This window comes from Mytilus californianus, unplaced genomic scaffold (assembly GCF_021869535.1).
Source record: "Mytilus californianus isolate M0D057914Y unplaced genomic scaffold, xbMytCali1.0.p SCAF_6, whole genome shotgun sequence".
Lineage (NCBI taxonomy): Eukaryota > Metazoa > Mollusca > Bivalvia > Mytilida > Mytilidae > Mytilus > Mytilus californianus.
In genome coordinates, this window is record NW_026262712.1 from 31,041,578 (window position 1) to 31,185,756 (window position 144,179).

At 32.2% G+C, this 144,179-nt stretch overlaps 3 protein-coding genes and 2 long non-coding RNA genes across 5 annotated transcripts in view; 3 read left to right on the forward strand and 2 right to left on the reverse strand.

Annotated features, from left to right (window-relative positions):
* Positions 1-3,641, reverse strand: part of LOC127704804 (uncharacterized) — a 13,164-nt gene extending 9,523 nt beyond the window's left edge. Inside the window, exon 1 of the long non-coding RNA XR_007983526.1 lies at positions 3,317-3,641. This is a non-coding gene — a long non-coding RNA (uncharacterized LOC127704804). The remainder of the gene's footprint in view (positions 1-3,316) is intronic.
* Positions 3,642-29,692: 26,051 nt separating this feature from the next.
* On the forward strand, positions 29,693-38,695 carry LOC127704805 (uncharacterized). The gene is made up of 3 exons (XR_007983528.1): positions 29,693-29,820; positions 30,420-30,664; positions 38,108-38,695. It is a non-coding gene; the product is annotated as an uncharacterized LOC127704805 (long non-coding RNA).
* Positions 38,696-43,631: 4,936 nt separating this feature from the next.
* On the reverse strand, positions 43,632-50,988 carry LOC127704801 (short-chain collagen C4-like). Its single transcript, XM_052209020.1, has 5 exons — positions 50,949-50,988; positions 48,596-48,775; positions 47,170-47,232; positions 45,357-45,593; positions 43,632-43,904 (listed from the first exon to the last, which is right to left on the reverse strand). The coding sequence occupies exons 2-5, from the start codon at positions 48,765-48,767 to the stop codon at positions 43,666-43,668; spliced, it is 711 nt and encodes a 236-aa protein (XP_052064980.1). The 5' UTR covers positions 48,768-48,775; positions 50,949-50,988; the 3' UTR covers positions 43,632-43,665.
* Positions 50,989-54,034: 3,046 nt separating this feature from the next.
* LOC127704799 (scavenger receptor cysteine-rich type 1 protein M130-like) lies at positions 54,035-80,034 on the forward strand. The gene is made up of 15 exons (XM_052209015.1): positions 54,035-54,082; positions 55,456-55,577; positions 57,603-57,819; positions 61,174-61,324; positions 63,746-63,957; positions 64,783-64,936; positions 65,591-65,805; positions 66,822-66,972; positions 68,756-68,943; positions 70,744-70,885; positions 72,433-72,656; positions 75,657-75,798; positions 76,578-76,768; positions 77,785-77,944; positions 79,582-80,034. The coding sequence occupies exons 2-15, from the start codon at positions 55,497-55,499 to the stop codon at positions 79,802-79,804; spliced, it is 2,451 nt and encodes an 816-aa protein (XP_052064975.1). The 5' UTR covers positions 54,035-54,082; positions 55,456-55,496; the 3' UTR covers positions 79,805-80,034.
* A 3,930-nt stretch (positions 80,035-83,964) lies between these two features.
* LOC127704793 (egg peptide speract receptor-like) lies at positions 83,965-112,452 on the forward strand. The gene is made up of 15 exons (XM_052209003.1): positions 83,965-84,137; positions 85,722-85,843; positions 88,244-88,469; positions 90,576-90,726; positions 91,744-91,961; positions 92,689-92,848; positions 93,627-93,829; positions 94,094-94,244; positions 95,573-95,763; positions 102,155-102,305; positions 103,363-103,592; positions 105,022-105,163; positions 108,639-108,826; positions 110,120-110,276; positions 112,039-112,452. The coding sequence occupies exons 1-15, from the start codon at positions 84,041-84,043 to the stop codon at positions 112,277-112,279; spliced, it is 2,628 nt and encodes an 875-aa protein (XP_052064963.1). The 5' UTR covers positions 83,965-84,040; the 3' UTR covers positions 112,280-112,452.
* Positions 112,453-144,179: the final 31,727 nt, after the last annotated feature.

The window sequence follows — 144,179 nt, forward strand, 5'->3', positions numbered from 1 at the left end:
TGTCTCAAATATAACTAAGATTAAACCATCTGAAACTGATCAAACACGTGGCAACAATGGAAGAAATGTAAGAGGGTGATGATTGGGGTTTACAGAATAGAGAATAATGGGCAACAAATATAAAGAATAGATAAAAATTAAACAAACAAATAAAGAATAGAGAATAATGAAGTGCTAAAATATAAAAAAAAAAAAAAAGAATACAGAAATGGAGGACCCCCATCCAGACCTTCATGTAAATGGTGTGACACAATATAAGACAGGACATGGCTATGTGACAAGGACGAAGATTGGAGAAAAGAAAGGACATAGCTATACAGATTTGTTTTTTCTCTTTGTTGAAGGCTGTACGGTTGCCTATTATTGCTTACACCCACTTCATTTGAACTTGGGTGGATAGCTGTCTCGTTAGCAATCGTACCACATGTCCTTATTTTTATATGGTGACGTCTATAACGCAATATATAATAGAAGAATTTTAAAAACGGACACAGATTTGAGGCTAGACATAGATTAGACTATTACATATAAATATAAGGAGATGTTATTAAACTGGCCACTCGCTGATTGACACACCACCACAACAGCGGAACAACAGCAGGGGTCCAGTTTAGACATCTGGTATGATTACAAATGAGACAACTATCAATGCATCAGAGACCAATTAAGGACAAGGATGAAAAAAACGGCTTTCAACGATAGGCAAAAACTATACTGTATAGTAAATATAAAAAAGAAGATGTGGTATGATTGCCAATGAGACAACTCTCCACAAGAGACCAAATGACACAGAAATTAACAACTATAGGTCACCGTACGGCCTTCAACAATGAGCAAAGCCCATACCGCACAGTCAGCTATAAAAGGCCCCGAAATGACAATGTAAAATAATTCAAACGAGAAAACTAACGACCTAATTTATGTACAAAAAATGAACGAAAAACAAATATGTAACACATAAACAAACGACAACCACTGAATTACAGGCTCCTGACTTGGGACAGGCACATACATACAGAATGTAGCATGGTTAGCCATTTAAGAACCCGGCATAAAAAAAAATAATGTGAAAAAACGAACGGCCCGATTCATGTTCACATACAAGACGAAATGTACATAGAATGTACATATAGCATGTTTGTTCAAATTGAAAGTGTAACGGGATTTTAAAATTGTTTATACATTTTTCAAAAGAAATACCACTTAAAAAGTGAAATCTCTATGTTAGTATAGTAGAAAGTAAATTTACTCTCACGGGGGATATTTGCAATAAAAGAAATAACAAAATTGAATTACAATTTGAAATTTACATATGATTAAAGTAATTTAAAAGATATGTATGAATTTTCAATTTTAGGGAAATTCTACACTTCGTTTAAGATACCATTTAAAATTCACCATTTGATTATTATTACAATATATAGACGTTTCATAAGATTCGTCATTTTGATTTGGCCGAGGCATTCCAAAAGTTATGTTTAATTCCCAATAAAGTGCAACATCTATTCCGTGACAATGTTAATATAATGCAAAGAAAACATACGAAAGACTTATATTTTTACTCTTAATTTCTATAGCATAAACATTGAAGTTAAAAGAATTGAATGCTTCTTTTTGTAATTTTTATTGGGAAGCAAAAGCATGTTCGTTAAAGTTCACACATTTTTAGTATGAAGTGATTCCGTGCTTCATACAAAAGAAATTCGGTCAATGATTTTACACCGCTATAAGTTTACAAAAACCCATAAAATACATATGTTAATCTGCACTTTTTTTTTTGTAACATTTTGCTATTTTTCCAAAATTGGGATCGTACGTGTTTCCCTTATTCGTAAATCTCTTTTGAGCCAGATTTCACATCAAATATTTGTTTCGTTTTTTTTCTATACCGAACAAAGGACACCGCTTTTAACTTGAAAACAGCAGTTTATTTAAATTTGTTGTTTTGATATTTAATTAGATAAATAATTAGCAAGGGTAGGAGTTACATTGATACGAACGCAAAAACTTCTGAAAGAGAAAACAGATTTCTTAAAAGTTTGTATCATGGGACAACGCATCTGCTAAAGTTTGTTTGAAGTCTTTTTTCCTTTTTTTTTTAAATCAAAACTCCGTTGTACATTATGTCGGTACATGTTCTACCCTTATATAACAATGTATGAAATAATTTTACTTAGGATATTAACGATCAATGAATGACGATTCCGATGATGACGATTACAATTCAGATGATGACGACTCCGATGCCGATGATGGCGATTACAATTCAGATGATGACGACTCCGATGCCGATGATGGCGATTACAATTCAGATGATGACGACTCCGATGCCGATGATGATGACTATGATGGTGATGATGAAAGACAAGTCGACAAATTTTTAGTTACTAAACTCTTTGTTTCAAATTTTCGACAATCTAGGGTCCCACTTCTGAACATTAATACAGCCCCCTCCCCCGGTGCATAGGCGATAATAGTTAGGAGGATTTCTCGGCTATTCTTGACTGAGTGACTTTTGTAAACAAATAGGACGATTTTTTATAATATATATTTATAGCCTTAGGCTAGTCAGATACATATTTAATCCCTCATAATTAAATGTATATACAGTTTTGATGATCAAAGTAATCTAAAATCTTTACAGATTAAAGTAATAAGTCGATTAGATATTATAACAATTTATGTTAAACTTAACCTTTGTATACATGCGTTTGAAGAAGGCATTAGTGTACGCGAACTTAACTTTACCAGTCTGATATATCAGTTTATATCGGTCAAAAATTTGGGAGAGGTTGGTAAATGGGATGGATTTTCTACATTCAAAGCAAAATATATCATGTTGTATTTTCCATAATAGCAATTAAGTTTATTATAAATGGTATTACTAAGATTTAAAAAAAAGCAGAAATTCTTCAATATTTAGGATTCCGAACTCCAGCCTAAAGCTTTCGGTTGGGCGTTTAAAATTTAGTACCTGGTTATAAAACTGAAATAGTGTGCACAATGTTATGGTTATTTCGGCCCCATATGAGTACTCAGAAACAAGTTTGGAAATGTAATAAGATGTTCCTTTAGGCCGAGAGAGAGAGAGAGAGACCGAGAGACAGAGAGAGAGAACGTAATGCAGTAGATTGACATCGACCAAAAAAGGGGTCCAGCTTCTCATCATAATATAACCAAATTCTTTACTAACCCAGGAACCATAATATGTAACCAAAGCCATGGAATTAGGACTTCATGTACACAACTAGTATTTAAAATCAAAAGTACATATTAAAAAAATGGCACTAAATCAGGAGTTAAAACATTACTTTACCTGACATTGTCGGCTACCAGTTTGTGTGTCTGTTTCAACATCGTCCATGTAAGCTGTCCCCTAGGTTTGGAATACTTTTAAATCCACAAAATGAATGCAGCATCATAAACACAACATGATCACGTGTTAAGTTAGCAATGTATGTGCAAAATCGTTTCTTTTCCTTGCGTAATATCCTAACTGTCATAAGCGATTGAAATGTATCAGAAAATAAGATCGTTATCCGAACACCTGTTGCCAACTTCTTCCTCTTTCTCATTGATTGAGAATTATCCTTCGGTATTGAGTTCGGTTGCCAAATTATTCATGTTGTATAGTGTCAAATTTCAATAGAGTATATGTACCTACAGGTATATCGAGTATTTAAATGCATGCCATTATGATTTTTAATACAAAAGGGTGGATAAAGATCAGATAAAAACAAGTTCTTTTGACATGACCAAAAGTTATTTCTTTCTTTAATGTTTTCTTCTTTTCATCTTCGTTCAGCTTCGCATCTTCTTTTTAATTATTTGTAAACACCCAATTACCTTCACCTTAATTATATATCATAATTCAGGTAATATTTAATGCAATAAATTTCAAACGAGGTTGTGTATTGCATTTAAATACTTTAATGCAAAACATATGATTATTTATCAGTTCGTGTTATGTAACTCAAGGCTGCGTAACGAACATACCTTTACCACTTATTATCAAAGCCAAAAAATTAACGCGAATAATATGCACATGCATTCAGTCAAAACAGGCGGAAACTAATCAATTCATGTCGTGGCAGATCTCATAAACAATAATCGATTTTCTGTATAATATTATTTCTTTAATATTATAATGCATTGTAATATATATTCTACATTAACATGACGCGCGCATAGTTGATATGACGGCGGAGTCTCATCCTACTTTTAAAAGTAAAATGTATAACAATGTACTATACCGTTTCTTCGCATAACTAAAGCAACGTTTAAAATAATTTTGTGTGTGTGTGTGTTTGTGTGTTTTTATATATTTGTTTTTGTTGTTGTTTATATATATATATATATTTTGTTTTGTAAATTCAGGAAAAGGAAGAATTTTTTTCGATTCATTTAAAAAAATGAAGGTCTGATTTTCCTGTCGAACTTTATTTTAGAGTTGTACATTTCCCATATTTGGAAAATAACACAAGCTCTGTGATCCATCATCATTGCGGGGCTTTATGTTCTTTTGAGCTCCTTTTGGTTCCGGGCTCTTCTGATAGGACTACGGGTTCCAATGACAGGGAGAGGCCCCGGTGGCCGATTGATCTTAGTAGTCCAACTACTGTATCCCTATATATGCTATCAACACTGACGTTGTGAGTTCGAATCCCGCAGATGGCAGGTGCGTTCGACTCAAATCTTAATTGACTAGGATTGTCAGTTTTCGGTGGTTTTCTCCGGCTCCCCCAACCAATAAAAACTGACCGACACAAAATAGCAAATAGTACTGAAAGTGGCGTTAAAAGTAACCAATCAATCAATCAGTCCAATGACAGGGCTCCAGACTCCAATGCCGGGCTCTGACAAAACTGTTGTGCAGTGTTATAAAGCCCTACATATTGAAGCTATCTGTCTTAATTGTGTGTGTTTTCACATGTTGATCAAATATTTGGTATTCTCAAGTGTAAATTTAGATATTTTGGGTCATTTTGTTATCCAACATTCTCGGTTCTTCTTTGAGGTGCCAGCAGGGGCGGACCCAGCCATTTTTAAAAGGGGGGTTTCAACCCAGGATAAAGAAGGGGGTTCCAACCATATGTCCCCATTCAAAAGTATTGATCGTAAAAAAAAGGGGGGTTCTAACCCCCGGACACCCCCCCTTTCACCCCCCCCCCCCCCTTTTTGGATCCGCCATTGTTTATTCATTGTTAGAGAATCTTCTGCGACAAGCTTATGAAGAGAAATTTTGGTAAGATCCCTAATCCAAAATATATGCGATTGTTTTTAAGTAAAATTTTGTGGAATTCTAATCCTTGTCTATCTCTTTTTTCCTTTTATTTGACACTCAGGAGGAATGTAAAACAAAACATTTACAGTAGTTGAGCCGGAACTTCTGACCTTTCCTAAGCATCCGAATAAACTGTCAATTTCTAGCGGTCGGCCGGGGATACTTGTTGTTCAATCTGCATGGTCAGTGTTTTGTTGAATGCTGATTGATCTTGATTGTCTATTCTTACTTTTTCTTTTCGTTGTCTTATCTTTCTTTGACTCGTGATTTAATGATTTATATCACATGGATTGGCACTAGTAGCAAGATTTAAGTCTGAAACGGTCATTTTGGTCTGATCAAGTCTTAATCGCCTTGATTTACTGCTAGGGAAAAACGTTAAGACCTATTTAGACTTTCAGACTCTGTTCCGATATATCGTGTTCAGTCAGATCAGTCGGGTCAAGATAAACAAGACAGATTCTTCTAGCGTTCAAATAAGACTTGATTAGATCACGTTCAGATAAAATAAGACCAAAGGTAAAAAATCTGTTTAGTTGCTGTAAGATCGTGTTCAGTCGTGTTAAGATTTTAAATATTTTAAATAAAACGAGCGACACTTTATCTGTGTTTATCAGGGGTTACTCCCCTTTATGAAGAAAATCGGCATAGCTTGGAGGATATTCTTTTGTGGTCTTTTAATGTAATACTGTATATCTATTTCATTAAATAACGTATGCAAACGTACAATTCATTTTTCGCGATAGAACTTTTAACATTTAATTGGTTATATAAGAAAAGATTAATTGTTGTAACCGGGAAATGTGTTAGTCATTAAAACTTTGCAGTCGTGCTTTCTGACATAAAGTAGTCCTGTATTTATTCATTCCGCCCGTAAAGATATAATGACAAGTAATATATTCCAAAGATGTTCTGAAATTTTCTTAAACATTTTTTTGTTTCTAATGTATAACTATATTTCTGATCCATATAGAATTTGTCAAAAAAAATATATTCTAAGTATCTAATTTACTTTATATTTTTAAATATTATACAGATGACATTTGCTTGGTGAAAGTTATTTACATTTTATTTAACGGATTATCTAAGCAGTCAACCGAAACGGGTTGTCATAAACTATCTAAATAATTACCCGTGCAACGCTTATGATGTTTTATCCATGACCGTAAAATGAATAAAGTTCCATGTTTTATCTTATATAAGGATTTACCGGGTAAAATTATTACACTGACAAATAAAACATTATTTTTTTCAAAAAAAATGCAACATGAATAAAGAATATTTTAAGAATTTAATTGACAGTTTATATTTACCATTAGGTGCCTATAAAGACCGATGTCGATACCTCTCTTGATTTTTTTTTTTATCATCAAGTTTTTTTTTAGGAGAATTAATACAAGAATAAATCATATAATAGAAAATATCAAACAACATAAAAGTTAAGAAATGATTGATAAAATCTTGTGTACGTTTTATATTTCTGTTTCGTATCAGATTTTTTTTTTATAACACCAGCGTTACTTCTCATTTAAAAAAACAGTGAGATGTTTACTTGCTTTTTCAGAATTGACCAAAAAGCTATAAAATAACGTAGCGAATTGACCGTAATTATAGATTAGAACTTTGTTTTTCCATTTTGAATTGTTTTACACTAGTTATTTTGGGGACCTTTAAAGCTTGCTGTTCGGTGTGAGCCAAAGCTCCGTGTTGAGGCCGTACTTTTAATCTATAATTGTTTTATACTTTGTGACTTGGATGGAGATGATTATTTGGCACACATACCACATCTTTTTATTTAAAGTAACCGGGAGCAGTTTATTATATTTTCATTTCGATAAAAAAGAAATATGCAATTCAGTAAATCAAATCGATTTGTACCATATTGTTACATTCAAAAGTCTTTAACTGAAGTAAATGATGGATAGAAATACATTATTTGTATTGCATCGCTCCTAAAATAATGTCCAGTGTCAAATATTACACATCGATGATCACTTAGATGTTCAACTGATTCAACAGAAAATTAAACTTAGGACTAGGATCAAATGCAATTCATTACGTTACAATTGTATCCAATATTAATATTGCTAATAACATTCAGTCGAGGAAAAGACACATGTGACATTGATATGCATTGGTTTGTTCTAGCCTGATACGGCGAGCGCGTGTCGACAAAAAAAAGGTCATGTTAACAAGAGAACAATTGTTGTGAATCAGAGCCAAATTGACCTTTGTTCCAACTTTACTCATAAATAATGCGTGCTTGTGGACAAAGGTCACAGACGAAAGGTCACAATTCAGTTTCTGAGACTATTATCTTTGAAAAAGAAAATACTTATTTTTAAAAAAATATTTTGTATGTATCTTGAACTATTGTATATATAAACCAACTCTGTAAACAAATGTATTAAATGAACAAATAATTGTTTAGTAAACAAACTATCAAAGTGGCTTGGTACCTAAACAGCTTTATGGTGCTAAGAAATATTATATCATTTGCATGGTTAAAATTTAATAAATCTTCATTTACCAAGGCTAATAAACAATTTCATAAACTTTAAAAAGAATATATGTAATAAAAATTAATTTTTCAAGATATTTCTCTTAATACGTAAACAATTGTCACTTCCTGTCCTGCGACTTTTTGTCCTGTGACTTTTCAGTGTCCGCTTACTGTTAAGAATAGGACCTCCCTTACCCAGGAACTCCCTTACTAATGGAGAGAAAGCTGTCGGGACTACCAATCCTAAGTGTTAGAGAGAATAAAAAGTACACCAGTCATTCTCAATTTTATATGTTTTGCGTAAAACAAAACGGTTTTAAATGTTGAATTTAAGGATTGCTCGGATTTAAAAAATTAAATCTTTTTCGTTTGCTTTTCGTTAAAATCATCCTGAATATTATGTAATATTGTACGCTGAACATTCAACGATCATGGCCAAGCATGTGTTCTTCAAAATGCAATCTGTAGAAGAAAAAACACGGTTTTAAATCATGAACATTGGAAATCAAGAATCGTGTGTCGTGTTCGACCTATAATCCTTTATTAAATAGTCGAAATTGACTATTAATATATAGTTTTTTTTTGCAACTACGTAACTCTATATATGCGTGCTTTTGCCACTTTGCTTAGAAAAAATATCACATATCTTAATTCTCTTTCAATAACATTTGCTTATTCAATTTGCTACTCGTCTACCAAAAAAAATAGATATTGTTTCATTTTTGTCATTTTGGTTAAGTTCTTGGAAGATCTCTCAGGTAAATATCAAAAATGAGTCCAGAGTTTTGACGGTTGTGAATTAAGGATTAGTTACTTTATGGAACACTTATTTCCTTGGATGGTAGTACAAACTTGTATTTTATCCGTTAAAGTTAGTCTGCCTGTTTAATAATTTGCAGTTTAAAGGAGAATTCTTCGTCTTTTGCAAATAGTTTAAGAATAAAATGAAAATTTGCTTTCGATTGCATTCAGGCAGAGAGAAATATGTTTTGTTATATTTCAGACGATTTTAGTACGGATATTAAACTATAATGCTTAATCTCTTCCAATGTACAAATATAATTTGGAATTGTTTTTTTTGCAAATGGTAGATGAAACTTGTATGTTCTAACTTTTTCAGAGGTCTTTGAAATCTTGAAAATATGACGTTCCCGGAAATCACAAGTCGCTATATAGAATGCTTGTAAAATTCAGAAACTTGCAGTACGCTCATATTTAATACTTTTCTGTTCAAAAAGAAAGTGTAAAATAAGAAGGCGAAAACGGGAAAAAGGAAGGGTTGTTACACGAACACGTTCTTCGCAATTTAATTCTAAACGAATAGTGATTATCTAACTTTTTGTTCAAATATAGAATATACACAATCAAATCTCTAACTTATCCACGCTTGCAACTACCTTTTTATTGACAGGTTTCTGCTGGCATTTGATTGGACAGCAGTTTAATGTAGGCGTGACAATCAATCACATTTATCCAATCAGCTGTCAATTTAGTTGGGTTTTTTTTTTTTTTATATATATAGTGAATTGATCATCAAAAGGACGTTGTTGCTATTGTTGGCCAGGGAATTTCTATACTAATGAAAAAGTCTATGTGTGTGCTTGTCAGATAGAAATAGACAACGCTTATATTTAAGAATTAAAAAGTGATGAAAAAGAAATATTACTATGCTTTATATTTAGACTAATTCACTTAAACTGTGTTATACAGACGAAGAAATAACGCCACGTGTAGCCAGGATAAAAAAAAATGATGATTTTAATTATGCTAAAAATGATATATTATCCAATCAAAGGGAAGCGTACGATATGTCGGCCCCTGAATCCGCCACTGACCAAGCAAATTACGACATAATCAAACAATTAACAACTTTGTAAAAAAAATTATAGAAAGGCGTCTTTTTATTCCATATAATTTATGATATTTTGTGGACAATATAAATCTTAAATCAGTGTTTCAGAGTCATATCAGATAAAAAAAATAATTGTAATTTCTGCCACAAAAAAAAATCGTATTTTAGAATCACGAAATAATTGAAATCGAATTTGGATTAGTTTTGTGCTCAATGGAATTTATTAAGACTTTAAAATATCTATTCCTTTATAGTCACTATTTTGAGATCGAATTTAATGAGGTTCATATATAAGTATGTGCCAAAACAGAAAATATACAGTTGCAAATCAACGGGTACACTGTACGTCTTAACACTGGCCAGGACCTCCTGAGTGCACTCAGGACATACAAAGTGCACCCAGGACTCTTTTAAAGTCATCGTATATGCACACAGGAAAAATGTTTATATTCTTTTCACGTTGTTTATTTTAGTGGAAACTATTGGAAGATTTTGAAAACGAACTTAAATAGATATTCAATATTTTTATAAAATAATGAGGGCACGTGTCACGGATTTCACAACTACCCAGCCGTGAATAATCCAATCAAATAAATTGATTGGATTATCCTTATTGCTTATGAATATTCAGATTCAATATTTAATTAATCTATCTTATGTATATCATGTTATAAAACAGTGTTTTTATAAAATTTAATAATGCGAAATTTTAAAGTTTTTTTTTCGGAATTGATTTATGTAATTAAATACTTTGTGTATTGACTTTAACGATAATGGAGAAGAAAAAACTCAAAAGTCCCATTTAATGTATTTTTATACAGTTTATGTGTAATGAGCCAGGTAAATTAATTTTGTTATACGTTCTGCAGTTCTAAAGTAAAAGAAATAATAATTGGTTTGTCTATTATCAGTTCGTTTGTGTTTTTTTTCTTCTTGAATTTTTTCTCCTTTCCAACATCAATGAAATAAACGAATATTTTATTTAATATAAACATACAAAGTGTTCTTTGTTTTGTTTTGCTAAGTCATATATCTTGGTAGAGTACGTGCTTTCATTGGTTTCTTTCTTTGGTTTGGCTAATGGGCAAGTTTTTGTTTTATTTTTATTTAACATCAGTGCATAAGGACTAAGTCGTTGTAAGCACGGACTGAGTATCTTTCAACAGTCTGCGAAATAGTCTTTCTCGCTGTTCTTAATTATGAGTCTTGCAAAAACAACATTAAATTGATATGAAATAACATGTTTTCTGTAAAACCAAAAGGTTCATAATTTCTCATGAGCTCGATTTAAAACCAAATCTTACTACCTGAAATTGTTAAGAAAAAAAAACCAAATATGATAAACGACGGGAGTTCAATGTACGCATTATTTTAGCCCGTTTGTGAAAGGGGGTCGGTCTTGATCGGGACAGAAAATTGACAGAAAAATGGAGTCAAATTCATTATACAGAATTTATTTTCTCATTTAAACTCGTTCAGGCTTGTAATCATGGTAATACTGGAGAAGAACGATATTAAGGAGAAACAACACTTTACTGTTTGAGTTTGATTATTTGAAAATCGTATTTTTGTAAGTATGGCAACAAATACAGATAAGAACGGGCTTCATACAAAACTAAATATTGCCTTATTAAAATGTTGATGACAAATTCCTTCTTCATATTTTATTTCCCTATTCAAACTCGTTTGAGGAATTTATTACTCACTGTGTATCATCGGTACAGCGGATATAGCTTAATAGGTACTTCGAAGGGTGAAAAGCTATATACCGTACATTCATTTAACTATGCACCGTACAGAAGGATTTATGTGGTCAGCTATACACTGTACACAACGCTTCTTTTCGGAATAAAATATCGAAAAATAACATATGTATGAAAGATTTCAATGCCAATTATTGAAACAGCTATACTTATTACGCACACACAGTCTGATGAATATAGAATCATATCGGATGAGACGAGCGCCAATATCTTTGACAAGTATTTGCACATGTTTTAGTAAGCGTTCTTGTTTTGGAAAAATAATGAGACTTCTCTAATCATCAACCTACCACCAAATCAATCATTTCTTAAAACAACAATTACGTTTAGATTGAGGTACACATTGATATTATGTAAACAAAACAAAGACTTTCTTACCGTGTCAGAAGAAAGATCACATCCGCTTGGTTAGTACCTATATCCGCTGTAACGATGATACACGGTGTTACTGGACAAGAACGAGTAAAAAAAGTGACAGTGTCTTGTAAATATGTGGATGCACTTTCAATAGTCACACACATATTTTATATACATTTATTTCGGGAATTATTTTTTAATTTATCATGCGCTCTATTGATGCCAGATTTTCCTTTTTTTTACTATCAATGTTCAACCACACCTATGCATTCTTATATCATAGGACTTTCTTCGTAGATGAAACAGGGGTTTTATCCAAAAAGGACGCCACGTTTTGCAATGAATAAGTTCGATATTATTTTTAACGTTTTCAAATGAAATAAATTGAATGGAAAATTTCCAGACTATAGACAAGACAAGACACATGTACATATACGTAGACTTCGTTTGGATGTGACATGTCTTTAAAATTAATTAATACAGTTGAAATAAGACTGAGAATGAAACTTTTTTCTGTTAACTATGTACCATAAATTTAGGTACATCTCTCTACGATTAATCTTCCTCTGAGTATATGCATGGCTTGGGCGAAAGAAAAGCAATTGATCTATACTCATGCAAATAACCCTTTCATTTATGAATTCTTATAAACTGAATTAAAAGTAATCAAACGGAACTCAAACTATAGGAGATGTGGGATAAACTTCAATTTGACAGCAACCAAACGACAAAAACGCCATAGGTAAATCAGATATGTCTTTGAGTAAAAGCCAATTTCTATTTTTTCACTGTTTTTATTTCAAATAGCGCAAACAAACACTTTTTCCAAATATATTTTTTCTAACAAAGCATAAAAGAAAAGATCAACAGCCCTTTTATCATTACTACTTAGCAACAAGGAAGCATAATTTACCAGTTAAAGATTGGTTGGATCAATTTACAAGGTGATCAGACATTACACAAGAAGAGCGCGTGTCCCGTAAAAATGTTAACTTGTATTTGTAGTATTTGTATTTTTATCCATCTGATGATTTAAGCCTCTTTCAACTGATTTTTTATAGTTCGTTCTTATGTTGTACTGTTGCACCACTGTCCCAGGTTAGGGGAGGATTGGGGTCCCGCTAACATGTTTAACCCCGCCACATTCTGTATGTATGTGTCTGTCCCAAGTCAGGAGCCTGTACTTCAGTGGTTGTCGTTTGTTTATGTGTTACATATTTGTTTTTTTTTTGTTCATTTTTTGTACATAAATTAGGCCGTTAGTTTTCTCGTTTAAATTGTTTTAAATTGTCATTTCGGGGACTTTTATAGCTGACTGTGCGGTATGGACTTTGTTCATTGTTGAAGGCCGTACGGTGACCTATAGTTGTTAATTTCTGTGTCACTTGGTCTCTTGTGGAGAGTTGTCTCATTGGCAATCATACCACATCTTCTTTTTTATAATAACTTTTAAATCTCTTAATATTTTCGAATCAACTTTGAACATATTTTTTTACCTTATAATAATCAATCTTAATTTATGATCTTGATGCATATTTAACCTTTCCATTCATATCCTTAGTTCATACGACACAGTACTATTGGCAGAAAGTGCTGATGATTAACAGAAACAGCTGGATTCTTTCAGTGAATACTGTAATATTGTGAAGCTTAAAGTTAACTAAAGTGATGATTTTTTTCTATAAGCAGAATGCCGTCAAATTTACATTTTTTTATAGCTATAGACGGCACTGATATTGAAAATATTAAAAGAATTTAACTATTTTGGCATATTATTATCTAGAACTGGTAATACTAAAATAGCATAGAAACACTTAGCAGAAAAAGCCACAAAAGCTATGTTTAATGTGTTGAAATCAGGCCGCATACATAATCTTTCCATTCAGTGTCACTAAGATCTTTTCTATAAAGTTGTGAAACCCATACTTTTGTATGAATGTGAAATTTGGGGGCATGGTAATGTTGAAGTTATAGAAAGAATCCATCAGAAATTCTGTAAACTTCTTTTGAAACTGAAAAATTCCACACCTAGCTATATGGTATACGGAGAACTTGGTAGATATCCTTTAAATTAACAATAGTATCTTATTGGTGTAAATTAGTATCTGCTAAGGAGACTATGTTATCTTCTATCGCATATACACTATTAAAAACACTATTTACTGTTAATAATGTATGTACATTTTTTGTGAGTAAAGTTAAAAATATATTGGATGAATGTGGTTTTTCAAATACTTGGATTTCTCTATGTTTTGGTAATGATATATGGTTAAAAGATGCACTAAAGTTGCGATTACAAGACCAATACAAACAGTTGCGGAATACACAATTTCAATAGTCTACAAAATCAGTAAATTATAGAATTTTTAAGTTAGAATTAAAATTTGAAAAAAAAATATTTCGATATCTTGGATTATGCACGAAAGTATTATTTTATGTAGATATAGAACCACAAACTACAGACTCTCAAGAGAGACAGGGAGGTGGAATAATGTTAATAGAAATGATAGAAAATGTCATCTTTGTAATATTGGTAGCATTGGAGACGAATTTCATTATCTGCTAGAATGTCCATTTTTTAACGACAGTAGAAAATTATACCTTGATAAGTACTATTTGGCTCGTGTTAATACACTAAAGTTTAGAAAATTGATGAGCAAATTAAACAAAACAGTCAGAGCTAAAAAGATTATGTAAGTTTATAAAGTGTATAAATAAACATATGGGTCCTCCTAGCTAAAATGTATATTATTTGGAAACCACTGTATTGTATATATATTTTGTAAATAGATGCATATTCATGTTCCTATTTTGCACTCTCTCTGTACCTAAGATGTATCTGCAATGGTTATGGGAATAAAGATATTGGTATTGGTTTATATGAATTCGTCAAGCTTCGGTGGATTCAATCAACACTATGATAACTGGACACATTACACAAAAGTCGGCACGTGCCATGTAAAATGTTAATAACTCTTTCATTTCTAAATACATTTACACCAAAATTTAAATATATGCACTTTATTTACAACGTTATCATACTGAATGACCTTGGTACTTATATGACTGTTCCATCATGGGCAGTTTCCAGAGCTTATTGCACCAATGCGGCCTAGGTGGTGTTTAGACGTACCGGGTAAATCAGTCTTCAACAAGAAACAGAGGCTTTTTTTTTGTTCTTCGGTAGTGAGCCAGAAGAGGTCCATTACTGGTTTTTTGCATAGGGAAGATCTTCCACCTCTTCTTTTTTGATAGGTAGTTAAGACAGCAGAGGCACATAAGAAACATGGCGTCGTTTAGTCTGGAATGTGAGCTGTGTTATAAACGTTTTTATGGTATGACAGTCTTAATAGGACATGGATCCGTGTAGGACGATAAGCTGGATAAATATAAGAACTACACGGACAATAACAGTTAAGGGACGACTATTTGATATTCTACTAGGGAAGGGATTTTGATTGATTGGTGTTTAACGCTACTTTCAACACTTGGGCTATTCCGTGGTGGTCAGTTTAAATTTATAGAGGGCATTATTAACATTTTTAATCTGTCGCTTATTATGCATATTTTTCAGCTCTTACCAGCCCACCCCACTAAATGAATGGATATCAAATGGTTTTTCTTCTTATTTAACACAAGTTTAAATTGATTGATTGTTTGTTGCTAATTATTAACGCCCAGTGACAAATATGTCATGCATGTTCAGGACTCGGTTCAAAACACGAGTTTAAAAGTCAGGTAAATAAATAAAAACAAAGAAGTGTATGATTGTTAATGAGGCAACTATCCACCGGAGTTCAAATATGAAGTGAATGTAAGCAATTATAGACAACCGTAATTAAGGCCTTCAACAATGACAAAACCCGATACTGTCAAAAGGCCCGACGTGAAAAGTGTGAGAAACAATTCAAACGAAAAAACGTACGGCCTAATTATACATAACAAAATAATTTACAAAATATCAAATATGAGTTGAGACATGAACCAACGACAACAACTAAACTACAGGCTCCTGACTTGTAACAGGCACACAAAGAATATGGCAGGGTTGATATAAAAACGAAGATTGCCAATGAAACAACCCTCCACAAAAGACTAAATGACACAGCAATTAACAGCTATATGTTCCTGTACGGACTTCAACAATAAGCAAAGCCCATACCACATAGTTAGCTATAAAAGGCCCCGAAATCACAAATGTAAAACAATTCAAACGAGGAAAACTAACGGTCTAATTAATGTACAAAAAGAAAATGAACGAAAAACAAATATGTAACACAGCAAAAAACGACAACCACTGAATTACAGGCTCTTGACTTGGGACAGGCACATACATACAGAATGTGGAGGGGTTAAACATGTTAGCATGATCCGGCACAACCAGCCCCCTAACCTGGGACAGTGGTGTAACAGTACAATAACATGTTTGTGAGAGCTTGACCCTCCCCGAAGCTGGGACAGTGGTGTAACAGTACAATATAAGAACAACCTGCAAAAATCAATTGCAATTAGATTAACTCAAAAGATCGGTACGAGACACACACAAAAAACTTACATTAAGACAATAGACACAAAGCACCGAAATAAGAGTATTTACAATTACTGGAAGTTTGTTCAAAGCTAAATACAACTATAGTACTGAAATAAATTTTGTTCTCCAAGACTGAAGTATCGATCAGTACACAAACAACGGATTTATGAGAAAAAAAAGAAGAAAAAACAGTCTGAGAAATGTCTGGTATACATTGTATACTTGCATAAAAGTCCATATACAATGAAATTTTTCCGAAGGTTTTGACCATCGAAATTATGCAATAGAAATAATAGTTAGGACCAGAAGAGTTTCTTAAAGGACCACCAGAGAAAAATGATTTTGAGAACTTTCCGATATCTTTGCTTTATACAAAAATAATCCAGTTTGGTTACTTTAAAAAAAATTGGGTAGACAAGATGTCCTTTTTGATCATATTCGAGACAAACATTGACGATTTTTTGTGCAGTTTAAGATTATTCTTAAAAATCAAATAGTGGGGGTTTACGCCTGATTTGTCTAGCAAAATTGAGTTAGAGGAAAGAACAAAGAAAAATGTCACGAACCGAGCACACTTTTACAGTCATGTCTACCAGACGTATCTTAATTTTCTATAAAATCATCGTAAACTTCATTTAATATGACATCCAACATAACAAAAATCTGCTATATTCGACGGCAAATTGATTTTTTGTTTTATTGATCTTCCGTAGAATATCTCCAGAAGAGGTCCAGATTCCTTTTTTTTTTGGACTCTTCACCAGAAGACATTCTGGAGATGTGCAGAAGAGACAAATAAAACACGCCCCAGGTGTCTACACGAAATGTCAAGGTCTAAACGTCATGAGTTTAATATTTAAAATTCGAGAATACAATAAACAAAAACAATTATATGAAAGAATCTAAATAATATAAATACTCATTATTTTACACGTATTCGAGGGATAAAAATAATCAGTTCTACAAATTGCTGTTAAATGAAATATTTAAGCCAATTTTACAAATATTTATACCTGCCTCTGTAAAATGTCACATTGAAGGACCACATTATTTTTATTATCGTTAGACATGTTAGAGACACTGTTGCAAAGCTCATTTTCCGTTCACTTTAAAAACCTACAAAAATTGCCTAAACTTTTTATCTCAGACTAGACAACGTGAAAGATCAATGACACTTTGGTAAGTGTACAAACGGCGTTTTGACAAACCGGTAAATAATAATGTTTTCGCCCGGGGATATGAATTTGACATTAAACGTCCTTCAGTAACTTTACAATACCCAGCCGTGTCATTTCCGTATATTGTAGATGGAACGTGTGACATATATACACCAGCAATACCAATACAGGTGAATTTTACCTTTTTGAATGACTCCAAAGAGGGGGTGCATTGCATTTGCGCCAATTTTGAAAAAATCAATCTTTCACCACTGCGACAAAAAAATAAAAACTACATTGGCGCCATTTCGGAAAAGTTTTAAATATCCATTGTTACATCGTGAGTTTTTTAAGTATTCCCCATGGATAACTTATTTTAAAAAGTTCAAACTTATTGTTTAATAAAATTCGTAAGGGTTCCGCGGAACCCAGTGTCTCGTCTACTTTTGCTGTTATTCGCAGGCTCAACAAAAATGAGGAAAAAAATTAATAAAAATATTCCTCTCTATACTATCTTTTGATTGTAAGTAGCTTCTGTCCAAGTTTGGGAAAAATCTAGGATAATTTGCGAATCTAATAAATGTTTTAAAACTTAAACTGCAGAATGTATGTAATGTTGACTGAAAGAAAAACTAAGTCCATTTATAAGTAAAATACGGAAAAAATGGAACAAAATTTAATCAAAATTTCCTTCTAGATACTAGCTTTTGATCATAAACAAGCTTCTGTCCAAGTGTGGTACAAATTCAGGATAGTTTAAGAAAGTTGTTAAAATTTTAAAAACTTTAACCACAGAGTGAATGTAATGTTAACTGGCAGAAAAACTAAGTCCATTTATTAGTAAAATACGGAAAAAATGGATTTTTTTTAAAAATCTACTTCTGGATACTATCTTATGATCATAAACAAGCTTCTTTCCAAGTTTGGTAGAAATCCAGGAAAGTTATTAAAATTTCAAAAACTTTAACAACAGAGTGAATATTTGTGGACGCCGCCGCCGACGACGACGACGGAATGTAGGATCGCTATGTCCCGCTTTTTCGACAAAAGTCGAAGGCTCGACAATAAAACTACTAGTCAGTTAGGTTTAAAATTATATAGTGTTCGCATGTTTGAGGTGTCAAGATAGATGGATCTGAGTAAAATCCGTTAGTTTTCTCAGAGTTTGATTATTTCATATTTTTCATGTTTGGACCGTTTTTAGCCAACTTAACGGAATGGTTTTTAGAAGGCCGTGCGGTTGCCTCTGGTGGCTTTCGTCCACCTCATTTGAACTTTACGGATAGTTGTTTCATAAGCAATTCTTAATATACTGTACCACATCTCCTGTGTTTACATAGAGGAAATTAGTCTGTAATTTTTATGACCACACATATAGGTTATCAAGTATAAATAAGTACATCCGAGCCGTTGCCTACAAGTCTAGTGTCGGAACAAACTTTTGGTTTTACTCCAGTATATAGTCCTTTATTTTTAATTTTTATGAACTCGTTAAATTATAACACAACTGTGTTCTAAAGTTATTATTCAAAGTCTCTTTTAAATAAAACAATTTTTAATACTATTCAAAATTGAGAATGAAATGGGGAATGTGTCAAAGTGACATCAACCCGACCACAGAGCAGAAAACAGCCGAAGGCCACCAATGGGTCTTCAACACAGCGAGAAAATCCCGCACCCGGAGGAGTGCTTCAGCTGGCCCCTAAACAGACACCAAGTGATGGATACAATTGTGGCTTATACTGTTTAATTATTTTTTTTGGTTGCTTAAACGTCCAGTGGCAAACATTTCATGCATATTCAGGACGAGAACACTTTTCAAAAAAAAATTATGTAGTACTAGGTATTACAAACGTTAAAATTTTCTTATCATTGACCTTTCAATACAATTTTGTTTATGATATGATCTTTCGTTGTCTTTCTATGGTTATGAAGCCATGAAGTGTGTTCTATATATTATAAGTTAGCATATATGTACAGTTTGTCATTTTGACTTTTTTTTTATTCTGCCATGGCGTTGTCAGTTTGTCTTTGAATAATAAGTTTGAATATCACTTTGGAAATTTAATTCCGCAATTTTACAAAAATCATGAGATTCAAATTTGATAAGATGAAAGATTATATTTTAGACTAATACGTATGCACATCCGTACAATTTAATGAGATTCTTGATCGGGGGTAGAGAATTCCTCTATCTATTGAAAACTTTCCTAACAGAACAAGTATCGATTTGCATATTTGTAAAATTTAATGTCAGAGGTACACACAGTGGCGGATTTGGGGGGGGGGGGGAGGATTTTGGACTCCTTTTTGTTAATAAGGACATACGTTTGGATCCCCTCCCTATATCCTTGGTTGGGAACCCCCATTTAAAATGACTGGATCAGCCACGTGCACTGTACACAGATTTAGTCCGCATTGTTTTCCAGGCAGAATAGACCACCACTGTTACTCATTTTTATAGTCGTAAATATTTACGCTAAATTTTGTTAATAAAGAAAGGAACAGTTACAATTGCGTGGTCATAAATTTCGTAAATTTGTTTTCTGAATCCATACAACAAGTGGCATGACATTTTAATGGTGAATCGGGGAAATTACAGTAAGCTTATGGAAATGTTAGATTTTTTTTGAATTTTCGATATATGACAATAGCGCAAAAAATATCAAATATGTTTTAATAGAGAAAAAAAAAATGACTGTAGCTGTAATAACTATATGTTTATTTGTTTTTAATTGTGTCGCTCTTTGATGACCATTTATGAAACCTGCATTTTCGTCTTTCATTCTTACGTACGTCTAGCAATTTACAGAACTCAAATTATATATATGAATAAAAGGAGTTGTCGGTTTTATTTACGTCAATAATACAGCAAACAAACCACAAAAAAAAACAAAAAACAAACAAAAAGACATCTAGAGGGCAAAGTGAAATTTTCGGCTTGCAGTACAAACTATAAGTATAAGTATAAAGAACAGTTATATTATAACTATACTACGTCAAAAGTTCTCTCGTTTATTTCATTCCATAGTAGAGTGAAATGACTTACTTTCATTTGACCTTTAAAGAGGCAGAATTAGTTGACACAAATTTTGAAACTTATGATAAACAAGAAATCACAGCTTATTAGTGTTAGTGTACCGGAAACGAAGGTAACAACCTATATGGTAAGTTATACCATCCAAGGATGTATATTATAGTTATACGAAATACAATATTTACATTTCTTTACGGTCCTATGTTTTATATATAACGGTCTTTCTATATTTAAATGAGATAGGGTAATACCCATTGAATTCCTTTCTGCACGGGCGATTTCGGCAGTCAGTATATAAGGAAAATTTAAGGTGTGTTAGACAATGCGACGTTCGTTACAAGATAGTAAAGACTAGGTTAGTTTGATATACTATTCCCCTCCAACCCCATTTACCCATCTTATGTATGTAACATTATCGTTTCTTTTCGACTTGTGTATGGTAAAAAAATATGCCTTTTTGTATGGCTGATTGTATATATTTATGTTGAACATGTTAAATTCGGTAAACGGACAGAAAGTCACAGGACAAAAAGTCACAGGACATAAAGTCACAAATTTGATAGGACAAAAAGTCACAAATAATTTGTTGACAATTGTTTGAATATATAAGAGAAAGATCTTGAAATATTTTCTTTTTATTACATATATTCGTTTTTAAGTTTAGGAAATTGTTCATAAGCCTTGATAAATGAATTTTTTTTTAAATTTTAATCATGCAAAGGATATATTTCTTGGCACAATGAAACCATTTAAGTACCAAGCCACGTTGACATTTTGTTTTCATAACAATTATTTGATCATTATTGATATTTATTGAATAAATTTTAATTACAAAGTTACTTCACATATAATAGTTCAAGAAAAAATAAAAATTTTATTTTCTAAATTAGTGTTTTCTTGTTTAAAGAAAAATAATCTCAAAACTGAATTGTGACTTTTTGTCCTGTGACTTTTTGTCCGTGACTTTTTGTCTGTGGCTTTTTGTCCTGTGACTTTCTGTCCTACATTTCTAAATTCAAGGCGATCTTGTAGCGAACGCACAACACTATACTGTGTTTGGTTTTTTCTACGATATCTAGTTAAGAAAAAACTTTATTATCGGAGGGGTGAAACGAGGGAGAAAATAATATGTATTGACCTATAATGGTTTACTCTTATAAATTGTAACTTGGATGGAGAGTTGTCTCATTGGCACTCATACCACATCTTCCTATATCTATTAGATACACATTAAGGGCGTTAGCCCGAATGAGTGCGTATCACTTACACCAATTGAATATTGTCAATGCAGAATGACAAATTCAATAATTTAGGACAGGGACTTTCAATACTAACTGATTCCCTGTTAAGGAGGAGATCTTTTAACAATTTGACAATATGCTATTGAAATGCATGTAAATGCAGGGTATCCAATTTATTTATCGACATCTTTGTGTAAAAAAAGATACAATATTGCTAGATAAATAGGAAACAAAAACACATTTCCTTGCATAATCTTATCTAAAATTGTTGAAAATTATCATAATTTGTGGGTATTTTTTTAACATGATACACCAAAGCCGAATTTTGTATGTTTGCATTACACCCTTGCACTGTTTGGATTAACGTATAAATTAGAAGGTAGGTTAGAAAGTCACAAAAAAAGAATTAAAGAACAAAACGCCATTATATAGTTTTCCGGATAATGTTTTTTTGGCAAATAATACCGTGATAACATTTTAGGTAAACACATAGAGTTACAAATATACCAGCATACATTTTTGATAGAAAAAAAAACATGCTATCAAAGATACGTCAGAAATGCCTTGATCCATGCCTAAGAAATATACATCTTTTTATTGTTCACATTTATTTAACCTCCATCCAACAATGGGAAGGAACATTTGCCATAGCTGTGAAATGAATTGATTTAAAACGACTTTAAACATATTTATTTCTGTCTTGTCAATATCTTAGCATAGAATATAATCAGAATATCATGGTCTGTGTATAAAACAAGTATACCGCTGTAATAAAATCACTAGACAATTTATAGATGTAAATATATGCTACTTCCTACAGAATTTTGTTTTGTTTTTAGTTTTTAATTATTTTTTTGTCATTATCGTATATCTTTTTTAACCACTAAATTTGCGGTTTTGTGATATGTTCGTGTAGTTTTAACAATGTCGCCAATAGTGTTTAGAAAAAAGCTATTATAAAATGTGTCAGAACCTTAAATTACACATACATGAACGGAGCTATGATACCATGACAGGTGTACATATGATGTAATTGTGAAATAGCCATTGTAATTGCCAAGTTTTTAATAGTTTAAGGATCATTGATTGTGTTACCTTTTGATTATTGGCACGTGCCATCGCACTCAATCTTTATTGACAGAAAATATTAAATAACGAATACATTTATTACTATTAGAGGAAGAAGAAGAATTATTTGCTATAGTGCAACTTGAATAAACAAATAAATACATAATTATTTTATATTAAATACAATTGTTATTAAAATGAAAGAAAGGATTAACGCATTTACAAGCCTTAGGATATATACTCGATGCTGAACTTAAATTAGGTTGTATTGTTTTAACGGAAAGTTCTATGAGGATCTGGAGGGGGTCCTTTATTTCAGTTTCTTTAAATTTTTTTGCCGATTTTCTCTATTCTTTAAACTTTTTGTCTATTATTATCAATACTTTATATTCAAGCACCTTATTATTCTCTATTCTTTATTTTTTATCCACTTTCTCTATTCTTTATATTTATTGCCAATCATTCTCCATTCTGTAATCCCACCATCAACATCTTCTTCTTTCCGATGGTATGTTATTTATAGTTTTATTGTCTCGTCACGGTCTTAGTGCAGTTTTCAGAATATTAACTGCACTCGGAGACATGATTCCCTGATGCGGCCTTAGTGACTACGCATCACTACGAAATAAAAGCAAAAAAAAAAAAGACGGTTGTCCAAATATAAAAAGAATAACACGCACGGGGAATGATTACTAAATGCCACGAAGTAATTATTAAGTTTTAGAGGAAAGTATCGAAAGATAACGAAATTAACGATATAAATTATCTGACATAAAACATATTTGTATTTACGCTGATCGTTCCCGATGAAGTTAAATCCAGAACCGTGCTGCAGACGCAAGAAATTTATAAGGTGTTTTCACTCTTTTGTTAATGTTATGTTTAAAAGTTGCAATTACTTCTTTTCAAAGAATAAGTAAATAAATACATAAATTAACATCAGAAAATAAAAAATAAAATAAAATCATAAACAGTTATATGCGAATAATTATTTCCTTAACAAAACAAAATCACTAATCTCTTAAAAAAAGACCAACAGAAATAAAAAGTCAACCAATGATTTTATGTTAAATTATTAAAAATATACGTTTTTCATTCTAGCATTTATATTGTAAATTTTTTGTAATTAAAATGTATCATCCACATGAAGGGGCGTAACTCCTAATATCATTCTGACAAACTAAACGGATCTTAACCCGATCTGAAAATTTTGAACATTACTTTTTATGTTTGGTCTGAATTCGTCTAAAACCGTCTTAACATATCTTGTTTAACAGCTAGAGCCTTCTGTCTTGTTTATCTTGACATGAATGAACGGACTGAACATGACATATCTGAACAGCGTCTGAAAGTCTTAAAAAGTCTTAACGTTTTTCCCTAGCGGTAAATTCAGTCGATTAAGACTTGATCAGACCAAAATGACCGTTTCAGACTGAAATCTTGCTACTAGTGTGGGGTCTGGATAGGGTTCACGGAATAGGAAATAATAGAAATAAAAATAAATACGAAATACGAAATATTTTATTAAAGAAAGCTCAATTATGAACAAAATCATTAATAGCATAGATACAACAAAGAATAACATTTAAACAATCTAACTAAAATTAATACTACACAAGTATCAAAATATTATGTGTTCCAAGGGGAGTAACTCTAGTATAAAATAAGATAAGTACGTTAAAAATTGCAAACACAAAATTTCACACTTTTATTCTAAGTAAAAAACAAAGAGAATAATGGTATGCTAGGAAAATAATGAGATGCTTCGTACTTGTCGTAGTATTTAGTTAAATCAATTTGATTAATGTTAAGGAATAGACAAAAAATTAAAAGATATAAGAATTAAGTAGACCCCCATTCAGACCCTCCCAAATATTTTGACCACACTAGTATGTAAGATTTGTATGTTGTATTTGCGTTTGAAGATTTTACAATGCATGTTGTTTTTGTTTCAAGTTTAAACATCAAATAATTTTACATCTTTAACTTAAGTTAATAAATGATCAAAGTCAAATTAAAATTACAATTTCCGCTATAAAACAATCATTTGGACTGATGTAGGGAGAATAACATTTATCATATTAATTTTCTTTCAATTTATATTTATATTCTACGCTAGTCGTATTTGATACAATAGTGTCATAACTTTTTTTTAATACTTTTTAGTATCCATATAGATTCTAATTTAATGTTACAAACCTTTATCGAATATTTAAGGACAATACAAATATGTAGAATGATATAGGTCTCAGACAATTCAAAATCCCTATCTATTCAATCAAATTTTGCAATATTTCACAGCTTTCTAAATATTTTACATGAAGTTCAACTTCGTAGAAACCAGGTATATCCTTAATTGTACATGTATCATCTTTCTACATACCAATTTTCTATCCTATGTTTAAAGTCTTGTAAGGATATAATAAAGTTCGGAAGACAAGTACTGCTAAAATAACCCCTGGTTTTCTAAAAAACTTAAATAAGTATACTATGGAGCGCATTTATCCTAAATTTTTAATGCAAACTCATAAACAAGTAAATTTTGGCTCAAAATGGTCTACATAATATTTCTCTTTCAACAACAGCTTCATTTTTGCAAATTTATTGGTTAGTTTATAGGTAAACAATGACACCAAAAGCACTATTTTTTGTCAGAGAAGGGCTACTACTAAATTGGAGTGGGTGAATTGGTGGTTTGACACCTAAAGTTAACGTAAATCGCCCGTTAGAAACTAGAGTTCCAAACAAGATAAGTAATTATTAAATAATAACTGGAAGTGGTCGAAGGGACATAGTTTAAGATGGGTTATCTCCCTTTTAACAGTGAACAATATTGATGAATTACAAAATGTATGTTGGCGGACATTAAAACGCAACAGTAGATTATTCTTTTTGAATTTATAATTTTCAAATATGCAATGCTTGTAAAATGAATATATAACATAAATTGCATTCATTACTCCATTGTCTAAATAAATTTTGCAGTTCAAAAGTTGAATTCATTACGTCTATTTTAATCATAGCATGTGGTATGTACGTGCACTTTGGTTTTCTCCTTTTCAATGGTTGTGTGACAATCGAAGACAATACTGCTTGTAACCGATGCCTAAATGATTGACAGAAACGTCAACCAGTTCTTTTTGGCATGCTCTGAGCTATGTTTTTTCCTTCTGATCTAGCCTCCATATTGTCGTGAAATGCAACATTTATTTTACTGATGTAAGTGTAGGTATAGATTCAAAGAAATGTTTCGAGAAAAAAATAAACCTTTAAAAAATCAGGCATATGGGTTTCAAAAATACGGTATGCTAGATTACCTCAGATAACATCAGGTATTGGTTTTGTTTAAACAGAAAGAAGTACGGTAAACATGAAAAACAATTATATGAAGATTCGTCATGAATTAGTAAACAAAATCACCAAAGTGTGTGTTGCATTTCTAAAGTTCGTCACTGGTATCTGTGATTGTTATGTGGTTGTGTCGCTTTTCCGGATGCCTCTTTTATGTGAAAGGCTATATACTGTAAAAATCCTTGGTGGCTATTTTTACTATTATTGAAATTTAAACAGTCATTTCAATTCCTACCCTTGAAAAAATAAATTATTCTTTTATTGTATTAAGTTTAGTATTTTAAAAGTATAGATAATATCTTTTATAAGACCGAATTACGTGTGTGTTATTGTTGAAGGTAGATATGTAAGATAAATACGTGTATTAACGGTCAATGATCTTTTGTCAAAAAATGATGTCAAAATTTAAATCAACCTGTTGAAGTCTTGAAAAGGGTATGTAGGGCCAATTTCTCCTGAACTTATTTCAAACCAGGGCCATTCTAATAAAAATTATCGCAATCCTTTTTTTAAATTTACAGTATATCAACTCCATGACTTTATGTTACTTTAAGGTTCTAACAATATGACGGCATATTTCTAAATTATCTTGAACGACTGATCGAAGGCAACAACAAAAACGCTTTTAGCAACTAGTATATTGTAATTCGGCTGAACGAGATAAAAAAGAAGGGAGGGTTGAGATCTTATAACAATCTTTGTTGAATTTATTCGCAGCCTTTCTACAGATTTCATAGGGAATCAAGAATAGCTTCCCCTCCGGAGAACCTGAATTCATCCTCGGTTTTTGGTTGGGTTCGTGTTGATTATCCAATATCTTTCTGTGCAATGTTTTGTACTTGTTGTTTGTTTTTTCGTTGCTTTTCTTTTTGACATTGTTGTCATCTGTTTTTATTAAACCTTTGATTTTTTTTGTTGCCCCCTCCCCCCCTTAGTGTTTTCCCTTTCCTTTTCTAGACCCGGAGCGATTTAGAGATACAATTATTGTACAGACACTTGTCTATGGATTAAGATTGAAAGTATTATGCTATTTCGTGTCGTTTGATTGCTTCCAATTTTAACTAGAAGTATTCTTCACATCTTATTATTGAAGTGGATATCAATAAATGAAAAAGATAAAAATACTATTCAAACCATACCACTATATACCCTCCTCAGTTAATAATTATTCGTAACAATTTGAAAATTGTCCTGTACAGAAGAAGGAAAAAAATCGCTTGTGGAATGACTCGGGGTTTTGTTTTGTAGAATAACATATTCACAACCCTGCTTAGACAAGAGCGGATATTCCTAAATCTACCTTAAAGAATGTGTTAATGTTGTACGTTTTAACTGTGATATTTGCATAAATATGTATTTCGAGTTTCTGTTTTGTACCTTGTCGTTCTGCTCGTCCATCCGTTCGTCAGTCCGCGCAACAAATATTCTCGTTACTCTTATTGCACGTAAAATATACTTCTAAACAGAATGAATCGGTATTTGATTTTAAATAGCCTGATAATCATGAGTTTTCACTTGAGTTTCATCTTCGCCAATACTTTGAATTTTCCTTGATGTTGAATGAACGTCATAATGAATTTCATATTTTCGTCACATATATATCTCTAGTACAACAAACGTATTGGCTTCATATCTAAACTACAGCTTAACAGAAATGACTTTTGATAGTGATGACTTGTAACGTGTAAGAGCTTTGGGAGCTGCCAGACACCTCTCCCTGTTTTCCGTTGCATTGAACTAAGAGTTGGGAGAGGGGTGTGTACCTATGTCATAAGGCGTATCACCATGCAGAACTTGAAAAGAACTCGACAATGAAAACCATATGCAGGTCGGATTATTTATTTTATAAATTATAGATATAGAAATAAGTAGGTGTAGTATGATAGCCAATGAGACCAAATGATGTAGAACTTAACAACTTTAGGTCACCTTTAGGCCTTCAACAATGAGCAAAACCCATAACGTAGAGCGAGCTATAACAGGCCCCGTAAAGACAAATGTAAAAAATTCAAACTCTTGTCTTGTAACAGTCAGTTGAAAAGAGATTAACTCATCAGATAGAAGCAAAGCACCAAAAAATCTTAACAAAAGCACAAAAGACACAAAGTATAGATCTGAATGTACTCGAACTTACTGAAAGTCAATTCAAAGCCATTTTTTTAACAACTAAAAAAAATCATTTATCTAAGACTACCTTGCTTTGATTTCACTTACGTCATTTAGTATTTTGAGACAAATGATCGTGAACAATAAAGTAACGGCGGTCAAGCATTGCGAGATGATCGTATAAGATTTTGTATTGGATCGTGAAGGAATTAAAATTGAGAATACAGATGCAAGATAAGTAATCAACCTAATTCATTGAATTATAAGACTGTGACAAATATTGGAAAAATAAAGATGTCTGTATAAGTGGTTCAACATGTAAATATGCATGATAACTTGACTGTGGTTTTCTACAGCAGTTGGTTAAAACTTTTGACCAGTTGAACAGTTTGGTTAGATAAAACAAATTGCAGTTGGGTCAGAATTATTAATGACCTGCAATAGGTGGTGAGCAACACCTACAGTCAAGTTACAGTAAGTTTTCACCATTTTTATTAGCAAAACTACAGCGGCATTCCAAAGTTTCAGACCTTCATCGCAGTCGACCAAATTTGAAGAATCTAGTACACAGTAGATGTAAATAGATTGCTAAAATTGAAAAAGGAAATGGGGAATATGTCAAAGAGACAACAACCCGACCAAAGAGCAGACAACAGCCGAAGGCCACCAATGGGTCTTCAATGCAGCGAGAAAATCCCACACCCGGAGGTGGTCCTCAGTTGGCCCCTAAATAAAATTGTGTGCTAGTTCAGTGAAAATGGACGTCACACTAAACTCCAAAACATATAAATGAACTAAAATTAAAAATCATACAAACGGTGACCTATAGTTGTTAATTTCTGTGTCATTTGGTCTCTTATGGAGAGTTGTCTCATTGGCAATCATACCACCCACATCTTCTTTTTATATAGACTAACAAAGGCCAATTAAGCTTGTTCTTGTCCTCAATATGCACGATATTTTGTCAGTGGACGAAAAGCAAACAGAAGTCAATCAAGCTTTAAATCTTTAATATAAAAGAAACTAGCAATAAACATTGCTATATGATAATGCACAGAATCGACATTCATGAGGGTCTGGATGGGGTTTACAGAATAGAAAATAATGAATACAGAACTGAAGGACCCCCATCCAGACCCTCGTACATGTATTGTGGACTGCAGTACCAGTAATACATCCATACATACAATAGAGGCCATCATTTTACTGCTCCAAGATTTTATCAGAATTCAATACATTTGATGTAACGTAGTATATTGTTTTTAATTCAGACATGTAAAAGACGCAATGCACTTTGATGGAGGTGTTTTATGTGTCATATTGTTTAAATATTGTAACAATAATTAAAGATTGTATCACATCGTCGTGCTAATTATCCATTTAAATTTGTAACTGTTTTTCAATCCTTAATGAATAATAACTCATTGTTTTAAGCAACTGAACTGACACCTAATTTATTTGTATGTTTAAATTGGGTACTTTTTGGACCTTTGTACATGTATGAGCACATGGTCGAAAATTGATACGGAGATTATTGATATCTAGATGGCTAACAGAGGACCAACAGATGGTAAAGTTAATGCTTTTGTTTAATTTCAAGGATACATTTGGTTTCAATTATATTCTATGTTGTCATTTCATTAACACTTGTACCGTTCTTATACAATTACACATTATCTTATGATTTAGGATATTTGTACATTTGAATTTACGAACATAACAGCTGAAATTATCATAGAAATTCTACTTTTTTGTCCAAAATAGAAAATGAAATAAATTATGCTTATGCTCGAAACAATATGTTAGATTATAAAAAGAACTCAAAAAGAGGCAGCAACCAACCAATGACAAATAAGTTGTGGGACAACCTGGAAATCTACCGACGTCTGATTTCTGATAACTTTTGATGACTATTACGAACAAATGAAATTTTAATCTCAAAATATTTTAAGGTGTATCTCTACGAGAAAGTCAAATGATCCCAAGTTTATTTTCGTAACAGAAAGCATAACAGCCTGTTGGTAGAATCTTTTATGAGAATCGTGTTCACAGATTGCAAGTGACACATCATTTGATTTTATTGTTCTTCTTTGATTTAATGAAATGTAATGTATAATGTTATATAATGTAATGTAATGCAATTGTATTGTAAAGAAGTTGTTGTTATAGACATTGAACCTGCTCCACCATACGAGCCACCTAATAGATTTTTAAACATTTACCATGGACAGGGAACAAGTGATATCGGAAGAGGGTCACATCCAGCCCCTAATAATTTTATGTTCAACAGAGCTACATATCCAGAGCTTCCAGGATTTTATGATGAATACGGACACGATCAATTCAAGATGATGGAATTAAATTCGAAGCATAAAGCCAAGATGAGGCGTCAGCTCCATCAACAGAATACAACGGTATGAGCGATTACTATACATACTTTAATTATTCTTCCCTTAGTTTATTTATTTTTTACTTACATTGTATCATAGATCAAATTTATTTGTTCAGTGTATGTTCACTGGTATTAATATGTCTTTTGATTGAGTTAAGCCATTTCAATTGATATTTTATAGTGTGGCTTTCTATGTTGTGATGTTACACTATTGTTTCAGATAAGGGTGAAGGTTTGGTACCATTAAAACGTTTAAACCCGTTGCAATTGTTTGCACCTGTCCTAAGTCAGGAATCTGATGTTCAGTAGTTGTCGTTTGTTGATGTGGGTCATAAGTGTTTCTCGTTTTTTTATATAGATTAGACCGTTGGTTTTCCCGTTTGAATGGTTTTACACTAGTAATTTTTGGGGCCCTTTATAGCTTGCTGTTCGGTGTGAGCCAAGGCTCCGTGTTGAAGACCGTACTTTGACCTATAATGGTTTACTTTTATAAATGTTGACTTGGATGGAGAGTTGTCTCATTGGCACTCATACCACATCTTCTTATATCTATCTATCTTGAAATGTATCAAGTGTTAAAAATACTTGTTAACGCGCATTCTCAAAACGTGCGGTAAGAATATTCAATGACCCGATGTCATTATCTACGTCACAGCTATACGTTTTTTTTCAGATATAAAGTCGCATGACAATTCTACCTTCGTTTAATAACCGCCAAATACTTGTCATTGGTTTTTAATATATTGGTACTTGTTTACTTATTCCTTTGGTATCTTACGGATCTTTTCTCGGTAGACTTTTGGATTATCAAATATGTAATCTTACGGTATATTGTATGCTCCTTGTTGGTATATATATTCACACATACCAATAGGGAAGTTGCATGCTCCTTAAAACGTTTTACAAAAATTCACGAAAGGAAATGACAAGCTGAAAGAAGTTTTGTTGGCGCCAAGTAGTTGGAAGTGAAACGACCCACAGTATAGCATCAAATCGACAATTCTTCCATTTAAGCTCACTTCGGGAGCATATAAATAAGGAAGCAACGATGAAAACGAATTATACACTATTTGACTCACAGGTATTTTGAAATCATTTCGAATATGTGATCAATGGTCCTGTCAAAATCTTTCCATATGAAAGTGGTCTTACATTCGTCACAATCTTGAATGCGACATCTCGGGTTTAATACAAGGTAAGGTCAAACAACAATTTTACTTAATATAATAGTAATACTAATAATTTATATATGTTTCGTTTCTCAATCAAGCCTGTGGTCATTTAAGATTAAAACGGCATACATACATACAAGTTTGCAAAAAGAACGAATAATTAGAAATCAATTGATTAATTGATAGTTGTCACTTGCTTAACGTCTAATACCAACCACTTCATACATTTTCAAGACGAGAACAAATAAAATTAATTTATAGTTAGTTTAGACGGTCGAACGGTATGATGGGATGGAAAGTTAAACTAGAGTAGAAAATATTGTTTGTCGATGTTTACAAACGAGTTGGGATATTTCATTGTTTTTGTGTAGCAAACAATATATTCCTCTATATTTTTTTTTCCAATGTAGTATCTCAAATAAGCGTCTGGTAAGCTATTTTGAAATACTTGTTATTTTAAGAATGAGACTTGCTATACTCTCATACAATTTAACATCGAGGCAAGTGATCAAGGAGCTCTTAAGATCACTGCCTATTTTTGGTAAGTTTCGTGTTGCTTTTCTTCGAGTTTTTTGCTTAGTGTTTTGTAGACTGGTGTTGGATTTTTCGCCGTCTATTTATTTTGGATATGAATTTGTGGTTTTTGACTGTCTCCTGAGTATATTCTATCTTTCTCGTTATCTTTCATTACTACCCCTATATTTTATAAGCATTTTCCGCTAAAATCTTCATATTTACATGCTATTTATGCTCTTATAATATACTAGATAATGGAGTGTGTGTCCGAGCGAGAACTTCTCTAGTTCATTACTTTAGGAATATTTATCAAAGAGTAGTATTTCAATATTCAGCCCCATTCTACTATTTAGTCAGACGTCAGTCGCTACCCTGATATACCCTTTCTTTTTCGGGTAATTAATACGGATAGCGTTTGACATCTTTAGCCGAACAGATTTATCATTTTTACATAATTTAATTCATTGTATACTGGTTCATATTCTGGACGCCAGTCTTTGCTCCTTTCTAATATAATTCACAAACAAAAAACAAATATGAAGCTTAGAAATGGAAAAATATTAAATACTAAACTCGTTCAAACGGTATCTACACGTCTCAATCTTCAAAATCGCTTATCTAAAAATACTACCATCGCTAACATTTTTAACAATAAAAATCGTGGTTACCCTTCTATCGATAAGTGTCATGCCAAACAATAACTTACATGTCCTCGTCTTTCCACCAACAATACGGTAAGGTCCACGTTTAATGGTCGCACATTTTCTTTAAATTTTGAAACTGATATAACTTGAAAAACAAACAGTATAATTTATTTACTCACATGAAACAAACCGGGATGCGGTATTCAGTACGTAGGTGAAACTGAACGATATTTATCAAAACGCACTCAAGAACATCTGTATCGTTTTAAAAGACCCAATAAATTCAAAAGTATCATTTATCAACACCTTAAGAAGCACAATCATCCTATTAAATATTTTGCAGTTCAACCTTTAGAAGTAGTAAATAAGCAGCCTGGTGAATCTCATTCAAAGTTTTTACGATCGCGGAAAATAATTGAATTAAATTGGATTAAAAAATTACAGACAGTCTACCCTCTCGGTCGTAATGATAATATCATGGGAATTGGTAATATATCGAGAACCGATTCTGTTAACATTTTGGATATAGTTTCTAAAACTGTTCGTAAAAACCGTTCTCATGGTCGTAGAAAAAATCGCAATCAAAGAAAATTTCGGACCAATCATACCAATATTTCGGACCTAATTTCTATTTCAAAAAACAACGGCAGACATTATCTGTTAACAAAGCTCTGTTCATTACCGGTTAATAAGTTAAATAAAATTTTAGAGGATTGCAACACAATTTCATATAGCAGTCCTAAGTATGAAATCGTTCAAATTATAATGGCATATTGTTATTCTAAACTGTTTCCCAAAATTGATCGCTCTGAAGATCATAAAAAACAGTTTATTAAAATAAAGTATGTCAATAAAGGTTTTGATTTTGTAAATATTGCTGGTATTTTTAACGACCATTCTGTTAAAGAACAAATTCCGGGATATTTTGATAATACTGAGCTCCCTCTTATTTGTTATATTTACAAGAAATCTACCCGGAAATTTGTGTTTAATTATAGCCAATTGTGTAAAGATGTTAATATCAGTGAAAATACACCTACTTCATGTAATTGCAGTAATTCAGAATACATTTATGGACCCATTTCCCATGTTATAACAGGAGATCTTAACATCGTTCAAGTCCGAGAGTTAAAATCATTCCTCAGTAAAGGACCTAAGTATCGTCCCCCGTCAATTATTAATTGGAATGAGTGTCGTAATATCATCCACGACTCACTCCATACTTACTGTTTGAAATGGATAAAACGGGAAAAAGCTGACAAAAAATCTTTGGACTCTTTTTTTAAATCAGTAATGAACATAGTTGATATACGTATTCAACATTTTAAAGAACATTTTACTCTTAACAATAACCACAATAAACCTATTTCTCGTATCAAACATAAACTAAAAGAACTAGCCAAGGAATTTGTTTTTGTCCCGGCCGATAAAGCTGCTAATAATATTATTATTGTTTGACGTAAATTTTACATTGAAGTTCTGAAAAAAGAAATCACCAATTCACCAACATTCCAACTGACTCCATTTTCAGAAAACGACATCTGTAACAAACATAAACTTTTAGCTACCGCTTTACAAGCAGAACCAAATACAACGAAAGTCCCAACTATGTATTGGCTTCCGAAGCTACACAAACACCTTACAAATATAGATTCATTTCGTCTTCAAGCCATTGTTCCACTACTAAATTGTCTATTCTTCTTACCAGTACACTTGGTACAATCAAAAACCTGATAATAAATTGTTCAAATAAGGCCTTCGAAAATAGCGGAATTAATTACTTTTGGAGTGTCAAGAACTCGTTGGAGGTACTTGATAAATTGCATGCATATATTGGTGATTTTGAATCTGTTCAAAGTTTTGATTTTTCTACCCTATATACCACATTGCCTCACATTCTCATTAAGAAAAAATTCACACACCTAATTAAATGGGCATTTAAAAAGTCATAATGTGAATATATATGTTCAAACTCTTTTAGGTCATTTCTTAGTAGCAATAAACAAAAAAACTATGTCAATTGGACATGCTTTGATACTATATATGCCCTTGAATTTTTACTAGATAACATTTTTGTTCGCTTTGGAGATTCCGTATATCGTCAGGTTATCGGAATTCCAATGGGGACTAACTGTGCACCACTTATTGCGGACCTCTTTTTGTATTGCTATGAGTTACAATTTATGACAAAAATCAGCAAAGACCCATCGAAACAACATCTGATACACAAATTTAATAATACTTTTAGATATTTGGATGATATTTTGGCTCTCAATAATGACGACTTCAGTATGTATACTAAAGAAATTTATCCTGTTGAAATTACTTTAAATAAAGCTAATACTAACAATGACCACTGCCCTTTCCTCGATCTTGATATCTATATCATTAACGGAAAGCTTAACACTAAAATATATGATAAAAGAGATGATTTTTCGTTTCCTATCGTTAATTATCCATTTTTAGATGGTGACGTTCCCTTGTCACCATCTTACGGTGTTTATATATCTCAACTTGTACGATTCGCTCGTGTATGTAACAATGTTTTAGATTTTAACGAGAGAAATTTATGTATTACTGAAAAATTATTACACCAGGGTTTTCGATATCACAAACTAGTCAAAACATTTACTAAATTTTATCATCGGTATAAGGACATCATTCGTAAATATAGCTCAACATGCAGACTTCTTATACGTTCAGGTATTTCACATCCAATTTTTTATGGAAATATTCTTTATAAAGCACAAAAATGTCAGTATTCACCTCTAAAGCTAACAAAACCTTTAAATAGACTTATTAAGAAGGGATATAGTTACGATACTGTTGTCAGGTCATTAAAGATTGCATATTTTGGCGTTAATATTGATTCACTTATCGGGTCTTTGCATCGGCACTAAACACATTTATTTAAAAACCAGTTGTTGGCATGACACGGGTTATGTTCTCATATATGTTATGATGGTATGATACTAAACCCCTAACGGGAAGGATTGTGCCTGATATTCATATGATGAAGACATAATCTTTCAATCAGTTAAATTGAAGTCTGGAGCTGGCATGTCAGTTAACTGCTAATAGTCTGTTGTTATTTATGTATTATTGTCATTTTGTTTATTTTCTTTGGTTACATCTTCTGACATCAGACTCGGACTTCTCTTGAACTGAATTTTAATGTGCGTATTGTTATGCGTTTACTTTTCTACATTGGCTAGAGGTATAGGGGGAGGGTTGAGATCTCATAAACATATTTAACCCCGCCGCATTTTTGCGCCTGTCCCAAGTCAGGAGCCTCTAGCCTTTGTCAGTCTTGTATTATTTTTAATTTTAGTTTCTTGTGTACAATTTGGAGTTTAGTATGGAGTTCATTATCACTGAACTAGTATATATATTTGTTTAGGGGCCAGCTGAAGGACGCCTCCGGGTGCGGGAATTTCTCGCTGCATTGAAGACCTGTTGGTGACATTCTGCTGTTGTCTGTTCCATGGTCGGGTTGTTGTCTCTTTGACACATTCCCCATTTCCATTCTCAATTTTATTATCTCGAGAAAATAACACGAACCTGTTTATCTTTTCCCATAATTTTGTTGAGGTGTATACTATCCCTTGAAAAAGATGGCGGACTGGTATAGAAATATTTTACGGAAAAGAAAATAGTGGGGAAAAATAAAGAATAGAGAATGGTGGGATACTAAAATATGAAGAATAGAGAAAACATGTTTAACCTATAGCCGCATTATGTATGTACATGTGCCAGGAGCCTGAAAATCAGTTGTTGTCGTTAGTTGCTGTAAATCATATTTGTTTTTCGTTTATTGTGTTGTACATACATCAGGCCGTTCGTTTTCTCCTTTTTATTTTTAAAATTGTTTTACGTTTGTTATTTCGAAGCCTTTTATAGCTTGCTATGCAGTATGGGTTTTGCTCATTGTTGAAGTCCGTACGGTGACCTATTGTTTCTAACTTCTACATCATTTTGGTCTATGTGGAAAGAAGTTTCATTGGTAATCATAACACATCTTCTTATTTTTATATTTTATAACATATTCAGGAAGAGTAAAGTGGTCAAACATAAAATTCAGATCATCAAAGATCGATGCCATTTATTTGAGTTTCTACATGTATACAGTGAACATCTTTTAATAGATATAAGAAGATGTGGTATGAGTGCCAATGAGACAACTCTCCATCCAAGTCACAATTTGTAAAAGTAAATAATTATAGGTCAAAGTACGGCCTTCAACATGGAGCCTTGGCTCACACCGAACAGCAAGCTATAAAGGGCCCCAAAAATGACTAGTGTAAAACCATTCCAAAAGGAAAACCAACGGTCTAATCAATATAAAAAAAAGAGAAACAAGAAACACTAATGAACCACATCAACAAACGATAACCTCTGAACATCAGGTTCACATGCAATATATGTTCCGATAATAAACAAAGGCCACACACTTACGTTGCTGAGTATTGGATTTGCCCGCAATTTCGTTTAAATAAAACATATTCTCAAAGTCTCAGAAAATAATCCAGCTGATATTTTCTTTCGTCGATCATCTTTGCTTAACATTGCAAAAAGCATTTTTGAACATAAAAAGACATATTGACAAAATGTCAAGTCGAGGTCTTTTATAGCTGACAATACGGTTTGGATTTGCTCATTGTTGACGGTCATACGATAACCTATAATTGAGGGTCTGGTGGGGTTTATAGAAATGGGAATAAAGGACCAATACTACAGAAAAATGAGCCAAAAAAAAAAAAAAAAAAAAAAAAATAGAGAAAAATAGGCCAAAAATAAAAAAATAGAGAATAATGGAGTGTTAAAATATAAAGAAAAGAGAATAATGGGCAAACAAATTTATGAATAGAAAAAAATGGCTTAAAAAATTTAAGAATACAGAATTGAGCGACCCCATCCAGACCCTCATAATTGCTTACATACTGGCAATACAACAACTCCTAATTTTTTACATCAAAACAATAAATTGCAGCCGGCTCATGGCAACGACGTTTGTGTGAATGAACATTTTTTTTGTCTGTCGCATGTCCTATTCAAGGAATCCAGTGGAAACCAAAAAATAACATTTTGCCATAAAACTTTAAAACTATCAAAAAAATATTTTTCTATTTACAGGAACTGGCGACGGTACGAACAAGAAGTTCCGGCAGTAAACTTGGACTAATTTTCTTCTTTGTGTTATCGCTTGTGATTGTTGGAGGTTTTGTAGCTCTTGTCTTTTATGTTGTGTCTTCCCGTAGTTGATTTTGAAGGACAAAACAAAAACGGAATCGAACCTGTATTGTATTTTTTTTCTTTTTCATTTTTACATGTATTTTTACATATTTGTTTTCTCTAAAGAGATTAATATTTTACTTAACGTCAATTAGACAGCAATCCAATATCAAAATATAGCAACAAATAGACATTTACTGTAGTGTGTCTGATGATTTTATGCAACGGTTTATAGCTGTTCTGTTTTATGTGTCGTCTCTTATATGAATAAAAAAGAGCGGGAAAAGTATTGATTTAAGGTGTAGTGCATTTACTCTTATAAATGTATGTTGTATTTCATTTTTACTGGCATTATTGTGTGATATATGTTTCCTTTATCAATTAAAGCACAGAAAAAAGAACAAATTCATGTATGCATTTTTTTTATTTATGGAGTTGTTTGACTTGTTTACTTGTTTTCCCAAGAATAAATCACTTTCCCTTTGTTTAGCTGATACTTAAGTTAAACTTTTATATGTATTGCAAGTTGAGCATTTGTTTTGCAATACCTTTGAAAATAGATGATGAAGGTTCTTCAAGGAAAATTATCAATATGTTTGAATAATATAGAGTGCGGTATTTGCCATTTCTTTTAGGAATATTTGCCCTTAAATGACAATTTTAACAATTTAATTTTTGTTTCTATTGTTTTGAAAACTATAATTGTTAAAGATAAACTTTAACTTACAAAAATAATCAGCAAACGAAAAAAGTTCACTTGACTCCTTACACATATAGTAGTTATTACCCTTTAATGCATTAAAAAAAAACAATTGCTGTCAATGGCGGTTGTTTTTCAGTGTTTCTATAGTTTGTTCCTATAGAAATTGTGTATGGACGGTATATCTTGTGGTCCTTCTTATACGACTGTGTTCACAACTTTTCCTTAGAAACTAGAGGTGATTATAAATCTGACAGCCGCTATCAAAGACGTTGTGTCATGTTTTTTATATTTTATTCACAAAAAGGATACCTGGATAATACGCTTCAATGCGAAGCAATTCAACGACATAAGAATTACAAAAAGACATATACAGGCTGATATTCAGTTGAAATTAAAAGAAATGGAACTCTTTATTATAGAAAGTAAAACAAAAACCAAGTTGGTATATTCGAATTATTTACATTTGTTTGGTTCTATTGGCTTTAAAAGTTCAATGCATACTTTATGATTGTTTGCATCTTCTATACGTGTTTATAGTATGGAGCTTCGAGATATTTGTAAACTTTTCAATTTAAAGACAATTTTTCACAAAATATTTGATTGTGGTCGGTATAAATACAAGTGGATCTTTTTTGTGCATAAGCTTACCATATAGCATCCTATAGCTTGACATCAATTGTCGTTGAAACCCTGACGCAAACAGAATTTGTGATTTTGTTTTTATGTTGAACGCAGTTTTCTATTCCAATTTTCATAAAAAACAACGTATTTGTATAACGCCACAGCTGGAACTCTGATATTACTTTATGTTGTTTTATTATTACTTGATGATATTTTGTCTTTACTTAATATGGTTTTGACATTACGTAATGATGTTTTGATATAACTCAATATAGAATAGTCATTACTTAATGATATTTCGATATTACACGATATGGTTTCGTATTGATTTGATGTAGTTTTGTCATTACTCAATATGGTTTTGTCATTACTCGATGTGGTTTCACCATTATTTAATGTGGTTGTGTCATTAGTCAATGTGGTTTTAACATTACTTGATGTGAATGTGACTTAACGTTATGTAGTTGTCTCATTACATGATGTGGTTTTGTTATTTTGTAATGATGATTTGCCTATTCTTTATATGGTTTTAACATTACGTAATGATGTTTCAAAATTTGACGATTTTACACTACATGATGTGTTTGTTTCATTATTTGATGTGGTTATCCCATTACTTGATGAGGTAATATCACGTGACCAATTCGGAAAAACCTGTTCTATTTTTAGATAAATTTCCATGTTGTATGTGCTTTGGATGAGTGTGGCCATCCATCGAATTAGAGTTCAAATTAAAGTTCGGGTTACTGTTTGAGTTATACTTTGAGTTAGTCTTCGATTTCGAATTCAAGTCATTATTAGAATTAAAGTTTTAGTTAGCATTGAGTTTCGAGTTGGACTTCAGAGTCGAGTTTGAGTCACATTTAAAGGTATAGTTCTAGTTACAACATTAAATTTGAGTCACTTTTTGAGTTTGAGTAAGATTCGAATTTAAGTCTCATTCAGATTAATTAATATTTTGAGTTGAAATTCGAGCTATCTTATATGAGTTCGTAATTAAATTTTCTATATCGCGGAACAAGGACTTTTGCTCGGGCTTCCGAAAAGAGGGCTCCTGGGTATGCGTACAAAAGATAAACAATGTTACAGTATACAAAACGCAACATACATGTAGAAGTTTAAATAAAGTTATAGATGTGGTGTGATTGACAATGAGACAACTATCCACCAGAGTTTACAAGCAGTGGGTGTAAGAAATCATATATCGGCAACCGTACAGCCTTCAACACACCGTATAGTCAGGTCAGCTACAAAATAAAATTGAGAATGGAAATGGGGAATGTGTCAAAGAGACAACAACCCGACCATAGAACAGACAACAGCAGAAGGTCACCAACAGGTCTTCAATGCAGCGAGAAATTCCCGCACCCGGAGGCGTCCTTCAGCTGGCCCTAAACAAATATATATACTAGTTCAGTGATAATGAACGCCATACTAAACTCCAAATTGTACACAAGAAACTAAAATTAAAAATAATACAAGACTAGCAAAGGCCAGAGGCTCCTGACTTGGGACAGGCGCAAAAATGCGGCGGGGTTAAACATGTTTATGAGATCTCAACCCTCCCCCTATACCTCTAGCCAATGTAGAAAAGTAAACGCATAACAATACGCACATTAAAATTCAGTTCAAGAGAAGTCCGAGTCGGATGTCAGAAGATGTAACCAAAGAAAATAAACAAAATGACAATAATACATAAATAACAACAGACTACTAGCAGTTAACTGACATGCCAGCTCCAGACTTCAATTAAACTGATTGAAAGATTATGTCTTCATCATATGAATATCAGGCACAATCCTTCCCGTTAGGGGTTTAGTATCATACCATCATAACATATATGAGAAGAACATAACCCGTGTCATGCCAACAACTGGTTTTTAAATAAATGTGTTTAGTGCCGATGCAAAGACCCTATAAGTGAATCAATATTAACGCCAAAATATGCAATCTTTAATGACCTGACAACAGTATCGTAACTATATCCCTTCTTAATAAGTCTATTTAAAGGTTTTGTTAGCTTCAGAGGTGAATACTGACATTTTTGTGCTTGATAAAGAATATTTCCATAAAAAATGGATGTGAAATACCTGAACGTATAAGAAGTCTGCATGTTGAGCTATATTTACGAATGATGTCCTTATACCGATGATAAAATTTAGTAAATGTTTTGACTAGTTTGTGATATCGAAAACCCTGGTGTAATAATTTTTCAGTAATACATAAATCGGAGAATTCTTATTTTATAGTATTTATGCTTTGTCGCTAAGTCCGAGCCACCCCCCCCCCCCCCCCCCCCCCCCCCACCCCCCCGTTTCCCTGTAACTTTAGTGTGAGTTGATTTGAAGTGTTTCATTTGTTAACAATAAAGTTCAAGTCTTTTGATTTGTGTCGAGCCTGCGACATCAATGTAGCGGCAGTGAGACACAACAAACCTATATTTCGTCGTCGGTAGTGGCGTCGGCGTCTCCATCTCCATTTTTTAAAATTTCTATTGAGTTTAACCTTTCATTATACATGTTACTAAACATGTATGCCATCATAATTTTGTACTTTTAGAATATCATACTGTATTTGTTTACCTCAACTATTGTATCTGTATTTGTATTGTATGTTTCTCTGTAAACTTGTAATTATTTTTTAGAGAATAAAGTATCTATCTATCTATAGATCGTTAGGTTTCTAGTTTTTTTTACATTTTTCATTTCGGGACCTTTTATAGCTTACTATAGGGTTAATGATTTGATTATTGTTGAAAACCATACAGTTTTGTTTTAGTTAAATAAAACCGAATTAAACTGTTTTGACATGATAAATTTGTAAACCTCCATGAAGTGTTTTAAAACTTGTATAGGAGTTATAATTCCTCAATTTCAAGAAAAAGCATCTACAGAAAAACATTTTTTTTTAATTTTGTTTTTACCGATAAATGTATAGATAAATGTACAGCCGATCGACATGACGCTTTTACACTTACAGCAGCAATATCAGGCGAGACACAGGGTTCCGTGGAATATTTTACAAATTTATTACAAAAATACTGCTTCCGTTTGAGAACTTAGGATAAAAACAACAAGACCAAGTGGTTTAAGGATATCCCAATTATGTCCGAAGTACTGTAAACTTTTTAATACTTTTTTTCTTATTATTGTCCTTTGTCCCCTTTTTCATACCAAATAACTCTGAACAACCCAATCGAACTTTAATTTGAACTTTAACTCAATGGATAGCGATACCCATCCAATGCACATTAAACAAATTAATGATATATTGAAATCTGTTTAAAAATAGAACATATTTTTTTCCGAATTGGTCACGTGATTTTACCTCATCAAGTAATGGGATAACCACATCAAAGAATGACAGGACCACATCAAATAATGAAACAAACACATCATGTAGTGTAAAATCGTCAAATTTTGAAACATCATTACGTAATGTTAAAACCATATAAAGAATAGGCAAATCATCATTACAAAATAACAAAACCACATCATGTAATGAGACAACTACATAACGTTAAGTCACATTCACATCGAGTCATGACAAAACCATATTGAGTAATGACAAAACTATATCAAGTCAATACGAAACCATATCGTGTAATATCGAAATATCATTAAGTAATGACTATTCCATATTGAGTTATATAAAAACATCATTACGTAATGTCAAAACCATATTAAGTAAAGACAAAATATCATCAAGTAATAATAAAACAACATAAAGTAATATCAGAGTTCCACATAAGACAGCTGTGGCGTTCCATATATTTGTACATCTTCATATTGATGATAGCTCTACAAATTAAATTGCTTTCCAAGCCTTTACTCTTACTTTTCTAGATTTTGTGTTCACAAACACATTTTTTCTCAAAAATTGTGATATATATGGAAAAATAATTCCGAAATCCATGTTGACTTTTTTTGTCTTAATCACACGTTTGTTGTGTTTGATTTAACAAAAATTACAATACAGACGGGCAGACGATCAAAGTGTATTCGATGAGAAGCACTAATTAGATAGTTTATCAGTAGTCCAACCAATGCGAAATGGTAGATTATAACGTTTTATGATTTTTTAAAAAAAGTATATAATATTTCTTTGCTTTATTTGCTTTATTTAACAACAATGTCTATTTTGTACAAATAACGCAGTGAACAGCTACTGTATTTTTGTACGGTGGACATCTCAAACTGCCACATTTGGTGTTGATTGGATAAAATAGAGCTCCGTTTTCATCTTCATTTTTATTGTCGACAGGCTCGGCATCTTTGTCAACACATACATAGTCCTTGTTGCTGTGAGTCTTATAATCTGACATGATATAACCAGTGTATTCATTTGTCCAGCCATTGTAGCAGGTTTTCCTCCCTAAAATGATAAAATTGCTTTTGATTCAACCCCGTTCCTCTTCTATACCAAATTATTACTTGAATCATTTTGCTACGGACTTTACTTACATTTGCATCACTTTGTTTTATGTCCCATGTAAATCAAGTAAAAGGTATCGAACCCTATCTACTTATAAGCTTAACTTAAGCTTAAGATCCCTTTATGTAAATGCAAACACTTTTTTTCATTTTCTTTACATGTTTACGTCCAGGTACAACATTGATGAGTAGATTCTTTCCAATTGCTTTTGTACCGTATTTCTAGTTGTTGCTATGTTAAGGTTCAGAAAGAGTTGTTGACATGTTCAATCGCGTAATTTCAAATGACAAATAATCCTGAAGGTGCCATTGATTTCCTGTTATATTTTGTTTTCCGTTAAGAAGTTAAATAAGGGGTGCAAAAGTATATCATGTTTGTAAGATTATTTGAAGTTTTCAAAAAATTCCGTCAATCGGGCCTGGAGTAGTTGCAGATAAGAAAGAAAGACGAAAGAACAACCTTACGGACGGACGAACACCCCTATCACTAGATACATATACCACCTGCTTCAAAACTAGGCTGGCATAAAATGTATAGTAATTCGGAAAGAGGATATGATACAAAGGGGACAGTCAAATACCATTAGTCAAATAAAAATCAACAACACCATGGTTACGAGAAAAAGTAAAACTCACAAAAGCAACGTAAACTCTTACATATACCGAGATTAGCCCATGTGTATTTGAAAGGTAGGCAGTTGCTGAAGTGACATCCGTCGTGTTGCTTACTGCAAGTCAAATTCTGGAAATTCAATTAATGATGTCACATTCGATGAAAAGAAAACGAGATTGTGGTTGCGAAGGGCAGATAATCGTGATCATCTATGACACAGGTTTTCCATAACAGTAAACTAAACAATGACGGCGATCGCAAACATTTGAAAGAGCTAATTTAAACTTAACCATTGGGAGCCATTGATTCAGTAGCTATCTTGAAAGGATTAACCCTCTATTAAGAAAATCATGATCGGATACGGAGGCCTTGAGTATCATATCAACTGGGCGATACATACTACACGTGCAGATCCTGTTGGAATTTTTTTTTAATACATATACATTTTTAAGTAATTACTTGTCCAAAAGTTTTGTTCTTTACCGATCCTCATTGTCACTATCTAGATTAACTGTGATTTCATTATCATTCGTTGGATAGTACATTTTGTGGATTTCGTGGACACAGGTGAACAACGAATCTAAATGTTTAACGACGAACAAATTTGTGTATAGACTTAAATGCAGATTCTTGTAAAACCAAGAAATCAAATATCCACAAATTTTGTTTTCTTAATCCACAGTTCAAGACAAGATGTAAAGAAGACTTGAAAATCTTATAAATAAGTTAATATTAAACTATAATTATCAATTATTCATCAACTGTAAAATATATTTCTACCTGGTATCATAAGAATAGTTGATTTTTTTCTTTGGTAGCAAACAGCACATGACACCTCTTTTTGGCGCATATCACTTTTCATTCCTGATGGTTTGTTTGATGATTCAATCTCATATTCGGCACCAAATAACTGGTCATTACCATCTGAGATTGGCTGCCCGTTTTCTGGATCATTTGGTAAGCATAAATAGTTGACACCTCCTCCTTTGTTTGTATACTGGTTACCACCAGCTTGTCCTGGAATACAAAAATATATGTTGATGTACTTCGTTGTATTTACGTGTAGTGCTTTTTTTTTTGTTTTTTGACGTTCAAAATAACGTAAAAATCAAATAAAGCTATACAGACGCTAAATGAGAAATATTTCTGAAATGAACAACAAAGGGTAGTTTGAAGTTATTTTCGGTTTTTCTCGAACACTTGTTAATACTTTCATGATCAATAATTATTGTATCTGTCATTTTCAGCTGAATTAGAGAAATGTATAGTTGCGATCAGTTCTAACCTATCTTAATCTCTCATCGGAACTTACAGGAGAAGTGATTAGAACCGCCTTTAATACAGTACCCATGTAAACATTTAAATAGTTTCTGACAGACACTGTCTATCCTAGAACAGCTTTGGACAGTTCAATCCTAGACAGGATTCTGACAGTTCTAACTTATACATGATTCTGAAATCAGATCTTGTACTAGGAAAGATTATTCAGACAGTTCTGAAGACAGAGTAGAACTGACCCCAACTGTATAATGTACTAAGTGAATGTTTAGAAATATACATTAACATTAAATATTATACATCAAGATAACACTTTTCACTGGATTGCGTACTTTTTAACAAATAGTTATGATTTATTGCTGATACTATAGGATAAATATAAAATAAACAACGATTTTTAGATTTTATGTATTCTAATCTGACGTTTTTCTAAAAAAAAAAAACATGACCTCTGAAAAAAATTTCGTTATCACAATATATATAATGTGCTTCACACTTCCACTGGGTCTGTACCGCTTATGGACTATCGAATATTTGTATTTCGATACTATTAAGATATAAGAGATACATTTTCATTGAAAATTCCGTAGTCAGAATGTGCCTGAGACTATTATACTAACGTCAACATATTATGTCCCAGTTTGTACTAAAGGTCGGAACTGCGTCTTGCAAAGTTTGCCTTTTACGATTTTGACCCTCCTCTATAAACGTTTTTTTTTTTGCTAAATAAAGTGTTTTATTTTAACATTTTAACCGAAATCCTGGTTCATTTAATTTAGTATAAATGCCTTATTTTCATTGGTTATATAATGAAAAACAATGTGGTTCGAAAAATGTTTCTATATTTAGAGTAAAGTATAAAATCCATTTAAAAAAGGATAACACGAAAAAGTAATCAATTTTCCAAATGTGACCCACGGTCGAAATCACGAAAATTACTGATTTTTATCTAACATGGTACATGTACATCAAAGTTACAACGACTGATTCATTTGTCTTTAGTCCCTAAAGATTTTAAATATTTAAGGCTCAAGAATTTACAGACAGTCTTGTGTCGGCTCAACTTTAAATTTCTATGAAAAAGAAATAGTGTAATAAAAGAAAAATGTAACGTATTGTTGCTATAGCTGTTCATTACAAAACGCAACTTCTAAATTGAATATTCTAGGAAGCATGTGAAGAATGAATGCACAAATGATTGTTTCGCAATGGGGCATAGCCAGTGAAAACTATTCAAATGACATGACAGAGAAATTCTCTAAACAAAAAGAAACTACATGCTCATTTTCAGATACAGCCATTTTCTTTCGATTACCTGTATATACCATTTCTACTCCTTTTGGACATCCTTTCTTTCCCCAGCGTACATATGTCACACCTAGATGAATGAACAATAACACAACGTTTTTTGTTTCGTATTTTGAATTTGAAAATACATAAACAGTTCAAATTATACGTCCGTAGGTGGCCTATTGGAAGCCAAAATGTCTTCACTTATTTAAAATGCCCTAATTACAGTTGCCGGACAAATTTTCCGGTTACGTATTTTAACAGAGTCTCTATCAATTTGTTCTCACCTTGGATATATATGATTGCAATCTATGCAACTGGACGATAAACAAACAACAATCAATCAATCAAACAATTATTATGAATATCAAATTATATAATGATAACATTTGTTTATTTAAAATTTGAAATGATTAACAAATAAATCCAGCAATATAATTGTATTAAAAGCATGAGAACAATTCTGTACGTATAGTTTTCAAATTTTCAACTTCCCATTTATCAGGAATACTCTATAAAATAGTTAGCGCTTTTTATCTTCGTTATACACGTACGAAATGTCTTAGGTAGCGTTTCTTACACAAAAAATCCTTCACCACGATTTGTGGAAGAACAACTGAAATCGACACTGTACAAGTTTCACGTTCACCATTACAAATAATTTGAGCAAAACACAATGTCTGTATCTCACCTCATGAGAAACATGTTTTCCAGATCTTCTATCTTTAAATATTAGAATAGTTTTAAATTTCCCGATGTCCTTTTCCCTATTGTGACATAATACCTAGTTTGGAATCGGACGACGGGTGATGCATATCAGGAGTTGCTTACCCTGTCCACGCACCGGATGTCTCTGTTTGGATTTTTTCGTATCTTGATTTTTATATTAAAACGGATGAAGAAGTTTTGAGGATTGTAATGCTACAGTTGCCTCTTGCCTAATACTTTAATCGTTTATTTTTTAAATTGATTTCCCCTTTTTCTTTTCCATGCTTCCAAAAATATTGTCTCGATGTCCCTCAAATTTGGTACATGTAGCGTGTCATACATTTAAAAAAACACATTTTAAAAGAATAAAGTATAAGAGCATACTCGTGACTTTTCCATGACATTCATAATTCTGAACAGGTCTGGTGAATCAGCTTCTTCATCTTTAAGCTTAATTTAATTTGTTAATTTGTTGCACTGCTGTTCATAGTAGTATTTGTATTTTGTGTGTACACTTTCGTGCATGTTTAAAAAAATGTTTGTCTTCTAAAACATTTTTGGCCGTGGTGTTTTCTGTATTTTTTATAGTTTTAGTTTTGATAACTTTCCAAGTATTCTCTTACTTGTGTCAGTATGTACTGCTTCACAATTTTCGAAACATAAGAAAAAAAGTATCAACAAATACTTTTGATACTGTTGAGTTAATGATGCACTTTAAGGTTTAAGAAGTTTAAAGTTCATACCTGAGCCGGCTGGTTTTCCTGTTGAAAGGCCTTCCCCATTTCTAGAGGTATGGAGGTAATGTTTCATCAGAAAAGACTGCTCAGATGCCGATAGGTCATAATCTTTACAATCATGACATTGGACAAGCACCATGCTTGTTGCTATAACAACTGCCAAATTTGACAAGAACATGTTTGTTTCTACAACAAATAAAAAATGAGAAACATTAGAATTTCTCAAAATATATCCATATAGTCAACACTATAGAAAATATCTTTACGACTCAACGGTTGACGAGAGAAGCAATTTACCTTGATGAGTGCATATTGGGATATTTTGGGACTTTATATTTGGATATTTATTCAGTGCAACTTAGTTTCTTCTGACTAATAATAGATTAAGCTACGTTTCCCCTTAGCTGTATTTGGGAAAACCTTTTATTAGCTAGGTCCTTCAATTTCACTTTTAATTTGACCATATAATGTTTTTGATTCGGGTGTCACTGATAAGTCGTATGTAGACGACACGCGCATATTTCGTTGAAAGTTATCAATCTGGTATCTTAAATGACGTTTTTTACTCTATATATAATTATGGATTACAAGAAAAAGATTATTTATATTGTGTCTGTTAATTCTGTTTCATGCGTACTTTGTGCGATCCTCTGAAATATCTTTACTCGTACAGAAAATTTATTTAAAAATATCAATTCTTTGTTTTATTTGTTTTTGTAGTACTTCAAATTGTTCTTAATACGCATTACCATTTTATAGCATCAAAACTTTACGTTTCCTAATATTTATCAACGAAAGTCCTGGTATGTTATTGGCGAATTAATCTGACATAATTCTTTAAGAAAATAAAAGCCAGACATTTATAAAACATATTCAGATAAGGCATAGTCATAAAAAGTCTAAGAAAATAATCTTAGGAAATATAAGTATTACACTTAGTTATCTTTAATTGAAAAACAGATCTTTCTGTTTTAAAGAATTGTTCATATCATCTAATATATTTATTTAGGAAATAAACTGTATTATTTCTTGAAGTAAAAAGAACGTCCTAAAAATCATACATGTAAACAAAAAAACAAGTGCTATACTTGTTTGACTAGTAAGTAAAAAACACAAAATATATATATTCATAATATATATAACTCTGTGTTAACAAGTAAAAATATCAAACAATATATTCTATGAAGACACGAGTTGTTTTTGGTTGGACTTCAGGATTGCGTTTATAAATGTTGATTCAAAGTTGCTCGAATCTAAATTAGAATCATCGTTTCATTATTACATTATAGTTATACATGCAGCAACAAATTTTTAAAAGAATGTTATCAAATTATTATATTTCATAGAATGTTCATTTCTGTGCTTCAAATACCGTTCATGTACGGTCTTTGTTCAGAAAATGTTAAACTTCTTTGCTCTGACTCATATATGTATGCACTTTTGAACTTTCTACTATTTACATTTTGTTGGTTGAATGTTGTTAGTTAGAATTCAAATGGCAATTATTGAAAGAATTTTCATGTAAAAAGGAACCAAATTCAACATTTAATAAGTAGATAATGCAATGCATGTCGCCCAGAATGAAGGTCGGGTTAGGACTGGAAATAGGGGAATGTTGTGTATGTGCAGGAAATTGATGAGTTCTTTGACGTGAAAAGAGCGTGACAGTCTCTCAACAACAGACACCATAGGTAAAGCCCCATTTCCAACCCGGTGTGAAAGCATATCAATACATCGTGCAATACTGTCAGAAAAGTCCGGATTATATTTATATTAAACCCAAGTAATTCTTTTTAGGTTTATGTTATATCGTATTATAATTTCGGAGTTTGAAAAAGAAAAAAACATAAAACGTTTGTTGGAAAATGCATTCACTTACTAGATAAAAGGAAGAATAAAAAGTTAACCTCAATCAGTATAATAGTACGTCGGATTTTGCTATTCAAAATATTAAGTGATATAAAAAGGAAAGCTATTACGTTGCACATTGTAAAAATGATAAATATGAATGTTCATGTTTGTCAAAGAGAAAAACAACATCGATGAATATCACAAAAGATCTTACGAAAATTGATATTCGCAAGACGCGAAAATATCAGTATAACTTGCAACCAATTTTAGTCGTAAGATGATTTTGTGAAACGAGCCTAGAGTGGTCGTACCTTTATACAAATGGAAAATCAAATATTCAATGGCTAAAAGAAACTAAATACATTACGTGATGAACTTAATTCTAATCGTTAGAACAATTCAAAGAAGGAAAACATAGTCAAAATTTATGTAAGACAACAGTTTTGCTTCGTTCTTTTCCATATAAAATGCTTCAAAAAATCAATAAAGATCCAGACTTATCTGTTACCTTCTTGTGTTGTCACAATTACAAGTCACTGGGAACTCAGTATATAGACTTTTTCTTGAATTTGTCATTTATAGCACAGCAATACTTGTACATCTGTTGTTAAAGTAGATGAGACAATTGCATGTATAATGTATTGATTGAGTATATGTTTACATGTACATGTACATGCATTCTAAAGGTTAAAAAACGAAATAAGTTTTTCTTTTGCTGATTTCGTTCCTTGTTTATATAGAACAGCAGCTATACTGAAAAGTTCGTTTATTCCCAACCAACAGTATAAGGTGATAGATGATAAGGTATCTTCTAATAACTGTTATATTAAGGATTTTACTATAAACAGTTGGTACCACCAATCATGGATTGAACTTTTTTTTTCTATAAAAGCAAAACACGCTTAAAACTTTTAAAGCATTACATAGAATTCATAAGAGCATGCGCAGAACAGATTAACCGTCTTAAGATAACTTTACTTGTGGTTGTTGCAACATTTCTTTGTTGTACAAGCTACAGCTACTAACACTTTGAGTCAGAACCAAAATTTGGCCAAAATTCCCAAAACTATAAAATTTGGCAAAACTAAAAACAAACTTAAATTTCAGCAAATCTAAAATGTACCGGATCATATAGAATATCTTCGTATATTAACATCTCATATTAGTACCGTTGCGCAAATCTTTAGACTTATAAATACATATATATATTATGGTGTTGGCCCTGTATAACCACGTGTTATCCGATGAAGAATGTCTGTCATAAAGTTGTCACATGTTTAGACGTGTATAATAAAATTAAAATTTGATGTGGCGGCAAGGTAATTAATATTATCATCCTTTACGATAGACAAAATAGCTGATCTGAAAGATACACCATTTACTTGCCACTATAGATCATGATGATGATGGAAATGTTTAACGACCTTGACTGGCTTTACAACCCTCGCATGGTCGGCTCAGTGCCCGAAGGCGTGTGGTGAGCGCTTAAATATTTTCATGCGTGACGATGGAAAGTTGGCAAGGTGGGCCGCCATTTTGGTTTCGGTAAGATCTTTTTGGTTTTTTGACTATTTTGTTGTTTACTGCCTTCACAAATACATCATGTACTGTGTTACAATTCTAGATAAAGCCGACGAGGAAAGGCATAACATAAACCACCGAAAGATATATTTTTATGTAGCCTAGGTGGTCGAGTGGTCTAGGGCGCTGGACACGGTGCAGGCAGTGTTGCAACGATGTCACAGTAGCAAGGGTTCGAATTTTTAAATTCCACCGAAAACATTCCACAGAAAGATAAAAGATTGAACTTTTTAAAGTATTGTATTGCATCTCTACACATGGCAACAACAAAACAATGTTTTTCGAACTTTCGAAAATTCACCCTGACAACCAATAAGACAATTATAGCTTAAAGTTGACAAAAGGCATAACAGTACATGTATTTGATGTTTAATAGCTGGTAGATCATTTTGTCTTTTAAAATTCAACTGTCATGTTAGGATCGTATTAATGTAATGTATAAATTCATCGGTTTTCAAGAACTTAGTTGACAGCGAGTCATCCCTATAATGACTTTAATTTTCACGAATGAAAAAAAGGTGTCGTAATATTAATGGGGAGAGGATTTTGACCAAGTAGAATCCTGGCTTATGTGGAGGTCAACATACTGTCTACAGCTAATTCAAACAAGTGTCAAAACCATTGACAAGATCCCTGACTTTGGACTGACATAACATGTGGTGGCATTAAACTATAATTTAAAAGACAACAACAAATAACAGCTATGTGGGAACTCCATTACTGTCGAAATGTAGGAGCATACAAATATTGCATGGAAATACATTCTACTGTAGACATACACCACTTGCATACAACTCCATAATGAATATAAATCAATATTATGTCTGTGTTGAAGGGTGTGCCTTTTCATTAAAGTTTACCTTATATCTTCTTTTATTTATTGATTACCTTTACTATTTATGGCACACATGAAAAAAGAAGAAGACAATTTATTTGATAGTGATATATCAAAATTTGTACCAAAGTTTTGTAATTGAATACCTTTACTTTTTATATGGCACACATGAAAAAAGCAAGGACAATTTGTTTAACAGTTATATATCCACATTTGTACCAAAGTTTTGAATTTATTTTACGAGTTTGGAATTAATTTGTTGTTTACTCATTTTCACACATAACGCATTTGAATTTCAATCATTTACATCAGCATTATATATGTCGAAACATTTTAAGTTCGTTTCACATCTTTTGTCTGTACTGACCATCACACAGATTTCACACAAAAACTATGGAAATAAAAATTATATGATATCTGTAACTTGTAGGTAATCAGATGCTAAAGATATTGAACATATTGGAAATAGTCTATTTACAATAACACATAACTGTGATTTGTATTTTTATCCATCTGATGAGTTAAGCCTCTTTCAACTGATTTTTATAGTTCGTTCTTTTGTTGTACTGTTACAGCACTGTCCCAGGTTAGGGGGGGGGGCGTTGGGGAGCGTTGGGATAATTCGTATGTAAAATTGTCTGTCTAATGAACACAAGTGCAACTAGGTCTTTCAATAATTAATTTTAACACAGTACTCGGAGTATACACTTTGTGCTTAACACACCAAGTTTAGACATTTATTTCGCTTATTTCTGAATCTGAGTACGATAATCGTACTCAAAAGTTGTATGATCTTATCCCTGAAACAAAAGGATTCAAAATATTGTGATAACGAGCAGACGAGAATGAAATAAATGTCAATATAAACAATTATGATCACGTTTTAGGAAGTATGACAGGATTATTAAATTTGACCTTATCCAAGTCCATGTAGAAACTAACTTGTAAATTTAGCCATTTTTGAAATTGCCTATTGAATATTTCAATAACAATTTAAATGTAATAATGTTAATGTCGATCATATATGGTAATTACTCAATATTACATGTGAGCATTATGAAAAAAGTGTTTGTTTTAACACAGAGTTGATAAAGTGGTTATAAATAACTATATCTATCCGGAGTGCATTATGTGCTACATGGTACAATGGATATTAATTCAATTATTATGTAACTATTTGTGCCAATCTAACTCTTATGATGTATATAGGCTTCCTGAACGACATTGTAAGTATAGCGACATTTAAGCTTTTTGTTAACTTAATTGTTATTATAGGCCTTCATGTTTAATTTCTAGATTGCCTACATCTACAAAAAAAAAAAAACAAACAACTGCAGAGTATATAAGACGTTGAAAGAACCTATGACTCCGCATTATTATCAGACACGAACGAATTGTATGTAGGAATTTATGCCGGATACAAAACATTCAATGACCACGAGACTAAAGTAGTATAAAAGAAATTACGGCAATCTCAACCATACAAATAATTTCCACACAACCGCTGATATGAGCAGTTTCTGTCACCTGACAATATTTCGCCATGTGTTTGCGTCTTGAACCACAGCTATGACTATGTGTTATCGATGACAGAACTAGACAATAGGACGAAATGATGAAACCACAGTTTATTAATCAACATCGGTTTAAGAAACTACCCAGTTTGGATGGTTGTTAAATATTGAAAGCAAGCGAAAAGAACTATTCACTAAATAATTGTATAGCATAGCCGTACTGGTTAATACTGAGTTTAAATCAAGAAAAAGTGGACGTACACGGTAATTAATGGAAGGCAAAGTTGACAGCATTTCCAAATTAGTAGTTAGAATAATCTAACAATTGGTCTCCTCAATACATGCACGTTATACCTATATGGTGTAAGTCATCTGGCTCACTATCGACAAGAGTATTTTATAAACTTGCGATATTTTTTATGATTTATCTGTAAATATGAATGAGCAGATTGTTTTTTTTTCGCTTTGGAGCATTGACACACTTCAATATAAAAATAAGGAGATGTAGTGTGATCGCCAATGAGACAACTATCCACCAAAGTTCAAATGAAGTGGATGTAAGCAATTACAGGCAACCGTACGGTCTTCAACATTGAGAAAAACCCATACCGTATAGTCAGCTATAAAAGGCCCCGACATGAAAAATATGAAAACATTCAATTGAAAAAAACTAACGGCCTAATTTATAACAAAACAATTTACGAAAAACAAATATGACAGATATGAATCGACGACAACCACTGAACTACGGGCTCCTGACTTTGGAAAGGCACACAAAGAATGTGGCGACGTTAAACATGTTTGTGAGCGCTCAACCCTCCCCTAATCTGGGAAAGTGGTGCAACAGCACAACATAAGAACAATCTATACAAATCAGTGGAAAAAGGCTTAATTCATCAGATCGATACAAAGAAAAACACAGATAGTACGTGGTAGGGTATATATCCATCCCTCATCCCCAACAAAAAAAAAAAAAAACCACTAAGTACAGATCTAAGATTACTCACAGTTACTGATAGCTAGTTCAAAGCCAATAACAACTAATAACAAAAATCAAGGTGGTATACAACGGTGTTTTAATTTAGATGACACAAATGTAACGGGATTAGAGTTCATATGGCCTTCTATGAGTAATTTTGGAATAGGAGAAAATAATAAAGTCGTCCTTAGATGTAAAGTACGCAGTGATGCAGAACCTAATTTCGAGGTATGTATTTTTAATAATTCGTTTGAAAATACAAGAATCACCTGACAACAAACCCAATTAGATAAGAAAGTACTAGAACAGCATCATTTGATCCGATGGAAAGTAAGGTAAACAATATTCGAATAGAAAATAAATTGTAACAACCTTTAGATACTTGATACATTTTAACAATACTATAAATTAATGTGAACGCATGTAAATCACTTGGACAAGGTCATATTGGATCAGCTACAATTATAGTTCCACTATAGATTTAGCTCACACCATGGTTAAATATGCCTCTACAAACCTCGTAAATCATAGGTCTACATAGAACTTTGATAGGCGAAGACTTATTCTTATGACTTCTTTGAAAGTCCCTCATGTGCATAGACGATCGACATTACTAGTATTTAACATGTTTAATAATTACATGTACCTGATTTCTTATATACAGTATAATATAAAAACAAAGCATATATCCATCCACGACACAAAATCAGTACATGCACAGCAAAAAACACACAAAAAGCAAAGGAACTGCGTTTTTATTGCTGTTCTTCGTCTCAATGTCACAGTCAGGCCTTCTACACGGAGCAAAAACAAAACCAAAAAACAAAAAAAAACTCTCACTTCACTGCAAGTTTGAGACGGGCCCTAACACCGGTTTGAACGGAATTCTTTGCAATTCTTTTCAAAATGATTCGAATAGACTTTGTACGATGTAACACCACAAGATAGGGCCCGATAAAAAAAGAACATACTGGTAAGAAGTACATATATAAAACAAAATAGTTCCTATGCATAGGTGTACATATCAAACTATGTAGAATATTATTTAGTAATTAAGGTATCAAGTGAAAGGTGAAGGACTGGTGATCCTGGTAGAACACATTTTGACTGATAATTTTGGATAATGCAAAAATGTATGAATGAATTATAAAATTAAGGGCATATATTGCCTGTTTCTCAGATATGAAGTAACTGGTTTGGTGTACCCAAAGAACCGGTAACCAGTGAGGTCGGGTGTATAAATAATGGTACATTGATCCCGCCCCCATAATATATTTGGAATTGAAAAATTGAAGTATAGTTTTAATTGTTGTCCGTGAGTTAGCAATAACACCTTCCCCGATCATTAAAAGATATTTATGTATTTTTTATGTGTTGATGTAAAGGTATTGTAAAAGCCTGACTTCTAAAAATCAAATAAAAAAGAAGATATTTTTATAAATTATTCAATATATATACATTTTGTAACATAATCGATATACATGTAACAGTAAATCGGAATGTATTAATATAATATTATTATAGTCAGCAAACCAATCTAAAATAAAATGTTGAAAGGTTGAGATATACGTTGGGTATTCTTTGACTGGCAAAACAGTGTTGAGATGACATGGTACATGTGGTATGAGTTGAGAGATTGTTTGACTTGCAATGAAGTGTTGAGAGGATGTGGTATGCGTTGAGAGATTATTTGAATGGCATAACATGATAAGATGCAGTACGCGTTGCGTTGAGAGATTAGTTGACTGGCAATGAAGTGTTGAGAGGGTGTGGTATGCGTTGAGCGATTATTTGGCTGGTAATACATTGTTGAGAGGATTTGGTATGCATTTATTGTTTGTTAAACTGGCAATGAAGTTTTAAGAGGATGTGGTATACGTTGAGAGATTATCTGACTGGCATAACATGATAAGAATGTGGTATGCGTTGAGAGATTATTTGACTGGCAATGAAGTGTTAAGAGGATGTGGTATGCGTTGAGAGATTATTTGAATGGCATAACATGATAAGATGCAGTACGCGTTGCGTTGAGAGATTAGTTGACTGGCAATGAAGTGTTGAGAGGATGTGGTATGCGTTGAGCGATTATTTGTCTGGTAATACATTTTTGAGAGGATTTGGTATGCATTTATTGTTTGTTAAACTGGCAATGAAGTTTTAAGAGGATGTGGTATGCGTTAAGAGATTGTTTGACTGGCAATGACATGTAAATCTGTTGTTAATCTGTTTAATCTTTATATTGTCGGTGGTAAGTGGGTGAGGATAGATAATTCAACATCTGCACACATCAAAATAAATGGCAATGATGATGGACGGTATTCTATCTACTTCACAAAACGATCAGGACTACGATACGGCAGTAAACTTGTAATACGAAATACGCAAGCATCGGACTCTGGAATTATAAAGTGCCGTGTCAATGTTAGATGGTCCACTGTCATAGAAAGACAATTTAGAGTTCATGTTCAAGGTAAACTTAATAACATAATTAATATAGTGGCTGATCAATGGTATATACAACGAGCACTTTTTAATATCACTAAAAGTGCAATGTATTTTTTCAATCGATCAAAACGGATAAATCATAGATATCTATTCATAAAAAGGAGGTGATATACCCGCCATTGGACTTGTAATTGTAGCGTTGTGTAGTCTTATCACAATCATATATATTGTGTTAATTGTTCCAATAACAATTCTCAAATTTGCAAAATCAAAAAGTATTATGGCTCATCAACAAAAACAAATCAAGCATTTTAATATCATATGCAATGAAATAATGAATAAACTGAAGGAAATGTAAAAATCCTGGAAGAGTAAATAAGACAGTGAATCACGCTTATAAAAAAAGAAAATTGTAAATGCTTACAAAATGAACATTACTTCTACTCTTAAAAATTGAAAGTAAAAAACATAGGTTTTCTTTATCACTGATTCGTAGACTACATGTAGTAACAAATCTACTTATCAAAGCAGGCAGTCAGTGTCTACTTTACTCAGCTCTTGTGTATCATGAGACACATTTCGTTCAATTGCCACTTAAAAGGAGAAAGAGCTTGTATCATTTGGTGTTTACTTCACGTTTCGCATTATAGACGTAGAGGATTTTTCTGGCTGAATGATTCTAAGTGTATGGACTACGAACACCGAATCAATTCAATTGAGCTATAGATAACGAAAACATGTATAACATATACAGTTAGGTAGGCTTCATATTATATTAACTTGCATGTGACAGTTATCAATTTTGGCATGATGGTCTAATCAAAGGTAGTTTTGCCAAAAAAAAAAAAAAAAACTACAACTATTGTTTTGTGGTTTTTGCTAATTTAAAACAATGACAACATTTCGACAACATTCGCAAATTGAATAAATAGTTGTTACTATATTTTTGGCTCCCATTGCCGTTTAGGATTCACTTTTTCGGGAAACTGCTTACATACAAGCTATTACATAACGAGTTTTTAGATTAAAGTCATGATTATTAAAGGCGAATGAACATGGTCATGACTTGGCTGACCATGGCCACAATGAATATCTGTGTTACATTGGACCAAGGTAATCGTCACAAAAGGCTTCAAGCAGTATTACTAATCAATTTATGAAACTAACATCTTCCTGGATAGCGTCTATGTGGAAAAATAAAATTGAGAATGGAAATGGGGAATATGTCAAAGAGACAACAACCCGACTAAAGAGCAAATAATAGCCGAAGGCCACCAATGGGTCATCTATGCAGCGAGAAAATCTCGCACCCGGATAGTTGGAAATGGTTCAACAGTATATTTCTGTGTATTTTTTCATGTTTGTGGTGACGTAATATTTTTCATTTCGTCCATGTTCTTTTGTCAATAGTTTTGTCTGTTTACTATGTCACTTATTTTTCATTTGTCTGTAGTCTCCCTTTTCTTCCTTTGTAAGAAACATCTTCTAATAGTTTCCTCAATCGAAAATCTACATGCTTACATGATAAGAGAAAACAAATGGATTCCTAATCGAAGGAAAATATTTATAGGGTTTATATATGTGAACATATTTCAGTTCTTTTTCATAAAGTCAATTACCACGAATGTACGCAAAATAAACAAAACAGACATGCTCCAACCATTATCTTCGGAAAATGCCCGTATCAAGTCAAGAATATGACAGTTGTTTTCACTCGATCCGTTGTTAACGTTTGATTTTGTTCGTTTTTATCGACTTCCACTTTTTGAATTTACCTTGGAGTTCGGTATTGTCGTCATATTTTTTTTTCATAATTGTGTCGACTCGCATACCATGACAGCAAAAATTGTGAAAGGAGAATCGAGTACTAGCATAAGTAGTCCCGATGTGAACATGAATTCATTTTTTCTGGTTTCAGATATTCATAATTTGTCCATCGTAATTCTTTTCAGGCCTTGATCATTAAACGTTTGTTGGGGACTTGTTTTTTTCCAATTTTTTTATTAGAATTTCTCCCAAGATAAGATTCTTTCCATTGAATAAAGACAAAAAAACATAAATTAATTAAGATTTTTAATGAATTGTATTTTTCAAATCACGAAATTTTATAATTCCAAGAATAAACCGATACCGATCGCTAAAGATGGATAGGTAATGCCTTAATAGAGAATTCTAGTGATCACACATACTTAGTGTCATTTGGTCTATTGTGGAGAGTTGTCTCATTGGCAATCATAACACTTCTTCTTTTTATATTTAATGATACTTTTTTAGGGGTTCGTGTTGTTTAGTGTTTAGTTTTCTATGTTGTGTTTTGTGTTGATTGTTTGTCTGTTTGTCCTTTTTCTTTTTTAGCCATGGCGTTGTCAGTTTATTTTCGATTTCTGAGTTTGAATGTTCCTCTGGTATCTTTCGCCCTTCTTTTGTTATACTGTACATTCATTTATTTTCGTTGGTACAAATTTTCGTGGATTAAGGAAATCTTACATGTTCGTGGGTATTTAATTTCGTGGTTAGCCGGAGTAGGCTTACAAGGCTTTAGAACATTTGTTATTAGTTGAACATTTAATTTCGTATCTCACCTGTACCAACGAAATCCACGAAAATTGGTATCCAACGTATTATAGTAAATCCACATTATTTGTGATTCTAATTTATTTAAAATTAATCGATTTTGCCGATTACTAGCCAGATTTCTACAGTGACTGAATTACAGCCTCAAGTCACTCTGCCGGTCAAACGTTCAAAATTTAATTTCTTTTGAGTAATAATGCATATTGTGATTTCGCTTGTCTGATTTTCCCAATTAGATCAGTTTCACCTTTAAAAACAGGTAAAACAGTAGATCAATTTGTATATGTACCCAACACAGCCCGTTGCAACACATATATAGATATAGATTCTACCACTGCATCGAGTGTGATACGATATTTATCCACTCGAGACAGTTAAAATTTCAAATTTAAAACGCGAGGCTCGCCGAGCGTTTTAAATATTTAAAATTTAACTGTTGAGAGTGGATAAATATCGTATTACACGAGATTTGGTGGTGGAATCTGTTTCTCTAATGATTTTCTAACAATATGCTGGCAAAGTTATTCCTTCTTTTCGAATGATCTGCAAAAAAATGTGTTCTTTCTATGTGACGTCATCAGACATGATTACCTTTTTTCATGCCGTCACAATAGGAAAGCAAGAAAATTCGACGTCATAATCGGATTTTAACCAATGATGAACTGAGATCAAACGAACCACACTTTGATTAAATTTTTTTTATACAATGGGTGCAGAAAGGTATAAATAGACGAAAAATTAGAGAAAGATGCCTATCCAGGACAACCACTAACATGTGACTCAATATCAGTCATATCTATTTCAGAATATCTATTGACTCCGATTAGACTAGAGTCGTATACACAGGAAGGTGAAGGAATCGTTCAAATTCGCCATAAGAACAAATGGACTTATTTTTATTACTATGATTTCAGTACAGTTAAGGCATCTATGGCGTGTCGGTCTCTTGGATATCCGTATGTATACAATTATTACAATCTATATCCCTAATGTCTTCATTCAATATCCTGTTCATTTATATAGATGATTTCCTCTCAATAAAAAAAAAAAAAACAGTTTGGTGACTGTGATTAACTGGGAATAAAAAATACCACAGATACAATTAGGAATGTCTATGATCTTGATTTACATCTAGACATTGACAAAGGGGGTTGGTCGAAAACATTACTTAACAACAGAGGAGATGGTTTTAGCTTTTAAACTTTTTGTTTCTATTGAGCAACATCCCAGCAATATCTGCATATTGAGTTTTTACCTCCCAGTTTATTCGATTTTCCAGAGCTTCAACTTGCTATAATGACATCCATGATAGAGTGTTGCTTCTCATAGAAAAGCGTTTAAACCAGTAGCTCCAAGTGATAAAGTTGAAATCCCGCGGTTATGGTAATGCCGTTTTACGGTAAAGTGGCCTATTTATCTATTTAAAAAATATAGGAATTTGAAATAAGGGTTCATTTTTCTATCGAAGCTTTCACATGCAGGACTTATTTGACCTTATGTTTATATCATACACAATTACAATTTCTGTTGCATCCGCACCATCCATCTGGTTACCACGGTTAAGGGCGTCATTCAAAAATGAAGGTAAGACATTCAACTTTGAAAGTCTGGCATACCTCTAAGAACTACACTTTTTAAAAAAGTAAAGTTGTTGTCGATATATATAAATGTATCCTTTCCTGTGGGGTTCGTGTACTGTTGTTTTTCATAGCATTGTCAGTTTGTTTTCGACTGATGAGTGAATATCTCTTCAATATCCTTCGACTCTCTTTTCTGAATTACTTTTTTTTATGATCTCAAAGTTTCGTGAATGAAATATACGTTATTCTGATGACGTGTTACGTAAACTTATAAAAAAGAGATTAAAGAAGTAAAATTTGTTATACTGAAAATAAGTGGTGTAGATTCCACTAAATCAGTGAGACATCCGAGTCACTATAATATGTTTTTGATAAAAAAAAAAATGAGAGAAAGAAATTGCAAGTGCAACTTGTAGTCTGTAGTACATGATTCAAAGTTTTCTAAACATTTGCCATCTCTGCCCCTTATTCAAATTTGTTCATTTTTTTCGAATACATTTGTTTAATAAAAAAAAGGTGCCCGATCTCTTTATTTTTCTAAACGTGTGACGTTTCAAGATCAAACTTGACGTCGAATAAATAATCTAGCCAATGCGATTACGCTTCTGATGATTTTAATGTAACGATAAAAACAGAGAATCATTCTAACTGCGATGCCTACGAAAGTTTTACAGTCATAATCACGAATAGGTAAACTGTAATGAAATATCTGTGTCACAGATAACCATGGCCATGTTCCAATGGTTGTAACCACAATCCGGTCCTCTTTCCCTCTAATGCGGCATTACAGAATGACTTATAAACGAATTATGATCAACACTGCGGTGCCACTTGTTGAGCAGGATTTTCTTACTCTTCATTGAGAGCCTGAGATCATCCCATTTTCTTGTGTTTTTTTTTAAGGGGGCATGGGGTTGGTGGGAGTTTGTGTTTCTCAGTCTTTAGTTTTGTAAGTAGTTTTTTGTATACACTCCTGTTAGCTTTTTCATATTTTTTCGTTTTTCTGCCACGGTACTTCCAGTTTCCTCATAACTTATCAGTGTGTATGTACTTTAAGTATTTTCCTTTTTATTTCAAAGAAGTTCAAAATAGAAATTTATTTTTCTATGAGTATCTACAAAGTAGTTATTTGTGGGACCCTTGAATGTGAATATACTCATATTGTAGATTTAGTCATAACTTATCAGTGTGTATGTACTTAAGTATTTTCCTTTTTATTTCAAAGAAGTTCAAAATAGAAATTTATTTTTCTATGAGTATCTACAAAGTAGTTATTTGTTGGACCCTTGCATGTGAATATACTCATATTGTAGATTTAGTTACATTTTGGTTTTAATGTATTAAATCTATATTAAGTAGAAAATGCTATGATAGATACACATTTTATCTTTTTATTTATTAAATGTAAATTTACATGGCTGGTGGTGCAAGCAAAACAGGAGACGTTTACCATGTCGACGTATACAGTCTTGCTCCCTTTTCTCTATATTTCTATTCGTTACTTTGTTTTTTCTCTTCTTATTCGATTGGATATCGGTAAGCTAATGAAGCGTTAATACAACAAGGACCCAGTAGCCAGCTAGGGCTAACAAAATGAAATTATCAGACATATATGCTACTTTTGTGCTTCCTTTTTAGTGAAATGTATGTGTGAACATTTATACGCACGGATAAGCTGTGATGTTAGATATATTCCTTGCAATAGATTTTTCCTTATTATACTCAGCGTGAAATGCATGTTTGCTGCATAATATTATATAAAAAGTATAAAAGCTGACACACGTCTTTCTCTTGCAGATATGGAGGTGTACCACGAATAACATATGAAGAGATAGGTATATTTCGTTTAAATTATTGGAGGCACAAGAAAAATAAAAATCCAATGTGTATAGGTGGAATTAGTTGTTTACTAAATGTTACAGATATTGGCCAATGTAAGCTGAAGAAACCATCTAAATGTTTTCTGGCACATGTGGTTGGAGTAACTTGTAGGCTTGAACCTGTGAAAAGTAAGTTACAATATGTTGAGGAGTATCAAAAAGTATGTATTCCAGTCCAAGCAATTGTTTTGTAAATAAACGTAAACTAAAAACACTCAGCTGTAAAAGATTGTAAATTTTTTGGGGAATATTGCACTTTCAAGATTTATTACCAATGTAAACTTATCTAAAAATATATGTTACTTTTATTTCTATTTTTATAATGTTAATCGCATGATAGAATAGGAGTGGAAAATGAAGAAGAATAAAACAAAAAGAGATAAATTAAAAGGAATTATCCAGTTACATCTCTATCTTAAACAGTGTTAAATGCAACATATTAACGATTTCTTTCGTAACAGCTAGTAACCCATGCCAAGAGCATAACATGAAAATAATACATTCTCTAAATTAAATTATTGTTCATATAAAGTTATTAGCATGTATTGAATAACAGGTTTTTAAAATGTTTTTCATATATTGTCAAATTCAGTAATTTTTTTAATTTTTTTTACAGCTATCATAATCTCTAATTTGTACATATCTTTCAGCTTTATTTTAATTGCTTACAGTAAGATATTCTTTTTCAAGCATCTACAATTATACATATCTTGTTTAATATAAAGAAAGATCCTGTTTTATCGGTTGTTGCGGGATATTTTGGATAATTCTTCAAAAAGACAGTTTGATTTAATCATTGGGAGATATATGTTTATCAATATCCTGTAGAAAATATTGTGCAGTATTGCAATTCCAAAAGAGATGTTCTATAGACTCGTTCTCTGTTTTTCAAACTGTACAAAAAGGATCACCAGTTAATTTTATTTTAACTTTATCTATATCTAATTATTTCAGTTCCAGATGTACCCATTCGTTTGATGATACCAGGAAAGGATATCCAGAATTTAAGAGAAGGTGTTGTAGAAGTGTTCCTAAATGACCACTGGGGATTTGTTTTAGGAATCGAACAGTCCGAAGTCAATGTTTTTTGCAAAACACTTGGTTTTGAGTATGTAAACGTAATTTATTTTGCTATGAACAAAATAATATGGTCATCATTTCTTATAACAAGAGCATTTTCTGTACACAATTTTACTACACCACATATCTGCTGATTACCTCACAGAAAGATACGGTTGATAACAAAGGGACAATGCATTATTCGAAGAGAAATTGACAGACATCACAACGGTCAATAAAAAAATCAATCGGATAGGCGAATAAGTCTAGAAAAAAAAGAATCAGCAACACAAACCTCACAGTATTTAAGGTTTTATTGATAATTTGACAAGATGCTTAATTTCCTGAATATTATTCCTCAGATTTCTCAGTTTTAACTCATATATTTTGCTAATCTTCTCGCAACTATGTTACATGTAACCTGATACTGAATTTGTCATTCGTCGCTTAGGCTCGTGTTATAAGGGTTGAACTATACGGCTGCATTGTGCATAAAACACGCTGTTAACATACGTTCTGGAATTGATTCGCAATGGAGCGTCGAATACACAAACAATGTTACATTACGATTTTGTAACTGAATGACGTGATAAAAAATGACAAATGGTCACTTTGCAACATATATATACAAACAGTACATACATCTACAATTAATGTTTTTAAAACATATGTTTTGCTAATCCTTCAATTATTCTTGTTCAAGGTATGGTGGTCAGAGTTATAAAACATTAGATGTTCTTCAAAGTACTCAATTTGGTCGTCTTGACATTACAAACGAAATTTTGCAAAACTTTTCATGTCCCGAAAACGCATCGCATTTAAATGAGTGTAGTGATATGGAGTGGACAGAACGTTCGTCGTTTGGATGGGATAGGTGGAACATTTTGTCTATAAGATGTTGGACATATGCAGAAATTAGTAAGTGGAAAACAAACTTGCAAAACAGTTAACAACGAACATAAATAGTTGAAAGGAAAAGGGTTGTATACATCTAAGAAACGCCAATATAAGTTAAACAAATGAAAACAACACTTTATACATTCTATACGGTTTACAATTTAAAACATAACTATAAGATATCTAGATGGCAACATACCATTTAACAATTATGAGATGTATGTGCAATGTGTCAATCCTTAAACCGTCACGGTCAGAGATCGATCATCATTCAAATACCAATGAAAGTTGTTTATTTTCGTGGAGATGTCCCTACGTATTTTTTGCAGGTCAGCAAGGTAAGGAAGGAACATTTTTTCTTTGATTTAAATCATTGGAATAGTTAAAAGGAATTAGTTCCCTAGCAGAAATTTCACAATATAAACTAACTAATCAACAAAAATCAACAACATTTATGAATAGACGGCTAATAACTGAGTACTTTTGCATTGACAAGGACTAAAACCTGGTCGAATTCTTCTCTTAACAGAAAGCTGAATTCATTGAACATTGTTAAAGTTGTCATTTACCGAAGTAAGATACATAAACACAAAATAGATTTTTAATTAAAATATTTGAAAATTGATAAAAAATAATATGATATATGTATATGAGTATGGATACTTTTGAAATGAGAAAAACATCAGAATTGATATGCATAAAACCACTTCAGTTAAGCTACTGATAGTAGTACTAATTTATCGTAGTATATGTAGAAAAATCCGTCCGTTCAAACAAATCTTAACTTAAGTAGCTTTATGCATAAGGGCTCTGACTTACTATACAGTGTCATTTTAATTAGTCAAATTCATTATTAAAAAAAAAAAGTTTATACAACATGTACAACAAGAACTATAAAAAGATTTGTTCTTTTATAATGTTTTAATGATCTAATTAATTTCAATTATGAGTTAGGACATCGTTTTGGGTCGCCTTATCACTCAAAAAGCAAATCAGAGCACTTATCACTTCATACCTTCTATCATATTCCATTCAAGATGATTCCGGAGTGCAAATACGACTAGCAGGGTTAAACATAGAACACGAAGGACGAGTTGAAATTTTGCATAACAATATTTGGGGAATCATCAATGATCGCTGGTTTGATTACCCGGGAGCAAACGTGTTGTGCAAAATGATCGGGTATCAGTAAGTATTTGTTTAATGGTATACTGGTACTAAATTAAAGCAACTAATTTGAATTTGCATTTTATAAGAATGTTTGGAAGCTATGTGACATTGCTTTTTATTGTGAATACTCTGAACTAGTTCTTTTATATTTGGCAAATTATGAACAAATCCAAGCTTCTGTGAAATAAAAATTGCAAATTCTCTAAAAAATAAATTGTCCGTACTGCTTTTCGCTATTGGTGTTTAGTTTGTCGACCAAATTACTGTGAGTATGCAGTCAGCGGTCTCACAAAAGAGTATATATTGGTTTATACGCAATATTATATCAATAAAGTACTAGAGAAAAAAAAGACAATTATATATTAACGTTGACATCAGATGTATTGTTCTCGTCCGAATGTCAGGAAATCTAAAGCTTGGTGAAAGTGGATGTGCAATACGTAAAATATTGAAACAAGGATATGCACATAAAATTGAAAATAATGGGGAAACAATTTCGTGTGTCTGAAGAGATTTTCTGGATATACCTTCAGCAAGAACGCTCAAAGCCGAATATTTGTACGCCAAGGATGTATGAGAACAACATGTGAACATATATATTGACAATAAGGACACAGAAAATAGCCCAATTGGTTTGAGGTCAATTTTGACTTAGGGAATTCCCACCTTTGTTTCTTTAGTTTCTTAATGTATCGTTTTAAAATCTTCCGAATCTTTCGCCCATTCATTTTTCATTCCATACATTTGTACTCAAAACTGCCAGAAGTTTTGAGTAAACCTAATGAAAAATACCCTTGCACTTTGAACTCAGAGGGATGTAAAGCGGTATAGTGAATGAATATTAATAATTCGATAATTATCATTTGTTCTTATATAAAATTGACATCTGAAGTCATTTGCAAGAAATATATGAAACAAAATACTAAATTAAATTCTGATACTCAGAAAGAAGAAAACCTTAATGTTCTTGATTCTTTATCTATATTATTAAAATGTCCTGAACCTAAGCATGCATTTCCTTGTACCAGGATTTGGGGTGTTGAAAGCGATTTATGATTTGATTTTGCTCCTTATTGGTTTAATTTTGAAAAATTTAGATATAAGCAACAGCAGTTTTCAGACGTTCAAATCCCATCAATTTAAAAAACCAAAATGCAATCCAAGAAAATACACATGACACAGACGTAATTGTATGAGCTCAAAAAAAAAAAAAAAAAAAGCGAAACTAGTTGCGTCTTCAGTGTGACCACACATTTAGTCAAAACATGGGATACCACATAATTGGTTACAATACAGATCAGACATTTTTTCCGTTAAAAAAAAAATAATAACCGGCTGCGAAACAAATGTCGACAATGAAAGACACAGAAAGACATCGTATTGATCAAACAATTTAAGTTGATTTTGTTCGTTATTCCTCATATCTTTCATGGAGCAGATTTTGTTGTAAGAAACATACACCTGTTGAGGACGTCCGTTTAGTGTGAAAATCCACGAGCGTAAAGTGGTTATTGAGACATCTGAATACAAAACGATTCGTTACTGTTTATAAATTAGTAGTTACTATTGCAGATCTTGCATATCAGTTACATAATTCTGTCGTAAAGTGTGATAATTTTCAACAATGCAGTCAAATCAATATCATTTTATTATATAGTCGAAATGTGAAACAATTTTGCGGCAAATGTACTCTGTCGGAAAAAAATAAATAACACTCATAAATCGGTACTTGGGACACGCGTCTGTATAAAACTGAGCTTGCTTTTCAAGAATAGTTTTAGATAAATCAACCATTATCTAGGTATGGAGGAGTGCCGATATATAATAAGTACCTTCCCGGACTGGGACCACTATGGATAGACTACATCGAATGTCCTTTAATTGCCAACGATTTAAAGGATTGTGAGTTTGATTGGACAAGTGAAGACAAAAGAGTGTCCTTTGGTGTGGGACCAGCAGTTGTGAAATGTAGGACAGAACCAGTTGAAGGTGTTTAAAATTATTTCTCAAGTTTATATAATCATTTTTTTTTAATATTGAAAAACTCTTTTATCAAGTTGTTTAGTATATTTATATAGAATAAGAACAAACAATCAAGCAAGATAATTTAATACGCATTCTAAAGTATGTTAATGTATGCAATGCGAATGTTTTCTATCAAGTGTATCGATAATGATAGAATTGATCATATTTGAAGGACGCACAAATACGTGGCAGTTAAACCAGTATAAATCAATACCTTTACTCACAGTGGAAGTGATATCCGCCAAAACTAATATTTTTGTTTCTAGAAATTATGTTTTTCTCAAATCAAGTTCTGTAAATGGGATGTCTGAAAAAATGCAAACAATATTTATAGTTGATTTTCTTTAAAATAAAATCAGTATTTTTTTTGTTAATCTCAGAGAAATTGAGATTACATTCCCCATTTTGATTTGTATTACAATATGCGATTTCAAAAAAAACAAAAAAACAATATGCAATTTAATTAAAGGTCCGACATTTAATTGGTTTGAAGTGTATGATATAGTATCACAGACTTTAATAAATGTTGTAATGTTTCCGCCGAGTTCTTGAAAATATAAGTACACTACATTTCAATGTTCATTCTTAAAGACAGAACGTGTGAACATAGAAAACTGCAAAGTATTGTATATTGAATATACTTTATAGCTTCGGTAGTGTATTTATCCCAAGTGACTGGGATATGAAATGCAATAGACCACTTTCGAGTTATGTCCTTCAACGGGAAAGTTCATCAATTTTGTGCGCCTTTGTGACGTCATTTGCCAGATTGAAGGGATTGCCTCTGTCCCTGCACTATTAAATTTCATCAAGCGTCTTTGTGATCGTCATTATGCAGGATAAACTAGAAATAATATTTGTTCCGTAAGTACTTAATCACAATTCCCTAATGATAGCAGTGCTGATTATCAATTATATGACTTTGATTTGCCGAATAATTCGTGCAATATAGCATTATATTTTTTTTAACCAATCGCTCAACATAGGAACGGAAGTGACGACGCCCCTAAACGCACGAATGATGTTCACTATTACCAACGTTTTTGACGGAAATGCAACGAACTCGAAAGTTGTCTATTACTAAATGCAATGTGGATTATTTAAGGACAGAACAGCATCAATATATCTGAAAGGAAAATTGATCAGATTTGCCAGGAATTTTTTTCGTGTTTTCCTCGTCAAGGTTTTATTGAATTATTACAAGTCGGCTAGTAGGGGTGCACAATATGTAACAAATTGTAAAACATACGGACTGTTGAAATGTCAATGAACCGATTTCGACATATGTTTTATCCATCAATCAGTTCTGTGGTGATGATATCATTTTTGGTTTTTCTGTCGTTGATATCAGTGTGTATTTATTTCACAAAAAAAATTAAAAGAAAAAAAAAAAAAAAAAAACCGAACAACAAAACATTTATTGTAAATTTGATGTACATTATTGTAGAGGTTTATAGTGTTGAGATTTTGAGATGTACATGTACTAATCTTGAAATTGAGATTAACATTGAAAGTAAATTTGACATTGTTGATGTTTTAAATATGTTTGGCAATTAATACTCTCTCAAATTGTAAGAGAAAGGCAAAAAAAAAAAAAGAATCTCATTTGAAACAGGATTGCACTCCAATCAGTTGACATCGATGAGAGTCATTAACCTTAAAAAGTGGTAAGTAGTACGTGTATTTTCTTTCAATTTTCCTGATACAAGAGTCATGAATATCAACGAAATATATATTGTGATGAATGTTTTAAATTTGATTTAGTCCCAGAAGTAAAGTTTAGACTAAAAGAAGGATGGAGGAGAGATATACTTCAGTACTTTAAAGACGGCTACTGGGGTTATGTTTGTGGGGCCTACATGGGTACCTCTGAGGCAACGGTGTTCTGTCAAATGTTAGGTTTTACGTAAGTAGAATATTATTGACTATTTAGGTAGCTCGGGTGTCTTCCTCCATCTCGGATTTGGAAAAAGCAGATAACAATTGGTGTAGATCTTTAAAATAATGTGCAAATTTCGAGAGTATTATGTAATTCATGGCTAAGTCTTTTCATGTAAATATAGAAAAATTAAGTGTTTGTATATGTTTATGGCTGTATTTTACAATAAACAGAATATTTTGTTTGTTTCATTTTTTGTCAACTATGTCACATAAGGGAAGATAACTCAGGTATAACGGGAGATAACACAAAAAATTAACTTTATAATAAAATGTGTTGTGAATTTACCAATTTTATTTAGAAGCAAGAAAACGAGTATTTTTTTTATCTGAAAGCACATTATTAGAACAATCTTCTCATATTTATTTTATAATTCTATGGTGTAGTTTTCTTTTTATCACAAAAATTTTGGTTTTCCATGCATAATCTATACAAAATCTGTCAATTTTGCACAACCTGTGGGGTGAAAAAAGCCCCGTGACCCATACTTTTTATTATATTTTTGAAAACAGCATGATGTAAACTACCTTTTTGACAACTTATTAAAAAGATCTATGGATTTAGATTTAGATAAATGATCCTTTATGTAACGGTTATAAATCCAGTAATGGATTATTTTCTTAAAGACATATTCGAGTATTATGCATGTTGTTTAAATTACAATACATATGTTTGTAAGTCAATTCTGTACTCTAGAATAACACACTGGTTATTTCATTATTCAAATTTCTGGTATTATTTTTTATTATTTAGTATCTAACCATTCATTGTATTACATCATATTGTATTCTTCAATTATTTATCCACAAAGACGAGGTACGAATTGCCGCCAAATTGACTCTTACATCAAATATATTTCAAACTGTTAATTATGAATCAAATGTTTAATTTTTTGTACAATCTTTAATTGAAATACACAATTTTCATAGTTAATACAGCCATATAATGACAGCATGTTTAGCAAAATAGTAATAAGACAGCTGTATACACAATAAGGAGATTCAGAGAAAACTAAAGATTATTGTGTTCGAAATACGAACGTCTATACAACTTGGTACTCTTTACGATGTATGGCACATTAGGAAGACAATATGACACATGAATAATAAAGCAATGTATTATTTGACAACTAATAATTGTATTATAATTTCTCTTTTCATAAAAAAGTAATGTGAAAAAAGCATACTGCATTTATATGAAGAAAAATAACAAAAGTGTCTTGTGTCGGAGCTGTATCTTAAAATTAACTTTAACAAAAAAGTCCAAATACGTAGATACACGGAGAGCTATGTGGTAAGAACTAGGCATACAATGAAAACAGCAAAGTGTTCGAATATCAACTTTAATTTAGCTTTATAAAACTACGCTGAAGCATATTCCGCATTTAACACATGCACGAAAGATGATAAAAATATGAAATTTGATAACAGCAATACTATCTCTATACGTTTTTTTTAAAATTAATTTTTCATTATTTCATTTTTCTTATTTTATTGCTTTCTGTTTTATACCAGTAAAGGTGGACATATAATCAATGATGTTGATAATGGAAAAGAATCACAAAACTATCATAGGACAAATGTCGCACCAACCATATTAAAATACATTGAATGTCCATGGAATTCAGTACACCTGGATCAGTGTTCAGAACGTAAATGGAGTCACAAAGATAATAGAATAATCTGCGACTCCCACAAGCGAGATTTAAGACTCAAGTGTAGGTCAACTCCTTTTCCAGGTAATCAACGCATATCTTATTATCGATGCGTAAGGGAAAATAATAACAGAATTAATGTAAGTTTTGTTCATGATTGCAGGCAATGCGGTGATATAGACTTGCTTACCACCAATCTCATTTGGTCTAGATAGTTGTCTCATATTCAATCATACAATTTCTCCTTATTGCCTCACCTACAACGAAAGTCTTTAACGATTTGCACAAGGCTTTATAAATTTAGATAGTAGAATACCTGGATGATTCATATAGTATATGCAATATAACAGGTAAACTTATTTCAGTCTTAAACGATCCTTTGATCTTAACATCATTTGAAATGCCCGACACTACGTTAACTCTTGTTAAGATATTTTATTGTTGTTAATTAGTACTCCGTACGGTTACCTATAGTTGTTAATTTCTGTGTCATTTGGTCTCTTGTGGAGAGTTGTCTCATTGGCAATCATACCACATCTTCTTTTTTATATCATCAGATATTTTGCTTCCAGTCATTTCAGTACTTTTCAGTAGCTCTTCAGACTGAACAGTTCAAATTAAAATGACCATTTAAGTTCAAAATGGTTTACTAGCGTATGTTACGAATATTCTGTCTATCATTAATGTGTATTCTCCTTGATTTTCATGGTTCATTGACAGATTGAGTCATGTATAATTTTTTGCCATGTGAATTTGTCATTTATGAGTCAACTATAGCTGGTATATAGACTATAAAAGATCTACATTTCCGTCAGGCAGGGTTACATGTGACTAAGCCGCATTGAATGTAACCGTAATCAAAGTTAAAGTTTCGTGGTACATTTTCTCGGATACTTTTTTCAATAGGTTAAGTTTATTATGTGTATGAAATGATTGTAAGGTGTAATGTTAGATGAATAAGGTGCACATGTCACTCTGACAGGGTTGACTTAATCCTTCTCTTGATCTGATTACCTTAGCGCAATTGCCAAAACTTTTCGGTAATTTTGATCCCCAATACTATTCAACTTTGTACTTTTATTTTGCGTTCCTTGAATCAAAAGGCACTGATTGATTGGTCTTTTGTAGACCAAACGCGCGTCCGGCGTACGACATTTTAATCCTTGTATCTATGGACAGTTTATTTTATGGTCCATTGGTCAATTGCAATATTTAGTCTTTTCTCAGATATTATGAGTACTAGGTCAACGCTATTCGATCATGACATGATTGTGAGGTGTACACGTCAGAGTTTGACAGGTTTCGTCTACCTGGACCTTATTCTAATTGTTAAAGTTTTAATGGTTTGGCTAATATATCAGATACTATGCAAAATAGGTCAACTATATTTGGTGTATATAATGAATTATGTTTGTACTTGCCTGTCTGACATTGTTTACTTGATCTCAGCCACATTTTAATAGTTAACTGCTGAATTTATCTTAATTTCATGTTTTGTGCTTTTTCTCAGCACTATATCTATTATATTTGGTGTATTTTATTAATTAAAGTCAATAGGTCAATGTTGAATAACCCATGGTATCTTCCGCCTCTCTTTTAGGTTGACAGCAGCTTAACATAGACTAAAGAATTATAAGAATATGGTCCATTTGTGTGTTTATTGGTGATTCAGTTAGATATACTTGTAGAATGTGCTCTTCGGCTTTGTACTTGTTTTGGCTTCCAAGCTGTTTTCATCTGAGCGTCACTGGATGGTCTTGTGTGGACGAGACGAACGTCTGGCGTATTGAATTTTAAGCCTAGCACCTTTTGTTAGCTATTATTCGTGTGTTTCTTTGTCCTATATGTTCTCCCATTTTTTTGTATTGTGGTCCTGTCATGTGATGTTGTCGTTTTGTGTTGTGTTTGACGTTGCCATTTAAGCGGGAGGTTTGGCATGCCACAAAACCAGGTTGAACCCACCATTTTGTTCTTGAAATGTCCTGTACCAAGTCAGGAAAATGGCCATTGTTATATTATAGTTCGTTTCTGTGTGTGTTACATTTTAATGTTGTGTTTTTGTTGTGTCGTTGTTCTCTTATATTTGATGCGTTTCCCTCAGTTTTAGTTTGTAACCCGGATTTGTTTTTATCTCTATCGATTTATGAGTTTCGAACAGTGGTATACTACTGTTGCCTTTATTTATACCGTTCAATATGTTGTTGTTAGAAGAAACGAGTAGAGCCTATGTTTAGCAGTTCAGAGAATAGGTCACATTTAATAAAAACAGCTGAACATACTTAGAATTTCATCAAAAACATGCTATTTTGTTTTCAAGAATAATTTCATTGGGCATATGCGACTTCGCAAAGATAGAAAAAACACATGGGATTAAAAATCAGACACCAAAATGAAAGATATACTGTATATCAATGGCTGGACAATACATTTATAAAATACAACAATTATATCATATATCAGTGGATTTAAATTCATGAGAATAGTAGTTGCTAGGTGAAATATATCGAATCACAACTTTGTATTATTTGGTTTGGCTTCAAACCATGAGCGTGAACGTGTGTAGGCTGCTACCCTTTCTTATGTTTAGAAAATATAATCTTTTCGTATACAATAAGCAATATTGCGGGACATATGCAACCCAATCACCAATCCTGGCGGGTCACACACGGTATATTCTAGGAAGAACCTCTGTCTATAATTGTAAAAGAATTACCTATTGAGAGTTGTCTGTGCATAGGAGCGCTGCAAAAAATGTTGATAACAATTTGGTTTCTTGATAACTGAGATTTTATATTCCCTGAAAAAAACCAGAGAGCCAATTGTCTTCGCCTTATTGCGAAGATCTTTTGATAATACATGAAACTCGAGCATGCCTTAATGGATTACATGTATAATACATTTGCAACAATTTGAAAATTCAATGTAACATGTGTAATGCAAATGTTTCTGTACCTCTCAAAACACATTATTTTTAATCTTTATAATACAAGACAGAAATATAATGTCACAATTTTTTTTCTTTTCTGTGTATCAGTATAAATGTGGATTATTGAGCATGATGACATTGAATGTGTTTTATTAAAGAGTATGAAGTGCAGTTATTTGGAGGAAATTCGACTAATGAAGGTGAACTTCTTGTAAAATATGATAACACGTGGACAACGGTACATTCTCATAAATTCCCAACAACAAATGTAGCTGTGGTATGCAGGCAGCTTGGATTTAGGTATTTAGGTTATATAAACAGATTGTAAATAAGTGCATTTCAAAGCAAATAAGAGTTGAAGAACTAATGTAGTAATCGAACTTCGCTAAATAAATATCCCAAAACAGTTGTCAGTAGAGCATCTTAGGAATGACTGTAATATATTTTTTGTCTATGAAGAAATAACATCAAAAATGTGGTGTACACTGAATAAGCCGCGTAGCGGGTTATTTTAAAGTCTGCACCACATTTTTTATGTTATTTCGAATAGACAGAAAAAATATTACAGTCATTTCTTATAATCTAATTCTAAATTCCATTTGAAACCGGAGTAGACCATGGAAAAACGTTGATGACGTCACGATCACATGACAAAATTTTGTCTATGAGCTGATAAACAAAACAACGTCAGCCAATCGGAAGACGCGTTACATCCAAAATTAAATTATATGATGAATGAAATAACGTTTGGGATTATTTTTATTTTAAATTTTTTTGGCTAATAGTTTTCTTAAGGAAAAGCGCAAAGGGGGGACATCAACTTTTTAAAATATTTGTTTTAGAAAGAAACGTAAATTGGATCGGCTAGCCACTGTTTAACATATTTAAACCGAAAAATGGTGTTCATATTTTGCATGCTACTAATATTGAGTGATATGAACCCCACCAATCACAGGGCGAGATATGATGAAGAAATATGATGAGTTTTTGTTAGTGTAAATCATTATTGCCAATTGATTGGTATAGTTTCTTTAGCATCCTTCAAAGCCATTTGCATACACATATAATGTATATTACAGACATGGAAGAGAAGAAAACAGTAAAGACTCTGTTTACATGGTTCATGAAAATAGTCCATTTTGGTTAATTTTCAAATGCAATGGAAAAGAACAGAATGTGGGACAATGCAATTCAATGGAAACACAGCCATTCTCACCATTTGAAAGCCAAGTGTCAGTGTTTATTAAGTGCTATGAAAAAAGCGATCCCGGTATGTTTGTTTCTTTGTTTTTGTTTTGTTTTAAAGATTTATGCTAAACTCATTAGAGTTACCATTTTTTCGCTTGTTTTCGTCGACAAAATATTGTGTACTGGATAGGATTGGAATTTTGAATTGCAACAGACCACATAATAACCCCAAAACGAGTTTTGCAATCTGTTTTCTTGAAGGATGTTCGCTTCTCTTGTTTTGAATTTTTGTAACATATTCGGAATCCTCTGGTTTTATCCATCTAGTACACATTAAAAATTTTGCTCATTAAGCCCTACTTTTCTTTTTATAATTTTTATAACATATAATTTTAAAAATCTTATTTGAAAATCTTATAAAAACCTTGTTATTTTTTCATAGTTTTTGAAAGAAAATGCTGCCAATGTTAATTTAATGAAAAATCTAGAGATTAACATTTCCCGCTAAATTTTCAATGGCTTATATCTCAAAAACAAGCACACAAACCTATATTGTTTTCTTCTTTTTCAGTTCCGTTATAAATATACAATCAATTCATAACAGTCTTTTAAAAAGCTTGTTAATTTGAAACAGAGTAGCAAACATCCTTAAATGCATGGAGGTAGAATGGCATTGCACGTACACGAAATGTTAGACTGAACGTCATCATTGGGACTGGATGGGTTCCATATGTCTCAATCCTGCAAAGCCAATTCAACATTCATCTTTAACAGGGTCATCCTGACGAAACGGGATAAGAACTTGTGACGACGGATATGTTCCAATTGTCCCATCCACAATCTTGTCCTATTTTTCTCGAATATATTCTACCGATAAAAGATTTTTTCCTACATGAGTAACAGGACCTGTGTACCCTTCCGGATCACCTGACCATCCCTGGTTTTTCGTTAGGTTCGTGTTAGTCTTAGTTTTCAGTGATTTGATTTATAGGCTGTCGTCTGGTCGTTTTTCTTTTTTTGTCTTGTCATTGTTAGTTCGTTTTTGACTTATGAGTATTTTCCGCCTCTTTCTTTCAGTATTATTATTTTTTTTTGTAGAGCTCCAGATGACAGTTTCTTTAGAAAGTGATGGAAAAGTTATTGTTCATCGACAGGGAGAAACATGGGAGATCTGTTCTTCTCGATGGTCTGATTTCCATGGCAACTCTCTATGGGATGATGTTACTGCAACGGCTGTCTGTCGCATGTTAAATAAAAGGTAGATAGTATTATTAAGTATTTAAAATTGAAAGCTTTTTAATGTTACATTATGGGATATGCATGTTCTAGTCAAATTCCTGCTTAACTGTTCAAGTGTCACAGAATATCATTCAAAGTATTCCTGTGAATAATTTGTTGGAACGTGTTTTAATTACCCTATTGTCGTCCTATGCCTTTGGGATAGATGAACACTCCCTCCAAAGGGTGATCGTGGTATAAATCCTTATGAAATATCTACTTCACAGATGACGAGGGATATGTTCCAATTTTTGAAACAACTGTGACTGAGAAATGACCATTGAAACTCATCGAATTTGTACTTTATGGGAAATACGATGGGCGCTACACGTGGAGCAGGATCTGCTTACCCTATCCTAGCAGCTAGGATAACCCTAAATTTTGTTGGTGTTTGTATTGGTTAGTCTTTTATTCGTTTTTCGTTTTTTGACATGAGTTTGAAAATTCGTTTGATATCTTTAATTTGTCTTATACACGTCACTTTCTCTATGTGCTTGTTCGTTAACAGAAGTTTGTAACCAAGTGCTTTTCATGGATTGCTTCTGCATTAATTTTGTGTCTTTTATTGTTTTCGTATAAAATGTTTTTGATTTCTCGCGTGAATTATTTTGAGTTCCCAATTCATTCTTTAGCAGTTTGCTTAACCGAATGTGTTTGTTTCATGTTAAAGGTTGTATGATGACCTGTAGTTGTTAACATCTTTAAGTTGTCTCATTGACAGATATATCAAATAAATAAACGACAAACGGAAACTAAGATCATTCATCAAATATCTAATTCTACGATTTAGTTTGCTTGTAGCGCGTTTTGTATAATCAAGACTATAAGTTACGCTTGAATCAAAACAATTATTTGCTCAAATCAGAAACAAAACAGCATTCAAATCTAAAATATGTCTGGCTCAGGATATCTATTAACTATTGGTGAAGGTTGTTCAAGAAACCAAAGTCCTCCAACAATAGCGTTGTCCTAGTGTTTGCAAAAATATATATGAAAGATCATAAAATGAATATAAAACGTATGATTTGAACTTTGATTTCTTTAACTTAACAGATTACCCGGTTCTTTTTTTTCCTTTGAGTCTTGGATCGACAATTCAATGCATCTACCCCTGTCATAGATAGCCTTAGCCGCATTAGACACACATTTATTTTAATTGTTCTATGACTGTTATTTGGCCTTCATCTGTTTTCATATATTCGCCACTGATGAGTCTCTTGTCAATGAAATGCGCGACTATCGTACAAAATTCTGGGCCAGGTTTCTTTCATTAGCAATTACGACATATTTGCGATTTTCCATTTTTTTAATTGTCGTTATTGAACTTGTTTTGTACGGAATTATGAATTATCTTGACACATGCTAATTGTGATAAAATCTTCAATGAAATGTGCATTTCTTTCAAAATTTAAAGTCACTTTAATCACTGCAAAGTTATCAGAAGGTGACTTTTTTCTTTGTAATATCGTGAACATATCTTCTTAGGTTCACAAAGCGACCGAGTACTGCTCAATAGATACTGCAACTAATCTAGTTTACTTGTACACTTTTCCCGTCAATACAATCATGCTTAGTACATGTAGTAGATCTAAAATGAAACAATTTTCTTTTTTTCAGCAATGGAACCGCAACACACTTACCTTTTGATTCTCGAGAAAGTCCAGCAACGGCAAATAACATACAACAAGTTTATTGTCCTAGAGGAGCTTCACATCTCGGAGATTGTTTCTATGGACGTCTTGGTTTCAAGGATTATTGGTTTTCCCCATGGGCACCAGGTGATTGCAATGAAGCAGTAATGCATAAGACATATCGTGGTGGTGTACAATGCAGCATATAAAGATTTGACATACTTATCAAATTTGATACGCTTGAAAAGAGTTTGAAAATCGATCTGAAATGTACAGTTAGGTCTCTGATAATATTTTCTATCCACATTATTTTCACAAACATTATAAACTATTTTGAATAAACAGCAAGATGATTAAACAATGTTGTGTATCATACTCTCCAATGAACCAATACCCTAAAAATCATGTAATCGTTTCATTGTCAGACACTTTCAACATTTGGTGAACATTCTTAATGGATGTTCTGAAAGGTGTGAATATTTTGAGATTTGAAAAAAAGCTTCAAATAGTTTCAACATCATCTCCGAGTTTATAATACAATGTTGACTGCTGAATCCCTATTTTTGACATTTTTACCTAATATTTCTTTTGTTCACACATTGTTGCCAATATAATGAAATTTTGTGCGACTGTCATACAAGTGAGAGGTTTAGCTAGCTATACAACCAGGGTTCATCCACCATTTTCTACAAAACGAAATGCCAGTACCTACACTGTAGTCAGGAATATGACAGTTGTTTTCCATTATTCGTTTGATGTTTAAAGCCTTTGATTTTGCCATTTGATAAGAGACTCTTCGAATTGATTTTCCTTGGAATTCGGTATTATTGTTATTTTACTATTTATCCTTTTTTCAAAGAATGATTGAAACGAAATCAGAATGATAGCTAACTTAAAGTTTATTATCTTGTAATACTGTGTGATTTTATTTCAGCAGGTAAATTGCTTCATGTTTGCATGCTCTTACAGAGAGCGATTTTATTTTGTGTAGCAATGATTGTACTCAAAACTGTGTAAACATACATCACAGACAGACAACACAACTTACTTTAAATTTCAAATAGACATAAACATTATTCTAACAAATACGTCAACAAAAAAGGGGAACTTGCGACATGTGTTCGCAATTAGAGATCTTTAGGTACAAAATACATTGTACCTGTAAAATATTCCATGTTCGCCTATTCCCGATTTAATACTTGAATTGAACTGAGTTTCGGAATGCATAACGGTTATGTTATGTGTAGTATGCTTGCCATGTTGGCGCGCCCGGTCTCGTTTCTTGTAGAGTTTGTGTTTTTGCCTCTTTTTTACCTAACCTTATGTGTATCTTTGCAATGAATTTGGAAACTTTAACTAACTATTTTTAACCCAAATTTCTCACCTTAAACAATGAACTAGATATAAGAAGATGTGGTCTGAGTGCCAATGAGACAACTCTCCATCCAAGTCACAATAATTTAAAAGTAAACCATCATATGTTAAAGTACGGCCTTCAATACGGAGCATATGGCTCACACCAAACAGCAACTATAAAGGGCCCTACAAGTGACTAATGTAAAACTATTCAAACAGGAAAACCAACGGTCTACGAGAAACCAGAAACATATATAAACCACATCAACAAACGACAACCACTGAACAACAGGTTCCTGTATAGATACTGTAAACCAACTAATTTCGCGAGATATTTATTTTCGCGTTTTTCGCGAGTATAAAATTAACGCGAATATAAAATGTCGCGAATATGTAAAACTTGGATTTTTCCTTAGCTATCTACAAGAAGAAATTTGAGAATCGCGAAATTAAATCGCCGCGAGATGAAATAGAAAGGGATAAACGCGAAACAAAGTATCCGCGAAAATAAGTTGGTTTACAGTATTCAAATATTAGGAGAAACGTTTACGACTAATGTATCTGACTTTCGGAACTGTTTGAATACTTAAGGTAACTATTTTAAATCTAATATGTACACAAAGCAAAACAGGACCCCTTGATATATTGATTTAAAACATGTTACCCCGAATTTAAATTTGAAGGTTAATATTGATTTTTCACAAGACCATTGTTACATAAAAACGATGTGTTCATACAGTTGTGATCGGTAAGAAAGATATTAATGTATCATGCACATGTACCATTCACTGCATGCAGCATTAAAAATTCAATGTGTCCACGCTTTAGATATTGGTATGTAAGTCCGACATTTTGAAAAATGTATTCATTCTCTTTGAACTTGGTACTTAAAACGAATATCGGCGGCTCAACATTGACAAACTATCGACCAACAGAGATGTCGTTCAAATCTATCAGATAGGTTATCATTATAATAAAGGCAGTGAACTCCGTAAAAGACTTGCCAAGAGCAGGTAGACCACCTGTAAAATTGCAGCGTGAAGACAGGGCAGTTTATCGCCTGGTTAGACAAATGGCATTTGCAACAAGTCCTTTTCTAAAAGACGTATTTTTGTGATTTTACTTTTTACTTAATAATCAACCAGAACAACTAGGAACCGATTGAAATTAGCAGGATTGATGTCAATGCAAATAATTAGTAGTCTCATGTGATCTAATCGACATCAACGAAACTCATGTTGTTTACCGCGATGTGGCGCAGAATCATTTGGTTGGACGAGAGCTGATTTTAGCTGCATGTTACAGATGAACAAATGTGAGTTCGAAGATAAAAATTATGGCACATACCCCAATTGAACATCCATGCAACCGACAGTCCCTTATTGTGGAGGTTCTGTAATAATATAGGGATGCATCTCTCATGATTGCAAGTTAGACTTGGTGACCACTCGAGATGTGAGCAGAACTTACCAGCTACGTCAAAATATTTGAAGGAAAATTATCAGCGACGTCAGAATGTGTGAAAAGTGTGAAAAGACGCTATCAAGCTTAATAAATTCAAGCGTAAATCTCTCTAAGAGAGGTGATAAGGACCAGCAGTGGTACTTTAATCATGTAATTTGATTTCTCGTATAAATATCGTAAAATATCATCCGCTCGATACAATTTAGAGTCGTTTAGTTTCAACTCCCTCAGGCAAAGTTGACCTTAGATGAATTTGGCTATTTGTTTTAGGCATTTTTGTCATATAGCTCTTCAACTGTTTCGGTACTTATACATCCCTCGGATTTCAAATGTTTGGCTTTGAGCGTTCCTGATGAAGGTAAATCCAGAAAAGCGCTTCGGACGCATAAAATTATTACGTGTTGTTTTCAATTGTTAGCTAGGGCGTTTCGCTCATTCACCAAAAAAGGTTCACATTGTAGCTCTCTGCAGATATCTAACAATATAAATGTGTAGAAAACCGATAATCTTTACATGCACAAGGGATCTGTTAAGTATCATAAAGTGAAACTCTTTGGTCAGAGTTTTGAAAATTATCATAAGATAGTCCTTAAATAAGGTGTATTTGTTTGAACCAATAATGGAATTCCAACACTTGTATTAGTACTTTTCGTTAATCTTTTGATCTGAAAAAAGTTTTTTGCAACTAATTATTAAATTCATTAAAAGTTAAAGAAACGCTCCATGCATGTTTTATCATATTATTCACCTTAGTGTTGTTTTATTTATATTTCTGCCGGACTGTAAACAGATGAATATATTCTAAATATTTCATGGATCCGACAACGAGGTCTACATTCTTTACTTATTTCAGAATTCATCCTGTATTTTTTTTTGTTCTGTCGAATTCGTAGGTAATTCGATTTGTAAGAGTGGCAATATCATTACATTTAAAAAGATTTTTCATGTGTCATCTTATGAAGCACTTTAGAAACACAACAGGTAAATTTTAGCCATATGAACATTTTGATGGCGGTCAAAATAAATTCTGGGGAATGCTCTAATTAAAGAGAAGAGTAGTGTAAACTTTACGTATTACCCTAAACTGTGAGAAATTGAAGGCATGTAGATTTTAATAAGTAACTCATTACCAACTCTTTTTTGATATTTTTCTATTTTCAAAAATCATATTGCAGGTAACTTTCTATTCAAGTATATAATTCTAAAGTTAATTGGCACTCTTGTATATCTTGTATATGTACAGGAAGTTCCTATGCAGAAGTCCATTGTCTATTTGAATCAAATGCGGAATTAAGCGACACCAATTAAAATTGAATGGATAATGAATAGACGAGACAAATATATGACAATACCCCCAATTACGATCACATTGGTGAAAGTATGATACATTATTAAATCTAATCTTATACCGTGTAGAAACTAATTTAGTCTAAAATTAGTCATTCTGAAATTATCTTTTAAATAACACAATAACAATTTAAATGAAATTAAAGATAATGTCTATTATATACAATCATTACTTACGCATAGCATCATGAAAATTGTAAAAACTAAAGCAAATGCTGGATTTTACACAGAGTTTATAATCAAGGAGAGAATATAACTATATTCATCTAGAGTGCATAATGAGTAATATAGTACACTGGATATTTATACAATTTGTATGTGGCTATTTTTGCAACTCTAACGCCTATGAAGTATACAGGCTTCCTGAAAGACATAGTAAGTATACATACATTCACGTTTTTATTAACATTAACTTTTCAGGGCCAAACTATACAAGATACATTTACATAGTTGACATTCAGGACAATGGCTCAGCTACCTAAAATTGAATTTATATTGAACAAGAAAAGTGGTTAAACTCGAATTTATGTCGCATGTATAAAAAATTAAATGACCGTGATTCTGACAAAATATCAAGAAGTGACAACAATCTTTACCATGAACATAACGAAGTTGATGATATGACATCAACTGACTTTAAACATTTGCAACACAATATCTTTGTACACTGTCGCTTCAAAATGAGTTGTCAGTGACAGGACTTAAAAGTGTTAAGGGCATAATGAAGTACCATGAACAAATAAATCATCATTTTAAGAAAAAATTAATTATGCGTTTAGTTCATTTGATATTCATGTTATTATTGAGCGCTTGAAAATGAATGATATATTGATGTATTTGAGCGTTATCTTACTAATCAATACTGAGTATCGAATATTTCATGTTTTATTACAGATAGAAGATCCTTATTTTATTTTGACGAAGATCGTAGTGGTTAAACTTAACATTAGGCGTATTTTGACTTCAATTTCAAATCATATCTAGCTGGTACTCAAATGTCGGTTTCTATAGTCCTAAATATTTATATATCTGGAGCATTTTTATTTTTCTAAATACCAAGGACTTTCCTTCCATTGAATTGATTACCTAGGATGTATTTGGCAACAAATTTTGGGTCCTCAGTGATCCTAAACGTCATACTTATTAGCCTTTTTAAACGTTTGTGATACTAGCATAACTGATGAGTCTTTGGTAGACGGAACGAGCGTCTGGTTACGAAATATTAATTCTGGTATCTATGATGAGTGTATTTGTCGATACTTTGATTCAATATTTTTTTAGCTATTCTGACAATAACAATATATGAGGACATGTACATGCAACTATTTTTAAAAAAAAATAGACAGACAAAATCTAGTGAATAATAAATATCAATAGTCGGAGAGAGACTGACAAAATCCGAACAAACACGAAAAAAGAAGGAAATGCAAACAACAGTTACAACAGAACAATACATAAAAAATTAAAGACAGAGCAACACAAACCACACCAACGAATGCAGGTGATCTTATGTGACAGTTTAAAAAAACGTCTTTTTTTAAAGCAATCAAAAGAGGAAAGTGTAAAATTTATGATTATGACAAACGAAACAACATCTAGCTATGAAGAACTGTATCCCGGAATGGGAGGGCTAAAATGATATAGAAAGCAAGTGCCACGAAAATGATGTACATGTAAAATAATAATGTGTATTTCGTAATGACATAGCAAATTTACGGTTAAAATTCGAAACAATCGAAACAGATGATAATGAAAGAAAAAATATTAAACGGTTGCACCAAAGATAAATATTTCAATCAGTTTTGTATAGCTTGTGATACAGGTTGTCCTTTTGAGTATTAAGACACTCATTGTCATAAATTGAAAATTAGAAACAATCAATCATTGTCAAAGTCGGTAACTGGAAATCGCAGTTCATATATATATATATTAGATTTTAAGAATTGTTTTATTATTTAGATATCACCCATGTAAATGGATTAAAGTTCTTATCGCCATATATTAGTAATTTTGCAATAGGAGAACATAAAAGACTTGTTCTAAGATGTCAAGTGCGCACTGACAGAGAACCTAATTTTGAGGTAAGATTGAACATGAAATTACAGTATGCATTACATCCAATTACAATTAATAAGAAAAGTTCAAGTATAATGTAAAGTAATAGAAATACCGACTCAAGGAAAATTCATAACGGACAGTCATTTGAGAAACGTCAAAATCAACTGATCAAAAACATTAAACGAATAGAAAACAACTCTCATATTCCTGAATACGTACAGGCATTTCCCGATGTCGAAAATTGGGGATTATCCTGGTTCTATATAAACTTAAACCTTCTAATTGTATGACAGTCGTAGAAAATTCCATTGACACCAATGTGTTAGCATAAAAAGAGCACAATACCACAATGACGTCAACAATATCAGATGAAAGTAAGGTAACCAATTTTGCTATGGATAATCAAAGAAAAAACTCTTTTGATCCTTTGAAACCTTTTAAAAACAATAACTGTACTTGAACTAGGTCTTAAAATATCTATCTTAGCCTTGTTAACCAAACGCTCTATTTAAAACTTTTTAATGTGAGAATCAAAACGCCGATTACATTTTGAACGTCATTTTTGTGTAGACAAATCGACAGTTTTTTTTGCTATATAACATATTTTATTTTATTGTAATGTTTGTCCTTAGACCAATGAACATCAGACAACATATTTATATAAGAATATGGGGACACTCATTTTTTTTTATTCATATATAAAAACTCGAACCTTATAATGAGTGCAAGATATAACTATCACAGTTTGATATAAGTGAAGTTATTTTTTTAACTAGAATTTTTAACTGGTTTATTTAAGGTCACTAAATAAGTATTTTGTACACGGAACTCAGTTATGAGTTTCGTATCAATAATGAGTTTTGATGTGAAATTTTTATAAAGACTTTCGAAATGTTTTTCGATAAAGTGCTGGAAGGATGTAGTATACGTTGCTGGAACGTGTGTAATAATGTTAGGATTGTTAAGTATTATGTTCCGATGTCCTACGTTTAATTGATTTCCGAGCAAATGAGCTTCGGTCGGAAGTCGGAAGTTATACAAGCATTATTTTGGAAGCTTAATACATTCTCGATAGTCACATAAGTGAACACAAATCAGTACCTTATTTAAAAACGAATGCTCAAATATGAAGAAACTCACTAAACATTGCTAAAATCATAGTTCATTTTTGATACAGCTGCGGAAGAGTTATTTATTCTTTCATATGAAAATAAATCGAGGAATTCAAAGCACTGCGAACGCACCAAATTGAGACAAAATTACGTTGTTCTCCTCTTATATTTGATGCGTTTCCCTCAGTTTTAGTTTGTAACCCGATTTGTTTTTATCTCTATCGATTTATGAGTTTGGAACAGCGGTATACTACTGTTGCCTTCATTCATTGGAGTGGTTTACACCTATATCTTATTATAAGCTTGTTAAAGGCGAAAATTGTATTAGCTAGTACTAACCAAAGGAAAAGGTGTTTAAGGCTTTTAACTTGAGGAAATGTGCGGAGAGAAAATAAAACACTATCTATGTTAACCAAGTCATAAAATTTTATAATCGGAAATATATGTATTTGGTTCTAGATTAATAAGGGATAGACAAATACCACAGTTTACAATATGTCCGGAAAAACGTCACAACAAAAACCCAAATGGCATTTATTAAAATAATAAATGAATTATATAACGACTGTCAAAGAATTATTCATTAAATACGCCATTTTGTTGTTCATTGTTATGGCATGGAAGTTTTGGCGTATTCTATACAAATTGGAGATGTTCCTCCTTCCCAACGTCAGTTTTTATGTATATTCTGGGTCCGTCGTCAAGGAGAAGGGTTAGACGATATATTTCAAGTTACTTTAGAAGGTCACGACAACCAAGTTAAAGAAACTCAGCGATTTGTAAATATTTTATTATTAATAGACCCTTTGTCATATTGATATGTAATTGCACGTTTTATTATTGTTAAAATGTGAATATTGGAAAATGTCTGTACACCGATTAGAAATTCATTTTATTTTTCTACAATTTGTATTTGTTTTTCTAATAAGCTATTTATGATAACCTTCATAACTAATAATGTGTTTAAAAACCTTTGTGAGATTAGCAATGCTTTGAAATCGTTTTTTGTTTTTGTTTGTTTGATTGTGTTTATAGAATAAGCTTAAGACAATATTGTATGATTGTCAATGAGAATATCACTATCAATCACAGACCAAGTGACATATACGTTGTCAACAAAAGGTCAAAGAACGACCTTCAAAAATGAGGAATACCCCTGTGTTTATTTTGAGTAGTATAATTGTATTTAATTATTCCCTTTTTTGTTTTTGTTGTATTAGATTCATAAGATTTGTCGTACACTGTAGTACTTTATAATTGTAAATAATCTTATAATTTCTTTATTTGTTTAATTCTTTTGATTTCCTTTAGTGGGTAAGGATAGAGAACTCAACGTCTGCAAAAGTTATAAGAAATAATACTGACGATGGACGCTATTTGATCTTCGTAAAAAGACGACAACGACGGCGAGGTGACACATACAACAATAAACTTGTAATACGAAACACACAAGCATCAGATTCAGGAGTTATAAAGTGTCGTGTAAATGTCAGAGGGTCCGCTGTCATAGAAAGACAATTCAAAGTTAACGTTGGAGGTGAGTCTTACATTAAACAATAGCAGTCTCTATAAGTATTTACCTATAAAACGTTTAAACCGCAGCATTGGTATGCACCTGTCTAAAGTGAGGAGCCTGTTGTTCAGTGGTTGCCGTTGGTTGGTGCTGTTCATAAATTTTTACAATTTGTACAAATTATACCGTTGGTTTCCCTCATTTAATTGTTTAACAATAGTTATTTTGGTGCACTGTCATAGCTTGCTGTTCGTTGTGAGTCAATGCTCTGTGTTGAAGGCCGTACTTTGACATATGATTGCTTATTGTTGACACAATGTGATTTGGATGGACAGTTGTCTTATTGGCACTCATACCACATCTTCTTATTCATAATTGAAAAGTCTTATCAAGTGATAGGCGACATGTTTTAGCGGAAAGGTAATTGACTGTTATCTAACTTTACACATCACCAAATTCTTAAACCGTTGATTCATCAATCATAATAGAGAGACGGAATATATAAAAGGAATAATAGCATAATTTGAATAGAAAATGACAATGTCATGCAAAAGAAAGAATACCGACAACACAACAAACTGCAGTCTACCAAACATAACGTATACAACCAAAGACTTTAATAACCACATCAAAACCACAAGGGTTGATATTGAGTGCTCCATATTGGGATAAGCATATCATGCTCTATTTTCGGTTACCGTCGTAGTGCTTATGTAAGTACAAACCTTGTTATAAGTGTTATGCATACAACTGTGATTTATATATGTGTTGATCAAAACGCATCACTCAGATGTGTTTCTTCATAAAACGATGGTTTAAATACGTTATCTGACTTGCCAATGCAGGTGTTTGAATAAAGCTATGTTTAATGTCTCCATATGAATATAAATGCAACTCAATGAAAACCATACTTCCCTGCTCCCGAAGCGCTTTTTTATTTATCTTCATCAAGACGTTCATAGTCAGAAAATTGAAAGATAAGTATGTATAAAAAACTTAATATTTGATGAACTATATAACCACAATAGATCACAAATAAAAAGTCAAATGCATCTAAAGTCAACTTTGATGAAGATGTAATGTAAATAGAGTTCGTCAATTTGAAGCCTAGAGTATTACCATTATTCAAAATTCTACGGTCGAATCATTTTTCAGAATTCTACATTTAATTCCTTTATCAAATATCTAAGGTAGTATATTCAATTACAATATTTCTATTTGATACGAAAATGTGAACCATGCATAAGAGAGATTAATGTTGAAAAAGGTAAAATCACAAAATACTAAACTCCGAGGAAAATTCAAAAAGGAAAGTCCCTCATCAAATGGCAAAATCAAAAGTTCAAACACTTAGTGTGAAGGCCTTTATTAACACAAAGACAGATCAGGAAAATGAAATCAAAATTACAAATTAATTCATGGGATCACATCTATCCTACTAAACTTGATATGTCAGATTAAACAAATTTACTTACGTCAGCTTCGCATCGAGGCTTGAATCTAGTAATTTTCGATCAAGGATTGTGTTTTGATAAGATCTTAATTTTGCAATAAAAGAGAGTTATAGATTTATATGTTGTTGATCTTTCAAATCATCTTACGACTAGAACAATATTCTGAAAATTTGATCCGCGGGATACATCATTTGAAGTTCCCCGTTCTGTTATTTATAAGCAGGCTATAACATTGAATTTTAATAGAATATTCTAGACGTGAAGTATAGCTTTACGTAACATCTGCATTGTGATTTTAATTTAATTTATAACAATATTCTTTTTTGGTTCGCCAGACCAATCTTTTGTCTGCAAACGACTTATATGTGGCATTAAATCCAAAACCGAGTCTGAAAATCATAAACCATCAAAATGTCGAGAAATTGCGAAAAAGACAGCATAGACGTATATCAATATCCTTACGCCATTCTTACGTGCAATTTATCAGTTCATGACAATTTAAAGTAATTATTCATATTGCAAATTTGCTCATCTGTTTTTCTCTTCAAAAAGGTTTCAAGTATTTCCAAGAAATGTACGGTTTACGGAGTTGAAACACCAATACCTTCCAACGAAAAGCAATTTATCTATTATCAAATGATGTCAAAGTACTTAACATTTGTCATGTCATTTTCAGAATCTATATTGACTCCGATTAGACTGGAATCATACACTCAGCGTGGAGAAGGATTGCTCCGAATTCGCTTAAAGAACAAATGGACTTATTTTCATTACAATACTTTCAGTTCAGTAAAGGCCTCTATTGTGTGTCGGTCTCTTGGATATCCGTATGTATACAATTTGCTTAAATAACCAGCTACTTTAATACAATTTATATACATTATTTTGATTATTTAAGTATATTAATCTCCTTCTATGATTCAATGAATAATGAAGAAAAAGAGTAGTATGTAGGTGTCATGAATATTCATTCTTACAACTTAGTTACGTTTGTGGTTCAAGTATCACAGTAAATCTTGGTAAAAACACATCCATGCTTTCTATCTAATAATTGCGAACGGCTTTTTTTTATGTCTACAAAAATGTGGCGCTTGAATTCTGACAGTTTTGCACAAAAAACCATCGGGAACAAAATTCCACCAGCAGTGTATTACCGAAAGGTCTGAATTTAACAATATGATTCTGAATAAGACTGAAACATTTCTCGACGTTCGTAAAGTGTAGGACTCTACCTCAATATTTCGATAATCTTAAAGTATCACAATTTTGTATTGATACATTATCCACAATCTAAACAGTATCGGAGTTTATAAGCAGTCTAGAGGGTGTATGAGTTTGTTTTGACAATTTAAAGTGTGTTTGAGTTCTTGTTGACACATCTTCAGCCATCAAGTGTGTATTCGTTTTCCTCCACACCTTAATGTTATACCTAGTTTATTAAAAGTTTTGAATACAAAAACTAAAAGAATATTATGCACGTACGATCCAACGCTGATCCATTTAGTCTTTTATCTTTCTTATTGTTATGGTGTCTATTAAGAATTACAGATTGTTCATTAATTAGTGAATCAAGTAACAACAGTATTTAACTGAATGATGGAATCATTGAACGGCAGTATACATGAAGTGAATTTAACTCTGACGCCATTCTAATCGACCTAGGTTTAATCACTGAAAGAAATAAGCTTCTGACATTATCTAAACCTCAAAATGTACGAGCTTATGTCTATGTTTCATAGCCAAGTTTTTTTTTTCATTAAAAATAATAAAAGCAGCATAATTTTCAAGTTGTATCAAATATTCAAGCATCTCATATCAATTTTATTTATGTCTTTTTCTTCCAGATATGGGGGTGTAGCACGAAATACATATGAAGAACGAACTATATTAGGACATGCAGAGCATCACGTGTACAAAAGTGAAAAATATAACCCATATTGTATCTATGGAATCAGTTGTTTCCCAAATGTTACAGATATCGTCCAATGTCAAATAATAAAACAAAAAAAATGTTACTCTCCACATGTGCTTGGAATTACTTGCAGGTTGGAGCCTGTTAAAAGTATGAAATAATTTATAACTTTATAACACTTGAAAAGTAAATGTATTAGCAAAAACAGTGAACTGTATGAGCTCTTATACGACTTCCCCTTAACAAAACTTGGGTACTTAAAAAAGGCATTTGTGACACAATTTTAGTCTTTTCTCATACAGTTCAGTTGCATTTTGCCGGTTTGTTTTAGTTTCAAATAATTGACAGGATAAATCAGTATCAAAAGCTTTTATTATAAACATGATAAATGTGAGATTGTTCTAAGGTTAATACATTCATGTTTTTTTTTCATTGTCGAAGGCCGTACGGTTACCTTTAATCGCTTACTCGTGTTACTGTGGATTCATTATTATGCGTTGGATACCAATTTTCTTTGGCTTTCGTGGTTATTTGGTAACCACAAATTCCAATATCCAACAATTTACAAATTTTCTTCAGGAATATATTCAGACTTTGTCCAAACAACAAAATCAAACATCCACGAAAATGCATGTTTTCCTCAATCCACGTAAATTGGTACCCACGAAAATAAATGAATCCACAGTACATCGACTTTATAAGAATGTATGTTACTGACAAGATATGACACTTTCACAATTCCAACGTTGAAATCATCACAATTTTCATGGATTTCCGTTTGAGATTCGTCCATATATTTTCATTTGTTTAGGTTATATCCGTAATATCATATATGAAATAAATAAAGTGTAAAGTATATTGATTTTAATTTTTTCAGTTCCAGACGTGCCTGTTCGTTTGTTGGTTCCAGGCATGGGGGTCCTGAAGTTACAAGAGGGTGTTGTAGAAGTTTTTCTTGATGGTCATTGGGGATTCGTTAATATAAATTATATCGGACAGTCCGAAGTACATGCTCTTTGTCAAACCCTTGGTTTTAAGTAAGTAAACATAATTCTTTGTTTTATGAACACATTTATACTGCTACCATTTTTGTTTGACTATAGCCTTAAAAGGAGAACGAAGACACCATAAAGACACAAAATGAAATACTAAACTTGAAGAGAAACCTACGATCCCATGAAAAAACGAGGTATAACTCAAAAGTCTACAACACGTTACATATTAAAATTCCAGAGTGGCGCTACGAACCTCACTTAAACCCGGATGTGGTTTCCGGTTATCAAGAAGAACTTCGATGAGCAGATACAAATCATGATAGAATGCATACTTACTTTGATAAATTTTCCTAGAAACTATAAAGACTGAATCATATCTAATTGAACGATTAAGTTAACCATTGCTAGCAACGTAGATTTGCTTTTCATGTCAAATTAAAGGCAACATTTTTTGAACGTAAGATTCTCCATTTTTAACGTAAGATTCTCATTTTGTTCTCCTTAGACTTTTCTAAATGCATGGTTTAAAGGTATTTAAAAATAGACGGTACATACGTCTACATTAAAGCTTTCAAAACATTTGTCTTATAGTTGTTTAAAAGTGAGAGGTTCAGCTAGTTTTTGAACATGGTTTAATTCTTTATTTTCTAAAAATAAAAAAAAAATGCTTGTAACATGGCAGGAGTACAACAGTTATTTTTCATTCGTATGATGTGTATGAGTTTTTGATTTTTTTCCATTTGGTATAAGATTTTCCGTTCAGATTTTTCATTGGAGTTTGATATTTTATTATTCTACTTTTTATTTATTCTCGATTTAGGTATGGTGGTGAGAGTTATAAAGCAACAGATATTTATTTTAAATTCAATTCGCTGGACTATACAAATCCAATTTTGCGAAACCTTTCTTGCTCCGAGAATGCATTACATTTTAATGAGTGCAATCATACGGTATGGGGAGATCGTACATTGGATAGCAGTTGGGATATTTTAGCTATTAAATGCTGGACACATTCAGAAATATGTAAGTTTAAACACAACCATGACAACCTAGCGAACAGTCTGAACTATTAAATGTATTACATAGACTTGTTTATTTAAAGAAATGTTTTTATTATATTACATTCCTGCACCGAAATTCGTCAACTTAATAAAAAATCTAGACCTGTTTCACTATTTTGCAATTCAAGATTGTGGAAAACAATCATACATCCCTAATTTAAAGATATGCACTCAATAAACTAAAATAAAAAAGTTAGCAACAAGTTTTATATGTATTCAATTGAAGATGATTCAGGAGTTCAAGTACGACTAGCAGGATCAAACATAGAACACGAAGGACGAGTTGAAATCTTGCACAACAACGTCTGGGGAACTGTGAATGATTACTGGTATGGATATCCGGGAGCGAATGTGTTGTGCAAAATGTTGGGGTATCCGTAAGTACTGTGTGATTGGAATGATGATAATGTGTAGCAACACATTTATATGATACATTCTTATGAGCAGTTTGTGACATAGTTATATTCTGCATAGGGTTGACATGTCGAACAGGATCTGCCTACTCTTCCGGAGCATTGAGATCATACAGGGTGTTAAATGTAGTTCGTGTTGCTCAGTCTCTGGTTTTCTATGTAATGTTTTGTATCCTGTTGTTTGTCATTTAGTTTTTATTTTCATTTGCATATAAAAAATACAACGTCTGAAATGACTGATCAAATAAACAAGAGAAATCTAGTAAAAAAAATAGAAAAAATGTTGTTAACTAATCATTTAACATTCTTGTCGTTAAAATTGACCGATAAGTCAAAATTATGGACAACTACCTTGCACAAAGTCTTTTATCTTTGACCTTTTTGACCTATAAATGTGGCTGAGGCCTCAAATTAATACTGGAAACACCAGAATCATGATGTAATGTTCCTGAAACTTCTTCATGTTAATGCATTATGTCAAATTGACCCTTATTGACGAGAAATATATTCTGCGAGAACTGTTTTCGTGTTTAAGTTTTTAAAACAATATTTTCACATTATACTGTAAAGACAAATTGACTATTTTTGAGAACTCTGCAGTGTATATTTTACAATAATACTTCATATACTATAATTGAAACATAGAGTTTACATGTCATCTTTCAAAATCTTTTCAAAATCCTAGTTTTTTTCATCACTTTATAAGGATAAAAAGGCGCCAATATATAAACACATTTCCCCACAAATTTCCAATGGCTTATATCTCGAAAACAAGCACACGGACCCTTCAATGCTTCATTTGTTTCTGCTTTTTTAGTTCCTTTATTTCCATATTATCGATGTGTAACAGTCTTTTTAAAAAACTTGTTATTTTGAAACAGAATAGCGTACATCCTTAATGGAAATTTATGAAAATAACAATTGTTAAAAATCGACAAAACAAAAACATTGCTTTCATTGAATCTTTTCAACAGCCAGTGTTGGAATGACAGTAAATACAAAAGTCACGTGAATGTATACAACACTTCCATAATAGTTCATGCATAATAAAAAAGAACATAATGTTATCTGAAAAAAAAGGTTTATAGCAAGTGAATTAGATTTTTAGGTCAATTTTTTCGAATGAATCGGCGGAATGAGGAGCGTATTTCTCATAGTTAAAAATTGCCTTCCTGTCTAGCATTTATCTACTGTTGTAAAATTTCATTCAGTACGTTAATCATGCTAAAATCCTGCGCTAACCAAGTTAACTTTATACTTAAATTATATTATAAGTTCATAATAATCTGCAGGTATGGAGGAGTACCTAAATTTGAAAGAATAGCTCCCGGACAAGGACCAACATGGATAGACTTCATCGAATGTCCTCTTGATGCAAATGATTTACAGGACTGTGAGTTTGAATGGGTTAAGTCAGAAGAAGACATTCACAGAAGTTTGTTTGGATCAGCATTTATTAAATGCAGAACAGAACCGGTCGAAGGTATTTATATAAGTTGCTATAGTTATTATAATTATGACTACCCTATAGTTTTTGTTTGTGTGAACTGCAACAGTTTTTTTCCAATTTATGTATATAATTTTATATGATAAAAAGTAAAATCACAAAAATACTGAACTCCGAGGAAAATTCAAAACGGAAAGTCCCTAATCAAACGACTGGACAACAACTATCATATTCCTGACTTGGTAAAGGCATTTTCAAATGTAGAAAAAGGTGGGTTGAACCTGGTTTTATAGCGCTAAACCTCTAACTTGTATGACGGTTGCATCAAATTCCGTTATATTTACAACGATGCGTGAACAAAACAGACATAATAGTTAAAATAGTCACAATATGGGTACAGCAGTCATCACTGTGTCACAATCTCGAAACAAACAAATATTTAACAAAAAAGCACAAAATATGTAAAATCACAAAATTACTGAACTCCGAGGAAAATCCTAAACGGAAAGTCCCTAATCAAACGGCAAAATCAAATGATAAAACACATCAAACAAATGGACAACAACATCGTTAAGCATTTATAAGATTTAAAAACCACATTCATTGCTTCGCGTGTCTGACGTCAGAAAATGTAAACGACTCATAGGAAGAAAATTTGTCGTTCAAAGTATTTTCAAAAAAAATTATAATTTCACATGGGGAATGGTGGTATACAGGGTTAAAAAAATCAAAAGTTGTGTTAGAACTATTTTCAGAAACAGACAGAGATTTAAAATTATCCAGAAGTTCTTTAGAATTTTTAAGAATCCACATATGGTTTATACCACTACGCGAGTAAAATAATTTTGTCGTTTGTCGTTCAAAGTATTTTCAAATTTATAATAGAACAATAACAAAATGACATATAATAGAACAATAACATAATGACGGGATCTTTAAAAGTACAGAGTCGCGTCACATGAACCAAAGAAACACAAAAAGTCGCACATAAACACCAGCAAAAATGAAAGAAAATACAAACACATTGACGGGATGTATAAGTACCGAGCCACGTCAAATGGATATCACAGAAAACAGACCAAACAGTAAAAGTAATATTAATAATTGAACAAAGACAAATAAAAGAACAATATAACACGTTGTTAAGATGATAAACAACGTCAGTACGCAGAATCTATACATCAAGACCATTATGTATTATTTGTGAAGTTGATACGGAATATTTATCAACAAGGTCTTGGTACCTTCCGATGATATGCATATCTATAAACGTATGAAACGGATTGATCAATTACATTTTCCCCCTTGGTTTACACTTCGATAAACCATGTTTTCGAAACTACTTTCTGCGATCTATTCATGCGCAATACAAATGCATGCATGGATCCCGGGAATTTGAGAAAATTGACATTGAAAAACAAAAATTGTTTCTATTTAAATGCATACTAGTATATACCAGAAAAGAAATAATGCATTAAAGCTTTGAAAATGTAAAAAATTTAAATTCGTATCAAATTCCGGGAAAATTCACGAATAATTTGGCGAATTTACGTCATGTCAAAACACGACGTCATACGAATGAAAACTTTCAAGCGAAAGACTATTTCGTTACTTGTACGCTTCAAATTCGGATAATATGTAATTGAAATTAAGTTTTTGAGGCAGGTGCAATTTTTGTTTTAGATTCTGATGCATTTATCGGACAAATATTTTTTTCAGAGAGTCAAGATGGCGACTTATTCTTTAGTTACAACACGCCATTATGCTTTTGGTGGTAAATATAGAAGCCATCAAACAAAAACAAAAGGTTAATTAGAAATCGAAATTGTTTTGCTGAAGAATTATAAGGATTAAACACATTTTTTCTAGAGGTTATTGATGTGTACACCGGAGCTCTTACTCACAAACTTAACATAAAGGTCCTTCGGACTTTTATTCAGTTTGTGCATCAATAACCTCTTGAAAAAAATGTGTTTAATCCTAAAATAGCGACACAGAATTACTACACCGACACGCTGAGCCGGCTTTTTAAAGTGCTTGTTTAAAGTGCATAGGTCTCTGCTGGAAGAAATGTCAACTCAATCGGCCATATTGTTTTACTCTTAGCCAACCAGTCTTTTATTTCAGAACTTGACGCCGCGAGCTTAGCAGAGAAATAGCTAATTCTATTTCAAAAGTCTTTCGTTTGACCTGACTAGAGTTCATATCAATGACATCACAATCTCGGGGAGACTTTGGAGACAATGCAGACAATATAATAATGTTTAAATACTGTGTACTTTCAAATGATTTGTGGAGTAGGTTAAACATATATAGATATCAGAAGATGTGGTATGAGTGCCAATAAGACAAATCTCCATCCATGTTACAATTTGTAAAAGTAAACCATTATAGGCCACAGTACGATCTTCAACACAAATCAATGGCTCACACCGAACAGCAAGCAATAAGGGGTCTAAACATGACTAGTGTAAAACTATTAAAACAGGAAAACAAAATGTTCATCAATAATAAAAGTACTAGTAGATATACTTATTCCACACAATCTTATCAAAAAAGTTCACTCATTTAAATAAATTGTTTGGTTAATATGAATGAAAATACATTTGCTGCAACTCATTTAAAGCCTTCCTCTCTAACGAGAAAGGTAAATATGTTAAAAAAGTAAAAACATAATAATACCGAACTCCTAGGAAAATTTCAAAACGGACAGTCCTTAATCAAATGGCAAAATCAAAACCTTGAACACACAAAACTAATGGGAAACAACTGTAATATTCCTGTCTTGGTATCGGCATACTTATGTGAATTGTGCTAAGATATTAGAAGCTGCCGATGTTTCCTTGATAATATTTAAGTAAGTTTCGGCAATAAGTTTTATCGATAGGTAGTATGTATTCCTTTTGGGCTCAATTTCGCCCCTTCAAGTGTAGACTAGTATTGTAATAAATCCCAGTCTATGACCTAACTCGATAAAGACCTGTTTAAATTGCATTTAATTGTTAAATTCAACAGCGCATACCGTTATTGTGATAATATTTATTCGTTAAATAATCAAGACTTTTCAAAATATACTGCTGCAATTTACCAAAAGTAACTCCCTCTAATTGAATGAAATATGAATAATCACAACTGTCTTTCTTGATATTTAAAAATATTTCAATTTTACGCGGGTATCCGTTAATCTATTTTTTTACAAAAGGAACGACTTTTTGTTCCCTATTCTAAATTTTTCATTTTTTCAACAGACATATTCCTTCGGCATCATCTTACAGTTTTTATATATTTTAACTTTTTCACTATGCTCATGTCTATTGTGACGTTTTGGATTTCAATTAACGTAATCTGTGTATTACTGGAAAAATATGAAGTCATCAAAAATTGCTTAAAACCTTTACTTAATTTTTCCATCGATATAACAATTATGTTTACCGTTTGATTGTACTTGTAGAAAACAAAATTCAAACTAGATAGGCCATCCTCATTTTTACAGAGATGTTGTTTACCGAACACTGTATTTTAAAAAAGATCCGGGTAAACTTATCGATCCTATAAATAAACTCATTCTGAAAGGATACCATTTAAACACTGTCATTAAATCTTTGAATTTTGTTTTATTTGTATTTTTATTGATTTTGTCAAAAATAATTTAAACTCAAACTAATTTTTGAGACGACGATGCTCCTTTTGCTCCATTATACGGAATTTATATATCGTTCGTTATGTCTTTTACTTTAGTCAATTTGGCTGTACCTGTAGAACCCTACTAAAAACGGTATTTCATATCCTATATTTTACGGTAATATTGTACTTTAGGCGCGGAAATCACTACATGATCCGTGTTAACTCATGGACCTTGCAACACACTTATTATTAAAGGTTATCAATGTTTTAATCAAAACTTTGAATATTATTTTTCCTTGGCCCAAATATCGGTTTGTCATCAACAAATTAACACATAACTAAATATGTATTCTTTTTTAAACATGCAACAGTTCATTTTCTATATAGAAATTGCTTTATCTATATAAAACATTATACATATTTTTTATAGGGTTAAATTCTTACAAGCCTACTGCCTGTCGATATTTTAATTGTTTGTCATTGCACAAGTCATGACTTCCATGACGTTAAAATACTAAATCCCAGGGATGCGTTTCAGTTGATTTATTTTTTCGCGATTTTTGCGAGTAAAAAAATAACGTGAATATAAATAATCGCAAAAAATCTCGAAAAAAAATCGCCGCGAATTTGGATAGAAAGGGTTTGAAGCGAAATAACAACAACAACAACAACAACAACAATACTTTATTTAAAGAGGGTTACACCGTTAGCTATATAACTAATCTTCCCGGAGGCCCTCATCATAAAAAAAATCAAACAAAATGCTAACATATACATTGCCTAAATTAGTATAAAAAGACAAGTATGATAATAATGTTTAATAAAGGCAACAGTAGTATACCGCTGTTCGAAATTCATAAATCGATTGAGTAAAAAAACAAATCCGGGTTACAAACCAAAACTGAGGGAAACACATCAAATATAAGGGGAGAACTACGACACAACAGAAACACTACATTAAAATTTACACACACAGCAACTAACTATAATATAACAATGGCCATTTTCCTGACTTTGTACAGGACATTTAAAGAAAAATATGGTGGGTTGAACCTGGTTTTGTGGCTAGCCAAACCTCCCGCTTTTATGGCAATGTTAAATATAACATTAAAATGACAACATTACATGACAGGAATACAATACAAATAAATGGGAGAACATATAGGACAGAGAAACATAGGAATAGTAGCTAACAATACAACTTGATAAAATATTATGAAAAAAATAACGTGATGACATAATCAGTTTTCAATATTTTTATAAAGCTAGGTTGATTTCAATAAATGATCTGTTATTTTGTATTTGAAAGAATTAACATTTGTAATATTTTTCTTAACGGTATTGGCAAATTATTCCACAAGAATGGTCCAGAATACATAAAAGATTTTTTGAACAATTCTGTTTTTGGTTTAGGGAGTATGAGGTTTCCTTGAATAGCATTTCTCAAGGGGTATGGATTTATGTCTGAAACATAACGAAACTTGTTAGTAAGATATGATGGTGCGTCATTTTTAATGCACTTAAATGTCATCACAAACTTGTGATATTTTATTCTCTGTTCAACTGTCATCCAGTTTAAGTGTTTGAATAAGGGCTCGGAAGGAGCGAATGGGTCTGTTTCTAGTATTAATCTAGCAGCTCTCTTTTGTAATTTTAATATTCTATCTAAACCCTCACTGCTACAATTACTCCACACTATACAACAATAATTAATTAGTCGCAAGATATAACCATTATAGAATAATTTTCTGCAGTCTAGATTTAGAAATTTCTTAGGTTTTAACAATAGATATAGCCTAGATGAAATTTTTGAGCAGATCACATCAATTTGGTTTGTCCATGTAAGGGAAGGGTCAATTTTAATGCCTAAGAGACTTTCGCATGTGGAAGATTGTATCAGTTGATTGTTAATAGTTATACAACTCTCATTGAAATTAAAGCATCCGCGACAATAAGTTGGTTTACAGTATATTGTGTGTGAAGAAATTAGTTTTATCCTTACTTACTTACTTAATACAATAATTTTTCATCCATACTCAGTTTTAACTGAAAAAGATTTATCGAATAAAGGCAACTGTAGTATACCGCTCTTCAATAGTAATAAATTGAAAAAGCGAAAGCAAAACGACAATGTTAAACATACCACTAAAAATGACAACATTAAGTGACAGGAATACAGTACAAATAAACGCGAGAACACTAAGGACAGATAAATAAATAAATAATATAATAGTACATTACAACATGTAAACAACTGAATGCAACGGCCATCTCCAACTCCAATGAATTTACGCCAGAACACCACAATATAATTATAAACTGTGCATCACTTGAAATTAATACTTCCTAGCACTCACTTTTTTCTACATTTGAAAATGCCTGTACCAAGTCAGGAATGTGACAGTTGTTGTCCATTCGTTTGATGTGTTTTATCATTTGATTTTTCCATTTGATTATGGACTTTCCGTTTTGAATTTTCCTCGGAGTTCAGTATTTTTGTGATTTTACTTTTTTCAATATTTTTCAGCAAATATGCCGCGATACTTTTTCTGGATTAACATCAATAATATTTAAAAGCATTTTATTTTATTGTCATATTGCATGGGTAAGGAAATTTGATACTATTTTTTTATGTTGATATATGATTTTGATATAGTTCAATATTTCGTAGGTTTCGTAGAATTAGGAAATGTTTTTTTTTATTTTCTTTTACACAACTGCATACAAATTCGATCTTTAACAACATGTGACATGCAAGACAACCTTATATATACTGTGTCTCTATTCCTTGTAATAATTGTAGTTCCAGAAGTTAAGTTTAGACTAAACGGAACATGGAGTGGTCAAGGTATTGGTATACTTGAGTACTTTAAAGACGGGTACTGGGGATATGTGTGTGGGGCCTATATGGGAACCTCTGAGGCATCGATGTTCTGTCACCAATTAGGATTTACGTGAGTAGAGAATATAATTAACTACTTAATCATATCACATATAACCAGATACAACGGTTACTAAACTGCATTACATTCATGGACTTATTCCAGATTTTAAAAGAATTATAGGGAACTGCATTTTTTATCAAAGATTGACGTTCTCCATGTTTGTAGATAATTCATGCATATCATTACCGCTTGATACTTATCTGGTAAACTTGCACAAATACAAGGAATATCTGATTATTTTCCAGCAGAACTATTCAAGTACTGTAAATGCTTGAATGTCCGTTTTTGTACTAAGAATAAATACAGTAATCTGTTTAAGTAATTTATTATATAGAGCTTTCAAAATTCCAGGTTTTACTTCATGTAGTTTATAATTTGAAAGTTTTCAAAAAGGAAAGATTTGGTATAATTGACAATGAGACAACTATCCACCACAGACCAAATTGCATACTTGTTAAGAACCGAACGGCCTTGCATGGTATAGAAATTTGTTATGAATTTGTTGCCAAGGTTGCACTGAAACCAAATTTATTTTAAACTAACACTTCTTTCTAGAAACAAGCGCATAATCTGATCTGAACTAATACAATATAACAGTTTGATTTGATTTGTACTCTTTATTTACGTCGAACCGTGATAAAATGACAGTAAATTCAGTATAATTACAACATGACTAAACGATACCTAAGACGCATGCGCAGATAACGTTCAAAAGTACACCTTTTGAAATATGAAATCGAACGTCTTTAAACTAGGAAGACAATTAAGAAGAAAACATGACTTAAAATATAAGACCTTTAAAATGGAAAATGACTATTGGCTTAGATTTCTCTTTTGCGAACCATTAACATTGTCTAAATTGTAAGAAATATACTGCATTATTTTGTTAAAATGGACTTTATAAAAAAAATATTAATCAACGAAGTACAGAAATATCTAATCATTTTGAATTGGAACTTATTAACAATGATACAGACAGATATATAGATTTAATATGTTTTCTTATCAAATTATTGATATTACTAAAATGCTATTTGTTTTATGTTTTGTTTGTATATTTTTACAGTAAAGGTGGTCGTCTTTTGTTTGGATATAACAATTATGGATATAGGAAAGGACAAAATCATTTTAAACATGATATCGGACCAACCATATTAAAGTATATAGAATGCCCTTGGGATTCAGTTGAGCTCGATCAATGTTCAGAACGTTTATGGGCTTATAAAGATGACATACTATCTTGTGAAATGCACACACTAGATGTAAAACTAAAATGTAATACAGAACCTTTCCCAGGTAATGTTTTAAAACTTTAAATCACAATTCGTGTGTTAGAGAAAAAGTAAAATCGAATGGACAACAAGAGAAATTATGTACTTGCATGTAAATGACGAAATGTAGCAATATGCATATTAAGACATTTTAAGCGATGCTCAGAAATATTCGAAAAACAAATTACATCAAATATTGAGTTTGGTGGAAGGAACACTATTTCAGTTGCCTGCTAGATGAGCAATGAAATCAGTTTTACCTTCATCAGCGGTTACAGCATTCATTCAATGGAAAAATACATCGAACTTGTATTGTAATGGCCTATCAAACATGAATGACAAATATTTTCTTTTCTCCGGACGATGCAAACAATTACTTCAACTACAATTTAAATTGCAAGTAGACACAATTGAATAAATAACTTGGACCCAAATTGGAATTGCACATCATCGCAATTAAGGTCTTGAATAGCAAACAATAACTTTGATTGTATTTTAAGTTTTGGCTGAAGGGAGTTTGAAGATACAATATCAATAAAAGCTGTTTCAAACAAGCTTAAATTTTACATATTAAACATCTTATTTCCTTGCTTTTAATGATCAATTAATAGTAAACATAAAACATGACCAGATCCGTACCCGTTCTATGATTCTAAATTTAGTAAGCAGAAAGTAAACATTCTAACTTTGATGCGAATAAAAAATTGATAAAAAAAAAAAAAAAAAAAATTGCAAAATTATGGTTCTAGAGGAACAGCTTGGGGTAGTTATTAAAAAATAAGCATGTTTTCATAGCAAACTGACGGTATATAACAAAGAGGTACATGTAATGTGGTCATCTAAGATGTTTATCACTGTGTTTGTCAGTGTGCACTGTTTTGACGAAATCTTGCCATACGAAACAAGAGTCTTATGCCTATATCAAATTGCAAGACAGATACGATATATCTGTGTATTGAACCACCAGTGGTTTTTGATAATTAGAATGCTTAGATATGGACACCGATTTACAGTTAGTTTTCTTTTCCTTTTTGTGACATTAGTAAAACTGTTGATTCGCATGCACAGTAATTGACTCCCATCCCACCGAACTAGCTGGTCCTCCCTTATGAGTTCACGCTTACCTTAGTCAACAACTTGACTTTCTGTTGTCCTCAGTGATTTCTAAGTAGAAGCTATTTTGATTATCAAAACGAACACTGACATTGTATAGTTCACTTTGTATTAATCCTAACACAAAGAAAAGTTTAAGTAAACAAATCGAATTATTGTCATTTTACATCCAGGGAATCAACCTAATAAAAACCAAATGCTTCTGTGATGATTTAAACCTACTACTTTGTAACCCTGTAAAAGACTACATACTATAAAGGTTACTTGCTTTACATATGTAAATATGTGGTCATTGAGCATCTGATCGCAGGCAAATATTTCACTTGTTGGCTTTTTTTAAGATTACGAAATACAACTATTTGGTGGAAATTCAAACAATTCTGGACAACTTCTTGTGAAATATGAGAACACATGGTTGAAGGTAACACCTGAACGATTTGAAATAAGAAATGTAGCTGTTGTTTGCCGGCAGCTTGGATTTAGGTACACAATAATTTTGTTTTATCATATATGTTAATAAAAAAAATCAAGTTGAGAATGTACTTTGATTAATGAGGGTGATAAAGGGTTATTTTTGTGCAACGTTTTCGGCCTTTTATTTCACGTGTTTTCGTGTTTGGACGTTTTATTCAACGTTTTCTCGTGTTTGGTTCGATTTTCTTGCTTCGTGTTTCCCCATATTTATTTTCCGTGTTTCGTGTCGGAACTCTTAATTTCACGTGCTTGTCCCGCATTTGATTAAAAAGTAAACCGTGACTTATAAAAGTCACCCCAGATATCAAGTTACTATGAATGTTTTATTAATTTTTTTAAATCAGATGCAACTAGCGTACGCTTAAAGGTCACCGCAGGGTCTTCTTGTCCGTTAATAATGACTGCATGATCTCCAAGAATGGCGGAGTTATAACTTCTAGTACTTGTTTCTTAAGATATACGATCTTATTTCTCGTGCTTCGTTTTTTCCGATTATTTTTCCGTGCAACGTTTTTGCGAATTTAATTTCACGTGTTTCAGTGTCCCCCCCCCCTTTTACCAACCTCATTAATTAATATAATATAACAATAAAAAAAACACCACATAAAACAACATTGTTTTGGTATTTAAATGATCTGGGTGAACTTTTTCATACTAATTGTTGTACTGTACATCTTATAAGCAATGCGGCGTGACAAAAGAAATGACATTCCCCAGGAAGATTTGAAACAGGTGTGAATATTCACATTCCTAACGCGTGATTGATTTTCTATACCAGTCAATCTCAATTTCATCGAACAATAATATAAATCATTTGACTATTCCATCTTTAACACAAGCTTTCATCATTCAAAAATATAAGACAAATTTAATTAATTGAACTTAAGGATACCACACAATAAGACAAATTCAATGAGTTGAACGAAAGGATATCACACAATAAGACAAATTGAATGAGTTGAAATAAAGAATACCACACAAATAAGACAAATTCAATGAGTTGAAATAAAGGATATCACACAATTAAACAAATTGAATGAGTTGAAATAAAGGATACCACACAATAAGACAAATTGAATGAATTAAAAAAAGGATACCACACATACATTTAAATCTAATTCATATCATGACTTTCATATAGTCATTTGTTTTTAAATATTGCATTGTTTGAACCTGTCCTAAGTCAGGAATCTGATGTTCAGTAGTCGTCGTTTGTTGATGTGGTTCATAAGTGTTTCTCGTTTTTATATAGATTAGACCGTTGGTTTTCCCGTTTGAATGGTTTTACACTAGTAATTTTTGGGGCCCTTTATAGCTTGCTGTTCGGTGTGAGCCAAGGCTTTGTGTTGAAGACCGTACTTTGACCTATAATGGTTTACTTTTATAAATTTTGACTTGGATGGAGAGTTGTCTCATTGGCACTCATACCACATCTTCTTATATCTATTTACTATAAATGTAGTTTCAGAACTAAACTTTACTTTAGAAATGATATAAATAATCAACGTAGCACCTTATCGCCCTTTTTTCAAGCAAAATATATGTTTAGAATCAGCATAAATGGAGCATCCAGGAGAAAAACAAAGATGACAAACATCTTTAAATCTGTTGCCTAGTAATAAACGCAATATGACTCAGAAGTGTTACGGAGACACTGAAGTGCGATGGTCACGCCGAAGTGCGATGGACCGTTCGCTGATGTGCGATCATTTTTTTGACGCATTTTGGCTAGTATAAAATCTACAGATGTGCATTTATTATGAGAAGTACATGTTGATGATTTCCACCATTTACCGTTTATCGTGATGCGGATAGTATGTTTGTGGACCCGATTATGTTAAGAGAACGTTACACTCCATTGACGTGAAAAAAAAAAAAAAAAAAAAACATTTGGTAGATTTCGAAAAAAAGCCGTAGAAGGTTAACCTACCAGTTTTTAACCAATCCTTCCTGTTTCTCTTCGTATATACAGGTATTTAAAGGATTTAAGCCCAACATCAACTTAAAACCCTTGAAAACTGCTTCTAACATACAAATTGATTTCTATGTTGACGTGAAAAGCGTTGAAATGTAATTTGTGTAAAAACCATCAAACTGCAGCGTGATTAAAATATATCCCAGCGTCAAAACACCGAGCCTCAGCCTGACCATGGCGGTTAAGAGTCCATTATTCATTATTTATATATAATTTTCAATACAAATTACTATGCTCGTCTTGCTTAAAAACCAACTATCGATTTGTAGCTCCATGATGTTGAATTTCTTTTCAATATATTCTAATCTCAAAGTATATTACACTGTTGACAAAACAATATGTGTCAGAAATGATTTTAAGTATAAATGGTTAATTTCAACATGTAGACATAAAGGGGTAGAACTATATCAAGCGTACATTTAAACTCATCGAAAGACATCCATGTCAAGATAAAACTGACAACGCAAAAAACAAAAACGACGAAAAGATAAACGTGAGTATACCAAGCATAATATACAATGTAGAAATCTTAAGACTAAGCATTGACCCCCAACACACACCAGGTGTTATCTCAGATGCTCCGGAAGGGTAAGCAAATCCTGCTCGACAGGTTGAATAATGATGAGATACGGATCATGAATTTAAACCACAAATACAAGGAACATTCTTTATTAATTACTGTTTGTTTTATATTTACAGAAGAATATTCTATTTAAATGTTCATCAATAGATATTACAAACAAAAGGAATTGTGTATTTGTCAATCAATGTAAAAAAAAATGTTTCCTATAGCATATTGAAGAAGTATAAGAAAAATATCAAACTCCAGTGTTAAATTAAAAGAGGGAGTTTGTAAAAACTGGGAATAATCAAATGTTAAAACAAATCTAACACGAACGCCAACAAAAAGTAGATGTAGCTCACTTTTTCGACAAATAAGAAATTAGAATATACATACAAAGGTAGAAAAAGGAAAACAACACTTTAGAAAAACCAATGCGACAGAACCGCACCTTCGTATGCATCCGCACCAGAAACGCCTTAAACCAAAAATTCGATACCTGAGTATATAAAATACCACGTCACGTCAAGATGCAAAATATCAAAATGAACATAATAGCACAAAGACAATTAAAGGCAATAATGTAAAGTTAAAAAATGCTTCAGCTTCTTAAATTTTATTTAAAGGCAATGCTAAGAACTAAAAAGATATTTTACAAAATTTAAACATTGCAACCAAGTGCTTGCTACAGATTTACGTAAGCCTCTAATAGAATAATTTGAGGGAATATCAAAGGGGAAAATTTAAATCTCATACAAATTCGAAATAGTGGTGACCTAGCCACTATTTCAGAGATTGAAATCTCATAGGTCGAGCAAACGAAACACATGTTAAAATAACTCTCCATAAAGAATAAAGACTGACCATAAAAACCGGATTTGATCTAATGGCATCCGTCTTGTAATGCATTGTAATAATATACCAAAGATGTAAACTGTGTATTACAGACATGGTGGAGAAATGCACGTTAATATGTCCATTTACGAAAATAGTAAAAATTGGTTGAAACTGGTATGCAATGGACAAGAACAAAATGTTGGACAATGCAACGGAGTGCATAGATTGTCTAGCAATGCGTGGTATAGTTACAGGAGTGCTGCGGTGTTCATTGAGTGCTATGATATCAACGGTCCAGGTATAAATAAAATCGTTTGTAGTGTAGTTAAGATTTTTCTAAATTATTGAATGACAATCATCAAATATTGCATAAAGAACACACTTTATGTCAAATAATATAAATACGAAGATGTGCTTTGAGTGCCAATGAGATAACTCTCCATCCAAGTCCCAATGTCTTAAATGTCAATAATTATCGGTCAAAGCACGGCCTTTAACACGTAGTCATTGTTCACTCCGCACTGCAAGCTATTAAGGTCCCCGAAATGACTAGACTAAGTTTAAAACAATTCAAACAAGAAGACCAACGATCCTATCATTATATATAAAAAAAAAACGCGAAACGAGAAACACTTACGAACCACACCAACAAAGACAACCTCTGAACAATAGACTCCTGTTATAGGAACAGGTGAATTTAAATGCGGGTTGAAATGTTTAACAGGCGCAAATGAATTGGTTAGCTTCCCTTTAAGTAACACGTTTAACTCTTTGCTTTAATATTTGCTAATGTGCTTTGTCTATATGCCTTTCTGTGCTTCTGTGATACATATTTGTTGGTTTTTATAGCAAATAAGATAATAACACAATGGTGATTCCTTTTCCTCTATTTTTGACATTTTTACCTATTACGCATGTCTGTTTGTTTTGTTCACACATCGTTGTCAATATCAAAGAATTTGATGCGTAAGAGGTTTAGCTAGCTTTTAAGCCAGATTTTATCAACCATTTTCTACATAAGAAAATGCCTGTACCCAAGTCAGGAATACTTCAGCTGTTATGCATTCGTTTGATGTGATTTAGATTTTGATTTTGTAATTTGATCAAGGACTTTCCGTTATGAATTTTCCTCGGAGTTCAGTATTTTTGTGATTTTACTTTTTAGGTCACATGATAAGCTGTAAAAAAATACCACAGGTCATTAGGTATATATCAAGCAAAACACTTGGAACAAATAACAAATAACTGATTCGGTTTTGAACATATCTCTAGTTGATACACAAATGAAAGTTTTATAAAAAAAGTTTATTAAAATTAATCGAGCTAAATTAGTTTTAGTCACGTTGTTTGGTATCACTGAAACCGGCTGAACGCCAATCGATTTATTATCTATTCTGCTTAGATGTCGAGTTACAAAGCAAAATATTGCAAATTTCGTAGTGATTTGCAAAATGTAATTATGAACTGAAGTTGCTTCAACTAAGGTATGTATGGAGGCCTCAGTGATTGTGCTTCCCTGATTTAGTGAAAAGATGTCATTAAATGACTTTGCTTTGAGATTCAAATTTAAATCATGATTAATTTCTTTTAGAACTCAAAATGACTGTCTCTTTAAAAAGTGATGGAAAAGTTAATGTCCATCGATTAGGAGCAACATGGCAAATATGTGCCTCTGCATGGAATTCTTATCAGGAACCTCTATGGGATGATGTAGGTGCAACTGCTGTCTGTCGTATGCTCAATAATAGGTAAAATTATTAGACGTTTCAGAATTTAATGCATTCTGGGTAATATGCTCCTCTGCAAGGAATCTATATGAGATGCTGTAGGTGCAAATGCTGTCTGTCGTATGCTCAATATATATATATATTAGGTAAATTGATTAGACGTTTCAGAATCTAATGCAATCTGGGTAATATTTTCAAAGCGGACACCAAAAGGTTGTGATTGGTTTAAATTGGTAATAAACAATAGAATATCAACCAATGACGTTACGATTCTTTCTTTTTTGGTTTACGAACATTGAGATTACCAATTGTCCTTTGGATTCTGAAATCGTGAATTAAAACAATTTCATTAATAAAAATTCTTTAAAAAATTAACATTTGAAAGTTGTGTAATGTTGAGATCATAAAATACAATGTTTAAGCGAATTTTACGCTGAAGTTGCAAGTGTACCAGCAAAAAATCCCTATCTTATATTATAATAATACTATGAAGAAATGGTTTTCTGTTACACCACTCTCCTAAGTTGAGGACAGGATTGAAAGCTCGTAATGCAATTAACCATCGCCACAAACGTAGTGTGCCAACCCACGCTAGGAGCCTTACACTCATTAGTTTTCGTTGGATTGCAATAGTTGATTTTGTTTTGCTTTTAGTATAAACCAGTTACCTCATTCTCTAAATATCAAACAATTTTGATTCACGCAGCATTTCAATTTTATAAGAGGGAAGGAATGCCTTTTACCCTATGTCTTCAAACAGTCATTTTCGGCTACCATCATAATTAGACGATTCTTTTATCGTCAAAACGAAAAATATAAATGTTATCGTCATGTGCAAAAAAATTAGCATTAACGTCGTTTAGCAACATGTGTTACCGTTATTCGTCATTACAACCTTGTCGTAGTACGGCTTACTCTTTATTAAGTTTCCGATCATAATGATTGTCGAAGTTTGTACACATTTTTGTCTGTTTGTCTATGTTGGAAAGTTATCGTATTGTCAGCTGTACTACATTCCTTATTTCATTATTATCAAAATACTACCAGGCCATAAATGGAAGATCTGAATGTTCTTTAGTGTCTTTGACAATCCTTTACAATATCAAGTAATTAAGAAGTAAATCACTCCGCTTGGAACATAGATGAAACTTTATAAAACTATTCAAATCCATTGATTGATTCTCTCAATTTGACACGTTTGCTTATGACAGCTTTTGCGACCTCAATTTGGCGTAAGATTAATGGGTGATGTAGAATAAAATTTCATCGCAGACTTGTTCCGCAGCAGGATATGTAAAATCAACTCGGGTTTTGTCGTGGCGTTATCAGATGATATTCAACGTATGAGTTTTGAAATTTCCTGGTATCTTTCGCATCTTTGATAATGATAAAAAGTAAAAGAACACAAATACCGAACTCCAATGAAATTCAAATCAGAAAGTCCTAGCTTATCAAATGACAAAATCAAAAGCTCAAACACATCAAACAAATTGAGAACAGTTGAAAAGCCAAATCAGTTATGAAGTGAAACAGCATTGAAATTCAAAATGAAAAAAAATAATTATTCTGACGTTTTACTAGAAGTAAATTTTAAGAAAAAAATCTTATGTTATTATTACCAGAAAGGAAAGAAAAAACGGAGTGTTATCATAACCTTATGAGCAAAGCATCTATGAGTTTGACTGTCCCTCTGGTATCTTTCGTCCCTCTTTTAGACACATCATTGGTATTTTTATCAGATTGATTTCATTTATGTAAATAACGGGATGAAATATTCTACTAGTTTCAGCAATGCAACTGCAACACACATACCATATGATTATAAAGGATTTCCAGCAACAGCAAATAACATACAACAACTTTACTGTCCGAGGGGTGCTTCACATCTTGGAGATTGTTTCTACGGGGGTTACATAAGTTATAAAGAATCAAAGTTAGCATCTCCATGGCAACCAGGTGCTTGCAGGGAGGAAGATTCATACTACACGTTAACACGACGAGGAGGTGTTCGATGCAACATATAAACATTCTACATACTTATTCAATGCAACATATATATATATATATATATATATATAGTATATACATAAGCATTCGACATAATTATTCAGTGCAACATATGAACATTTGACATACTTTTCCAATGCAACATATTAACATTTGACATACTTATTCAATAAAACATACAAACATTTTACATACTTATTCAGTGCAACTTTTAAACATTTGACATCCTTATTCAATTCAGCTTTTAAACATTTAACATACTAAATCAATTCACCTTTAAAACATTGACACACTTATTCAATGCAACTTTTATACATTTGATATACTTATTCAGTGCAACTTTTAAACATTTGAAATACTTATTCATTATAACTTTAAAGCATTTGACATACTTATTCAATGCAACTTTTAAACATTCGACATGCTTATTCAAAAACATGTCAACATAATTATTCAATTTCTCATATGAGCAGTTGACATACTTTTTCAATATGATTCGTTTTTGGCAAGAGTTTGAACATTGATCCAAAAAACTACTTAAACTATTATATTTCAAATGTGTTATTTTCATAATCAAAAACTCCTAAGTTGTATTAAGGATGTTCGCTACTCTGTTTCAAAATAACAAGCTTTTGAAAAGACTGTTCTAAAATGATAGTGTATAAATAAAGGAACTCAAAAAGCAAAAAAATGAAGGGTCGGTGTGCTTGTTTTCGAGATATAAGCCATTGAAAATTTGGCGGGAAATGATTTTCTCCAGATTTTTCATACATTTAATATTGTCACCATTTTTCTTTCAAAAACGATGAAAAAATAACAAGAATTTTATAAGATTTTCAAAGATGACATTTTAAACTACTATATGTAATCAAAATATGGAAAGAAAAGTAGGGGTTAGTGGGCAAGATTTTTTAAATATCACTACATGGATAAAGCCAGAGGATTCCAAATATCTGGCAAAAATTCAAAAACAAGAGGAGCGAACATCCTTAAGATCGAATTATAAAATTCGTTATCTAAGTAACATGCAACAAAACTGACCCAAAACTTTGAAAGTTATTCTAATTTTTGAATGCCAGATGATTTAGACAGTTTCAATTTGTGTAACCTCTATCTCTGGTCATACCCCTTACAGATAGTCATAGAAAAGGAATTCGAATGATAGTAAACCTGTATTCTATCTATTTGTTGAGCAACATGCTTGTATACCAGAGGATGCATTTTGTTGAGCTCACTTTCAGGATTTGCGAGAATTCTTTAGCGTAGTAATGATTATACTTATGACTTTTACATTTTGTTATTCATGAACCGATCATGTAAAGTTAGGTGTTTTTTTATTTATCTTTTGGCTGTCAGATTTGTTCATAAGACAAAACGACGTTACGTTATGACATTGTTGAATATTTCTACAACTGACATGGTTCTGTGACCATTTGCTGCTGCTTATTTTACATGCAAGAAAATTCGTGTGTCTGCTTCCTCCTGATTGCAATGTTTGAGTGTTTCTGTGTCTTTATGTCTCTTGTGGAGAGTTTCTCGTTGGCAATCATACAACATCTTCTTATTTTCATATTTGAGTTCTTCAAGAATTATTGACTGACGGCAGACAATCCCTTCTCCTCGAGTGACTATAACACTAAAAGTTGTGTACTACCCCTGCCATTGGTTGTGCCTTCATGGACAGGTATTTCATTTTATCAATATTGGAAAAATTGATGCGTTATGTATCTACAATGGTCTACATGATAACAGATTGAGGTTTTATTCGGAAACGAGTAGGTAAATACAAAAAATATCTTTGAATACTTGAGTACTTACCAAAACAGACATGGTTTACAAATCGGCTCTTTTTACTTAGTGCAACCTAAACTATGTATTTTCCAAATTAGTAAGTTACTATGTACACAAATTATTCCGTTCTGGCAGTAAAACTTTTTCTTAAGTAGGGTGACTGTTTTGGTCGTTGTTGGGATATGTCTAAATACATTGTCACGTCTGGATTGTCCCACTGTACGTTGAATAATTTTTTAAACAACTCTAGTTCTTTGAACAACGCCTATTATAACATTGAATAGGTGTCATCTATTCCACATACTATAATTTCAAGTTGTAGTTAGACCTCCACATTTTCTTTCCGATCGGAAATACTTTGCCGAACATATAACTATTGTATAAATTTAATAGTTCATCTTGCATATGCAAAACATAATTGCCATTTAGTAAGGAACAATCAGTTTATCAATCTATAAAGACCAAAAGTCATATTGTATAGTTAGTTAAAAAGTCACCGACATAATTACATCTTAAACCTGTAACTCCAGAAAATCAATGCTATACTAGTACTTTAACTACATTTCTGATCATGCAAATCGCATTTTTGTACAGCTTAACAGATTTTGAAAAGATCAAAACTTTCAATTATCATAAAACGAAAAGCTAACGCCAATTCCCCTGTATTGATTTCACGAAATGGGTCAAAATCTAAAAGTTCTACAAAAAATTGTATATTTAAAAGTATTAATAATATTTTTAAATATTAAATATTTTTTTAATAATTTTCCTTCCCACTTACTTTCCTTATAATCTATATGTTATTCAGCACAACTTATTTCAGTTGAAGTCAATTAGAGATTAAATTGCAACTTTTACGTGTCGAAACCTTTTCATCGAAGGACATCGCTTACAAAAGGAACTAGTTTGTGACCGAAAAAAAAAAATGAATTACTTTACTTTCTACAGAAATATGGTGTAGGTAAAAAATACTTTTCTTATATATTTTATGGGTCAATTTGTCAAAATCTGTCAAAATTGCGGTTTTCGGGTATAATTAAAAGTTTATAAAAAGTAAAATCACAAAAATACCGAACGGCGAGGAAAATTCAAAACGGAAAGTCCCTAATCAAATCACACATCAAACGAATGGATAACAACTGTCATATTCCTGTCTTGGTTCAGTCATTATCTTATGTAGAAAATGGTGGGTTAAACCTGGTTTTTATCTAGCTAAACCTCTCACTTGTATGACAGTCGCATAAAATTCCATTATATTGAAAGCGATGTGCGAAGAAAACAAACAACTTTGTTACCTGTTCAAAACTTATCCATGATTTTGATGGAACAGAAAAGTCAAACATTGGACTAATTAAACATTGTAATATATGAATCTTATTAATGATCTTATTACCTGTTATAGGTCCCTGATATGAATTAAGGGGGTAGACCTTGGTTCAGGGAGATAACTCTTTAAATCAGTTATGCGTTTGTAAAAGTCAAGTTTCATCAATGTATTTTACGCATTTACCTGAAACAGATTGGAAATAATCTATGTAACCTGGAAGCTTAGAATATATTTATGAAAATGGTTGACACAAACGTACTAATGATTTTAAGATTATCCCTTAACCAAGGTCTACCACCTTAAATTCAGCGGAAATTAACCTTACCTCTTTCGAATGAAACATCGTTTTACTATAACCTATATTATTAAATCCCGTTTTCAAATTAACAAAACCATCATGCAGGTGAGGAAATGCCTAGTGGTCCACACATGTTCCATGTGCCGTAGAACTGACTTTTTTGTTGCTTCTACACAGAAAAGATTTTCTCCATTGTAAGACGTATACTCATGCACTAATAGTTGAAAAATATTGTTTGTGTTTTTTCTTTATGCAAAACATACAATAGCCATCAACAACCGATCGCAATTATATAATTCATAACACGTGTCATTTCTAATATGCGCCATGTGAACAATTGTAAGTGTATATACTAATCTTCTATTTGTATGGTACTTTTCAACTTTCACAATTATAGCAGGATAAATAATAATAGCCTCACATTGGTTATACATAAAAAGGATACCAGTCATCACCAAAAATAACTGCACAGTACAACGGACCACATGCACGTACAACAACTGATTTCTCCATAAATAAAAATGAATGACAAACAAACAAAGTAAAAACAAAATGACAACTACAGGTCACCGTACAACCTTCAAAAATGAGCAAAACCCATTCCGCATATTAGGCTATAAAACCCGATCTTTACCCCTAAAACCGTCCAGGTCTTTTCAATAGAAAACCAACTGAAATGATATCCTTACTGTTTCGTGTGATATGACCTTTGTTAGCCAATGTTGGTCGATTTGTGACGGTAAACAAAGTAGCACGAAGGAGCCATATTAATCGAGTGACAAATCCGAGAAGATTATAATGCGTACCATGTTGCAATAAACGAAACGAATTATGCGTATTCGATACTCTCACTAGCTAAGTTTCGATATAAATGTACTTTGAATACATGATACGATTCTGATTTTATTACAGATAAAACAATCAATCTCAAACTGCTGGCATTACAAAAAAAAAAAAAAAAAACAACGTTTGTTATCTCCAGTTCCTTTGTTCTATTGAATATTATTATCTTATAAACGAAATACAACGAATATAATCAGCTGAAAACATACTTGTTTTAATTGTATGCTATTTTATGAAAGTTTTGCTAATTTAATGATCGAGAATAAAAAATAGAAGGATTGAGATTTCCGTAAACTTTTAAAACCCCACCTGAGTTGTATGTGCCTGTTATGGGTCGGAAAATGTCAGCGGTTGTCGTTTGGCATGTCTTATTGCGTCTCGTTATTTGTTGGTAATATCATAATTTAGTCCTTCAATTACTGAATCAATTGCTTGTTAACAACATCTCCCTGTATTCATATTCATTAAGTATTTGTATAAAGAACAGCAGCTTAAAAACTATTAACCATCTTTCATAAATCATTTTGTTTCAGTGTCGAAGAGAGCAAAAACGATAACAAAACAAAATCAAAATAAAGCTTACAACATCAAGATAAAATCAAAACAAACAAAAGACAAAGAAAGTAAGGCAAAGAAAAGACTAAATACAACAAAACAAATATTTTGGTGATATGTATAATATTACAAGTCCAATTTGTAGACTTGGGCTGTTTTTAGCTTTTTTGCCGAGTTGTTCTCTCTTTGGAACGTTCATTGTTTCCATTACATATTTTATAAAAACAAAAGCTCGTAAATCCAGACACTTGAACGTGGTAACTAGAATTCGTATTATTGTAACCACTTTGATCATTCAGTACATTTTCAGTAAAAGTATCTATACAAACTTTTCCTGGAATATGGACATACACAGATTGATAATTTAGTCTTATATGCATGATTTTTTATATTAGTTGTTATTGGCTTTGAACTAGCTGTCAGTAACTGTGAGTACTCTCAGTTCTGTACTAAGTGTCTTTTTGTTTTTGGGATGTACAAGTACCCGGTCACGTCCACGTGTTATATTATAGGTATTTCTATTTGTATCCATCTGATGATTTAAGCCTTTTTCAACTGTTATAGTTCGTTCTTATGTTGTACTGTTACACCACTGTCCCAGGTTAGGAGAAGGATTGGGATCCCGCTAACATGTTTAACCCCGCCACATTATGTATGTATGTGCCTGTCCCAAGTCAGGAGCCTGTAATTCAGTGGTTGTCGTTTGTTGCTGTGTTACATATTTGTTTTTCGTTAATTTTTTTGTACATTAATTAGGCCGTTAGTTTTCTCAATTGAATTGTTTTACATTTGTGATTTCGGGGACTTTTATATCTGACTAATGTTGAAGGCCGTACAGTGACCTATAGCTGTTAATTTCTGTGTCATTTGGTCTGTTATGGAGGGTTGTCTCATTGGCGATCATACACATCTTCTTTTATATATATAAAAATGAACTGAAGTTGAAAGTTAACCAATACCCGACCAAAGCAATCAAAAACAATAACATCTATTCATATGGAACCGTTTCCGCTGGCTTTATCACATTGCATTTTTCAGCGTACTTCGAAAGCAAAACCTTTTATTTTAAAAAGGTGCAAAATACTTTTTAAATTATGACCTCGCTTGTATGGTTAAAAACAAATGTACAACATTTACCTGAATATGATGGACGTAAGTATACATAAACAAGAATACATCTTTATTCAGTTTTTGGGCATTACAATACAAATCAACAATTGGAAAAACAGACTGGTCAAAAGTCAGCTGTTGTAAGCATCACATATAGTGAATTGGAAATTCATCGTCTGAATAAAATATCGCCGAGTATAATAAAATTAACAGAAACAACAATATATTTAAATACAAGTTAGAATCACAAATTACTTAAAACCATACTCATACATTTAATGTTGATCAAAAATATAAGTTTTTATTAGGACAAAGAGCAATTTCACTATTGACTTCTTAATAAATTTATATTTAACTATTTTTTCTTCCGTGATGTAAGTCTACCATAGAATTTTTATTATCAAACTGCATATGAAGAGGAGCAAGTCGGTTAGCGAGTAAGTGTTTCTTGATAATGCTTCTATTGTGATGTTAAGTTAATATCTGGTGCAGTTACAAGTATCTTAAATCATACAAGCATGAAAATACCAATGACAGTCTAAATGACCAAATGTAACCAAACGAGCTACTATCGTCAGTGATGTTCCTTATGAGTTCTGACAATAACGATAGAATATTTATATGACAATACACAGTGTAATTGTGTAGCGTTAACCCTTTCGTACGGTATTGTATGATAAATGAAAATGATAAAAATGACCTTCTAGAGACCCGATATTATTGATCCGGATTTGTTCAGGTAATGATAAATTATCTATCTAAAATATTAAACGTTAAGTATATGTACATACTTGTCTACAAATACTGTAGAAATACACATGCATTAGAATTTTGATACATACACGATGCAATAATGGCCTCACGAGGAAAACCTACTCATAAAATCTAATCTAAATCCAAAGGGTCTTTCGACTAAATTAACCGAATCATCTGTTTGAATCGATCGCCTTTCTAAGCTGTTCCAAAAAGACAACATCGCCGTACTCATCATTTGGATACTCAATGTATGATTGACCGTGAACCAATTCGAGAACTTGAAGCGGAAGATCGGAAGCTGACATTTGCTCGTAAAATACTAGGAAAAGAATGTTCTCACACTTCCGCTCATATATACTCTCCATTCTAGCCATATTATATTCGAACATACACCAGTAAGAACTTACATAATTGTGAGACATTATTACAATAGTTTTTCGGCTGTTATGAATTGCGGATGTGATATTAGTCGCGATGTCATTTCCGGGTAAAAAGTTCCGCTTGTGCAAGCACAACTGAATTCCATTCTCCTTTTCTAATTGATGAACAAGCAGGTTGTGAACAAATGTTTGATCTTCGTCTGCATATGACACAAAAACATCATACATATATAATCTTTCTTCTGTGTTGTCTAATTGGTATTCATGGTCATGCCATTTGACCTTGACCATGTAGTAAAGATATCGTAGTTTCCAACGATATCTGTAAACAATACCACCGCAAAGAATGAAAATAAACATTAAAATGCCTGATGTAATTCCAATTATTATACCTTTATATGACATACATTCCTTTTCGAGGGTTTGATAAACGTCTCTTGGATTGATAAGTAGAATTATTGTGTTATTTGACATTTGACATTTATATTTTTTCCGACGATAAAAATGGATAGGTGTGGTAGCCATCCATTTAACGAAAGATATAGTATCACAACTACATACAAGATTATTGCCACTAAGATCAATAGTAAGATTTGCGTTTATGTTGGTCAATAAGTCAAACATTTTCATGGCAGATTCACTCAATGTCGATATTCTATTATTTCGTAAACCAAACAGCATGAGCTTTTTCATATGAGAAACTTTAAAGTTGATGTCACCAAGCATGTTTTCACTGAGGTCTAAATGTTCTAAATTGTGTTGATTTTTAAAAAACAGATTTGGTATATTCGTTATTTTGTTTGCAGAAAGATTAATAAAACCTACGTTGCAAAGATTCTGCAATATTTCCCCGTCACCATCCGTAGGTATGACGAGTCCTAACAGATTGTCTTGTAAAAGTAAGTATCTCAAGTTCATGAAATCTTTACTGAAAAATTTCTTTGAAACATTAGAACAAAAATTCGACGATAGGTGAAAATATGACAGGCTTTTTACATTGGTTATTGGACCTGTCCATGTATGAAAGACGTTGTCACTCATTGTAAGATTGTGTAATTCGTTTTGAGTGAACATAAATTCTGGTATTTCATATTTCACTGCACAAGACCTAAATGTAACTATTCTCATTTTTTTTGGTACGGGAATTCTGAAAACTGATTTGCCTTTTACATTGCGATAAAATGAAACTATATCGAACAACCTGTTGTTTTCGGGATTGGTTGATACAGTATTTTCCCTGGCAACACATCTCTCTATGTAAGATGTTAGCACATTGTGAGAAGAAAATGTTTGAGATACATCTAGTGATGTTATTGGCATGTGCATAACGTCAAACATATATATGCCAATAGAAAATACATTGTCCTTAAAATCGGCACTTTCGAGGGAGACTGGGAAATTTTGTAACGCACCGGATTCAATCCTCTGAATACGGTTTCCAGCAGCTTCAAATTTTACAAGTGACGTTTTTTTCAGATTCCAAATGTGAGAAGTCTTTAGTACTGTGCTCATTTCGAAAATGCCATGAATATAGTTTACTTTCAAGATTTTAATTGCAGATTGTTGTAAATCTGTGGTTATGTTTTCAAGCGCTGCGAATCCCAAACATGTATTAAAAGAAACATCAAGCTCAGAAATATTTCTCATATTCTTAAACGTTCTTTTGTATATGTATTGAATTTTGCATTTTGAAATATTTACATGAGTTATTTGAGGCAAGAAAAAGAACGTTTTTGAAGTAAGAATATGCATTTTGCAATAACCCGTAAAACCAGATAGATTGATACTTCTTAGGTTTTTCAAATATTTAAATTTTTTACTAAGAACTGCAGTTTTGGCAGAAACATAGTCCATTGACAGCAATTCTAGCGAGGGAATATTCGATAAATCCGGCATGAAAGAACTGTTGAAATTCTTTTGCGTATTCAAGTTTTTCAATCTCTCCAGGAAATAGAACGCTGAAAAGTCAAACGAATCATTTCCATATTTTAAATCATTGTTGCTGAGATTTAGAGAGAGTAAATGTTTAAGTCCTTTGAACGAAAATTTTCCAATATGACTTATTCTATTGGAAGACAAATCCAAAGACTTCAATAAACTGTTTTCTTCGAATATTCCATCTTCTATTGCACTGATATTATTCATTTGGAGAGATAAGTCTTGAAGAATGTTTGGTAACCTAGGTATGCGAAGTAGATTTTTGTCAGAACAATCTGCTATAAGTAGTTGTGAACCAGGAATATTTTTACATACACAAGAACTATCAAACTGACATTCCTTCCATTCTTTTTTCTCATGGTCCTTTGAGTTTTCGCAGAATTCTAGAAACACCAAAGCAGCAACCAGGCTGTAGGTAAAGTTGCAGTTCCCTGCATAGAATATGTACAATTTGAATATAAAAAACTGACGTATAAATTTTTATATAATGAATATGTAAAGAAACCAATTCATTAAGTTATGTGGAAATCTAAGCTAGCCCCAAATTTATTGCATATTCGCCAAACAAATTAAGTCATTTACATCAAATATCCTAAAATACTTTGGCAAGTTGTCTAACTCACTCTATTTGCAATGCAATTAAACAAGGTATCGATGGCAATATAAGAAAATTGGACATGTTAGGGGTGATTAATTTCCCCAACAACACAGAAATTTACCGAATCTTACTCTTGTGCAGTGTTAATATGGTAGAATGTATCACTGCATTTTGAAAAGTATGCTCGATAATTTTTAGATTGCGTGCATGAGATTACTTCTCACCTTATTTTTTTATGGTCAAAAGACAAGAGAATAATGTAACGAGTCACTGACAAGGTTTTTGACTAAGGAAGAAACAAAGCAATTGTTAGATAGATATAAGAAGATGTGGTATGATTGCCAATGAGACAACTCTCCATCCAAGTCGCAATTTATATAAGTAAACCATTATAGGTCAAAGTACGGCCTTCAACACGAAGCCTTAGCTCACAACGAACAGCAAGCTATAAAGGGCCACAAAAATTACTAGTGTAAAATTATTCAAACAGAAAACCAACGGTCTAATCTATATAAAAAAAAACGAGAAACGAGAAACACTTATGAACCACATCAACAAACGACAACCATTGAACATCAAGTTCCTGACTTAGGACAGGTGCAAACAAATGCAGCACGTTTAAACGTTTTAATTGGCGCCAACCTTCATCCTAGTCTTCTCTAGATTAGAGTTGTTATGTAGGCAATCAAATCCACATTTCCTTCGTCGAATACAAAAGTTTAGTTAGTACGTGCCTAATTGCTTCTTTTGTATCTTTGTGGTCGAATTATACTAACAATTATATACGAAATCATCCGATCTGACCTTTTTCTGAGTATATTTGCGACCGGTCTGAATTATTTGTATATTTAATCGGCAGTCCTCAAATAATTGTGAATATTCAACTGTTCCTTTTCGAGGCTGGGAAAAACCACCCGCTCACCCGTGCTTAATTGTTTTTTGAGTACCGTTTTGGTTGGGTTAAACTAGTTTACTGAGTACTTAACCGCGCCTTAATGTTTTATTGTATTCAACTCTATGTCTATGTGACCTGTTCTATCCGTGCCTCATTGTTACGTGAGTATCTTTTGTGATCGGATTAAACCAGTTACGGGATTACTCATCATTGCTTAATTACATTTTAAGTACCTTAAGGGTCGGGTTAAAAGAGTTTAATTGTACTTACACAAGCCTGAAAGTTTCGTAAGAATTCAACATTTATTTTTTTGTGCCGGGTAAACAGTTGTGTTGGTCGAGTATAATATTTTTTCGAGCTACTAGCGGGGTCCGTGTCAAACTGTTTCAATTTCGTGGTAACCTTTGTGAGTGATCGGGTTTTGTTAGTTTAAGTTGTACCAATTTGCTTTTTTATTGAACGCAATGAACATATAGAAATCATTACAAATATGACAGGGAAGGAGAGCTTCATACATTTTCAAAAGTTTGGAAAAATATCAAATAAATAACAATGCAAAGGTAAATGCAATATATATATATACAAGTCTAAATTGAAAACAACGTTCAAACCTATAATTGCGTTGGATAAAAGCCGCAATTTTTATACGTGTGCATGCAAAAGAAATTTCTTGGTAGAGGGGTTTAAATACAGCACAAACATCATTTTCCAAAAGACCAAAAAAGTGAAAAAGTATATTTTAACAAAAGCATTTGACTAGCAGGTCGAACAACAGTTGTTCTTAAACCCTGCCGACTGCCATTGGCGATTGCCAAATAAACGGATCACCAGATGTAACAGAATGAATCTTAACTATTAATTTAATACCAAACAGAAAACAATAAACTTGCGGAAAAGATGGTATACCGCAAACAAAAGGTGCAAAAATTAGTACACCATATCCGGATTTCGACAATTAATGTCTCTTCAGTGATGTTAGGAATCGAAACGTATTTTGGAAACGGTATATATTTATATATAAATCGGAAGATGTGGTATAATTGCCACCAGAGACCAAATGACCCATCAGTTTACAACAATAGGTCACCATACGGCCTTCAACAATGAGCAAACCTAATGCATAGTCAGCTTTATTTAAAACTATAATCATGGCATACAAAAATCGGAAAGCATTAGTTATGCAGTAAGTTAAGTTTTCCTGTTAAATATTGTACGATTTTGTAAACAAAAGATAATATAAACTTTCACATTTTTAAGTCAGAAAAAAAAAAATAACGCGGAAAGTACAAAGCTATCACAAAGGGAGAAGATGTAAAATACGATAAAAATATGAAAGCAAAATCAATCAATGGTCTAAAAATTTAAAAGACATGGAAAGGTTAAAGTTCGCAAAGACGGAAGAAAATATTAAAGAAAGTGTGAATAGCAAAATGTAATCTATGATCTAAAGTAAAGATATCTTTCAAAAAGAAGTAATTTAAGTATTTTCCTTTGCCGCTGTGTAGGTAAATTTCGTCATAAATCACCTTGTTCAACTCATTTTTTTAACTTTGAAAAAATAAAGTATCAAACGAGACTGACGCAGCTGTTTTATGATGGACTGAGCTGGGTTTTTTTTTTTTTAAGTTTTCATCTTTTTCGGCATACAGTCAAGATAGGCACAAAAGTTAGAGTAAATTGGTTTAAAACCTCCAAATTTCATGTGTGGCCAAATTTTGCAGTCTGTATGGACCATGTCATGTTTGTTATTTGGGTTTTTTTTTCTTTGCATTAAATTTCTATCTTTTTAATTTGTACGTCAAATTTCTCAGAGGATCAGATTGTTTGTTGTTGATAATGTCTGTTGTGTTGTAACATATTTTGTTATTCTTATTATCCTCTATACGTATTGTTCACGAAAATGAAAAGCAAAAGTCTGATAGATGTAAATAAACTTGAAATATACAGGTAGAAAGGATTTTTAGAAATTAGAATTACTCGGGCAGTATCTTTTTTTTTATGAAAGGGGCCTTTTTAAGTAAACTATGTAAAAGAAGTACAAGGAGTACATGACGGGTTAAAATAAAACCGAAAGATCAATAATTTAACAGCCTAACATTTGACATTCCATGTGTTTGTCAAACAATGTTGGTTAACATAATATTTACAAATCATTTGTTTTGTATCAATGGTATTTTGAGTTTAGAGTTGAATTATTTTTTACGGTTATTATGCCATTCAGGCCATAATTATTTTGGTCAATTTTCTTTATTGTTTAGAGACATCGTTTAGATACCCAGAGGGTTAATTCCTGTATAGGAATATCTCAAAATATATCCATTTATTTTAATGTTGATTTGTGTTTCTTACGCTGTCTATTTACAGTTTCTGTATTAACTTATTGGTGTTGAATCTAAAATTGTATGCTTAATAAATATAATAGGGAATATACTATTTATGTCGGTATACTAAAACATCCATTCAGGACGGAAATGTGTGCTTTTGTAAGGTATAAATTCACCTTGAGGTATATTGTTTTATTTCTTTTTTAATGATCGGCATTGACACATCAAATATGGTAGGGAAGAAGAGTTTCGTACATTTCAAAAACAATATGAAAAAGTAATAATTACATTAAATGTTTTTATCATTATAATACGTTATTTTGATTGGCTAACAGCAATCTCGCGTCAGTCTGAAATTAACCTTCAGTTCAAAATGAATTGTAACATTCATGATGACACGAGCTTCCACAATAAAGTGCACAGGCAAATAAAAGAAAAAGATCATAGAAATCGTGTTTCATGATCCTAGCAAAAAAATGTAATTATAAGTATTTAATGCTACTTTTAGTAATTTTATAAGGTTGTAAATGCGTTGACCGTGCGCACATTTTTAGAATGAAGCGCTTCCGCGCTTCATACAAAATGTACTTCGGTCAACGCTTTTACACCCCAATAAATTTAAAAAAAGAAGCATTCAATTCTTAATTAAAGATTATCAATTAGCAAATGAATACAGTGCATGTATTTATAGTTATTGCATACAAATATCGGAAATAATCAATAATGCTGTTAGTTAAATTTCCTTTGAATATCCTACGATTTTTTAAAATTAAAACAATATATACTTACACATCTTCAATTCATTTAAAGAAGCTAATTAAAAAGAAAATAAAACACGCGGTCTTTTAGACAGTACAGAGCTGTCACAAAAGAAGAAGATGTAAAATACGATACGAATATGAAAGCAAAATAAATCATTGGTCTAACACTTCAAAAGACATAGAAAGTTCAAAGTTCGCAATGTCGGAAAAAGATACAAAGTAAAACGTAATCGTTGATCTAAAGTAAAGATAGCTTTCCATAAAAGCAATTTTAACGTTTTCCTTTACCATGTTGAAGGTCAATTTCTTTATAAATCTTTCTTGTTTAACTTTTGTTTTTTAACTTAAAAACTTTAGAAGTGTAGAACGAAAGAAAAGTAGTTGATTGATGCTGAGTTGAGTACGTTTTTTTTCCATCAATTTGTCAACTTTTACGACATATGGTTCGTATAGGCAAAAAGGGACAGTAATCGGATTTGATACCTCGAGCTCCACATTTTGTTTTTGGACAATTAATTCGGTTTTTTTTCCTTTGTTTGTTTGGGTCTTTTTTCTTTTGTGGCTAATTTGAATGACAATTTTCTCGGAGAAGCAGATCGTTTGTGGTTAGTTATGTCTGTTGTATTGTTACATATTTCGTTAATTATTGTACACATTTTTCCGCATTGTTCAAGTAAGTGAAAACTAATTGAAGAAATGCATTGCCTCCAAAAATGTTTTGTTATGGTTGTGGACTTTTACTATTGGTTGTGAAATAAGTACAAGGTGATGAGGGTGGGTTAAAAAAAAACGGCAGCTCTAATTATACGACATTTCAAAATAATGATATTCTGTTTTTGACGAATGATCTGAGGATTTTGTTTTGTAATTAGTTAAAATCATTCAGACCGCAACTAGTTGTGTTTATTTCCTAAATATAGTAACAAAGCTATAGTGTGTGCAATGTCAATTTCATCATGGATCACTTTTTCCACAATCAGGGGTTCATTTAGGGATGAAAATACGTTTGAAATTTGTGTAACAATTTAAATAGCTATCAATGTATTAATTTTAGTTGCAGTATAAAAACAATATTATGTCAATGTCAGAAAAATATAAACGTTTTTGTATTCGGCACAAAACTGGGAAAGAGCTCGGTACAACCTTGCCCTTCCCCAGTTTCTCAGCCTCATACAAAAAAAGATTATACTTTTCTGACATTGACCTAATGTTGTATATATATTTTTTTCCTTTAGTGATCTTTTAAAATTAGACTTTCATTACTAGTATCCTATCTTAGTCGAATTTGTACTATTATGAATAATAATGAATACATTATTTTTAGAGCGCATTATATAATAACAACACTCACTCTAATCGCTTCACATTTAAAAAATAATTAAAATACAAAAACTTTTAAGACATAAAATACAAAGCACCAACTGATACGGATCAAACAAGCAGATAAAATCTTTTTAAAATGCGTGTACCCTAACATATAATCTATATAGGATCTGCTTACCCTTCCGGAGCACCTGAGATCACCCCCAGTTTTTTGGAAGGGTTCGTGTTGCTTAGTCTTTAGTTTTCTATGTTGTGTCATCTGTACTATTATTTGTTTGTTTGTCTTTTTATTTTTGGCCATGGCGTTGTCAGTTTGTTTTCGATCTATGAGTTTGACTGTCCCTCTGGTGTGTTTCGTCCATCTCTTATATAAAAAACAGTCTAAAATTAATGCAGCCAATTAAAAGTATATAAAATCTATTAGAAATCCTTAAAAGCTGTTCCAAAGAAGTGAGTCTTGGTTTGTTTTTTAAAAACGTCTAAAGAATTCACACTCCGCAAGGACGATGGTAAACTGTTTCAGAATGTAGGCGCGGCCTTGTCAAAACGCCTTTCGCCGTAGCTTTTCGTTCAGACGTCATTTAGAGATGTAAAAGCATACTGTTTTCCAACCTAAGGGATCTGTTGGGTTTGCACGGTGTTATTAGATTTTGAAGGTAGTTAAGAGCCTTTCCATGCTGTGCTTTGTACACATATAACATAAGTTTATGTTGGTAACGGTAATGAATAGGTAGCAAGTGTAACGAAACATGCGTAATTGAGTCAAATTGCCTTTTTTCGGGTAATCAAACATGCTGCTGTGTGTTCTGAATACGCTGTAGCTTACTAATAATGTTGATGTTAGTACCGTACAACAATGCGTTGCCATAGTCTAGCCTTGATGTAACTAGGGAGCACACTAAATTCTACAGGTTTCAACCGAAATTCGACCAATTTTCAGAATCTGATAAAAACAAGCCTTAGTAATCGCACTGGCTTGATGTTCCATTCTGATGGTTTTATCAAGTGTATTCCCAGATTTATCATACAAAAGAGGGGCGAAAGATACCAGAGGGACAGTCAAAATCATAGATCGAAAATAAACTGACAACGCCATTACTAAAAAATAAAAAGACAAACGGACAAATAATAGTACACAAGACACAACATAGAAAACCAAAGACTAAGCAACACGAACCCCACCAAAAACTGGGGGTGATCTCAGGTGCCCCGGAAGGGTGAGCTGAGCCTGCTCCACATGTGGCACCCGTCGTGTTGCTCATGTTATTACAAATCCGGTAAATAGTCTTATTCGGTAGGTCACATTCATTGTGAAAAAGGAATTAGATTGTAATTACGACATAAGGAACATATCCGATATCATCTGTGAAACGATCAACCAACTCGTGATGGCGTCCATAAAATTTACGAAGGGATGATTTCAGGTTCACCATTTGGATCTCTTGGTTTAATAGCTTCCTTGTGAGCAGCAACCCTCTATCAAGAAAATCATGATAAGAAATACAAGCCCTGGAATATCGTATCAATTAGGAGATATATTCTCCTGCTGGAATGTTGCTACATAGAAATGGAAAGTTCCTGAAATCATCTCTTTTGTCGGAAAGTTTTGTTTTCAACCGACCCTCATTGTCAATTTCTAGATGTAAGTCAAGATATGAGGCAGACTTAACTTTATCTGCTGTATCCTTTATCTCTAGTTCGATGGGATAGATGCGTTCAACATAGTCACCAAATTTTGAATTATTAAGTGAGAGAACATCATCTATATAGCGGAAAGTAAAGTTAAAGGATATTGCTAACATTAATTATCTTTCCTCCTAAGAAGTTCCTGTATGAAGTCAGCCTCATAATAATAAAGAAACAAGTCGGCAAGAAGAGGGGCACAATTTGTTTCAATTGTAATGCCGACAGCCTGTTGAAAAACACGTCCTCCAAACGTAACAAATATGTTGTCAATAAAAAAATCAAGAATCTTGATAATGTCAATTTCAGAGAATTTTTCGTTTGAATCAGAGTGATTCTTTACAAAGTAGGATTTATCCCTCCCCAAGACAAGATACTTGTATCTACGTTCGCCATTCTTTTTTTATGAAAGAAAGCAATACCAACTCTTTAAAAACGTCGCTTAACACAGTTTAATGAAAACATAAAAAAATTGACCTTTTTTTTTGTACGGTTCCACTTATCGGTTTACGTTATTTTAATTATCTCATGACTTTTTTTGTCAATTTTCTGTATCGTTAGAAGAAATAGTATAGAAAACGCAAAGGGTTGACTTTGGTATAGGATTATGAAAATCTTTGGACCTTTTCCCATTTGGAAATAAAACCGTTGTTCTAGTGAAGCTTCATTCTAATAACAGTGGCAGTCTGAATGTCCTGCTTTACATTAAATTAACTCTACCTCTCAGAACGTAATATTTTAGTTGTTCAATTGTTTTTTGTCCTGATTATAAATGCAATATTTTCAATGGACGTTTCAGACCCAACATTGAATCTCTAAATTGGGAACCACAAAACTGAACTGTATCACACAAACTCGGGCTTTTTTTTGTAGAATCAGAAAATAAAATTATATTGTCAAACATACTGATGTTAATAACTAGGACTTGGTCGGCAGATATATTTCTATATAATTAATCATTGTAATTGTAATTGCTTTTTTGTAGTTTCTGTCTATTTGTTTTTAATTTATTAACGTTGGCAGCATAGTTATGTTTAGCTGAAATAATCTGGAGTACACTATATCTGGTTGTATACTGACAAATCCATTTGGAATAGAAATGTGCACATTTGTAAGAAATAGATTCAACCTGAAGTATTTTTTCTTTTTTTATTATTGGCATTTGGCATATCAGATTCTCTCCAAATATGACAGGGTAGTGAGCCTCATACATAACGGAAAGATAGGAAGCATATGAAAGCGTGTTAAGTAAGCAATAAATGCAAAGCATGTATTTATAGTTAGAATTATAATTAGTGTATACGAATTTTGGAATTTAAGAAATAACAGTACTGTATTTGAAGAGTTACTAACGTCAATTGATAATTTGACGGTCGCAAATGACGTTTTACTGGCGACGCGGAGCAAAGCCATCAGAAGGGATACATGTATTTAACGATTTTGTAAAAATAAGCGATATATAAATACAAATTGTAAACTCTGTTTAAGAAAGTAGTTGAATGTGCTATAACAAATGAAAAAGATGTCAGATACGATACAAATATGAAAACAAATCAATCAACGGTCTTACAACTTAAAAGAAATCGCGATGTAGGTTAATTTCTTCATAAATCATCCTTGTTCAACTTGTTACTTTGTTAGAATAGATCATGCAGATTATTAAAGATGGCATATTTTGGCTTTAATAGTGATTCACTTATAGGGTCTTTGCATCGGAACTAAATATACTTATTCTAAAACCAGTTGTTGGCATGACACGGGTTATGTTCTTCTCATATATTTTATGATGGTATAATACTAAACCCCTAACAAGAGGGATTGTGCCTGATATTCATATGATGAAGACATAATCTTTCAATCAGTTTAATTGAGGTCTGGAGCTGGCATGTCAGTAACTGCTAGTAGTCTGTTGTTATTTATGTATTATTGTCATTTTGTTTATTTTCTATGTTTTCTTTTGTTTCCCATTCTGACATCGGACTCGGACTTCTCTTAAACTGAGTGTTACTGTGCGTACTGTTGTACGTTTGTTTTTTCTACATTGGCTAGAGGTATAGGGGGAGGGTTGAGATCTCAAAAAACATGTTTAACCCCGCCGCATTTTTTGCGCCTGTCCCAAGTCAGGAGCCTCTGGCCTTTGTTAGTCTTGTATCATTTTAAATTTTAGTTTCTTGTGAATAATTTGGAGTTTAGTATGACGTCCATTATCACTGAACTAGTATACATATTTGTTTAGGGGCCAGTTGAAGGACGTCTCCGGGTGCGGGAGTTTCTCGTTGCATTGAAGACCCATTGGTAGCCTTCAGCTGTTGTCTGCTCTATGGTCGGATTGTTGTCTCTTTGACACATTCCCCATTTCCATTCTCAATTTTAGATGCTAATTACAAAAAAATAACACAATCTGCCATTTTAAATCTTTACATAATTTGTTACATGTATTAAGTTCTGGATAATGTCATTGACAAACTTTCAAGGGAATAACTAATCCAGTTACCGGTAACCAAATCCAAAATTGACGGTTGCAACTCTTCAAATATAGTACTGTTATTCCTATTTTAATGCAATCCTCAAAATGTTCAAAATTCTACATTCTACATTCAACATTTCAAATATCCCGTAAACATCGATTGCGATTGCGCATTGTTGTTGTCAATGACTCCGACGATGAACCTTGGAATGGATGACGTCTGTCATTAAATCAAAATTGTCATTACATGGCAAATTGCATTAGAATAATTAATAATGCAGTTAGTCAAATTTCTTTTTAAATATTTTACGATTTTGTAAAAATAAGACAATATATAAATTCTACTAAATCAGTTAATTTTTTTTAATTCTTGTTTCTAATCATAATGATGTATGAGTTTGAGGAAGAGTCTCTTCGCTTAGTTTAACGGCATTGCTCACAAACTGTTTATTATGAAATGTTTGGCGTGTATATAGACGTAACTCATACAAATACGTCTGAAAAGCGGACATATATCAAATATTCGATTGCATTTTTGTAGGATCCTTATTATTGACCAATTTATGAAAGCAAGGCTATTTTCTTGTGTGTGCGTCGGTCGACCGTCAGGTCGTTCGTTCCGTTCCAAGTTTAAAATTTTTGAAATTATATACCAAATATCTCTGCAAAAATTAAAATAACAAAAAAACCGAACTCTAAAGAAAATTCGAAACGGAATGTCCTTTATCAAATAGCAAAATCAAAAGCTCAAACACACAAACGAAAGGAAACCAACTGTTATATTACTGACTTGGTACAGGCATTTCCTTCTGCACAAAAAGATTGATTACATTTAGTTGTATAGTTACCTAAACCTCTCACTTGTATTTCAGTCATAATTATATTGACAACAATGTGTGAGACAAACATAAAGCTTGGAAATCACTATGTGATCCGTGTAAACTCATCGAACCTTTAAACAAACTTAATAATAAGGATTATCTTACTAATGTTGTAATATGATCTTTGAATATTGTTGACATTGGCGGAAATATCGATTTTGTCATCAACAAATTAAAACATAACTTATTTTGTATTCTTATCGAATGGGTTTTTTGGATGTATAAATACACATCCACGTTCATTTTCTATATAGATATTGCTTTATCTATATTTAACATTATACATATTTATTATAATGTTAAATCCAACTTATCCTACTGCCTGTCTTTACTTTTATTTTGGCATTGACCAAGTCATGTCTTCTTTGTCTGTCCATGGCGTTAAAACACTAAATCCCTGGGGTGTGTTTTAGTGAATTTTAGTCTCTGATGCATGAATTTTTTATTATTAATTGTTTTTTGGCTTTTAACTAGCTTTCAGTAACTGCGAGTACTCTCAAATTGTACTTTCATGTTAATTTGACCTGTTACACAATTTGTAATGCACCTTTATTATTCAATGTTTACTTATTTCGTGTTATATCTCGTCTAACTATTTTTAATATGTAACATCTCAAGTATTTAGAATGAGAATAAATTTTCACTGCTGTTCTCGTACTATGACCAACACATTTATTTATCTTGTAAAAAATATCTCCGTACTCTTAACATCAAAATTAGCATACTTAAATGTACATGTGAACGTTATTTTATTTAACGCCATTTTGTCCAAGGTTATAGTTTTCTTTTTGACATTGTGTAATAGATATTTGTTCAGTGTATGTTTACCTGTGTTTGTTACACTAGTATGTCAGGTTAGGGTGAAGGTTGGCACCTGTTAAAACGTTTAAACCCGCTGCATTTGTTTGCACCTGTCCTAAGTCAGGAACCTGTTTCAGTGGTTGTCGTTTGTTGATGTGGTTCTTACACGGATCACATAGTGTTTCTCGTTTCTCGTTTATATATATTAGACCGCTGGTTTTCCTGTTTGAATTGTTTTACACTAGTCATTTTGGGGCCCTTTAAAGCTTGCTGTTCGGTGTGAGCCAAGGTTCCTTGATGAAGGCCATACTTTGACCTATAGTTGTTTACTTTTACACATAGTGACTTGGATAGAGAGTTGTCTCATTGGCACTCATACCAGATCTTCTTATATCTACATAATAGGTAAAAATGTCCACAATTTGAGGTATCAGAAAGTACGAACAAAGATTGGTCGGTCCGCAGTCAGAATAATGTGTCCGGGTAGGGTGACTTGACTTCCTGTAAACTATTACCATGTGAAGACCTACATGTACATGTAGCACGTTAAAAACTTTTGATCAGTGTACCGGGTTAATATTAATCTTTTCTTCCTGAATATGCATGTTCATATTACATGTGTAATGAACATGTATGGTCCTACATCCTGTTGATACTTATGTTTTAGCTTTGCACAATGTTGTGATCTTCTACACTTCATTGGGAATAAAAACATTGAAACGGAATAGATAAGCATGCCATTTTGACTTCATTACACATCGAAGTCTGATTATTTTATTTTTTCTTTGTTTCTTACTTATGACACATGCATTTAGTCGATAACTTCTATCATCGTGTGGTCAAATGTGGAGAGTTGAATCATTGCCAGTCATACCATATTTTCTTATTTTTATTACCTCAATGATGTTTACAATAGACACAAATTCGGTGACTTCCTTTGTATTGTTTATAAATGAAATGTATGAAATGGTATAAGTTAATGTAATTCAAAGAATATATAATATGTCGCCTTGAACTGTCTTTTGTAATAGAATTTTAAACTGTCACTTCCCATTAAACAAAAGATAAAAAACTATACTTAATTGAACACATATTCTAAAATACAACCTATGCATGAAATGTTTCATCTATACATTTTATAATAAATGGAAAATACGTTCATTTAGAAATTAAATGGAAGCGATAGCTTTTATCTCAATTTTTAAGAGACAAATTTTGACAAACAGTGATGAACTTGTCAGAAAAAATATCCTTTTTCAAAATATTAACCCCACAAAAGATATGTATTAATAGATAAATTGATAAAGAATGTAAAAACATCGGATAATGAAATATGAGGTAAAACATAGAATAATAATGTGTTCATATGCATAACATATTGAAAAACAATCGACATAATCAAAGCCATGAACGATAACTCCAATCTATCGTATGATAGGTAACTGATACTTGTTTATACGTGATTTAATGTCAGTGAAAATTAAGGCGAGAATTTGAAGAACCACGTAATAACAAAAAAAAAAAAAAAAAAAAAATTCGAGTGTTTGATTTTTGATAAAATTTGAAATACTTTGTTTAAACTGGAAATACGTATTTGAAAAAAAAAAATGAATAGGTTGACAAAAACCGTTTCCTATAGTTAAATACGTCGAGCTATGTACGTATGTCATTTTATTTGAAGTCTCTATTAACATATATGATTCCACAGATAATAGAACTTTTCAAATATTAAAACAAAATAAGAAATGTTTCCATTGAACGCCATACCTCGCTCGAATTATCACTATTCTACGTTCAGTGAGCCGGAAAAAATTTGATAATATCCGAATGTAGTATATTGTTGTAAGAGTTCACATATAATTGGATATGCGTACTACGTTGTAAGTTCCTTTGGCTGCAACTTCATAGTGATCCATCTTAAATTAAAGTTAAAGCCTGATTTGAGACACACTAACATACTGACTACAAGGAAAACTAATAAGATAATGCACAAACAAGAAATATAATGCACCCTTTCTCACATAGGCGGGGCAAAGTAACTGTTGGTAGATATCAAAACACATATGTGCATATATTTTGTAGACTTTTGTATAACTGAAACGCGCTCGATTGAAGTGTTGTTTTCCGACGTCAGGTATCGTCAGTTGATAAGTTTAAATATCTGGGACAACAAAGGTACGAAGGTGTTTCTGAAACATTATTTCTAGTTGGACCTGATATAGAATATTGTGTTATTAAATGCATGTGCATAATGTCTGTATAGAAACAACATCATCTTTAGAAAGGTTTCTTCTTCTATGGAAATCTATTTCAACCTGACATTCCGAAAAAAACAAATTATTCTGCGTCAAAGTAGTTTACAGTCCGCTAGTATGTGTATTTTAGTCTAACACAGTCATTTTGATCTTAACAGCATCTGAAAAGTCATCTTGCAGTCAATTTTCAGACTTATCCACTGCGGTAAACTCAGTACTGTTCAGACAATTTGCTTGCAGTTGATTTAGTACTGTCAATTAGCTTTTTAGAGATTCAGTATGACGTTAGTGTGTTAAAGTAAATAACAAGGACCGAACATTCTGGACATAGACTGAACAGATCTGAATTGACTGCAAGCTTAAGCTTATTGTCTAAACAGTACTAGTACTAAATTTATCGCTGTGGTTAAGTCAGAAAATTGACCGAAAGACTGAACATGACATAAATATTTATTTTTCAGTCTTTCTATAAAAGAGCTGTTCAGATTAATATCACGCCGATAAATATTTGATCTTATTTAATAAGGGTATTAGTTACGTCAGTGGTTATTTTTTGATTGAATTTCGGACTTAATTGTTGAGGCTAAAGCTATCATGTATTCAATCGTAGAAATAAAATGCTGCAAGGACAACGTCTTTATCACTTCAACACAATCTTCAAAATGTCAACATCAGAAGAAAACAAATACAAAAGTGTTCACCTAGCACAGAAAAAAAAAGTCACAACAATTATCAGTGGAAAATATTCCTAAGTGGCACAAATGCGTTTAAATAGAACCTATTCGTTCCGACTGCCCACTTTTGTTCTGGTGGCACAAATGCATGCATGTGTGACACATATTTGCAGTTGCCAAACATGCGTTTAGGTAATACGCTTGCGTTTAGATGGTACAAACACGTATACCAAGAACAGGTCAACTATTACAAGTGGTAAATTCCATCTAGTGTCAAACGGGAAACATTTTCATTAATATAAAAAATCTCACTATTTGGCACACTGGCCAACAAAAACATCATACATTTATATTGATATATATTTTTTTTCAATTGAATATATTCCGACTAAACATGCTAAACATAGACACCTCTCTATAACAAAATGTACGTTATACATACATTAACTTATCTCTACACTACACAATGATTATAAAGTGTTCTGTTCGATTCATGTCGGTTGCTGTACCTTATTATCTACATTTGATATCTTATATTGACTATAGCTTCGTCAGCATGAAATATGTTTTGAGATATATATATAAATTTGAATCTACTTAATTGACTACATATGTCATGTTCTTATCTCATTGTAGCAAAAAATAGTGTGAATCAATTTGATTGGTTGATTGTTTTAAACGTCACATTTAGCACTTTTGTGCTATTTCGTGGCGGTCAGTTTTCATTTGTGGATGAAGCCAGAGTGTCCGTAGAGAATCACCGATATCCAGTAACAAAACTGACAATCCTAGTCGATAACGATTGGTGTCGAGCGCACCTGCAACGTGCGGGCTTCAATTTTATGTCTTAACAACTACATCAATAACAATAATAATAATAATAATAATAATAATAATAATAATAATTAAAAACCAATTGTTCAGAGAACAATTGAAGGTCTTTCCACATCAATTTTCTAAATAATTAATGAGAAGCTAATTCTGGTTTACTCAAAGCTACTATTGGCGTCCAATCATAGGTTTCTTCATACTGATTCAATAAACATATGGTTTCTATAGACTTTTGCCTGAAATAAGGGAGATAATTGTCAACTTCCGGTTTAGAAGATGTCACTTCCGGTCTCATATGATAGCTTTATTTACACTGATTCCAAAAATTAATGGTTTATATATACTATTGCCTGTAAAAAGGGAGATAATTGGCTACTTCCTGTTTAGAAAATGTCACTTCCGGTTTCATATGATAGCTTTATTTACACTGATTTCAAAAATATATGATTTACATATACCTTTGCCTGTAAAAAAGAAGATAATTGGCTACTTCCGGTTTAGAAAATGTCACTTCCGGTCTCATATGATAGCTTTATTTACACTGATTCCAAAAATATATGGTTTATAAATACTTTTGCCTGTAAAAAGGGAGATAATTGGCTACTTCCGGTTAAGAAAATGTTACTTCCGGTTTCATATGATAGCTTTATTTACACTGATTCCGAAAATATATGGTTTATATATACCTTTGCCTGTAAAAAAGAAGATAATTGGCTACTTCCGGTTTAGAAAATGTCACTTCCGGTCTCATATGATAGCTTTATTTACACTGATTCCAAAAATATATGGTTTATATATACTTATGCCTGTAATAAGGGAGATAATATGCTACTTCCGGTTTGTAGAATATCACTTCCGGTCTCAAATGATAGATTAATGTATGACCATTCAAAAAATATATGGTTTCTATGTACTTTTACATGAAGTAAGTACAAAAATGACTACTTCCGGTTCACTCAAGGTCACTTCCGGTTGACATTTTTCAAGGTCATATGTCACCCAACATTTTGCAAAAGATCTTATGGCTTTATCATGTACCAATATGAAGTAATAATCAATTTACCTTAAAATAAAACATTTCAGGGGCAATAACTCCAATAAGATGTCGCTGGACTGTCTCAGACCAAATGTATCATATCTTCATCACAATATAACAAACATTTTGCACTAGTTCTTTTATATAAAACATTAAAAAATATCGAAGAAAATGCAAAAACAAGCAAAAGACAAAATTCAGAACATGACCTTGACCTTTGACCTTGACCTCATTTTCTAAGTTAGGATCCAGGGGTCTCAAATAAAAACATTCCTGGGTTATACAGTTAACAGTTGATTAGTTGAAAACACATACCGACAAATTTATTGTGTTAAGGTAGATAACTCCTATAAAATTTCATCGAATCGCTTCGATCAAAATTAGCCAAAAATTCCTGAGAATGTAACGAGCAATTTGTAAAAAGAATTTTGTCGATATCTTTTTTTGTTACGAAGGAGATGCACACAGATGATAAACAGTGAATAGGGAGATAACTCTTGCAAAGAAAACGGTTCGGCTTAGCAGGGTGAAATTTAAAAGCGCATGAACTATACGATACAATATGAGAAATATATAAGCGACATATTGCGAAACAAACATTTTTCGCAAGAACAAAATTTGGCGGAAGAAAAAAAAAAAAAAATTAATAATAATAATAATCAGAACAAATACAATAGGTCTTTCCACAGAAAAGTGGAAAGACCTAATAATATCAATAAATAAAGAAAAAACAGTAGACATGTTTTAGATTTTATATTTTATAAAAGTATTTAGAACGTAAACCATGGATATATTAGCAATCTCAAACGTTCGGCAGTATCAAGTCAATCAAACATACTGTATAAGCAAAGTCAACGTAGATGTAGTTTTCTTCACAATGTGAACAAAGTAAAATAACGAAAATACCGAACTCGAAGGAAAATTCAAAACGGAAAGTCCTGGATCAAAGACCACAATCAAAAGCTCAAACACATTTAACGAATAGAAAACAATTGTCATGTTCATGGCTTGTTACAGGAGGCATTTCCTTATGAAGAAATTGGTGGATAAATGAGCTGCAAGTGTATCACTTATAGAAACTTAAAAAGAGATAACATTATAATCAATAAAACCATACTACTAAGACACGTACCCTTAGCCCCAAAAACATGTTCAATATATTGAAACGAGTTTCTGATTTTAGAATACGAATTACCGTATTTTATTTATTTATTTTAAAACCAAATTCAAAAATATGTACAGCAAATAGCAATTAACGTATATCTTCTAAGTAATACATTGCAATACACACCTGGTAATAGTTAGCCATCATGCTATCATGTGGTTCTTCAATACAAGTTTAAAGGTATTGGCAAGTTCGCAGCAATCAGTCCGTTTCTGAATGGTTGATCTAACTGATTGCAATGTGGACGAGTTTCTCATAAACGAATCATTTTTCTTCAACAAACAGACTTATAAGGAAATCATAATTGTTTTGATTGATGGATTTATACTTCCAGGCCAGATACTTAAATATAACATTTATATATAACTATGTTGGCATAACAAGTACATGAATAACCTGCCCAAGTGTATTTCAATCATAATTGACATTCAAGTAAGTCTGACAACTTTTTGATTAACCTGGTTATTACTTTTTGATATAAAAATGATTTTTTATATCAAATGTTCTGAATATAAAAAGTTTTTTATATGTATGGAAACAAAGATCGAATAAACGTCGATAATGCAGGAATACAATATTTAATTATTAATGTGTCTGGATTACCAAAACGGATTATGCATGCATAGTAGGAAGCGTTTATCAGCATCGTTACCCTTTCAAACAATTCCAATTGATATTCTCTATTAGTGTTTATATTTCTATTGGTGCTTTTTGTAAGATTTGTGTGCACATACACAGCTGGTATCGAGTTAATAGATAGTTTAACATGAGTATAATGTAAAAACTAATATTATAAACATATAAGTATGGATGGCTTGCATTTCTTTATTTACAAGGAAGACTAAGTTCCGTTTTTGCATGTCTAGTTTTTAAACAAATAAAACATGTTTTGGTGTCAGTATAAATGTTTGAAATATAACAAGAAGGTTTGATCGTGAACATGTTGTGATGACATTTACAGACATACATGGTACCAAATCAAAGCTTAAATAATGATTAAAGATGTAATAGATATATGTAAATGCAATATACTATTTGTTTTGCTTTTTTCAAACTTCATGTCTTTCCCCCCAAAAAATGTTTAAAGATTGAAAACTTTTTTATCTACTTATTTACCATTTTTTTCACGCACATTACGAATTTCACGAATATAAAAAGGCATATCTAGCAAATAGACAATTCCAACAGTTAAAGGAATAATGATTCTACGGCCACACTTTGAAAGTTTATAGGGCAGTTTTTCTATATTTTTAGTAAAGTTATTTCAATTGGACAAATCCTTTTCCACTATTTCAAATGGACTTAGACTATTACAAAAGTTTATGCACAATGCTAATTTGAGGAATAGGGGAATGTAGTTACTAGTCAATATTATGCATCAATACCAACTGAACAATACATGATTCTTTTATGTAAGTTTTTTTTTGTGATATCTAGAACTCGAATCTTCGTTAATCATAAATTACCAAATGGTTTTGTCAAAACAAATCTATAAGCTAACCAAACCGAAACAAATGTAACGCAAAATGTAAAGAAAATCACAATAGAAATTCAAGAAATATTAATATAAAACGTATGAAAATATACTTCAGAAAAAACAAATATCAAAAACTTATTTTGATATATATTTTCGAACATTTTGTCAGGCAGTAGATCATGTAAATTGTAATTTGCCCGAATTAAATGTTTACCGTCTCAAACGTGTCATACTTGCTGACACTATATTAAATTAGCATAAAAGGTTCAATATCCCTTCGTTCAAGGTGTGTTAACATCGTGGCCAGATTAAGGATGTTGACATATCTCTGTAAAGAAATAGGAAGAGAAAAATCAAATGTCATTTTTATCCCCGCACAACATATGTTTCTTGAAAAAGATATCAGACAAACTGTCATAAATAGAAAAAAAAGGATAGTGCAACGTTATCAAACCTTCTTAGAAAACTTATAATGTGTTTTAATGTGTAGCACGTCAGTCTTCGTTAAAATAGTAATCATGACAATGAACTGGTTAACTCAGGTAATTACATATAATCCTCCGAACACCGCTAAATTGGTACTTTTTCATAAATTAAAATATGAAAATTGACCAGAAAAACAAATCAAAGGCAATAGGTATGACAAAAACAATGAACTATAGAATAATGTGTGTAAGCTGTTTCTAGTATATTTCTATGAGCTATTAAGGATAAAATATGTTTTGAATATATTTCAGCTAAGGATTTTTTCTAGATTTCTTTTTTATAATAGCTAGTTGCTGCTTCTTTGTATTTGAACCTTCTGAGCAGTCCAAATTTACCATTAAAGTTTTAAAATCCAGAAGTCAATGTACTTAAATTTGTAATGAACAGCCAATGAAACAGTCAATGATTTGAACGTATTTTTTGTGTGTTTTTGTTCATGTTTCATCACAGTTTATCTCCATAAATTTATTCTGACGTAAACGAGAAATTTTTAATGCAATTCAAATACAATGGACATGCAGAGTTTTGTTAAAAGTTGATGCAATATTATCTAAATCTCATATTTGTACATGTATTTCCATTTGTAGTTTTGTTCATAATTTTTGAAAATTCATCATCAGCATCTAAGAGTCTTATATATTGTTTAAGTATGCATATTGTCTATGGATTTATTCCTGTTAAAGTGAAAATAGAATCAAGGCGTCCAAATGATTAATTTCCACCATAGATATGTTGCAGTCAAATTCATATAATTTGAGAATGCTCTTGGTACGTCATGTTGAATAAATTTTGGCACAATATTGCAAAAAAAAAAAAAGGTTTAAACATTTATTTGGGGACTAGGTTTTATCTATAAGGGGACAATATCATCGTGACTCTTGTTAACGAGTGAGGGTCATATCCCATCTCAAGTCTCAATAACTGAGTATCTTACAAATAAGGTCTTAAATACAGATTGAGATTTTGTAAAGAAGAAATATAGGAAGAAAAAAAAAAAACACAACAGACTATGCAAACAACAGAAACCAAACGTAAAGAGAAAAAAATCACCCCCCCCCCCCCTAAAAAAAAGGCAATATAAAATTAGCACAACGATTAAGCCCCTAAATGGGTGTGAGATCATGTGCCTCGAACTAGTACTCAGTTCCTGCCCCATTAGTTCTACCCATCTTTTGCTCATTACAATTTCATTCTATTTGTGCTATAATTCGCATTCGATGATGTTACATTAACGAAAATATAATGTCCTGGTCAACAAGGCCTAAGAAGGCAACATTATCGTACTTGTATTTTAACAGTCGTCCAAATAATAATGACGTCCCAAAAACTTTCAAAATGGTGGCGTCAATTTATACACTAGGAACCTTTGGTTTCTATATTTCTTTGTATGAATTGATTCTCTATAAATTAATATATATATATATAATCAGAAACACCAAAACCCGGAACAATATATTATATCTGCCTCATGCGATACTGAAACTTTATCTCACATAATTGAAAATTTCAAAATTGGCATAGCGTAATCAGGAATTTGGTCATAACGCTGAGTATTACACCGACAAGTTTTTATAAGGTTAAAGATTTATAAGTCAAATATTGAAGCAGACAGTACATTTGGTTTTCTATTTATTTCAATATCAACGGGATATATGTACTTGTTACCAACATTGTCACGAAATTTTGAATCATTATGCAAGAGACATCATATAATTAATACAAGAGCATAAAGTAAAAGAACGCCGTCAGTTTTTGTTCGTCGGGTGGTCTTGTATGAAGCCTGCCGCATGCGATAACAAAACAAGGTGTCACAAAGAGCATTATAGACTTACTGTTGAAAAACGCGCCCATTAAACAGAATTAAAGAGTTGTAATACAACATAACAAAAACATAATTTTGGAGGTGCTGTTAATCCACTGCAATATTTGCGCTTTACTGTCTGTCGTCTATTTTTATTCTACAATGTACAGGTAACATATTATATAACTGTAATTTTCATCAAATATCTACTCATTATGTTATGATTATCTTCATTCATTGGAACTAACATTTTAGTGTATAAAATAGTTTACAGTAACCATTTGAATACCGTAGAACCTGCGATCATCCCAGGTTATTGATGAGGTTCGTGTTTTCTTTTCTTTCTAAAAAGAATTTTGTTACTTGATTATTACTTTTCTGGGGGTGGGGGAGGGGTTTCATGGCGTTGTCAGTTTGTCTTCGAGTCATGAATTTGATTATCTCTTTGATATCTCCCAAGTCTCATTTTGAATAGTATGATTTCTGAAAGAGCTGCCCAATATATTACTCGACTTGGTAATTTTGACATTTTCCCATGAATGTTTGACTTTGATCAGATTATACTGTTTCTTATCATTCGCATATTATGACAAATACAGACGTTCTATCGGTTTGAATACAGACATGTAATATGAGTTTAAATAAAGTCATGTTCACACCATGCAAACGTCCCGTACTGAAAACCTGTTTATAATTAGTTACGTGTAATGAACACTGGTTTTACATTAAATCTGTACATCGAAATTAATTACCTGAACATAAAATTTTTCACACCAGTAAACAGCAAGTACACGTAATTTACATGTACATTACATATAATTGAATTAAACATTTGTATCAGTTAGGCGCAGACCTGTTCACTTTTTTTCTTATTTTTCTATGGAGTGGGGGGATGAATTGTTTGAATAATGTACATATTTTTATAAAGGAAAAATCTATTTGTTTCAGAAGTGAATTGAGACAAATTGTTTGATTCCATTGAAAAATGCTCCTGTCTGTAATTGAAAATTTTATATTTTTATTAAATTAAAAGTAATAAACCAAAAACTTTTTCCTACGAAGTTGAATGGTCGGTACGTAAACGATATCATTCTATTGATTTGGAGAACTTTGAGATTTCTTTAAACGTCACGATAAATCTGGCTAAAACAGTGTTACAATATGCAAAAGAAGAATTTTGAAAATGATTGATTGATTGCTTAACGACCAGTGGCAAATATTTCATCTATTTTCAGGACGATGATAAATTCAAAATAAATACAATATGTAGGTATTGTAAAAGAGTACTAAGTCTTGTACATTCCGCATAGTTCAATGTGAACACGGCCTAAGACACTTTCAATAATATACAAACTAGTTAAAGCTTGAAAGATCAAACGGTCGGTGTCAACATTTATATATATATATATATATATTGCCATGTCACTGCACAACCTCCAACATGGACAAAACATCCAAACC

What these genes read in the sequence shown, in the direction of transcription:
- LOC127704801 (XM_052209020.1), bottom strand. Translation starts at nt 48,767, where the DNA reads ATGTTCTTGTCAAATTTGGCAGTTGTTATAGCAACAAGCATGGTGCTT. An exon ending in AGTAGAAATGGTATATACAG is followed by an intron (nt 45,594 to 47,169) that starts GTAATCGAAAGA and finishes TTTGTATTCCAG; the next exon opens with GACAAGCTGGTGGTAACCAG. An exon ending in AACTATTCTTATGATACCAG is followed by an intron (nt 43,905 to 45,356) that starts GTAGAAATATAT and finishes TTATCATTTTAG; the next exon opens with GGAGGAAAACCTGCTACAAT.
- LOC127704799 (XM_052209015.1), top strand. Translation starts at nt 55,497, where the DNA reads ATGAGTAATTTTGGAATAGGAGAAAATAATAAAGTCGTCCTTAGATGT. An exon ending in TGTCGGTCTCTTGGATATCC is followed by an intron (nt 61,325 to 63,745) that starts GTATGTATACAA and finishes TTTCTCTTGCAG; the next exon opens with ATATGGAGGTGTACCACGAA. An exon ending in TTGGACATATGCAGAAATTA is followed by an intron (nt 65,806 to 66,821) that starts GTAAGTGGAAAA and finishes ATTCCATTCAAG; the next exon opens with ATGATTCCGGAGTGCAAATA.
- LOC127704793 (XM_052209003.1), top strand. Translation starts at nt 84,041, where the DNA reads ATGAGTAATATAGTACACTGGATATTTATACAATTTGTATGTGGCTAT. An exon ending in CTGGACACATTCAGAAATAT is followed by an intron (nt 93,830 to 94,093) that starts GTAAGTTTAAAC and finishes ATTCAATTGAAG; the next exon opens with ATGATTCAGGAGTTCAAGTA. An exon ending in CTATGATATCAACGGTCCAG is followed by an intron (nt 108,827 to 110,119) that starts GTATAAATAAAA and finishes AATTTCTTTTAG; the next exon opens with AACTCAAAATGACTGTCTCT.